The sequence below is a fragment of the Falco biarmicus genome, chromosome 1, assembly GCF_023638135.1.
Source record: "Falco biarmicus isolate bFalBia1 chromosome 1, bFalBia1.pri, whole genome shotgun sequence".
In the NCBI taxonomy this organism is placed as follows: Eukaryota; Metazoa; Chordata; class Aves; order Falconiformes; family Falconidae; genus Falco; species Falco biarmicus.
This window is the reverse complement of record NC_079288.1, coordinates 48,020,366-48,164,544: the sequence shown is the minus strand read 5'-3', so window position 1 is coordinate 48,164,544 and position 144,179 is coordinate 48,020,366. Positions and strand designations below refer to the sequence as shown.

General features: G+C 40.2%; 2 protein-coding genes across 8 annotated transcripts in view; both read left to right on the top strand.

Annotated features, from left to right (window-relative positions):
* The first annotated feature begins 33,346 nt into the window (after nt 1-33,346).
* Nucleotides 33,347-85,410, top strand: GLRB (glycine receptor beta). 2 transcript variants are annotated; one of them, XM_056326795.1, is made up of 10 exons: nt 33,347-33,460; nt 34,844-34,997; nt 46,793-46,899; nt 49,591-49,658; nt 56,428-56,657; nt 59,487-59,569; nt 62,265-62,405; nt 65,797-65,949; nt 72,423-72,715; nt 82,721-85,410. In XM_056326795.1, the coding sequence occupies exons 2-10, from the start codon at nt 34,876-34,878 to the stop codon at nt 83,015-83,017; spliced, it is 1,494 nt and encodes a 497-aa protein (XP_056182770.1). In that variant the 5' UTR covers nt 33,347-33,460; nt 34,844-34,875; the 3' UTR covers nt 83,018-85,410. The 2 variants fall into 2 exon arrangements, with proteins under 2 accessions (XP_056182770.1, XP_056182771.1); XM_056326796.1 differs by lacking the exon at nt 65,797-65,949.
* Nucleotides 85,411-102,042: 16,632 nt separating this feature from the next.
* The window catches only part of GRIA2 (glutamate ionotropic receptor AMPA type subunit 2), a 96,896-nt gene continuing 54,759 nt past the window's right edge, over nt 102,043-144,179 (top strand). For 5 of the 6 annotated variants that reach the window (XR_008819003.1, XR_008819009.1, XM_056321941.1 and 2 more), the window contains exons 1-2: nt 102,320-102,528; nt 102,888-103,028. Coding sequence is in view for 4 of the 6 variants with exons in the window: in XM_056321941.1 (XP_056177916.1) it covers nt 102,441-102,528; nt 102,888-103,028 (229 nt within the window). In the remaining 2 variants the exon portion in view is untranslated. Of the gene's footprint in view, nt 102,529-102,887; nt 103,029-144,179 lie in introns of all 6 variants that reach the window. The other variant, XM_056321953.1, reaches the window with a different exon arrangement.

Sequence of the window (144,179 nt, the reverse complement as noted above, 5' to 3'; positions counted from 1 at the left end):
TTAATTATACCAATTATTTCTACACCTTCTTACAGAAATAATTGGTAGAATTTCTGTAGAATATAAATACATTAGAATAATCTGAGATACTGAAGAGCAGCTAAATTTTGACTAAGATACACTGCAGAAGAACATAAGACAGAAGCCTACTTTAATATCAATATTTCAAATCATACATTAGTTTTTATATCTAGAGATCCAGGTAATGCTGCAGCAAACTTAAATCTTAAGGGAATCAAGGACTGCCAGTTGGACAAAAGTATAAAGAATGTACGAATGATATGTTATTCATACCAGTAAATTCTTATTGTTATTTCCCTGCCAATTCACTGAATGGAAATGTACTACAAAGAAAAATAGTTTTAAAGCTTTTTCCAGTGATTTTTCAAAGCTATCCCACTATTAATCACTGGCATTCACGTCATCCAGTTAAGAATGCACAATATTCCAAAGTATTGCCAACATTTTTCTTTATTGATCAAACACTGGCATTGACTCACAGTATCTTATTCCCATAGCACCGTGAAAAAATAAGAACTTCAGCTTCACTACCATCTGGATCACAGATCATGCCATAAAATGTGTTCAGGTTGACAGTAGGTCTTGGAAGTACTTATTTCACATGATGTTTCTGATACTTTTATGTGTTGTGCTCTGTCACAATCCATTTTGAAAAGAATACCACTCAATTCATGTTCAAATTTATAAAAAATACTATTTGCTCTTTAGACAATAATCTATGTCTAGTTAGGTATTTAGAGTGGATCTGTAGAAATAAACAATTATATCGTCATTCCCTGGTGCTCTCTCAGCAAGCTAGTTACTGTCAATAGCCTGCAATCTAACCAGGATCTGAAGGTGCTGGAGCATCTTTTTGGGTGGAACCCAGTACCTCACAGGATTAGGCTCGCATTCAGAAAGCACGTTAACAATGCCCAGAACAAATTGTGTGAATAGACGTGGACCTGAAGAAGTCCTTAATCAATGCAAAATATGAATGTTATTGCAACAACATATTTGAAAGTGTAAACCACTTTTGAGATGATAGTTCTTAATCTACACAAAGGGTGTTAATCTAAATGGATTTGTAGGATCAGATTCCTAATCCTGCCCACTCCACTATTGGATGAGAGCCTAAAAACTCTTCTGCACGAGGAGCCCTATCACACATGTAGAATGGGTAAGCCTGTTCATGCTTAAATAAAGCAAATATGACTTGATCCCCTATAGCTCAGCACATTTCTACTCAATCCTGTGAACCACTGAACTGAGTAATGTTAATTCCATTATATTCATTGAAAAATAAAAAACAAAGCTAAGAAAGGGTGCTCAGTCCATCATGTAATTGGAAGTTAATGAGGAAGAAGTTCAACAGTGGGTTCACCGCATTCAATTCCACTGTCCTGTTTACAGCCTGATGAATTGATTTTGGATCTATTTTGATGAAGGAAATAATGTAAGCTCTATTTTCATTGCCACACCTGGTCATGGCCAGCTAGGTCATACTAAAGCAGAATGATCATTCTGAGAGCTGGGTAAAGTTACAGAAGCTGAGTTGTTGCCTTTTTTGTTGTCCAGTTTGTATCTCCCTCCTCAGCATTCAGGAATCACACATCTTTTTCACTCATCTTCTTCTTAACTGCATGCTTGTATACTTACTACTACCTACAAAAATATTTTGTCATATAAGCTTATTTGTTATGGTTCATATATTTTGGGAAGAAAAGGTTTTTGTGCGATAAGTTTTAACAAGTGATTATACTAACAGCTTTTCCATGAGTGTCTTGTATCTTGTGAAAGCAGAAGGAATTTTGCTTTAGTAAATACAGCAGAGGACAGCCAGTAGACCATCCTTTTTATGCCAGTGTAAATCCTGTAGTACAGCAGAATTCTGCTAATGGAAAGAGAAATCAGTGCTAGTTTTGTAATGGAGACATTATTATTTTAAGGTCATTCTCAGTCTCTTCTACCACTTTTATAGGCATGGACCATATTTATTCTTCCAGTAGTATTAGATCCTCATATTAATGGGAAAGCTGTTTTTAAGGGCAATTAAATCAAATTGGGACTACTGTAGCCACTGAAAGATCAGTCACCATGCTCTTTTTCCTGCAAACCACTGGCATTCAAACATCCTTGTACTAAAAGTACCCAGTTATTAAAAATGTTCTTTTAACATCTGCAATTTTACTTGAGACTAATATATGGCTTTAAGTAACTTAAAGAGATTAATGCTAATTGAATAGATGAGAAGAATGTTATTCATTGCACAGACTAATTCAAAACAATGCAGTTATCAGACTGAAGTCAGATTTGTTGTATCAGTTAATTCTTATGTGAATATTATGGTATTAAGAATAGCCGCTTCATGTTGAAACAGTGGAAAATTCTAAATGCTTTTTGCAAACCTGTTCCATTTCTTTTCCCAAGGTTGTTAGCTTTGATTTGTAGGTTTTTATCTAATACTGAGTGAAATTTTTTTTTGCAGGACCAAGTGCATTAATAGCTTAAGGCAGTATTATGAGTTATTTTAGGTAAATCTGCTCATAGAACAATGTTTACAGCTGCTGAATAATACCATTTTGGTTTTCAAGGTTATTAAATCAGGTTCTAACTTGTAATTACACCATACAAAGAAAATAAGCAGTATAATAAACGATATAATATTTTGGAAACTAATAAGCTTGAGAATCTGTCAAGTATTCAGTGTATAGAATAAACATTCACGCCTCACTTTGCAGATGTGAACTTGTTCATTTTAATATACAGCAGGTCACAACAACAAGAAGGAAAAAAAGAAAAAAAAAACCCCGACAAAAAACCTTCCAGCAACACTCTCCCTTTTCTGTAGTCGCTCATCACTCATCGCTGGTATATCAGGGACAGAAAATGGAATGAAGTATGAGAACAACCAAGTGACATCTGACATATGAAGAACTGCTGAAACAGCTGCAAAAATGAAAGCAGAATGGAAAATTTCACTCCAGAGAAATCACTATGGGGATTAACCAAGGGCTAACTGATTTGCGTGCAAAGTTCTGCTAGCATGGCCACGCTACTTTTAGGATGTCAGCTTATATATCTTTGCAGTGCTGCATTCTGCCTTCAGGAGGTATCAGTCCTCTCAGATGGCTCGAGTTTTCTCATCTGCTCTAGCTCAATTTAAATCCAGCCTAATCATGTTCCTCCCAACCTGCAACAGGTTCCTCTGGATCCTCAGTTTGAAGGTTACAATGATGGCATTATTGTGGGGCGGTCCACAATCCCACATGGTACATGGCAGCACTGGGCGGGCAGGTAACAACTTATTTGGAACAGCCTTCATCAATAAGAGATTTTGAAGCGTTATGCTAAGATTATTACCTAAAATTCTGGGAACAATAGGATTGGGTCAGCCCAGCACTTTGCTTGAGATGGAAACCATTCACCCACTGGGATAGTTCACCAGGGAAGAGTGTTCTGCTCTTAGGGCTGTGCCTGCCAGTCTGTGTAGCTGACTTGTTTGGTTCTAGTTTAGGCTTTCCTATATGCTGCTCTGTTAACAGGATTTTGCATCATATATTTTGTCCATTTGATGTAAATTTAGTTTACTGTCATGTAAATTATGCTGCAAAATGCTTATATTCCAGCCAACTAAATTCCCCTGATATTTATATCCACTGAAAAATAAATAATTCTGAAGTTATGGAGAAGTCTGTGTTATACAGTGTCTCCTGTGGAGATTATATACTGTCTATTCCAAAAGTAACCGAGGAAGCTAGTAAGCAGCAGCTACTAAATATATCCATCTAGGGAAGCAGGCCTTACTTGCACCCAACCCAAGCAACTCGTCTCAAGGGAATTTCAATATTTGTTAATTTTTGGTAAAGCTTAGATTCATAAAGGAGCTTTGTAAAACTGGGAAAATAAAGTGTTTATAGCTGCACCTTAATGGGAATGGGATATAACATAGTCATTGCCACATCATCTCCTGTGGCAAATTAAATTTGAAGTTCTTATCAGTAAATCCCCAGTTACTTAAAAAGGGGGATCAGAATGATCCAGGTCAGAAAAGATGTGTTAGCTTGACTTTGATAAATTAATAGAGAAGTAAAGGTGCGTGTATTTCTATTCATTAACTGAAATCATTCAGCACTGTTTATGGCAGTGTGCTGGTTTTGGCTGCGATAGAGGGTTTTTTTCTTCTCAATAGCCAGTATGGGGCTATGTTTTGGATTTGTGCTGGAAACAGTGTTGGTAACACAGGGATGTTTTAGCTGCTGCTGAGCAGCGCTTGCACAGAGTCAGGGTGTCACCTGCCTCCCACCCACCCACCAGCAAGCAGGCTGGGGGACGCAAGGAGCTGGGGGGGACACAGCCGGGACAGCCGGCCCCAACTGACCCAAGGGGTATTCCAGACCATATGGCATCATGCCCAGCATATAGAGCCGGGGGAAGAAGAAGGAAGGGGAGAATGTTGGGAGCGATGGCGTTCTTCTTCCCAAGTAACCATTACGCTTGACAGAGCCCAGCTTTGCTGGAGACGGCTTAACACCTGCCTGCCGGTGGGAAGGGGTGAATGAATTCCTTGTTTTGCTTTGCTTGCACGCTCATCTTTTGCTTTACCTATTAAACTGTCTTTATCTCAACCCTTGAGACATCTCACTCTTCTGATTCTCTCCCCCATCCCACTGCGAGGGGAGTGAGCAAGCAGCTGCATGGTGCTTAGCTGCTGTCTGGGCTGAAATCACAACAGGCAGATAGAATTTTACTTTCTTTTTAAAATAAGATTACACAGTTGCTAAAAGCAATAGTGTTGATGTAAAATGCCTCATAGAAATTTCAGTGTATGATGTGGTACAACATAGCATGTTGATTAAAGGACTGGAATGTAAAATCAACAAGGAGCGGAAGATAAAGCTGTTTGGAGCCTTAAGGGCTGAAGTTAAGTAAGAAGAGTGTCTTGGGATAAGTGCTCAGCTTCACAATTCCGCAGATGTATAAGATCTCAGAGGAGCAATACTACATGATGCCATTTAAAATCTGACCCTTGAAATAGTAGGTGAGTGGAACCTTGCTTTCACTGACACCACTAAAAAGCTAGAACTGATTTATTTACAGCTGTGAAATGAGGACAGGATATGTCCCGGTGCACATTTATGAACAGAATATAATATGAACGTGCAGTGAGGAGGCCTCATATCCAACCAGCTGGCCAGTTTTAATTAGCTGGAATCACATTAGCCCTCCAAATTTGGATAATATTAAAATGCATTGGTTCTCTGCAAACTGGGAGAGTGAGGCTTCCTACTAGAGGTCTACTCATCAAAAGAGTGCCCAAAGGGACAGCTGCCTTGCCAGCAAATAGAAGGTTTATTATGATGAACCACCTCTGTTATCCCACAACCTCGGTGAAATCCTTCAGACCTGACTTTGCCTGTATAACCGACTGCTGCTGTGAATCTTGCTGGTTTGGACTCAAAGAATGAGTGGACAATTTAAAAAATTGATGTCCTGGTGCCCCCTTTCTCAGGATATCGAGAAACCCATTAGTCCAGAACACAGATTTGAACCTGCCTCTCAAGCACACCTTCATGAGGAAAACCACTTCTTTGCCAAAAAAAGCCTTTCATAGTACTTAAAGCTGTGTAGTAGGAGGCATAGATCAAAACTCAGTAAAGCTAAGAAACACGGTGAACCTGGATCTTTGTAGTGGCAATAAACACTGAGTTACTGAGTAGAAAGTATAGGCAACTGCTCTTCCATTTATCGTTTAAATGTATGTGCAGTTAAACAAAGATATTCTAGGCCCCAAGAAGACCTTATTTTTTATTTTCAGCTTTAAACACACCTATGTGACATGCTATATACAAGCAGAGAGGAAATCTTACGTGATTCTGTAGATTTACCTTCTAGCTATCTATGGCAATGTATTTCGCAGAACATGCACTGTTGAGAATCCAAACTTCATGCAGCAATTCTTGTGTATCAGGCAGGGGAGCTTTTGCACTTAACTCCAGGCTGTAAAGACCAGATGACAGAATATTTAAATAAGGTGCTGCAATACTCAATTCTGTTATGAATCTTCTCCTAAAAATAATGCTTTCTCTGATTAGCAGGTCATTTCAAGTTACATCACAATGTGACCATGGAGATCAGGCATCATGTACTTATTAAAGCTGACATCTGAAGGCTTTTCTAAAAATAAGCTCCCCCTTTGCAGAGAGGATTTCTCAATCACCTTAATCTTTTGTGGTATTTGGGGATAAAAAGACTCTCCAATGACTGGAAAACTTCCAAAAGGATGTCTGGAAAATTGAAAAAAAGGTCATATATATGATTCATGAATTGGCCATTCATTCAGGAGATTATCCTATCATACCTCCTAGCTGAGGGCTGAAGGGAACAGGCACCACATCATTCAGCTTTCAGGCTCTTTGTCTCCATATATTAGATACCTCATTGGTACATCAGGAGGTGTCCTCCTACCGTGTGAATCACCCATAAAGGATGTGCCTGCTCTACGTGCCTCGAAGGGAGCCCCCTCCACTGCTGGCTTAGTCGTTTGATTACTTAGTAAAGAGAAAATCTGGGTTTAATTATCTGTTCCAGCTGATGGTCGCCTAATCACATCTCCTCTGAGAGGCTGTGAGGGAGATGTTCTCTACACGACCTATTACACTGATATCAGTATTTAGTAGCAAATCCCAGTTTCACTGGATGAAAGGAAGAAAGAATTGGCTCCCTCAGCCTAGTTAGCATTGCTTAGTGTGGACAAGGGAATACTAAAACCATACTTGCATATTTCTTGCTAGACTTCAGTGGAAACTGCACACATCAAAGTAGGATTCCCCAACTCAGTTTTCTCTCTTCAGTGCCCCAACAAACAGACAGCGGAATCACGTTCCTGGCTTTTTCTCTCATATAATCTTGCATCCTTTGCACAGTGACACATACTCAACAGGAAAGGCTTTGGATATTTCTGTAGTTCCATATTGGAAATGACTCATATTCTAGGCGTAGACTGGGAATTCCCTGAAACCGTCCTATGTACTAGGCCCCTTTCAGTTCTGCTGGAGAAACACTTAGTCTCCTGACTGTTCTCCTGGGAGCCCAGCGATCTGCCCAGTCCAGAGTGGTTCTGGACAGAACCAGTGCCCTGGGAATCTGAAGCATTTCAAGGGCTCATAAAAAGAGACAGTAGTAGTTTAGGTACTGCCAGTGCCTAGATTAAAGCTACATGGGTTTGTTTTCCTCAGTTGTAGTATCAGGCAGAGTCATGAGTCATGGTACTGGACAGAGGCAAAGTGTGCTTAATTCATCATTCAGACTGATGAGTATTTAATTAGCTTAATTATTTTTACAAAACTGGGAAAATAACTTTGTTGTTTCTCAGATGGGAAAACTGATGCATAAGGAAAATAAAGAGTTATTTCAGTGTCAGTGTCCCTGCTCCCCAACTCAAGTCAGAGGCCAAATCTATTTTTCCCTGCTTTTCTAGATAGGCTTTTAGTGAAGATTAAATAATGACATTGTACAGTGAAGTTTGCCAAAAGGCATAGAAATGCATACCTAGAAGAGACTTCCTGCATCATCAAGACCTCCCTTAACTGAAGACTGCATTTTAGAATTATTTTTCTGGAACATTGCCCATGGTATTCCAGATGAGATTTTTTCACTTGCTTTAATACTTCTCTATCACTGCTTGAAATACTAAATCTAGTTGGAAACCTTATGAACTGCTAGGCCTCAATGCCACTAATGTATTCAGAACTCTTCTGTGCTGCAGATCCTAATAGGCCTAATCCTAATAGGCTCATAGCAGAAATTCTTATTAATATCTTTTTCTCTGAGTTTAAGTTTCATACTATTTTCTGTTTAACTATTATTTTTCTAAGCCTCACAATCATTCTTCATGTATAATAAGCTATTCTCTCCTTCCTTCATAATTCCCCCCAGCTCCACCGTCAGAAAATTTTTGCTAACACATAGCCAAAGTCATTAAGGAAATAGAGATCACTTAAGAGAAATATTAATTAAAAGTCCTATTGAAGCACGTCTCCAAAGTTAATTTAAGACAGTGTAGGATAAATAATTATCTCTTTAACCTCTTGGCACTCACCAGATTATGTTCCATTTGTAGGGTGGATTTAGCCAGGCTGGTTACAACCACATCTTGGAATCTTGAAATGAGCTACTCATAATTAATATTCCAGGAGCTCCATACTGCAGCTCAGGAGGGTGCTTCTTGTTTGGGAAAAAAAAAAAACCCCAAACTCAAACACAATAGTATATACCAGATCATTAAGTTAAAAACCACATATAACTAAAAATACAGAAGAAATAAAAATTATTGGTCCTAAAGTGCTTGCAATTTAGTAAGAAGCAAAACTGGGTTAGACGAAAGTCTGGAAAAGTAGTGTCATAACCACTGCATGATACAGTCATTCTTAAAAAACCAAGCCAGTAATGAACTCATCTGCCTAACTATCAACTTGTTGCTTATGCTACTGAAAAGGTGTTTCAGGGAGAACTGAAAGAACCTGAGGGAATGCTTCTGAGAGACCAAATTGTCTTTTATCCAGTATTTTGAAGAGAGGCGCAAATGTGATTTAGGTACTTAACTTTCATTTAAGATGGGTTGATATATTCTCACCAAAACTAAGCAATTTTCCCAACTTCTTGGTGAAACTATATACACTGTACTGGACTTTAATTAAGTAGGTAAACTGAATTCCTCCAGGGCTTGCCAAGCAGGCAGATTTGCAACAGCAATACATATCCCTGATGTTTTCACAGGGGTTTGGGTTTCCATGGACCAGAGGTCTGAAGCAGACCTGGGCAGGGTGTGTTCAAGTGCTGTAAGCCATAAAACCTGACCACAGCTGTCAATGTCTTAGCTTCAAAGAAGGAATCGGAAAGCTGTGTCTTGCCAGTGCAGGCAGGTTACATTGCAGACTGGTGCCAGCTTGGGTTCACCTTTGGTTGCAGTCTGCAGCAGATCAGAAGCAGCAGCTCTACATTAAGGTTCAGCCTCTCTGCTGGTTGTAGAAATGACGAGTAGGTGAATGCATGAGGAGAAACAGCCTCTGTCACCTCTGCCTGCGAGAACCATTCTGAAAACCCAAAGCCACGCATGGGCTCAGTCAGGGAGCAAAACACTGAGGGACTGCAGCTGGCTTGCCATGCACAGTGTTCCCAAACACCACACAGTTGCTAATAGGGAACTTCCCTGGAATTTCTGGTTGCAGGTCACTGGAATAATATTAAAGTTACAAAATATTGGAATTTCCCACTTTTACTCGTAGTATGAGTCAAAAGCAGATCCCCAAAGTAATCTGCAATTAGAAACCTCTTTTGCAGTATTTGGTAGCCAAAGATGACCCTCCCCCCCTGCCCCCACCACTGCCCCCAAATATCAATAGTCAGCATGCTACACAGAGACCCAGAGCTGAAAGGTTAATGAGAGATAGGGCCCACATTGGCATTGACATGATGTCTTTTAATCATGCTCAGCCTGGAAATGGCATTGCCTCGTGGCCAGATATTAGATTACTGGTACACTACCTACCTCTCAGCAGGCCCGGCCCTCTTATGGTCTAGTTCTGAAGTCCTGCTGCCATTTTCTCACACCTTTTTTCTAAGATGTTCAATTTAATAATATCAGATTGTTCAGATTCAGCCACCCTTATATAAGATCCATCACCATTCCTTCTTTCCTGGACACACGTCTCTTGATATTTTCAATGTTTCTCATTTCTCTAAATGAAAATTATATTATTTTTTTAAATGTTAGGATAATGTGAAAAACATCTCATAAGATTACAGACTGTATAATTGAAGTAAAATAACCTAGGTGGTTTGATAAAGTTGTAAAGAAACCTGTTTGAGGGTAATACCTGAGCACCATTCAAAACAGGGAGGTTGAGTGACCATGCGGCAGGATTCAGCACTGAACCTCCTGGGGCCATAAAAGCGGACAACTCTTAGATACATTTATAGAGAATTTTATTTTTGGTTCATTTCCCTTCATACGGGCCAAAAAGATAGGTAGGACACAAAAGCCTGTCTATTGTGTAATATGATTTAGAAATAAATCAGAATAAGTTTTTTTTATTTTTAATTTTTATATTAAACAACTTTATAAGGTTTTTCTGAGATTTTTCTAATACCTTCTCAACCCTTTGAGAATCCTCAAGATTCAGAATTGTGAGATGATCTGCTTTGCATAAAATGCATCCTGCAACGAATCTCTCTAGTGAGGAATGCTGGTTGTGGGAATGCTGGCGCTTGGGACTTACGCAAAAACCTTGTTATACTTATAGGTCATCAGGGGTCTTCTGAAAGTAGGTTTTGCTTAAAAGCCAAAATTTTCTAAAACTGAGCTGTTTTGTGCAAATACTAACCATTATGTCTTTCTGACACAGTACAGGCTCCTTTGCCTGATTAATGTCTGTCTATGATTATTACTCAGGCACCCATATGAGTAACCCTAGGTATACAAATTAGCAGAAGATCACCTGTTGGACTTGGCCTTCTTGGTGTGTCTGGTTTTATTTGTCTTTGTTCTCGTTTCACAGATCTGCAACTCTCCTGTCCTAAGCCTGGGTTTTCTGGAGACCAATTTTTGAAACACCAGATTTTGCAGGAATCCATAATCTAAGGATCTAGACACATGCTTGTGATCTCAGAGACACGGGTACAGGTTCTCTGCTGCAGCTTAACAGACCTGATCCCTGAATTCGTATGCCTTCCTTCCCAGCAGACTGGCCTGGACTTGGGAGTTTCCCATGACAAAAATGTCTGTTCTTTTCTGGGATTTCCTGCTTCATAAATCTTGCTAAAACCGGTGCTCTCCTGATAGTTTGACGACAATATTCTGAATTGTCTGGACCTGTGATCACTGATTTGAGATGAAGGTGTGATGTATTCTACGGTTCAGGAGAAGAAGCACTGACACTGTTCCCATTTCATGTTGCAAAGTAAATGTGAGTCATTTATTAAGTATCTGGTTTGAAATTCAGTGCCTCTAAAAAGAAAACTAATAAGAAAATACCTTAGTGATCAGTCCTTCTTAATCAACAAAGCCGAGAGGATGACAGCACTAACAGTGGATCGTGTGTGGCCAGCTAGTGACATAAACACATAAATTGTCTAATCACTAGAGCCATGGCTGCGAGTAACTTATATGAACTAACATGCCTACTTGCATTTGATTCACATTGCATCTCCTCATCACAAAATCTAAGTCCAAATTCTGGAATAATAAATTATTTTCCCCGGCAGAGATTGTTTTACCAAAGCACCTTCAGATAGTTAACATAGCATCAGAGGTCTACTTATCTGGTGATTTTTCCTTCATTTGCTCTTCCTACATTTTCTATGCATAGCATATTTCTTTGAATATATTTGTCTAGTGACCTTTTCTCCAGGTCATGTATGAAATGGCTCCTGCAAATACTCTGTGTGTAAAATGTGCCTATTTGTTTTAACTGAACAAGCACCTCAACCTTGATGGTTTTCCCTGCTGTGATTTGAAACTGGCCTTCCAGATCCATTTTTAAAACCTGCATTTCTACACCTGTTCTTGCCACATACCTTCACTTTCATTTTAGAAAGAATAAAAGCAAAAAAGATATAGGTATGGCCAAAACTGATTTTGTGAAATAATGCTTATCTCTCTCTGTTCTTAACACCTTTTTTTTTAATTTTTTTTTTCCTTTCCCTCTTGGTAAACCTAACCATGTTTCCAGTGCTATTTAGAGTGAGATGCAAGGCAGTAGCAGAGCTGCAAACAGAATGCAGAAAACCTATACATTATTTCTCTGTTTTTGTAGCCAGAAAATATAAATAAATCAATAATTGACCTAACAATCATAAAATATAGTGCATTTATGTCAGTAATCACATCACTTAAACTGAAACTCTAAACAGTAAGGATACAAGCATAAACTTTAAATATGAAACTTCTAAACTTTAAATATAAAACTTTTACTCTCTTTCATGGAGACCTTTTCTAAGTTCTTTAAAAGATTTCAGACAAGAGATGGTAATTGGATTTCCAGACCTGTCTTTATTACTTGTGCTAAAAAGAAACGTCCAGCGCAAAATGGTCTAACTTCTTGCCAGAATGGATTCATAACTAATATGCACTGGCTTTGCTTTTTGCTCCCTTAGGGAACAGGGCTCCCCTCTCATATTTATGCATTTTAAAGGCATCTAGTACTCAAGTCTTAAGAGATGTAACAAGAAAAGTATTAGCATTTCCTGCATCCTGATCTGCAACAATTATGTACATACCTATTCAGGATTTAAAATAAAAAAAAAAAAAAATAAAAAAAAAAAGAGGTGCAAGACTGAGAGTAAAATGAGTGTTAATGGCTTTTAAAAATGTGTAATTTTTTTTTCTTGTTTTTAATATGACCTCTTTCTAAGCTAGAAATGTCCTTTCCAAAAGCATATTCAGTCTGACAGTCTGGTACTTTACTTTTTAGCAAACCTGCTGCTGTCTCAAAGTAGCAGAAATCTGTCTCCTTCTTTTTCCATCAGAGGTTTCCTAAGAATTTCCTAAGAACCAGGAATTCATTTTGGACAGAAAAGACACCGCCAGCTCCAGTAAAAAAAAAAAATAAAGAGAGAGATCTTGTTTTAGATGCACCTTTCTTTGACATTCTGAAATAATTGAAAACACCTGGGAAATTTTAAATGAATGCATAAACATTTTTTTCAATGTATACAAAATAAATTACTGCCTTTAGATTTGCTGTAAACTGGACTGAAACAGAATATATGTGATTCTTTATAATGCACTGTTGAATGTCTGTAGGTTTCTTCCTATATTAAGAGAAAGCATCATTTCAGACTGAGCTCATATTGATAGCTCAGTAACTTTCTAATGCATCCCTTATAGGGCAATACCCTCAAGGGGAATGGCTCTGACATTTTGGGGATTCTGTGGAACTGGACACTTGAATGGATTCCAAAATATGGTAGTGAAGTACTATGTCAGTGGCTTCACCTTCAAACTGTTTGCTAATAAGGGAGTTTCCCCATCCAACCTCTCACCAAATCCTACAAGGACTGAAGTCAAGTCGTATTTTTGGCTCAGACATCATCATTAGAGCATGAAACAGAAATATCTTCAAGTTTAAAGTGCTGGTAAGCGTTATTATACTGTTAAACTAATTCTGTGGATGGAATAGATGTCACAGGAAAATCTAATTTACTCTCTTGAATTGGTCTGTTATACTAACCAGATTAACATGCAAATAATAAATGTATGATTTAATTCTGATTACATGTGGGGATATATTGTTATACTAGATGGTGCCAATTTTATATGAGAGTAAATACTTCTGGTCTTATGGTTGGGCATAATTTGGGTTTCAAATCTTTTTTTTTTTTTTACATATTCTTTTTACCTTGTTTCATTTCCATCCTTTGATTAAGTATATATTTTTTTTACACTGAAAAACCTTAAAAAAGACATACTGTAATTGTGGCAAAGAAATGTGGCAAAAATACTGCAGAGAGAATGAAAGGCTGTTCCCACGGGTTTCTAGCCCACATCAATTTACATGATCTTCAACTAATTCAAGTAAATTTCAAGTAAACCCACTTCTTCAAATGAAATGTAAACTTTGAAGGTCCTTAGAATTGCCTAGAAAAAATATCCTGCAAACTATTAATACACAATCCTTTATTTGAGGGTATTAATTGCACTGACCAATATCCAGAGAAATTACTTTTAATCTGCTCTGCTCCAAGTCAGACATAACTACAGTGAGAGTACTGCACTCACAACAACTTAAAGTTCACCTGACATGTTAAACATATCTTCAGACTTCCTTCCTTTCCATCCACAGCTATGGACACGATTATAGTGTCCTCAAATCCTGTCTGAATCTCTGCTAATTTTGCCAAAAGAACTGATTATGAAGTGATATTAAGTTATTATGTATATCTAGGGAAGCTGTAAAATGTAACCGCAATTATGTGCTGACTCCTTGGTGAAAGAACGAGGTCACATATAACACGTAAATGGTATCAAAGCTTAAAAAGAAAGCACTAACAGAAACAGAGGTGGCAGTCAGGTGGGGTTTTTGCTTCTTGGATGAATATGTTCAAATTACTAGAAAATGTACTTGCTCCTTTTTGGGACTTGCTTGAATTGTGCTTGAAAAGTACTCAGAAAGAGAAACTTTGTTGGGGTGTAGCAATCTTCAGAATAGTTTACCTAATTTGAGCATAAATTTATAAGCAATATCTATGATGCCTTTCATGCTGCTTTAATCTAGTTGTATTTGTGATCGTTTTCTTATTTTCTAACTTTGCTTGGTAAAAAGTCACTTTGCATTATGGGATGATTTAACCTGTGCAGAATGAATGCTTCTGGGGGTTGTTGCAGCCAGGTGCCACATACGGAGACAAACTGCCTGCCAGCCCTAAGGGCTTTGCTGTCAGATCTCAGCTTCGGTGCCTTGTTTCTAGTTGCCCAAAAGGAGTTTCCGTTCCAAAAGGCAAGTAAAGGAAAAAGGAGGAGGCTCATGACTCAGCAGATAATCCTGTATGGTTTAGGAATTCCTGGCTGAGGAAACCAAACCTGTTCAGCCTTTGTGAAGCCTTTCCACTGGAAGAAAAAAGGAGCAGGACGTGCATCAGTGTGAAGCCTTGCATTTCTAACCCTGGGCCTATGAGCTGAAATTCTCTCAGCGGGAACACGTTCGTCTTATACAAGTGAAAGAAGCATTATGATGACTCATCTTTCAAACCAGCATTTGCTCTTCCATATTAGAAGACATTTCATTCTAGTTGCAGTATTTTATTGAACTCTGCCAGTTTTTGTAATTCAAATCTTCAAAGGTTCTTGGGTCTGCCATGAAGAACTGTAAGATTGCAGAAAACGGATTTCCTGCCTAATTGAAAGTTTTGCAGGGAATATTTTACCTCTTCATAGAACAAGGCTTGCCATTCAACCACCACTGTTAAAAGAAAGTCCTGGTCCTCTCCTCATTCATGGCTTGCTGTTCAAAAGAGGACTGTGCTTCTTGGGACTGAGTGAACATCTTGTCCTTTTTTGCTTCTTGTGTATTCAGAAATCATCCTTGAACAAATCTCCCCAAGATTTGATAGCAACCTGAAACTGAACCCTGGAATGAAATGACATTTAAAATTAAATTACATCTTTGTTTATAGAAATGTTGACTGATTAAATGCCTTAGGACTGCCAAGGGTCCCCTGTGCTGCTAAAATGATTTTAGGAAAAATGTGGTTATGTAAAATCAGCTTTGTCCCAATTGTTCATGTCCAGTCTGGTCTGCCAGGAGAGCCCTCCCCGACCTCCTGCAGCCAGTGCTGCCCCTCAGACTTCATCTGCTCATTTATTCTGTGAGGAGCCCCCTGTTCCACACAAAAGCGCAAGGCAGTTAGCACTGTGTAGGAAGGAGCATGACTGCTAGTGACAGATGTGGCACCAGAGGAATCTGCGTTATTCTTGGCTGCAGCCACTTCCAGGCAGGAAAACAATAGCTTGTTTTCTTCCTTCATCTCACAACCCCCGGCTTTCAGGGCAGGAATTTCATTATACTTTGGATGGGCAGAAAAGCTATAATCAAATGCCTGTGGCAGATAGACAGGAAGTTTGCTATAGGCTATCAAGGGAGAAGCAGCAAGAAAAAGACCTTCAAGTTTCAAGAAAAACAAAACTTTTTCAAGTGCATTTTAAGAAGCAGCACCTATTGTAGCCAAATCAGCACTGTCAGGGTTGATGGCTTTGCAGCCATCCCCGCTGTCAGGAGAGGAATGAGAAGTCAGAAAGAGAGATTAGCTATGTCTGTCATGTGAAATACCAGGAAGACATGGCTTTGTGTTCTCAAACCACAATGTCAAATCTTCTTTAAAATGAAAATTGTAGAAAAAGTGAGTACAGGACTTGACTCTCTCAAGTGATCTACTTTAAGGTCTTCTAAGCATACCTAACAGTTTATAACTCTTAAACCCAGCAGAAGTCAGAACAGGACATGCACTTTTAATAGAAATGCACAAATATAACTTCAGTTCTGTTTGAAAGTTTCTGGTAGGATATTGCCTTATGTTTATTTTAATTACTCTTTTCTTTTCTTAGAAACTTCCTAACTTTTCTCTCAAAGATAGAGATTCCCCTCAAAATAAGAGGTAGCAAACTCCAGTATTAAAACAAAAAAAGAAAAACCAACGAACAAGAAAAAGCGATTTGGAACACTTGGTTGAAAGTGAACGTTTCTGTGTATGCTCATGTCTGACTGGGAGCAGGGAGCCAGGGCCTGGCTGGATGCTGTGTCACGCCAGCATCCTCACAGGTAACCCTCTGGGGGAGAAGGAGGTTCTGCATCATCTGCTCTCTCAGCCCTTTGTGAAGGTCTGAGAAGTGAGTTACTGGCTCTTCTGTTATCCCTCCAAAAGCCTGCTGAAATAGGAAAAGGCCAGAAAAGAAACCTAGTCTTCATTAGGCTGTCAGTACCATATGGTGGTGCATTTTCTATTGTGTGCCTATGCACCATGGTGAAGGCCTCTTCCACGACTGCAGATCTGTAAGTCTCTGCTGAAAGAAAGGAATGCTCTCACAAACATTTTTTCCTAATGGCAACACTTATGTGATAAACTTTCTATTTAAAAGTAAAATTTTAGTTGTTTGAGTTTAGTTTTGAAACCTGGAAAACAAAGCCTTAGTTATTGAAATGTGAGCTGCCCGTTTTCATTAAAGAATGGGAAATCTTCTAACGGTAACTTAAACATTTTGAACAGAAGGCAACTCCTTTTTCTTGTTCCATATAGACCTGTTCATCCTCCCTCATAAGGCTAATCTCACAAGACCAAGGTCTGAAATTATGGATATGATTTGGTATATGTGCCTTAAAGCTTTAAACTAGGTTGCAGCCAGGCCAGCTGTCCACATTTCTGTGTAAAAAAAATACAACAGCATCCTTACATAGATGGGAGCCCAGCTTTCTCATCTAGTCCTTAACAATCCTCTGGGCACATCTTTGTTAATTTCTGTCTCTCTTTGAAATATTAATCACTAACTATGACTAGGAGTAAGATGGGGCTCTGTTTGTGGCTGACACGTAGTCCAGTGGTGCTAATATTGACACGTGTGTCTGAACTTGTTCATGTAAGTCATCTCACCAAGGTCATCACCAAGGACAGGAACATGCTAACAGCAGTACATGCAGAGCCAATGTAGTCTCACAAAGTATCTTCCCTCTCTGATTTGAATACACTTTTAAAAAATGCACTTTATGCTTTTACACTGAGAATCACTTTTACAAGTTTAAGTATTCACAATTGTAAATATAGAATTCAATTAGAAAATAGATAACAATGACCCAAAGTTTCATGTAGAATTAGCCCTTTCAGCCTAAAGTACTTTCACCTACATTTATACTGATGAGTGTCTCTGAGGCCTTTACTTTAAAAAAAAAAAAGAAAGAAAAAAGAAAACAAGCATTGCGATACCTTTTATTCCAATACAGAAAAAAACAGATATTCAGTAGATATCTGAATATTCCTTCAAGTTGGGAGTCTAAAAATGTTGTTTCCAACAAGCTTTCCTGTCTACTTGTTTGCCTTTATTGCTCTACAGGGATAAACTGGTTTACTTTTAGTAACTTTTACAATTATTTAGTCTGAATTCTTGTGAAGTGATTCAGTCTTAAGGAAACTGATTGAAACTAAAGCGCTTTTTTTTTTTTTTTTTTTTTTTTTTTCCCCCCTCCACAAAGCTTCCGAAAAGTCTTGTTGACCAGGAAATTTCTAAAGGGTTGAGTAAGGTTATGAAGTCAATTGCCTAAAGAGGAAACTGCTGCTGGCAGTTCTGGGCATATTGAGCAATTGCATTTTCGAGTAATCCTTGTTTGTTTTTAGCTTTTCTGGTTACCTTTCATGACGCTTCATGTGGCCAGTGTTTTTTTGTGTAGGAGCAAAACCTGGCTTAGAGATTTATTTTTGGTTTTAAAATCCTTTCTTCTTTTGGGACTAGAAAGTAAATAATTACTTGTGCAAGCACAGTGATGCAGGAGTTCAATACCAGACACAGGGAAGTGCACAGTACTCGTCTGTATGGATATCAGGAATATATGCAATTTCAGTCAGTAGTGATGGGAATCTGGCAAACAGTTTTAATTTTTCTCTCATCCTTTTCCTCTCATTGTGTTTCTTTGGGACTTGCTCATAAAGAACTTCAGGCAAAATTTCCCTGAAGTCCCTCACACCATTTCAGTTTGGATTAATTATGCTTGGCGCCATGTACAAGACCAATAAGACCAATAATGAATGCTAGGATGACTGCTCAGTTCACACTGCTATTTATCAAGGTCACAAAGTCAGCCAGCCTTCAATACAACAGAAACCTGACATTATACTTCTATCTACCAGTTTCAAATAATTTAAATTCAGAGATTTATGCCAATGAGGATCCCTAAAATGCATGCATGATAAAAATGACCTCGGTATTTTTGTTTAAAAAGAGCTAATACTAATAGAATTTAAGCACTGAATAATTGTTTTATTATTTGTGAATGTGACCGCAACTGAAAATAATCAGGAAGATACAGACAAAAAGGTACTTTAAATTCCCATATCAGTAGGGGCTGTTCTTCAGAATTCATAATCTTTTGAATAAACAAAATCAAGTCATGTTAAATGAAAAATTAGACTTCATAAGGGATATGTCCATCACTATGATCTTTCAAAAAATCTTTTAGTTTATAAAACATGGAAAATGTGTGGCTAAATTCTCTGTGTGGCTTTGAAAATGTCACCCCATGGCTTAAAAAGCACTGGAATGAGGTAGTATTTCCATATGGAAAAGTTCTGTCACTGTTGGGGCCTTGCATCATTCATCATGTTCTTTTTTTCTGTGGAAAACAACAAGAAACGTTGATTGGTCTGAATTGGAGGAAAAGCTAAGCATAATGCCCCAAATAAGAAAGAGGTGGGACATATACTGACATAATTGTTACTGTCTATTTAATATATGCAGCCAAACTCACTCCTAACAGCAAGCAAAACATTTTTAATTTTAAGCAAAAGAAAGAGGTTAGAAATCAAGGTGAAAGAGTGACTCAAAAGAAAATACAACACCATTAAAAAGTGAATTATCACTGGAAGAATTAAACTAGCTGATGAAACTCAGCTCTTGCAGGTGAGAAAATCCATCAGCCAGCATGACAGACCAGACAATAATGCTTTCTGCCTGAGTAGGACTTAGCTCTAATTGAGGTCTAGTTTCATTCAAGACAAGTCAAAAAATCTGGTAACTTGAACTGGTAAACTCCCATTTTGGAGGGCAATGACATATCTTATCACCATCATGACAACTGCCTGAAAACGTCTTTCTCAGCCTGCAGTCCTGTAGGTTGATATTCTGAAAAGTATTTCTAAACTGTGCTTCTGTCAAAACTTTCTCCCATTCTCTTCCTGGGAAAGGTATGTATTTTTTATTCCTTAGGGTTTATCTAACTAGTGATTAATACCCAGGGGGTGAGGGTAGGGGGATGGGGTGTGTGTGTGGAATTACCCCACAAATTATATTTCATACTGATGTTTCTGCCACTTATTTAATTATTAAAATCCTTTGAAACACAACTGAAAAAATCCAGGAGCCTTGTCAAACATGCTCTGACCCCTGTAAACTACTAGCAAGGATTCCAGCAGAGCTTTTTATGCAGTCCCATTTTCAAAATTATTAAAATGTGGCTGTGCTTGTCTCTGAAATGTCATAACAGATCCACTGGAGCCTGGAAGGTTTGAACTGAACCCACCCAGAGGGCAAGGGCTGTGCCCTGGCCATACCGTATGGCAGCACCAGGCTTTGCCGTGGAGCTAGGTGAACGGCCGTGTGAGCAGGCATGGCTTTCCTTAACAAAATCCATTCTTGTCCATGCAAAAGGACTGATGAGGTCGTGAAAGGCAGTGATGGAAATGTATACTCCTCTATGTATACTCCTGGTTGCTCTACTGATGCTTACAGCTCCCATGCACACCAACAGGAGCTGCCTGTTAACTCAGGAGCAGGGACCAGAACGGTGAGGGAAGAGTTAGGGGCTTATTTTTATCTTATTTATCCCTGCTTGAAAACAGGCCCTTATCACACTGTGTTTTGAGAACACTTTAACAGATAAATGCAGAACAACACAGGGACAATCTGTCAGTGAAGATCTGTTCTTAAGGATGGAAAAAAGTATTTGCTTGCGCCACTTTCCTGAGTGAAGGGATTATGGGTTTAATCAGTGTTTGCCCACCTCGGAGGCCTGCTCTTCTCTGCTCATCTGCCACACCAGTTTCCATTTCACATGTGATTTCTATCATATACTCTTCCCTGCAAGTGGGCATTTCTTTAAACTCTTTACCATTCCTCCTTGTATAAGCTGCATGTTATGCCAGAGACAGTCAAAACTGGTCTCTGTATCTTCATATATCGGAGAGACTTAACACTACAGAGTACATAAGCACCATTGTTTTCCTGTGAGACATCAAATGGTTTATGGCAATCATCATTTTTCAAATTATGAGAATGAAGGAGAGGGAATGAAACTACACTTTATCAGTCTGCTGCTAATGATTTAATCTCATAAAGTTTATCAAATGGGGGAAATTTACCAAGTTTTCTAGATGCAAAACAGAAGAAGTAAACATTTCCTAAAGATGACAAGCAATTTTGGCAGAAAATAGAGGAGAAAGGAAATTTTGCCAGGCACTGGACTGTCTTTTCTCTTTTTTGGGGGTAGCTGGAGTGAAGTCATTGACAATGCTCACCATGTTCTCAACCACAGGGTTCTTTCTGTCATTTTTGTGTGTGAGGAATTATGTAGAAAACTGCCATTATTTGAAAATTAAACAGATTGTCATTCTTGCTTTTAAAGCTGTCTGCTGTGTAAGCCATTGGCATAATCCACCTGTATGTCAGATTCAGGGATTGCGTTATAATATCTTTAGATACACGGAGATGCCAGGGACTGTGCAAAAATCTCTTTACTTTGCCAAAGCAAATAAATGAAGGGAAATCCCCGAGGGTAAGGGGTGAATGGAACAGATGTGATAGCTTTACTTCACATTTGCTCTGCCTCATACATAGGTGCCACGTAAGAGGTATAGTTTGAGTGTTGTTATACTTAGCCAATAGCCAGCAATAGAAAAGTCTCTTTCAGTATGTGGGCAGCTGAATTTAAGTCATATCAAGCCTGAGGCTGCTGCAAATTATTCAAGATGCTGAACTCAGGATAATTTACAAATCTCCTTTTGTGTTGAGGCATACTGATCAAGTATAACATCAGTTGAAAAGAGAATTACAGTTTCATCCTTGTAATCTTGTTCTTCTACCCTTTCCACCCTAACAGAGTGGGATATTTTTCTGCTGCAGAACACAAAAAAAGAAGGCAAGAAAAAAAGAAGTTGCCAACTGGCCGATTTCCAATTTACATGGCTATAACTGAATGCAGAACCAGCCTGGTGTTTGGCTTTATTTAGAAACACAGGCTCTTGTCCAGATCCCATTAAGACTGATGAAAAATGCACTTCATTGATTTCACTGACAGTGGATTGAGCCCATTAAGAAAAATTAGTTTGGTGTCAGGGTAGTGACAGTTCCCGTGTAAACTGGAAAGGATGTAACCATTTGTAGACCAAAAGAACATATTTTCACAACTTTAATATGAGGTCCAAACAAACAAATCTACTGATAATTAATTCAAAATGAAGCTAGTGCCTGTGCACAGTCATGTTTTTCCTACTGAGCAACACTGATGAAGGAGTGTAATATGTCCCTTGGTTATCTATCAAGGGGAAAAGTATTTGCAGATGCTGGGATTATATTCCCAACATACTGGTTACTGTGGCTGCACTAACTTTAAAGATAAAACCATTAGCTGTGGTAGATTTCTAATAGATTAGTTCTATCCCACAGTCCAGAGAGAAACAGATAAAGAACTGATATTTTCTTTTACTGACACTAAATGGCTAATGTGAAGTTAACTCAAAATGACTGTTTGCTCTGGGGGAAGAATAGCTGCACATTTGTGATTTAGAGTACCAGAGGGATTGAATTTGCCTTGCACTTACAGTTGGAGTCTTGCAGGATGTGCCAGAGCGTGTGACTGCTGTGCTGGAAAATGGTTTCCCTCCTGGTGGAACCAAGGTGAAAGCCACTCATCAGAGTGCCCCTCAGTCACCTCACTTGCCACATTACCTCTTCATGCATGTGCAGTGCGTGCCTACAGTCAGATATTTGCACAGATACATTTTTTGGTAGACACCATGTGCATATGCAGTCCTAGGACCACACAAAATTACAGCACGTCAAACCCTTGCTCCTTCTGGTTTGCTCTGCACCACTTTGTAACGTCAATGCAACCCTAGTGCCCCTTAAAATGGGATTGTCTCTTCAGCCACCAGAGAGGAACAACATTTCTAAAGAATGCCTCCAGTCTGCAGCAGCCTAACAGGGAAGCCCAAATCTCAGCCTAGTCCATGCCCGTGAATGGAGATCTATACTTTGTCAGATTTAAGGAAATGCCTCAGTTCCTTAAAGAAAGCAACAGTCTATGGGCAGATATATTACAGGGAAGGTAAGAATTTGATTTTTTCTTCAGCAACACAACGTTTTTATAACACAGTGAGTTTAATAGCTTTTGAAGAATTTATTCTCACTGAGGCAGTGAAAGCAAGGTGAGGCTCATGGAAGCGTTGGGGAGATGTTAGTAGAGAAAATGCTAATAACTTCACTGCTGGCTCATCTCAGAGAAAAACAAAACAAAACAAAACACAAACAGGATTGGCAGGCACCTGAGCCTCTCTCCCCATTGATGTGGACAGCAATAGCTGTCAAGGCAAGGGGAAAAAGGGCAAGTATAGGGACTCCATTTATATATCTCTATATATATCTATATCTGTATTTATATCGATATACATCCTAGGGTCCTTTCTGGGAAGACTTTTTTACCCTTTATTTTATTTTATTTTATTTTACTGACAACAGCAGGATTAAGCATTGTTACAGTGGTCTTAAATTCATTTTAGGCAAATGGACTTGTACCTGAAGCAGATTGAAGACCATAAAAAAATTAAGTCACTCCATTTTTGGGGTGACCAATCTAGCTACTGATCTGAAAATTCAGAGAATTCCCTGATTATCAGTATTTGTGGAACAAATACTTAGACACAGATTTAGAAACAGGAAAAGAAAGAAGAGACCTAAATGCAATGCTGGAACTAGGAACCTGATGCCGGTTCAATTTTATTAAGCTATAGTGAAAAGAGAGGAAAGGAGGAATGTGAAATTCTAGAAAGGAAAAGGGTATAACAGATTTGTTTCATCAAATTGTACACACCTCAAAGATGAGGTGCTAAGAAGCGTACAGTATGGGCTTGTTGAAACACATGAAGCTGACCATTCTCTGACAGCGCAGCTAGCCTACTCTGGAAGTGAATAAAGTAGGTGTGAAATAATTTGACTTTAGTAAGCCTTTGTTATCTATCACAGCGTAAGCAAACAAGGAAATGTTGTCTAGTTTGAACCTTATTAGCGCTAATTTAACCTCCTTATTATCAGCTCTTAGCTGAACATGACACCAGGATGTGTTCCCTCTCCTTTTAGGCAGCATTCCTGATGCCCAATGCATTGCAGTCACCGCTCAGCCGGGATTGTGACTGCCAGCCTAAACATCTAACCTAAGCGATGTTACTCATCTTTATGCCAGTTGTCTAAAACTGTTTTATCTAGCAGTCCTTAATTCCAACCAAGGCTTCAGTGATGAGCCCACCCAGGCGGTTTGGAACCAATTCCCCCATGCTGGCAATGGCTGAGAGCCCTGATATCTCCCACATGCTCTGCGTTAGTGTGCAGGCCCTCGTGCAAGAGTCGGAGAGTGGGATTGGAGTGTCTGACAGCAGTCCTTAAGATTAGATTAAAGCGGGAGCTGAGAGGCAGGACTGGGAAACTCCATAATAGGAACTGAATGAGGAATATAGTGAGACTGTAGCGGCTGACGCAGAGCCTAAAGGATGGACAGCTGAGTAGTAAGCAAGGCCCAGGCGACGTGGGGTCAGGCAGACCAGACTCTAGCTAGGGATGTGTGCCTGAGATGTGGAGATGTAAAGGCTGGAAACAGCTCTGGACATCAAGCTGCTGCGTTTGCATCACACTGCCGTGGCAGTGAAGAACCATGGCAAAATGCTCGAGAGGAGCTGAATGGCAGAGCAGAGCAATGGCAGAGAGGAGCAATATCTCTCCTGTGATCTATCTTCTTGAGTTTCATGGCTGACATATAAATTGGGCGTTGTAACTGCAACACTGATGGTATGTATTCCTTGTGTGGTTTTGAGACTAGTGGTCTCTGATGCATTTTATTTGTGCTATCACTTTTCCAGCAGGATACGTCACCCTCAGCATCTAGGCGATGAAGTGGCCAGTGAATGATGTCCGTAATTGACAGCCTCCAGATTCTCACTGACTGTAAGGAGCTAGACCAGAGGAGCCACCACAAAAAAGGCCTCCCTGGATGTCAGAGAAGTTGATGTGACTTATAAAATCTGTAAAGTCCATTAGAGATACACTTCTGCCATCACTGCTGCCAGTAGATATATATGAGACTGTGGTGGCTGTCCCTAACATCACTGTACAGTTTGCTGAACATCTTCACCCAGTTTATTATGCTGGTATAGGCTACAACAGCTTGGTCTCAGCTTCTGGTCCACATGCCAGCCACACAGAGGCTGGCCAGGTGCTTTGGAAGTGTAGTGTTGGCCACCTCTGTGGCATCTCGCTTGCCAGCTACAACTCCAGCAGCTTCTGGAGGCTGGTCCCTGGGACGTACTCAGGACAGTTCACAGCCATGTTCTCCTAGAAGTGGGGCTGGAAACCAGAAATAGTCACTGTCTGCTGGGTCTTCTGACAGATCTTCACTGGAAGACTCTGTTTGGATCTAGACACTGGCATACTAACCAAAAACCTTTCTTCACAAACTATTATTGGGCAGACCAATGGTGAAGCAGGGAACAATTAGGATAAAGATTGGAAAATCACTTCTACTTGTGAGCCTGAGTGGGGTTTGGTTTTATGAAACAAGGAAAATGGGGGAAAACTGTGTTCTGTGCACACCGGGGCTAATACTTATACATATATACTGCTAGCCAAAGGAAAACAATGACATGAAGAGCCTGGGGGTTCTGGCTTTTATTTACCTCATTCTTCTGCCATACAACAGCAGGAACTTGGTTCTTGGAGCTGAGCTATCATGATAGACTTGACAGCTGCACCAGCCAGTCTCAGACTATTTCTCTGCAACCTGACAGTTTGTTCCTCTGTGCACCCAGGCTGCCCCAAATTCTTCTTTTTCCAATCTTGGAGCGGCAGGGCAGCAGCGCCCTTGATATGTGCCCTGTTCTAGTGTACTAACGTCGGTGTACTTCCACAAAGGTATTAAGAAATCACCTGAGTTGAAAAGGGTTGGAGATTGGAAAGGTATTTGGGTAAAATATAACATCTGCTGGTCCTGCTCATACTCCTTCCTGGGCCACTGTTGGAGACAAAGGGTTGTGCTACGGGGTCCAGTCGTCTGAAGTAGCATGGCTGCTTTTATGCTGTCATTTGACAACCTTCATCAAATAGTTAATGACTGCATGGTCTTCATATGAACAGTACTGCAATTACATTGCGTACACAATAGCAGAATGGTACTTTGACACAATATATCTGTCTGGGCAAGGCAGAATCCAGTCCTAGCCCTTTAGATTTTCAAAATGGAATATTTTTTCATTGAGTTCTGCATTCAGAGTGACTGCAGGGTCTACGATTCTAACTACTACATTCAAGATAAGCACTAGCATAAGATAGAGTTCCTTAATCAAACAAAGCATTTCAAATCACACTTAAGGATGTGAATAGTTCTACTAAAGGCAATGGCTCTGCTGACTGGCCTAAACTGATACATAGGTAACCAACAGAAAGGCAAAAACATGACAATAATCAGATACAACCTGAAAAGGAGAATGTATTTTTTTCAACAACCAGGCTATTTTCAGAAAAAAAATAGCGCTCTCTAGCAGCACTGACGTCAAATCCATTAGCATGTATAAATCTCTCCTACTTTAAGACAGGAAGGGTAATATCTTAGAGAAAATTATGCTAAAGATGTAGTAAAAGGTCAGTACATTCTTTAATACCAAATGACCACAAATGCTAAAACCCCTGGCATCTCTGTTTACAGTTAAACATTTTTTTAAAAAAATAAATAAATTAGTAGCACAAGAGTTTTCACCACAGCTTCTTGACCTTTCAGTGCTAGATTTATTTTTAATGTTGATGTAAGGTATGTAATTTACACTGTATATTTCAAGCATAATGTGTAAAATACTTCTTTCCATAACAAGCTGTCATTGTAGGATAAATGGGATTTCTACAGGGATTTCTGGGTAGCATATTTTTGGAAGTTTCTATTTCTGAAATTATTAATTGCTATTACGATTTCTGAGAAACCATGTAGTGTAATAACTAGGCACCGAGTATATAATTATGATTACTCTGAAGTGTGTTTTTCAGACTGGGAGGACACAGCCTTTCTTGTGTGCTTAACTGTATGCAAACCTCTCAGAAGTGTGTTCAGTCAAGAGGGTTCATGTAACAGTGATTGCTCCCACCTTTAGTTTTCTCCAACATTCCCTATTCTTGAAAAATACCTCCTTAAACAGTATGTCACATACCTGTGTTTCTGCCTCAGGCTTCTGTTCTTCTTGCTGAGTTCGTTCATTCCGTTCCCCTATATCTTACAGTCTTCATTTCACTCCTTTCCCAAAGAATCAGCACTCAGGCATCACTAGTTCTTCCGGTTATCTGAAAGAAAAGTAACAGAACTTTAATTTCAGGGTAAATTTAATAGTGCCTTTTAGGATCTTCTAAGGCGGATCCTTTAACCTGCATGGATCCTTCAGGGTGGTGTTAAGTGCGAAAACCCAGACATTCTCCTGGAAACTGCGATTATTGTGGTGGTGTCTCTTTTCCTGAATTGCTAACTCTAGATGAGGAAACATCCTAAAGCTATGACTTACTGTAGCACAAACATAGAGAATATCAATTTTTTTGGACCAAACTAAGCCCTTATACTGAGATTCTGCTGAAATAGCTGTCTGAAAGGCAAAAAAGATCTGTTTTCTTTAGGTAGCAGGCACATGGTGAATTCTGGGGCTCGTGTCCAGTTTGGAGTTGGCGCCTGGGATAGGCACAGTTCCTTGCAACAACATGACAGTGTGCTAGAAGTGTTCCAAAGACTGTGACTGAGCATCTTCTGGGTTGTAAGAAATTTGCCCTGCAGGCCTTTGGCACCATATGTCTAGCAGGTAACTGACAGCTGTTCCGACCATGTGCAAATAAAGAAGAATTTAAGTAAAAATCAGCAGTGTGATTTAGGCAGAACGCATGCACTATGGTGGCCAAAAAAGCAAATTTGAATGTGATGTCACAGGCTGCCCTCACTTCTGCCTGCAGGAACATTTAGGTATTTTTCCAACATAGTCAGCCAGGAGGAATCTCAAGTCATACTTAAAACTCCTGTTAGCTGGAATTGCATTGACTTGCGCAACTTTTTATTGTGTAAGCAGGGGAAATAAAGACAGGTACTTAATCCTGTGTAGCACTTCACATGCACTAAGTGCCTTTAGAAAGTTTTTGTGTTGCAGAAAGTATAGAGCGTGTTGTTGAATGACATTTAAATAATAGTTGTCTACCTGTTTTTTCTCAAGGTACAACTATATTCTTTATTGATTTGTATAGATATGGCTGTGGTACAGTTATACGAGGCATGCCGTTCACGCCTGTAGCATGTTGGTGACAATTACTAATCAAGCATTAACTCTTCACAAGTAATTTATATCTACTATTTATGCATGAACAAACACTGCCTCTAAGAACTTTGAAGCCAACAGGCTAATCCTTTTCACTACTGACTTGTATCTCAATTCTTAAATGACAGTATAAACCACGAAAGAAATGATGCTGGCACTAAATGTGATCAGCCAAGTAATGGAGAGTCATCCAGTTTTCTTGAAACACAGGGGTTAACTGTGAACATACAGGTTACATGTGGATGCATACTAATAGGCATCAATTGGTTTAATTATTAATTTTTTTCTTCAAAAATGGTGTGACAGTCTTTATGAGCTTTCCAAAATATTATCTTAGAGGTAGAAAATGAGCCTGAATCATTTTAAAGAGAGGTTTCATTAGTCTTCTAATGCTAATATAACGTTGTGTGTAAACCATTTTTAAGGTACTACACCGACTGTGGGTGTTATAAGGTGCCACAAAAGTTTAAAGTTACTTCAATGTCACCAGTAAAATCCTCCAATATAAGGAGAGGTGTTTCAGATGAGACAACACTTTTTTTGACAGTTAATACATTTCTCAGGCTGCTCAACCTGTCTTTCAGGAACATGCAGAACTTCACATAGCAATATTATTAATACTAGGTTCTAGGCTTATTTGCATAGCCACAGGAACTATGAATTTAATCACGTTGTAGACTGTTTTTTAAAGTTGAAACCTCTCTAGGAGTTTTTCACCCACTGATATCAGCAATGCAAATCTTACTGGTTTAGGTGACCTGGGATTAAACTTTAATCTCTTTGGCAATGACATCAGAGAACTGTAGATTCAATTGCTATTCACATATACCTCCCTCTCTGGCCTTTTCGTACGATAAATCGTATGGATTTCTGTGTTTTAATAAGGATACCTCTGCTTTCCATATTTATCAGTCCTTTCAAGGATTACAGGACATGTACTCTGATGTTTTTTTTCTCAGCTTTGGTGTCATTGGTACAGTACTTTCACTTTAGCAATAAGGCAGCCAGGGAAAAAACTCTTGAAGTCATACAGGCAGCTTGACAGTGCTTTGCACATGGAGATCTGTCAGCAAAGGCATAGCCACATAGTAAATGCAAGTAATAAAATGCATAAGCCTGCAAGGAATATGTGTTTGGGGCATCTTGTACGATCCAAATTTTCTGTACATCCATGACAACAATAAGACATGTAGCTGCTTCCTCTGAGTGCAGGCATTATTACTATGATTATGTCTATTACGATCAATATATTCCATTGCTGCTTTGACAAGCCATTTATCTATCAGATGCATAAAGCCTAATATATAGTCCAGGCTCATTATATTTACCGGCAATACTGTTTGAAGGGGCATATTTTTCTAATCGTTTTCTTATTTAATTTTAATAAATGAGACACTTCATTATGCATGCATCTTTCTCAAAAGTCTCCATTTTAGAGCCTCCACCAAGGCATAATAGTTTGAATTTCCCAGCGTTTGGATCGACCCTGTAAGAATCATCTGTCACACTCAGTATGCATAAAGGAGAGAGAGATGAGGGAACTGGAACATTACAGAGGACAGACTGTAATTTTCTTAATCTGATGGTTCATCTATTTGTTATTTTTTTCGCTGCTGGGTTTGCTACTTCAAGTTTCTGTATTTCAAAATGGAATGAAAATCACCAGTCTTTTCAGCAGGAAGGAAATCAGGTACCTTCCACAGTTCTGGTCCTTGGTACCAGAAGGGAGAAGCCTTTTACACCAAATACCTGTTTTGTCCCCACTGCCTACAATAACCTGAGGACACATAAGTCTTTACAGCAGTAGAAAAGGAAAGAAGGACAAAGAGATTTCAGCATCCTTTAGAAATCAGCCTTGCTCAGAAGCCCTGTAAAACTCTACACGTTCTGGATGATCAGCAAAGCCATCACGATGTGAGAGATGATTGAAATAAAAAACCTTCTGTAATAAAGGTTGAAGAACATAGAATCCTTTTTTCAATTATATTTTCTATTTGTGTGAATTAAATCAACTCAATTTAACTATTAACAAATTAACTATTTTGGTGAGCATTGAAACTAATGGAATCTGGTTTCCAATCAATGTGGGTCTTGCGGCTGCCTGGCTTTTTAACGGAATTAATCTGAGAGCTAAGGCATGGGTTCTTCTGTAAACAGAAACTTAAAAATACATATTCACTTTCCTGAAAAAAGCTTGTTAAAGGCTTTAATAGAATTTTGTCAGCTATTTGACATTAAAAACTCTGGTATTGAGTCATAATTCCTCCTCTAGTAAAGCGGATACTTTATGGATTAGATATATTTGTGTTTAACAAATTTATAATTGCTTTCTCTCAGGTGGATTTTCTGATGTCTAATAATCACTCATGACAGTCTGCTTTCTTTTTCACTGGTTTTCCTTCTGTAGGAACATTAGCTCAATATGTCTTCCCAGCCAGCTGACTTGAGAAAGCACTCAGGACTTAATAACTGAGAACTCTGAGCTCTCTGCTCTTTTTTTTTTTTTTTTTTTTTTTTTTTTTAATGTGGTATCAATCAGCTGGAAAAAAGTTTCCAACAAGCTGTTTGAAACATGCACATATACAGAGTGTTATTACACAAAGCTCATTACCTTAAGACAGTAAACTGAAAAGGGCAAAAAACCCGAAGAAATTCTACCTTACAAAGCTACGAAGTATCTTTTGTGTGATTGAACAGCAGAGCTGGACTGCTGGACCTTCAGACTTCCACGTTCCACTGCTGCAAACTAAAGAAAGGACTACTGTCCCTGGGCTGATCGCTAGGAAAGGTCTGGTTGTATTTTGCGTATGGTTTACACAACTACTTTCTAGTGATCAGGATAATGCCTAAGATCAGGAATTCCTGGCAATTATTCCTACAGCAGAGAAATGGAGATGGTTAGATATTCCCAACAGCAGACACAGCAGCCGTTGTGAGCAAAGCAAAGCTAAGTCCACTCCGTCCTCTGAAATACAGTGAATGCTGAAAGAAGGGTGGGTCTCCCTTACACATTCATTTACTAGTAAAACTTCTATTTTATTTACTTATTTCTCTTCAGTAGGACCTCTGAAATACAGCACCAAAACAAATCAGCAGAACCTGTCCCATTACTCATGAGGCTTTTACAGAAGGCTTTTGTCCCCAGTCCCTCCCGCCTGGGCATCTGCAACAGCGTGTCTGCACGGAGTGGGGGCTGCCCTTCGACCTCCTGCACGTGTGACAGCTCTGGCTCCTTCTGGCCAGTGCCAAGGGACAGGGTGGCCTGAGCACCATGATCATCCTCTCCCTGCTGGCCTGCCAGGTCAGAAAGCAGCTGCCTGTGACCTTGGCCAGCTTTTATACGGTGAGAGGTGGGAGAAGAAGCCTTTATCCACAGACCTTGCACTGCCAGCACTTGCTTGAGAGCTGACATATTTAAGTGCATTTAAAAAAAATCAAGGGGAATTGAAATTTTTCTTGTAAATGTTGGTATCATTTGTGCGTGTAAGACAAGGACACCTAGAGATATTGCACAGACATCTCAGTGAAGCAGCTCCCTTTTCTTGTCTTTGTCAGGTATATTTCACTTTCATTCGCTATAGAAAGATACTGGCTGCTCCTATTTAACCTGAACCTGAGGGGTGGATGGTATTCGTTTATATTTTATGCATTGTCCTGTTGAGTTACCACAAATATTCATCTGTCCTTAGGCGTTTACAAGCGTAGCTGCATCAGGAAGCACCTGCACATGCCAGCGGGTTTGCAGACAGCCTGAAGGGTCAATCAGGTGCTTTGCGGGACGCAGCACGCAGAGCGCGGGGCCTGCCGGGGCTGCAGGGGCTGCCGCTGCTGCTGCCAGCAGTCCTTGTTCCTCTGCTGCTGCTGTACGGCCTATTGGAGATGCTTGTTCTGCTCTACCGTGTTAAGGCTTTCTTGACACAAACAGGGGAGATCTCTGTCCTCACGTCTTAGTCATATTACCGTCGTATTTTTCATGACTCTATCCCCAGTGTCACAATACAAATGCAGAAAAATGGAAAAGGGCAACCAGTGGGTAGCTGGTCTCAAACACATTTATGCCAGTCCTCCTAGAACAACTACAGCATCCTTGTTTGCATTCCTGAGATAAAATTCAAAAGGGTTTTAAAGAAATAAGCTTACTTTTTCTTTTTTTTCTTTTTTTTTTTTTTTTTTTCCCCATAGAGACAGTGTTATGGGAAGCCTCTGGGCTTTGCTTTCTGTTTCAGGAAACAATTTCACTTTGTTTAATTTGCAAGTTCCTGTGGTTGAGCTGGAAAACTGTGTCTTGAGACACCTGTGGCCTTCAGCTGGCCCATGGCAGGAGATTTCTGCATCATCCACATGCATGTATGTGCACACACACACACGTATATATGTATATGGCAGTATTTTTATACCACATGGCAGCAATTTTTGAAGGGTATGGAATTATTTTCAGTTTGTCTGTGATGCAGTTACAACAGGAACACCACTCAGAAGGCAGAGCTGAGGGTACCTGACCTTTGGGTATTACAGAATCTATACAGTGCTTGCTGCCTGCCGTGGCATACGCACCAGCTCCTGTGCCCACTTACTTCTCGTCCACCAAAGAGGTGCCTTTCTTCTTTTTTTTTTTTTTTTTTTTCTGCCATATTATAGCCCAAACCCCAACGGAGCTCCACAGAGAAGCATGATGAGGATTACAGGATGCTGCAGAGATTCTCTATTACACTTAATCGTTGGATCCATTCTGAAGAATAAAAGGTATTCTCCCGGTGGTGCTGCTCTTCTATCCTGCTGCAGACTGAAGCTCTGAAGCGTGTACTAGGAGTGATGGGAAACAGGCTGGAAGATAAAGAAGACTTCGAAATGGTCTTGATTTTCAGTGACTTGGTCACTAAAAAGAGTGTGAGGCATGTGGGGGGTGGTCAACTAAAATGGGAGGGTGGGTATTTGCTAACCTGCGACTACTCGGCTTTATAATGATGTCTGTCCATTTCCAAAACTTGGGCCAAATAGCTGCTGTAAGCAAGAAGTCCAGCAAGTACCTGTATTTCTATAAGCTTGAGATACCAGAAACTCCAGAAAGGATTGTATGTATGGAATTTCCCTTCCGTTAGGTCTCTTCATAACGCAGCTAAAGTCTAGTGGAAAGCAACTGGAAAGCCAACACCCTTTGCAACAAGGACGCATGTCTATCCCCCAAACAAACCTCCTAGTTTGTTCTCAGGGACGGCCTGCCGTTTAACTGCTGGCTAAACACGTACATATAGATATATACAGGTACATACAGCCCGCGCAGCATCGCACCCCACCTTGCGCTCACCCTGCTCCTGCCCATCCCACCCTCCCCGCTAACACTGGCTTGCCCCGCACAGCTCTGTCAGATACGCTGGGCACCGCGGAACGCGCCCTGCTCCGCCACAGGCCGGGGAACGCGCCCCCCGCCCCTGCCGTTGCCCCGCCCCCAGGGGCGGAGCTGCCCTCCCCCCCCCCCCCGCCCCCGCCCTCCCGCCGCCGCTCGCCCAGCGCCCGTGTGTGGGCGGGCGGCCAGGACATGCTCACTGGGAGAGCGTCGCGCCGCGCCGCGGCTACCGCACATGCTCCGTGGGCGCGGAGGGCACCGTCGGAGGTAGGGGCTCGCTCCGCCGCCGGGGCAGCCGCGCCGGCGCGCCCACCGGGCCGCGGCGTGCCCCGCCGCCGGGTGCCCGCTCGCCGCCGGCCCTGGTCGCGGGGGCGGTGCGCGGCGGAGCTGGCGGTAGGCGCCGGGCGCCGGCGGTGCGGGCCGCGGCGGTGGCGTCGGCGGGGCCGCCCGTGCGTGCGGGGCCCGAGCCCGCGGTGGGGCGGCGGGGGAAGGGGCGGCGGCAGCGGAGCGAGGAGCCGCCGGGCCCCGTCAGCACCTCGGCCAGCGGCGGCGGGGCCGGGCCGCGGCGGGGCCGGGCGGGCGGCGGGGCTCGGGCTGCTGCCCCGAGGGCAGCGCGGGGCCCGTCCCGCCGCCGCGGGAGGAGCGGGCCATGCCGGGCCCCGCCGATCGCTCAGTCCGCTGCCCCTCCGGTGCGCCGGCAGCGCGGAGGCCGCTCGCTGCGGGGGCCGGTGGGAGGCCTCGGACGGGCCGGGGAGGCCGGGCCGGGGTAGGGGCGGCGGTACCGGGCGGGGGGGGCTGCGGTTCCCGGGGGGCCTGAAGCATCCCGACGGTGCAGGGAGGGTGAGAGAGGCATCCGCTGCTCCTTGGGAGGAATTAAAAGCGATTTCAACAGTAGTGTGAAAGGCAGCTGGTGCTGAGGCACCTGCGAGGTGTCTCCTGGCCCGCGGGGTGCGGGGATGACCGGGGGGGGTGGGCGAGGCACGGGGAACCCCGGGGTGCGGGGTGTGCACCTCGGCCCCCTGCGAGGGCAGAACACTGAACCGCAGGCGGTGTAACGGGTTGTGTCTAGTCATCTTGGCAAGGCCCTGCCCGTGCGGGCTCCACAGCTGGAAAACTTCATGCGAAACAGTAATTTGTGTTTCAGTTCTGCGCAATAAAACTGAATCTGCAACCCCTTCTCGTAGCTAGCATGGGAACGGATGCTGCTTTCTCTGTTCGAGGCCACAGAGGGCTTGCTAGCTGGACGGGGGGTCACATTTAACCACGTTTAGTGCATCCAATACATGATGGTTTTGGTGATTAATTCTCATTCCAGGTTTCTGAGGACTTTGAGTTAGGCAGACTTTGAAGGATGTCACGTTTGTTTCTTAAACACACTGGAGCAAAATTGCACTTAAATCTGTTCCTCAGTCTCAGTTTCCTAACTTTGCAAAGCTACTTCACTCTTCAGGAAATCACCTCTAAGTTTTTTCCATATCAGAGGCACACCTCAACAGAATTTCTTCCAAGGCAGTTAAGATCAAACTTTTAAAAAAAACCAACAACAAAACAACAGCACAATAAACAGTTGTTTACGTTTTGTAGGTACGTGTTCCCATTAGCCGTATCTAGCCCTACTAACATAAACCTCTTTCTTTTCTTTTGCCACAGACTGGAGGTTCCTCTGAAGCTTAATCCTCAAGATGAGGTTCTTACTAGCAGTTTTCTTTTTCATCTCGTTCTCCTTATGGGTTGAAGACGTCTATTCCAAAGAGAAGTCTTCAAAGAAAGGAAAGGGGAAAAAGAAGCAGTATCTATGTCCATCGTACGTGCCTTGTTTCTTTTATTCTTTTATATGATGGCAATCCTGCCATATTTTTAACAGTGGAAATTATGTGGCAATTGAAGTAGAAGGTGATGCATTCTGCTGAAAGAATGGGATTTGGGGTGAGAAATGGAGGAAGAGGGTTTAAGCAGCATCATAGCTAAGTTCTGTCAATGACTGTTTCTTCTGTAGCAGGTCCGCTGCTTTAATGAAAGGAAAAATCTAAGCCATGGTAAATAGTTTCATTCTCTGGGGGGGATTCCAGTCCAGTGTCTTGCTCTTTATGTGGAAGGAGTGATGTGGTCCTGCAGTGCTGTGCTGCTTGGTGGTGTGTTGCAGGTATACTGAGAAAAGCAAGGAGGATGCAAAGCAGTCGTGCTGAAGTGCAGTTTCTGGTTAGCTTAGTTCTTAAAGAGGAGGATTGTCCTGTGCCTATTCGTATTGCCTGTTGAACAGAACTAAGGTCCTCAGCATCTTCCATCGATGATTACAGTGCTATAACTTTTATGGAGGTGGATTGATTGTTGCTATAAAGCGTGCCCTTATGGAATAATAAGCTGTCTGTAACAATACAGAAATTAAAATCTGCGATTGCTCAGCTGAATAGAGAACAAATTCTGGACACCCATGATTATTTGATGTTAAAAATACTTCCTCTTTCTAACGCCTACCATGTTTGAAGTTGTGATCCATAGGACAATGCAGAAGTTTTATTTGTGAGTGCCTTTTTTGGCATTTTCTTGGCCAGTCTTGCTCATCTTCTTGGTGTTATGGTGTAAACATCTGAGGAAAAGATTGAATGCATATAATGGGTTGCCAATAAGTGTGGAAAAGCACTATGTCTGAAATGATGATAAAATTGTTTAGACAAATTTAAAACACATCTTTTCTTTGACCATAAAAGAAGAAGACTGGAAGGTGAGACTGACTATTTAACATTAATAGACTTCTTCCACATAAATAAATAAAAAAGTAGAATAACCAGATGGAAGCAATGTTTGAATAATACCTTTTCAAGTTTCCACTCTTCAAATATGGACAGTGATGTTTATTTGTAACTCGAAGTTTCTAGAGTTTCTACATATGGTAAATCTTCCCTTTTTTTTTTTTTTTTTTTTAATGTCAAACCTAAAAAGTTATGTATCTTTGGATTTGAATACAGTAAGATACAAGTCTCAAATATGATCGTGGCTCATCTGAAATGACCCCTGCCCATTCTTTCCCCTTTGAATCGTTAAGCTGAGCTCTGACTGGAGCCTTTGGTCTGAGCTAAAAAAACATGAGGATTTTTAGCCAGGAGAGAAATGTTGTGATTGCCAGGACAGGCATCAGGATGAAAGTCCCCAGAAAGTGGGTTACACAGCTGGGAACTGAATCTTGATCTTCCTTGGTCTTGTCAAAGCAGCCAGCAGTTCTTGACTTGGCCTTAATTAAAATTCAAAACACTGATGTCATTTTATCTAGATAAGTGGGTGGATTTGGTTTTTTGTTTGTTTTTCTCTTAAGCACAGTATTTCTTGGTACCCTGTTCTTTATGATACCAGTTGACATTACAACCATTAAATATGAACTCATTTGTCACCAACATACTTGAAAAGCATTGAATAAATGATATAATTTTCAAAGTGATATTTATGCATTCCAGCCAGTTGAAGCTTTCCACAGATTTGCTAGTGGAATCCAGTATTTGTCTGATGTATCATGTGTACAGTGTTGCTAGCTAGAATTAATTGCAGTAGCAATAAACCCTGTTGGATTTTCTGAATAATGAACAAGTTGTCTATTTCTTACTTGGCTGAAGTTCACAGCTTGAGAGACAGCCACTTGTAGCAGCGGGGTTGCAGGACTGCTGGTTTTCTGTGGTTGGCATCTAGAAGACCTCTCATGTGAATGAGCAATGAAAGTCAGTCCTGCCTTGCAGAGAAATTATCTAATGTCCTCTTAACTCGGGCTACTGATGGCAAACTTTCAATCATCATCACTTTTTGAATAATCTTTCACAAAACTTTTTGACTTGGTGGCACTCTGCATTATAAAAAAGGCTGCCTGCTCTTAATAATTTTTTTCCTGTGAAAAGAAAATAAGGAATCTTTCCTCAGAAATAAACCAGACCACAAAGCGGTGGAGTGGGAATTAAGTGACACTGTAAGGGTTGACCAAAAATAGTACCAAAGGAAGTGTTTGAATAAAAAATTGCTAGTAAAGTACGAAGGAAATCTTTTAGAAGAATGCACTGTATCTTTTTTTAAAGAAAATACGTAGGATTGTGCATAGTTTTTAAAATTGAATGGTACAAATTCCTAATGAAAGCATGTATTTATAAGTTAAAATCTTAATCTGTCTTTAATTTGCATAGGTTATTGGTGCAATAGAATTTAAAGCTTAATTGTAACAAATTATTGCCTTTTGTTTCCTTATAACATGTGAAAAGCTAAATTTTACCTCCTCAAGAGAACAAAAAACCCCGCTAGTAATTATATAAGGAACAGTCTTCTCTTTACAAACTTTATAATGAAATTCAGATGTATGCAAATTATTTTCCAGCAAAGATTTATACTGAATGTGATGTTACTGCCTGAGTTTCTTGGTTTGATGTCAAGAAATGCATGCTGAAGTCCCAGGCCAGTCTTATAACCATCCATTTGTTTGTATGAAAACTGAGCATACTTGAACTTTTCCTTTTATGGCTCTCCACAACACAAGCCTTTTGCCAAATGCATCCCTCTGGCATGAAATTAGCTACTATTAGAATAAGCTGAAAACAAGCTGATTAGAAACCCCATTAAAAGTTCATTATTGTCTCATAAACAGATATTTCCTTCCTTCAATTAAGAAAATTCTATTTTATATCTTACAGCATTACGAATAATCACAAGAGGGTTTGCTCTACTTCTCCATGCATTGTGTGATAGTGGCTTGATTGACTGTCTTCATTTGTTTCTGAAACTGTTTCTCCCAGCTTTTCTGTCGATGGGTTTTGTGAAGCTGATGCTTAATCACTTGGTTCTTATTTTGATTTAATGCTTGATCAGAACAGCTGTAAGATTTCACACCTTACATTTAGATCAGTTTTCTTTTTACCTCAGGCTTTCCAAATGAGACAGAGTAATTATACTTGTGTCTGATTCCTGATTGTTGATTAACAAAGAAATTGATATATTAGGCCTAAAATCCTATAATAGGGAGTTCTGCAGCATAAATCTGAGAAACTGGCTTCCACAGATGCATAGTGCAGTAAAATAAAAGCTTTAGTGGAACAAAACTCTTGCCTTTCATCTCCATAGAAAATATATTAAAAAAAACCAAACCAAACAAACAAAAACCAGAAAACCCCAAAAGAAACAGGTCCACCTCTTCAAGAAAAAAAAAAAAGAAATTTGTGTATTACAGTCTTCTGTTTACAAAGGTTATTTTGAAATTCACTATACTGAATACAGATGATTTTGATATAGCTACAGATGGATTTAGTCGCTAGATCTGTTTCTTGATCAAAGACTACCCATCAGCTGTATTACCTCTGTTACTTAATTCCTATTAACTTCTTCAAAATTTCTCCTAATACCTGAGTTTGGTAAACGTACTGCGCAGCTGTGACTTTTTTTTCTAAGAGCACTGCTGAAATATTTTTTTTCCCTTTTATTATGTCATAATAAATACTTCAGTTATTTTATGATATTTGAGCTGCTGCTGTTACCCCCCAATCCTTAGTCACCCAGGAGGCCTCTACTCAAAGCTACGTGCAGGATCTGTGGACAAATGACATCATAAGGAAAGCGAAGTTTGTTGGTGGCAATGTTATAGGAGGCATAGAGATGTGAGAGTGTCAAAGAGCAGATAAGAAAATCAGTTACAACTGCGCTCGTAATCACAGTTATCCCTGTTAATTATAGTTTTAGTGTGACTCAGCTGTTGGCTTGCACGCTGTTCGGAAGGATCCCACAGCGTCCCTGATGCTCCAGCAGTGCTAAGAGCGTAACCTCAGTCACGTTCTTTTGTCTGGATGTCAGGACAGTGCTCCTCATGGTTATGCATTTGTCCATGTGAAGATTTATATCCCTGTGGATGATTAACTAAATACTGTGTGCTATCTATAGAGACTTCTTTACTCACGAAGCAGGAGCACGGATCATATTTTGGCTTGTGTTCAATACAACGTATCAGCTACTTCAGAAACGGTGAAATGGCCCTCTAAGCCCTCCATAAAACATGACTTGTGCCATCTGCCAGGGCAGAAGCTTAGGAAGGTCACAGATGCCAAGGTTCAACAAATGCCGCCTTTTAAAAAATAACAACAACAGACAGTGGAACTAGAGAAAAAAGCCTTTGATGTGTTTTAAACCTAAGAGTTGTGTGAAAGTCCGTCCTGAAATTTCTCCTCGTTAACTTTCAGCTTCTGGCACAATCTTCCCATAAAGACTAAAGTGGAAGTTCAAAGTGTATCTTGGATCTTCCATGCTCTCCACCTTCTTCTGAACAAGGACTTTTTTAAACTGTTTGAGGCATTTTAGAGAGGCCATGTACACCCATCTGTAGTATGTGATCGTCCCTGAAATGTAAACGGCGGGAAAGTGGAATCATCTCTGGCTTCATTCCCATCTTGTAGAAGACACTGTTGATAGTCTGTGAACATTTTCATTTGTAGGTATGATGGGAGGGTTGATACAGTTTGTGGGAGAAGATGGAATGAAGTTGAAAGAAAAGCCTGAATTTGGCTGTGGAGGCAAGTTACATCTCACAGTCATTCTGAAGATAAGTACATTGCAAAGCCCAGGTCTGCTTCCTATAAAAATTCTTTTGCCCCATAGTAACAGCAGTTGGTCAATGGTTTAATTATTCTGTAGCATGTAATTCTCATGGAAGGCTGTGATCCTGGACAGATAGGGCCACATTCCAGAAGGTTTGGGAATTTGTTTTCAGAGTGATACGTGCTAGGGAGTAAGAGGTAAAGCTATATAAGCAAAACCTAACTTCTCTTGTAAGACAGTAATTAATTGTGGCAGGCTGGTTCTTGTTCAGTAATTCTTCCTTTGTGAGCCACATTTACTCCATTCTGAACACTGTAGTTATGAGACACTACAAGTGTGCGCAAAGGTTCAAGACTTTGTATTACGTATACACCCTCCAGACTGAGAAAAAAACTTGGAACTACAGGTTAAATGACACCCCCCTAAACCTAAACCCAAGGAAAACCATAGGTCTAAATTCGGTTCTCAGATCCACAGAATGGATCTTTAAAGAAAAATTGTATAAAATATATCTCCACTTAAACCACCGTATAGGTGGTTAGATTTTACCAAGATCCATGTGCTGTCACAGTGCTTACCACATGTGGAAGAAAGACTAGGACAAGGAAGTGATGTGGATAAATTATTTTTAAAATGTCTGTAGTTCTGCTTAAACATGTGAATGCTGATCATGTTTTGTGTCTGTGTGTGGTACCAGGACACAACAGGATACCCATTAAGCACAAGGGTCACTTAGGTGGTGACACTAGTAGGATGCAGAGATGCCTCAGCTAGGAGCAAAGAGGCTAATTTTAAGAAATTGAAGCATTGTTGTGGGCTTGCTGGGAGCAGTACTGGTCAGGCTGGATGAAGGCACCATCCTAAATAGGTTCTATTGGTTTGGGGGCTGTCATCTCTGTGGTGGGCAGATGAATCAACTGGCTTTTCTCAAACTTAGGGAATAACAATGCACTTCAGATTACCACATAAACACTCCTTAAGGTGTCCACCCCACAATTCAGGGTGCCCAGTCTGGGTTTCTCTTTCAAATTCTGCTATGAAGGAACCTTTCTTTCTCTTTGTTTACCACACTGCGTTACTTCCACATTTAGGTACTGAAGTTACGTGTCTAATTTTAAGTCTTTAGCTGTCAACTGCATTTGTGAAGACACATAAACAGTTACTCAGAGTTCCATAGTTTTAATGTAATTGGAGTGATACACTTTGCATTGGAGGCACTGTAGTTATTCTTCCTAGTAATAGAGACGTTACCTGGTATGGTTTGGAAAGGTAGCTGTTAAGCATCCTAGAGATTGTAGAGATCACTCAGAAGGGTTATATCGTATCTCATTGCTTTGTATTAACCCAGTTTTATGCTTTGAGTAGTTATATTCAGAAAATCAAATTTCTGCAAATCAGAACACTGATAGTTCATATCAGGGAAACTGTACTTACAATACATGGTGGGGTAACACATACTCTGTTTCCCAGAACTTAGTTTTACCATTCTCAGATACGCACTGCCATGTTATATGACTAAAATGTCAGTTTCCATCACATAAAGTAGATAAACTGTACTAAAATCTGTTTTTTCAGCATTATATAGGGAATTTTGCTGGAGATAACAGTGTGAATCAGAATACATACTTTTATCTGACACTGAACAGGTTGCCTGGAGAAGTTGGTGCCCCATCCCTGGAAGTGTTCAAAGGCCAAGCTGGATGGGGCTTGGAGCAACCTAGTCCAATGGAAGGTGCTTGTGGCAGGGGGACTGGAACTACATTATCTTTAAGGTCCCTTCCAAACCAGTCTATGATTCTGTGTCTGTCAGACAGTAATTTAGAACTATGCAAAGCAAAGCTTAATGATAGATTACCCAAGCTGTGCACTCTTAAGCAAATGCCAGCAATAGAACAAGCATGCTACCTGACTGTCTGGGCTGCAGTGTACTATAAGATGGTTGCGAATACGTCCGTGAGATGTGCTTTGTATTTTTTTTTCCTGATTGTCACGCCATAAGTAAAAAGTACATATGTGTTCTCTTCTAAAATTAGAGATGCTTCAGCATAATGGGATCTTAAGACTAGTAATCAGGGCTGCAGGTGAATTAATACAACAGCAAAGTTTCTGCTTCCCACTTGTGTAGAATATTGTTTATATTTTGTTCTCCAGTCATCTGCCTTTAGCACTGTGTGTCATAAGGACTTGTAACTTCAGTGAGCTCTGAGAGACTACACGTCATGGTAACCTGTAGAGCTATAATGTCTTCTGACAGTTTTGCTTAACATGAACAGTATGAAGCTATATACTTTTAAAACCAAGTGTAATGTATGCTTCCTTTTGCCATGTATACCTGCTTATCTAAAATTCTGGATTTTGATTAGTGAATTATGAAAATAAATATCCATTGCCATCAGTTGAAAATCTTAATCACGTTTTTTCAAAGGCAGAGATAAAATGTGTAGAGCTGCATTGGAAGAGGAAGATATCTGCTGATATGCTGAGATTACTGCATATCCTGTGAAATACGGTATTTAAAGTAATTCTTTTATTCATCAGTGATACCAGAAGTAGCCTCCCAAAGACGAGAGAGAGGCCAGTCATATCACACAGAGATGTTATGCGAAAAGACTAACTGTACTTTGTTTTCTTTTGGGCTTTTAAGGACACTTTGCAGAAGTGAGAACACTTCTGAGAATACTGTTTGGGTTTTTTTGCAGAAAAAGAGAAATCATACTTTGGGTTTGGGGTTTTTATGTTGTGGTTTTTGAGTTTGGTTTTCTTTTTTCCAAAATTGTCATTTAGGCAAAATTCTGGATAAGGCAATTTCTAGCTTTACTGTTACTTGCTTTTAAATTCCCTTTATAGCAACTGTAAGGCTTCTGTTGCCTTACCCTTTTTTATTTACCGTATCTTGTGTAGAACTTGTTGATTACTGTGAAGGCTTCTACTGCGTTTCCACTTCCTAATGCTTTCCAGCAGTTCTGCGTACATTTGATGCAAGCTGAAATTAATGTATTAAAATTACAAGGCTTTCTGCAACTGGTGGAGATCTAAGGGGCATTTTAGGCTAGTTGTCAGCTTTTCATGAGTGTGAAAGTTGTAGGTTGAATAAGAAAAAGTGGTAAGTAACTTCTCACTTGGTGTGAGTGTTGTTATGTGGGAATCAGACAGCCTGCAGCAAATCCACGTACTGTTCTTGTCAGGAAAGGAGACCTGAGCTCAAATGCTTTTTCTTTTATGTAGTCTATACATTTCCCTACCATTAATTCATTCCAGAATGGCCAATTGAGCACAGTGGTAGTGGTTTTAGGTAAATATCTTAGTGGCACAAATAGTCCCAAACTCTTTCTCCAAGCACCTAACTCATTAAGTCATTCTGTTCATCACTCTGAAAGTGGCGTAACCTCTTAACTCAGCAAAAGCTACAGATATGATTTATTGATTTGCAGTTGAAATTTAGGCCTTTTGATCAGCAAGGGTCTCTGAAGACAATCCAGTCCTTGTAATGATGTCACATGAATGCTATTCAGTGATGGCAGTTCAATGTCAGCATGCTGTAAAAGATCACAGTGAATAATATATAACTGATACTCAGCAGAGCTTTTTTTTCCAGTAGCTATTTTAACCACTTTCAAATTCTTTGAAATTCAAAGTCACCTTTAAAAAACAGCAGTTACTGACTCTCTGTATATCTTCTCCAAACTCAAAACAACAGCTGTTGCATTTCACTTAGTTCTTATATAAATGAGGATAAACGTGTGCACATTACACTTGTGTAAGTTCAAAACACTATCCAACAACTTGCAGAAGATGTGATTGTGTTGTTCTTTACCAGAAAGCAGTGCTGCCACCCGTTCTTCCCATCACCATCTGCCCAGTGCAGTAAATCTCCTTTGCCTAATTCATGGATGACCTTTGAACAAACAGCCTGAACAGATATTTGTATTAACATACTTCTGCAGTGCAACTCAGATCTCACAAAACTACCGCCTTTTTCCTCTTACTTGAAGAGACAAATAAACCTGTCAACTGTATTTGGCTTTCTTTTGATGCTTACTCATTTAATTTTTCAGACTCTTTCCTCTTTTCCTCATGGCATTTTACAAGCATCTGTATTTAATTTATGTGTTCATGTTATCCTGTGTGGTTCAGATTACCATCATCACTATTTAATGAACTTCTTTGTATAATCCATAGCAGAAATTAAAAAAAGTAGGATTTAATCTTGTGCATTAGTTGTTTGGCTTTGTTTTGCTATTTCATTAATACTGGGCTTGTATGGTTTAGAAAGAAATCCTACGGTGTGTGTTAAGGAGACCCTTGTTTTATAAATATTATACCTGTAGGCATCTGATGTAGATGTTTGAGATGTTAAGATGTGCAACTTGCAAGGAAGCAATGCCATGAACCTTTTTGTATCAGCTATAATACAGTGTACAGAGTATTTGCCTGCCTTTGTAATAGTAAATGAACATTCTTTTCTGTCTCGTTTCTGCTATGAGATGGAAAATAATCTTAAAGTTTTACTTTGTTTTCCAATTGTCCATGTCATGGTAACTGAAAAAAAAAAAAAGCATACAAAAGTGGTTTTGATACTTCTGTAGCAACCTGTTCATTGGTAAAGGTCATCACTGAAAACTGAACACAGAGCTCAAAACTACAGAAAAAGAACAGAATTGAACAGAACATTTCAGTTGGAAGGGACCTACGGTGATCATCTAGTCCAACTGCCTGACCAGTTCAGGAAATAAATTAGTTCTTTAGCATGATGATACAGATCAAAGTCAAATATAAAAAGCTATAAACACAACCCAGGGATAATTTTTTGGAGGTGAATTTATCAATTATTTGAAGGGGTTAGAACACTTATTGCTATTTAATCACTCTAATATTAAATTGGCAGAGGTTTATGGTAGACAGAAGAAGGACATGCTAGTGGAAGTTAACATATCTTACTAAAAGTAAAAAAAATCCTTGTTTTATTAGGAGACCATTTACCTCTGGATGAGTTGTGATAGAACAAGTTGTTTGCCTGTGTGGTTCTTAAATGTCGCAGAGGTTTTAGTGCCTTTGCAAGAGATGGGTGAGGAATTACGTACTGCAGCCGCTTAATGTTGCTCCACATTTTCTTCTCATCTTGTGTGCTGTGGTTTAAGCTATGCTCCTGCATACAAACATTTTGGTAGCTACATCTTTTGGTAGCCTTCAGAATTCACACTAGTGCTGCTGATGAGTAGTAAGTAGTCTGAAATTTCAGGGAGGGTTGAGATGTTATTTACTGTTGTAGCTGAGTTCAGGCATGCTTTTGTCCAGCATGTATAACATCAAGCAAATAAGTAAACAGATATGCAGCTTTAGGTTTCAGAAATACCTGGAATACAATAGGGAAGACAGAAATATGATTTATTTTTTTCTGAAGGATAAAATGCTCACAGAGTATCAAAGAGACTATGATAGAATAAAATACAGTTACATTATTATAAATGGTTACGTGGTTTTAATAATAGGGATTATTAAATAAATATTTAATTCATAGTTTTACTTATAAATATTTTAGCTGTTAAATGAGGAGATTAAATCTCCTTGTGAAGGCCTAGTAAGTGCTACCAAGTCAGCAGATCTTGCTCATTTGCTCCTGTTTTTTCCTTCATGGTTTGAGTTAAAACAGTTGATGTTAAAGGTGGGGTTATTCATAAAAGCTGTGCAAGGGCTAGGATCTGGTCTCATACCCATTTTTCAGTGATACCATGCAGTGACATTTTACAGTGATATCATGCAATGGTGGCAGTTATTTATTAATTAATTATTTTCCCAGCAGTCAGTAAGGAAGATGCTGAACAGGAATTAAAATCAGGAGGTCTGGTACATTCATGCAACTTTGTTTTTTTTTTAAACTGGCCAAAAGCCTTTGGGAGAGTCCCAGAGGACATGAAGGAAACTGAAAACTGAAAAGAAAACTAGCAGTGAACCAAGATGTTATAAAGAATAACTCATAGGTCTGTCAAGCTGACTTTGATACGGGAAAGAATAATGAAAAAAAGAAATTAAACAAGGTAAAGGAGGCAACAGCAGCTGATACTGATTATGGAAAACATACAGGAAATGAGCTGGATCATTTTAAAAAATATGTTCATACATTTGTTTGCTAGAGGTAGTAGTGTTGATGCATATAACTTATGCCTCTGTAGGGTGTTTGTCTTATTTCTCCATGGCATCTTGGTTACTAAATTATAATGACAAAGTCAGCAGAGTAGTCACTATAAAATGGGTGGAAAAGTGTTTACAAGACTGGAAAACATTACTGAACAGGTTCTACAAGCAACATACAAATTTATTTACGTGACATTATCAGCCTGCTAGGTGCTTGGAGTACCTAGGGTGGGGACTGATGCACCCTTATTGCTTTTTATTACACTCAGTTTCACGTTACTCTTGTACCTACGCTTACCTGTCACAGGCTCTTTTTAGTTTTAGCGATTATTTTAGTTTAACCCTCAGCACAGTAACAGCAGGGCAAATGGAGGTATTTAAATTCCCCCTGCAAAAGCAAAGGAGAGTCCAAGGCCTGGCTTTCTGTAATAAAGCTGTAATTAGCACTTGACCGTGAGATTATGCAGTGGCTCCGGCGCTGGGTGGAATAGCTGGTGCTGGCATTGGCGGAGAGGAGGCTGCCAAAAACCTCGGCATGGATTGGCACCTACAAAGTGCCCGTCAGTTTATTTATGTTCCTAAGCTGACAGTCACTCAAAATAGTTCGGGTGGCTGCCTTCTGCTGCTGAAGAAATCATCTCCCTCTGGATATTTTGTTAGGAGGGAAGGGAACAATTAGTGAATTGCTGTTTATTTCCAGATTTACAGATAAGCTTTAGGAGACCATTCGCATTTGTTATAGTTTCTTGGAAAACACTGCAACATCACAAGGAAAGGAAGACTGTATAGTGTGGAACCTGAAAATACCGAAGATATTTTGCTCATGAAATGGCATGTCTGGCATGTCTTTAAAATGACAAGTTTAAGTACACAGTTGTTTCTATCTTAATAGTAACTAATGCACTTTTTTTCTTACAGCCAGCAATCAGCTGAAGACCTTGCAAGAGTACCTGCAAACTCTACCAGCAATATCTTGAATCGGCTGTTGCTCAGTTACGATCCCAGGATAAGGCCTAATTTCAAAGGTTTGTCAGATATCCCAGCCTTTTTTTTCAATCTTTGGAATTTAACTGTTGTTGTTTGCACACACAGAAAATTTATGTAAAGATAATATTCACAACCTAAATTTTAGGTTTTGGGTTTTTTTTGGTTTTTTGTTTGTTTTGTTTTTTTTTTTTAATGGAAAATTTCCTAGATAGCCTGAAACTGCAGAAAGCATTTACCCTTTTGAGCTGCAAGGTAACATGTTAGGAGTTCATCATCATAACAATATGTGATGCTTTATTATTATTACTATTATTTTATAAAAGCTTTTTAAAAGTAGAATAGAACTTTTAGAATAAAAATTTTAAATGTCTTTTTATCCCTACATTCTCGTTAGACTTTAGTAGTATCTCTGCTTCACAGTATTCTAAAACATCAAAATTCTCTGCAGACATCCTTTAAGGTGACTTTATAAAAATTGGGATCAGCAGTATCACTGCTTAGAAACCATACAGCTATTAAAATCCCTTAAAGATACGTTAGTAATACAGCTTATATACTTTGGGATTTCAAATGCGTTCTCTGCCTTTAAATATCTCCCTTGTATCAGATGATGTAGGAATCTTCCATGTAGGCAAACATGATTTCCTTACATGTGCAGAAAAGGTTGGAATAAATATTCTCTGCAAAACCTCTAACAACTCATACAGCTGTAAGTTACACCTTCCAGGAATTAAATTATTTCCCTGCTGGAAAAAGACATAGACAATTTCATTATATAACAGACATAACTGATGTAAATAAAGTCTTTCATTTTAAAACTTACATGTAATTATGTGTACATTAAAAGATACCTTGTTGAAGATGTCCCCGCTTATTGTAGCGGAGTTGGACTAGATGACCTTTGAAGGTCCCTTCCAACCTGGACAGTTCTGTGATTCTGTATTTTAACATGCATATCAATAGTATGAGAAATTTGGAAATCTATAAACTTTATTGTGCTTTTGAAGAGACCATTTTCAGATGTTCTGTTTAAGTTTTGTAAATGTATTAATCTCAGTTTCAGCAAGTGTCCCACTTCTTTCATATTCTCTGTAGAATCATATTTATGTTTTCAGCACTGAACCTTGTCACAAAGAATAAATGTCCAGCCCCTGCTTTACCTGTTCTTCAGCATGATCAGCTTGAAATCACAAAGCATGTTGCAGATTTCTTTATATTTTTGATAACCCTGCTGGCAGTCTGGTAAGAATTAAGATGGAAGGAAAAGGGAGGACATGTAATGTTAACTTACAAGGAGGTGGAAGAAAAAAAAACATTTTCTGACAAGTGGTTTGCCCACGTTAAAACATTCCTCACACATCAGTGAGTTTCTTGGATGGTACTTCCTATTTAAATCTGGAAGAGAAAGCATGCTCCTGACTACTAGTGATGTCATGGGTGCTCTGTCACACGTCGGGCATTAAATAAGGTAGTATGTGTATTGCATAACCAAAAGTGTCACACTTAGCTAGTCTGATTTTAAAAAACCCACCACAAACTGGTTTAACTGGAAAAAGCGAAATTTCGTCTTAGTCATTTTCTCATGATTCAAGAGAACAAGTTTGAATTTATGTATTAACTGTACACCAAAATATTTCATGCAGAGAAGCAAACTGTTAGATGAGGCATATATTACTTTGTACTGTATTTGCTTACTCTGTCAAAGTAGTCTTCATATATTCTTATACCTCTTTTGTTGCTAAAAATAGGAAGAAACCCACTAAATGAAGTATTTGTAACAGTGGAAATGAGATCAGATGCAGGCATCTTGTGTACATACTGACACTCTCAACATATAGGTGCTAAATAAAACTAGCGGACCATAATTAGTTCTCACAACCATCAGGCCCCTTCTCCTTGCTTCATGATAACTCTCTGTTAACACCAGATTAAATGACTGCCAATCAGTTCCCCCAGGGTGACAGAGGGCAGATGTAGCAGCTGTCACACCATCCCTCTTCAACTACAGGAATCCTGGCTGTGGAAAAGAGGAAAAAATCCAGGCTGTCTTAGTATCTTCACAGCTGCTGGCTTCTAGAAATTTTTCTTGGCAAATTCGTAACCATTGTAAAAGGGAGCAGCTTTCCAACGCTCTTGCACCGAGTCTAGATAGCTGAAAGCTGCATGCAGTAGTTTTTATCTGACTGTATTCATACTTTACGGTTATGTACTTAACTTGCACAAAGTAGCCTCTTACAATATAAGTAAATGTCTGATCGTAAATCATAAACGGGTAATTTGGGATGATAGATCATCATTATGACCTTGACAGTTGAAAGTATGTGCTGCCAGAAAAGTGAATTGCCTCTGTCCATTATGCTGTGTGCAAAAGTAATACTGGACTGTGCATTCTGTGATAACAGAAAATCATGGAATTTGAAAATTATTCAGATTTATGATCTGTGAAATGCTTTAATCTTGGCACTCTGGACTAAGGATTTTTTTTTTCTTTCTGTTTTCTTATCACTAGGTTGAGAATTTTTGTGATTTCTGTTGGCTTTCAATGGATATAGATTAAACCACAGCTTTTGAAAACTGTGTATATACTAACTTGATGAGATAAAGTTGTATGACTGTATAAAAAAACATTTCACATTGTGGTACCAGTAAAAAGGAGCTTTAAATGAAGGATAACGTGCCTTTAATGGATTGTATAGTTCACTCAAAATCTTTTTTTTTTTTTTTTTAAGGAATTCCAGTCGATGTTGCAGTCAACATCTTCATTAACAGCTTTGGGTCAATTCAAGAGACAACTATGGTAAGACTGAAATGAAATTAACATAGCACACGTGGAGATTTTCTTCTTAAATTAAATTTCAGGCTGACGATTATGAACTATAAAGTAGAAAGGATTGTTACAATTGTAGATACTGAGAACTGAGTTAATGGGGTTAGGGATAGACTAACTGTGCTCTATGCCATCAATCTATTAATCTATTTCACTCTATATTTGTCCACAGATTTTTATAGCTTTTAGAATCTGATGTATGTGAAAGGAAATCCATGGTTTCTAAGATGCAAGAAATACATTTATTTCCATAAGTTATTAAGTTCAGGGGAAGAACACATTTGGTAGTATGAATCAAATAATCATCCTGAGAGTTAATATGTAGGTTGTTTTGGATATTACTAAAGAAAATACCAGGACTGTATGAAAGAAAAAGAACAGACATGCATAAGGCTGAAGCATACGGGTTCTCTGTTTTATGTAGATCTGAGGATAGGAGTAAATCATGGAGGGATAGAAGGAGGAGGAGTGAAGGAGTACACCATCAATGATCATACTTTTACTCCTGTTTATTTACTGTGTGACAGAGAGAAGCTGAGGAGTTTCTGAAAGTGTGTTTCCAGTTTGGTCAGAAAATTTCAAAATGTCAATAACAACACCAAATAGTGTACATTACGATTTTGACTTTTTTGTTTCTTTAGGAAATAAAATCTATTTCAAAAGAAGAAATCATTTCAGCAAAGCCCTTTCCGTTATTTCGGGACTTGAAGATCTTTTTAGCAATGGTATTTCCAACAAATACCATTAAAAATATTGCCATAAAAATGTATTTAATTGTTGAAGGTGTTCTGAACCGATCAGAATTTTTCTTTCCTATAAAAAAGAGGGGTAGACCATGTCTTGGCAGTATGTGGGAAACCACAGACAGGGCATGCACTCGGTGGGAGTTCTGAGATGCTCCCTGAGCATCCCAGTTAGAAATAACTGGTCATCTGCTGCATCCAAAGCATTGATGCAGTTCCCAAAATCAGGCTGCTTTTTTAAAATACTATGACTAAGGCAGCATTCCTACTCGTAATGGCATAGGAGCATAAACCATAATACGGCTGATAAATAATAAAACACTTTTTGTTGGTGGTGGAAGCACCCACTTAAAACTCAGAACCAGCTTACGTGGTACCCAAAGACATTTCACTAGGACTGTGGAGCCACTCAAAGTTAAACATATGTGATGGCTGAAACAGCTTTTGAACAGCTTGGCCAGAATTTTCTGTTTCTGGAACTAAAAGTGAATAAAGATTTAGATTTGATTGCAAATGATAGTAAGTCAACTAATGGCATTAGTGGGAAGTGACATTGAAACAAAGAATGTAAGTGTGCCAAAGATACCTTGAGATTTATTTCTGAAAACAAAAGGGGGACTGAAGTTTAAAGAGGGGCAGGGAGGAAGAGCAGGAAAGTAGGAGTGAGATAAGTGTCTAAGATGGCAGGTATATTAGGCCAGATGGCCCTTTCAAGTTTCTGAAATTTATTGCATGCCTTAAAAAGTGACTTTTACAGAGGCTTTTTTACAATTGACCCAGAAAATAGTAACAAAACATGAATAGAAGAGGTGTGCTTCCCCCCCAAAAAAAAAAATTAAGTACGCTCTCTATAGCAATGTTTGCCTGCCTGTCTGTGATTTTCTGATATGATCACTTACAAATTTGCCAGGATGTTCTTTAAGTCATGTTCTCCTCCGTATTTCAGAATTTCAGACATGATCCTTACTTCAATTTATGCATTTAGATTTATACACCCAGCTGATCACCATGATAGCTCAGCATGTTTATGTCAAGTTTGGATTACTTCTTGGTTGCCTTAATGTATCACTGGAAGCACTAACAAAAGAGATGGTTAATCTGTTCTCCCATATATAACTTGGGAAACTTTTCCTGCTGCAGTGGGCATTGGGTCCTGTGGACATTCAGGAACCACTGCTTTCTTGGGGGTAGGCTGGTACTTGTCTTCAGATGGTCTGGGCAATGCAGCAGACAGTAGAAGCGAGTCCCTTAGACTAGAAAGAAACTTCTGCTTCTGGAATCACAGAAAAAGTGTTTCCTGGAGCTGAGATGCCAAGTCCGTGAAGGATGAGGGGCCTCTTGCATTCAGAAAGGAGAGATGTTTGCAGGCAGCAATGGAACTGCTGAAAAATGTTCCGTGGTGCTGGAGAGGAGCGTGGCTGGCTGCACTGTCTGCATCCCTACTGCCTCTGGCGTTGGTGTGAACCGAGGAATATGGATTTCTTGACTGTCTTTAAAGTTACCAGAAGGTACTGAACTGGTTGGAGTGGTGTCATTACTGACACCAAAATTTGTGAAATAGTGTATTTCTGAGTCTTTCAGTCGATGAAGTCTCATGATGATTCTTGGTTCTGTAGCCACTTCTGGCTATAATAGCTGAATTTATAGGTTTTCGCAAAATATATCTGTGGGGGTAAAGCATCCTCTTTTAGCCATGCTAAAGGGATGATTCCTTCTTCTGGGTGATGGAAGGGTGGGCAAGAATAATCGTGGGTGACAGGTGACTGGGAGTGAGGTGGTGGTAGAAGGCCCAACAAACCAACGTGTAGAGTGCCAGTGAGGAAAGGCCGATCAGCATGCTAATCTTCTGCTGTTCAGAAGGGTGTTGAAAGAGATCAGAAGGAAGAATCTTCAGCAAGATATTTCAACATCGACAAGTTGTCAGGTATCGCTCTCTTAGAGCACTCTCAGAAGCAGCCAGCTCTGGGGTTAATGTCTGGAACTTCTGACTAGTCAACAGGCTCCCACAGTGTCCCTCGCCTTAACATCGTGGTGGCTGGTTCTGATGGTTCTTCATGTATTTCAGGAATCCCACAAAATTATTTTCAATTACTTTTTCCTTACTGTCCTTTTGGTCCCATGATGATTGCATTCTTAGCTGTGCAGCTGGCTCGTCCTCAACAAAGAGCAGAGATTGCGTCCCACTGAAGTAGAGTCTATTTAGCTTTAAGAGGGAAAGGAATTTCTTCATCGAAAACAGTTGACAGGTTTGAAGTATTATTGTTTTGAAGCAAGACAGGATCCATAGCGTGGATCCTGTGCCCAGAAGCCTGTATTGCTTTAGTCAGTCCCTGGTGAAGAAACTGAAGGGCAAACGTTTGCTCTGTGCCTAGAAAGGGTAGTCTTCATGTTGTGTTGGTGAATGCTCACAAGAGAATTGTGACTTTTCACGCATGTGTCAGACAAGTTACCTGGGAAAACTAAACAATTTAACAATTAGTTAAATACAGAGAGAGTAAGAATTTGTACAGCTAAAATGGAGAAGAACTTATACCAGAGCTGCTACCTTCCCGTGAGCTTCCTTTATCTTGAATCTGTAATTTGTTTTCTTCTAGCTCATTAAACTACTTGTCTAGGATCCCCATGCTAACTCTGCTTCTACTTTTGCAGTTTTTGGTGGTTTTTTTTTAGACTGCAGATTTGTGGGATAATACAGTGATTATGTCACATTTAGCAACTGTTACAGACTGGATCACCAGCCAAGGATTCCTAGGGACGGATCCTTTCTGGTATAAAAACCTAAAGGGCTATAACATTTTAGCTGTGCTGATGATCTGATCCTCTGTGTACAGAATCTATATTCAAGGTTTGTACATGCAGCGTAATCTTTCTTCGCTGGCTGAAATGGCAAAACACCACTTTCTCTTTTTCCTTTACTTTAAAACCTTGCAGAAAGGTCTGTTTAATATTTATGTATATAAAGGAAAACTCTGTTTCATTATTTTAATATTAAAAATGCTATTTTCTACTTTATCAAAAGACAGCACTATCATGCTTCCTTTCTTTGTATGAGTGCAGTTCGTGTAAAAAGGAGCTTGTCTGGCCACATGCCCACTGTTTAGTAGGCTGCATTTGAAACATTTCTTAGAATGCCTCCCCTTTCAACCTCCCTGAAAACAACTTGCCTTCTGTTGGAGTTTCATGGGAAAAGAAAGCCCTGTAGAATACTTTTGTGATTCTTTTTACCTGCCAGGTCCTCCTAGCTCTAATGCTGATGAATATCTCTTCCACCCCCCACCCCTAGTTTCAGGCTTTTTAATTTCTATTTGACTCTCCTTTATTATAGAATGGCAATCATTCTGCAATATTCAAGAATGTTTGTCAAATTTATAGGAGAAAGACCATGTGCTTCATGCAGACAACTTCTTCAGCCCCTAATTGTAGTGCACATACTGAATCTTAAAATTCATTGCCCAAATTTGACAGGACTGGTCGCAGACTTCTTTCGAAATAGATTTATACCAGATCATAGTCTATACTGCTGCCAGGTGTTGTAATAGTTCATATTCTAAGAAGCAGCCCTTCTGCACGTCATCGTCTGGCTAGCCACAGTTTTGTATCCTGACACCTCTTGGCTTCCTTGTGCATTTTCTTTATTGCCTCAAGTATGCGGTGGATTTCCTCTCCATGTACCCCCTGTCGCAAGTCTCTGTCAGTTCGGTAGGTCTGAACCTGCTTCTTTTAGGTTAACGGGATTTGTCTTCCATTGACTTAAATAGGAACAGAAATAAGTTCTTAAGACGTCACAACATCCAGTTGTTTGCTATATTTAAGTTCATTTGTGATAGAGCAAGAAAGAAATTAAAACAGCATCCATCTGATTTTACTTCCAATTCTTATTTTGCCAGTGCATTCTGCTTTTCAGTGGTGTAAACGTCTCCTTCTTCTAAATGGGTAAGCTGAGGGCAAGTGTTGGATGCTGGTTATCATTTGCCTATGGCTTTGTGAGGGCGTCCTGTTTTGTTTATGGGAAAATTAATTTTGGTGTGATGAATAATGTGATGGTTGTGGGCACACACAGTATGCAGTATTTATCTCACATAGTTTAAAGTAATAGTTTTCACTGAGACAAGAAGTGCATATGGAATGGGATCTTCAGCGAGAAGCAAGTAAAGTAAATTTTCAATTATATACTTATAATTGAAAAGATGCTTTCTGAGATAATGACCTGAATTCCCTCCTGCTCTGAAGCTTTTCTGTGAGAACCTTCCAGTACGAAGTCACTTCATATTAACAATTATTTTATATTTCTTGTTTACTTTGGCAAGATAATATAGGTCTTTGTATAAATAAGTCAGACCGCATATATTTTTTCAAAATCGGACTGCCAACAAGTAACATGTCTCTCAGAACTATGCATATTAATAAATATCATCTCAGTTCTTTCTACTTCATTTTGATGCTTTGCTCCTCTTTACAATGCAGTAAGGAAAAGTATTAGGCAGTATAGTGTCATGAAGAAATACAGGGGCTGATCTGACTGGTGGACTGGGCACAGGAAAGCGGGCCCCGTATTCCAATTACCAGGGTAAATCATCAGGGTAAATGATTCTGCGTGAGGTCTTAGCCAAGTGCACTCCATCCTGTTGAAGTCAACATGACTGTCTCAACATGGCACTTGCTCTGGACTGTAAATGTACACAATGTAGTAAGTACGACAGAAGAGAACTCACGTATCAACAGAAAAATGTGTAAGAATGCATTAATGTGTAAAATAACTAAAATTTGTTTGGTATGCAGAATACATTGACAAATCAAAAATATGTTGAGGACCTTCACTCACAGATTTCTAGCATTTTGCTATAAATGTAAAGCAGTAGCAGTGTTTTCACTGCTCTGAAAGCCCTTAACCTCAAGGTGCTTTGTGGTGAGTGAAAAAACAGAACGCACCATAGAAGACAGCTAAGAAGACTGGAGACAGACGTTATCTTACATATAGAATTTTGGTTTATTTGGGGTTGGTTTTGTGCTTTATTTAAACACCACCTTTATTCATTTTCTGTATATGATCTGCCTACTTATACATAAAAAAGAGGCTCTGGCTTAAATGTAAATGTAAAAAGCAAAAAAGACTTAGAGGTAGGACTGAAAAATCATAACTGACGTACTAGGTCAGATTATTCCTTTGGATGCACACAGCTTTCAATAAGGACAGAACGTGTGCGGGTATTGTTTTGCCCCGAGACACATGCTACTCCAATTGCCAAAGGCAAAATTAGTGCATGGCTCTACTACTGTCCACCCTTGATCAAGAGTCCTGCTGAATCCAGAAGGAAATTTCCTCTGCGTAACGCCTTTTTTTGTCTCTTTGAGACTTATTCTGTGTCTGCTTTCCTAGATGCTCTTTCAGTACTCGTATTGCAAGCTGGTACCGGTTTTCCTCAGTTACCAGCACAGTCCCAAATCACTGTTACAAAGTGTGAGGCTGTATTCTGTGTGTGCAGTGTAAAATCTGTGATCTACCTGGTCCGTTTTCCGCTTTTGCAGGGTGATGTTTTGCCATCAGTGTGCCAGTTAACCAAATGGGGAATTAAGCTGGAGTTTAAACTCACAGGATGCCCTGACAGGAGTGAGATCGTGTCTGCTGCTTGCAGCAATTGAGTGGAGCCAAGCTATCGCCTCCCTCTGCCCTGCTGCTTGCTTTCCCCATGCCTAGAAAACAGGGGGCTGCTATCCAGGGCATGCAAAAAAAAATGGTGCTGGGGGAGACCATTTGGTCCTTTTTTTAAAGAAAGTTACTATATTGAAAAGATGAGTAAGGCATAATTACCTATTTGTAGTAAAGGCTATTAAACTCTAAGATTTATGTTATTTGAATAGCAATTACTATCTTTGTGGTAGAAAAATGAGGGCATAAATTTTTTTTCTTTTCGGAGTCTGATAGAATTGTTTTCTTTCTCCATGGGTTTTTGGCTAGACTTTTGGCTAGTCTAATAATTATTTATTCTTCCCATCAGGATTATAGAGTCAATATCTTTCTAAGACAGAAGTGGAATGACCCCAGGCTCAAACTGCCCAATGACTGGAGAGGTTCAGATACGCTGACAGTGGACCCAACTATGTTTAAATGTCTTTGGAAGCCGGACTTATTCTTTGCAAATGAAAAAAATGCTAACTTCCATGATGTCACACAAGAAAATATCCTTCTTTTTATATTTCGGGATGGAGACGTCCTAGTCAGCATGAGGTATTTTATGGATGTATTTCTGCTCCTTTTTTAAATTGCTTGATATGAGATATATGTGCTGTGTTAGACTTAGTAACGTAATACAGTTTATGACTAATGCTTAGGTTTATATGACAGTTTGTAAACAATACTACAATAAATTAAATGTGTGTAAAGTCAGATGAAGATATTTTAAAGCATGTCAGTTGGTAGCACAGCAGGTACTTGAAGTGTATGTATGTTTCTATGTCTTGTTAAGCTAACACATTAAGTAAATTAGTATTACTAGAAACAAAGTTTAAACCATTTTGATAATTGCTTACATTCCTGGAAGCATAATGAAATGGATAAGATATCCGAAGTAAAGACATTGGCAAAACAATATTATTTGCACACCCGTTTGAATTTCTATGTCATCTGAAGAAAATTATGTTTACGTACTAATGATATAGGGAGGGGCAGAAATTAAAAAATTTTTGAATATAAATGTTTTGTGGAAGTACTGGGATATAATCCTGATTAAGTTCTATACCTTACTGGATATGGATTTTCCCAGAAGACCCAAAAATAGTTTAATTTCGTTGCAATTATGCATACCTTCTTGTGGTTTGACTTGGTTTATCAAAGGTATATATACACCATGCCATAAAAACAGTCATCCAATGAAAACAGCAATTTGGGTGGTTAAAAAGGATCTTATAGTGAATTACAGATCTAGAGAGCTTATAAACACAATGATTTGTAGAGATTATGCTCAATTTCCTAACGGTGAGTGAGTTTTCTTCTGGTTTAAACTGGAACATACTGCCCTGATACAGGAAAAATGATTACCCAAATATACTGCGATATTACCATTAAGAGGGAACCACTTCTGAAATTATGGTCACGTGAGCTATTTCCTCCTGGAATAGAAGCGGATAGAATAAGAAAGAAGATGGGAGAGTCTGGGGGTTTTATTGTCCATTCCAAATCAGGAGGAGAAAACTCAGTCACAAGACTTTTGCCGACAGTGATCAGAACAGAAAATATATTGGGCAATCAAAGCATTTCATTTGGCTTACTCTGAAGGTCCTGGTTCTGATCTCAGTTGTTTCTGTAGCAAGTTTTGAAGTCTGTAGGTATCAGTATTTCAAAATTAAGAAATCACTTTCAGCTATAAGAGAAACTTCCCATTTGGAATAGAAAATGTTAAATTAAACATTGAAACTGTTTTTACATATTATTCCAGGTTGCATCTATTCCTAAGTGACCTTATTTCAGTCAATAGGTTAGGTTTGAACATCGAGTGAATACTCATAGAAGTGTTTATAATCGAAATAATCTTCTCTGAAAACTTCCGAATAACAAAACCAAATTCAATAGTTTGAAATTATTGTTGTCCTCCAAAAATATTCTGATGATTTTAATAATACACTGCATTCATAAATGGTACGTGTGCAGGTAAGATTAAGTTTTTTGAGGCACTGTGGTTTGGTGACATGCTACTAAGATTTTCGTTTCTTAAAATATGTAATTGCTTGCCTTGTATTATTAGTTTACAGAGATATTATCGCATGTAAATGAAAGACTCTCCGGTTACCAAATTACATGAATGACAAAATGCATGTGAGAGAAAGCTCTTGCCTGCATAAATAGTTGAGAATTAGGAAGGTGCTCACATGAGGGGAAATAAGCAGTAGAGTCCCACGGAAAAAATTTTTCTGGGTCCTGTGCTGTTCAACATAAATCATCTGGAAACCTGTGGATTGACAGGCACTTCTGATGATGGCAAAATATTCAGGATAGTAAAGATAAGAGACAACACTGAGAATTACAAAATAATGACTAGGCGACAAAGTATGAGATGAAATTCAAAGTAAATAACAGAAAGTTATACATGTGGGAAAAAATATTTTAATTATACAGAAGAACTGATTGGCTTTGAGGTGGTTATTACCAGCTAGGAAAATGGCCTTTGGGTGATAACGGCCAGTTCTCTGAAAATGTCAGCTAACGGCTCAGTACTGGTTGAGAAAGTGAATTGACTTCTGGGAAGTGTTAGGGATTAAAGAGAATGTCATGTCACTATAAATTCATGCTATACATGCATCTTGAATACAAGGTGCAGTTCTGGTCTTCCCACTGCGAGAAGGCAGGTGAGGGTGTATGGGATGTATTAAATGTATGAAACAGCATCCTTTATAAAGAACGGCTAAGCAAGGCAGACATTTTTCACCTTCTTTTCCAGGGAAAGAACTATAAGACAGGCTCAAGATAGGTAAAAGGAGATGATTAGAGTGCGTGCAGCTTAGCTATGGCATGCCTTGCTGCGGGATCCTGTGCATCATCGAAGTTTAAACAGATTCCAGAAAGCAACTGGAAGCAAAGCAGCTTCTTGGAGGGAAAAAATGTGTTGAGGTCTCTTAAATCTGAAGCATCACTCCTGGTCCAGGAGGCCCTTGAGGTGCTACTTTTGGGAGGCAGCTAGATATCTGGCAAAATACAATTTCCTGATTGCTGTAGTCTTATATTCTTCTTCAGGAGTCTGCCATTGGCCACTGCTGAGACAGGACTCTGTTCTGTGTGGGCCTTTGGTTTGGTTATTCTTATGACCTATATGTATTTTGTCTTGTATTAGTAGGTCTCTAATTTGTGAACTACTGTGTGTTTAAAACTCTCCGTAAATTTTATTCTCAGAATACTGGAAATAGCTCAATTTCAAACTGCTACTTATTATAACTTTAATGAACTTTTTTCTGCTCTTTTAGAAGCTGGAAATACCTGTGATTTATTACTTTTTTTTTTCCTTATTGCCACATACTGCTTACATGGCAGCTGACACTGTTTTAAAATTCCATTTCTGTATTTCAGATTGTCTATTACTCTGTCATGCCCTTTGGACTTGACCTTGTTTCCTATGGATACACAGCGCTGCAAGATGCAATTGGAAAGCTGTATGTAAATCAGTCTGTGCATAAAAACAGTTGCCTTCTAGGCATGCGTCAGAATCCAACAAAAATTTATCAATGCTGTATTGTTCATGTCAACATTTTTAATGAATCTTGAAATTAATTATCACTAGTTCCTACTAACATACATTTCGCTATCAAAAATGTTTCTTAAGGATATGGCACCATGCACTCTGGTTTTAGCTTGTGCTATCAAAGATAATGACAACTGATAGGTTTTATAAAAACACTTACAATAAACCTAGTAAAATGGAAACACGTATCATTTGGAGAAAGACCCCATAGTTTCTCCATGTAGTTTTGACTGCCAGAACCTGTGCTGCTTTGTAGACTGTTGGGGTCCACTTTATCCCCTTGCATTGATGGTGCGTGGTATTGCTCGGAACTTTTGATAGTGTGCTGAAGGAAAAGGATTTGATGCTGATACATTGAGAGCATTAACTGTGAAACCTTTTGAAAGGGGTTTCAAGATGTGTTGTGGATGTAGTCAGGCATCTTTCCCTTACCAATCCTTCCCTGGTCTGTAGGTGATTTGATCATAAGATCATAAGAAGGGGAGGCCAACTCTCATCTCTGACAGGCTTCATACCGTGCTGGAAGTGGCAGACAAAATGTTTCTGAAACCTGTCTTCTCTCCTGTGCCCCAAGTACAAGGGTGCCTACTCAAGTACAGCTGTTTCCCAACACAGTGATCCCTGGTGATCCCACGTACGTGGTAATGCTGTTTTCCTGAGTAAGGACAAGTGTGAAGCAGAGAGGAGGAGGGTGGCCCAGCCCTGTAACACAAAAGCTTCATTCAGCTGTTACTCCACCAGGTCTGGTGGGGAAGGTTAGGTTAGAGAAGGGAAAACCAAAGCAAAAAAAGAGCAAGATTAATCAAAGCTGAGCAGAGCAACCCAGTGGGGTTAATAATAACGATGATATCAGAGTTTTACAATTTAGGTTTTGACTACCAGCATTTACTTTTAGAATTGTAGTATGTCCATAGTAGTTTTGCCCATCACTAATCTGTGTATACATTAGCTGAAGCAAACTCTCATGGTAAACCTAAATCTGTTTGGGGTTAAACTGGAATTACACAGTAATATTAATGGAAGTTTGCTCGAGCTTTCTCAGTCTGGATTGTTTTACAGGCATTGCAAGGTATAGTTATTCAAGGAAGAACTAGTCATAAAAAATTTCTCAAAACCTTTATTTAAACAACCTTATAGTTTCTCTCCATGCTAAGTTGGTATGTTCAAATTCAGGAGGAATTTGCTTCTATGGAAAGACAGTGTGCACTAAGCTTCCTTCTACCTTTTAGTTCCGTTGTCACAAGTAAGAACGGTACCCATGACCTCCTGTCTGTCTCTCCAGTTCCAGCCATGGGCTTGCTTTTCCTCCTGGCCATTGGCAGTTTAATTCTACTTCAGTTATTTTAAAATCAGTATTTTGTTTTTAGTTGCTGGATTTCCGAAACAAAAAAGGCCATCAGTTTTTACTAAGCTGTTCTTATATCTGCAGTTATGATCTACAGTTCTACACATTCTCTATAGGCAAAATTTTCACTGTCCAGTAATTGTTATCATAAAGGGTCTTGGCAGTTTTGTCATTTGCTGTATGTTGTAAGGAGGTGGGACTGATTTTATGAACAAAACATGAAAGTAACTAATTGTTCTTTATCTTCCATCACGAAGCATTGAGACATTGTGTTTTTTATTAAGTTGTTGTGAATCTTAGAGCAGTTAGATTGTGAACAGCTTACCTTTTTTAATTGCAGCTGTTCAAAGACTAAAAAAACCCTGTCTAGTGCCTCCAGAAAAAAAATGGTTCTTTAAACATTTTTCAAAGACTTTGACTTGCAAAACACTGCATTCCAACTCCATCTTTTTATGTGTCCCCATCTCTGTTTCTATTTAAAACACATTATCTCTGTTTGAATTAAGTTAATCCTTAATAAACAGAAGGTGGCAGAAAAATGGCATGTAAAATCACGATTATTATTATTATGCATATTTGAGCAATACTGCTTTGTGCTTGAATATTGTTAGCTTGACTGTCACTGCCTCTCGCTTCGTGGTGGTGTATACATCACAGTTTAGACAGTCAGATGTATGCTGAAGTCTGTCCGTACATATGAGATCATGAAGGCACTGAACTGATTTTAGTAGGACTACACCTCTACTTAAATTCCTGGTCAAGTATTTCTTGAACGAGAGTGCTTTCATGAATCAGGGCCTTTAACCTGAAAAAGCTAAGCGGAAGGTTTGTTTTACACAAAACCCAGTATTCATTACAGTAATTGTGTTAATAAGTTGTTTTGAAGTTGCTAGGGCTTGTGAGTGCTGTTAAAGTTCAGTATAATTTTCATGCTTTGCTGAAGTAGAGTATGAATGAATATGGAGGCTTCAAAGCTGTGGAAAATAATGGAGCTTTGCCTTCTTTGTTTACATGGTAAAGACTGTAACAAAAACCTTTTAATTGGTGTAATATTGTTGGTAATGTAATGTTCCACCCACCAAGTCCTAATCTGGGCTTACATTAAAATTCAGCTGTGGATTATTTCATTTTTGTATTTAATTCTCTGAACCAGAAATAGAGAGAAATAGAAAAGTAACATACATATATGCTAGATTTTCTTGCAGAGCTTACTCTGATTTAGATGGTTCTTTAAATGATTATTATTGGGTTTTTTTTGTAGTTGGCTATACAACTGATGACTTACGATTTATCTGGCAGTCTGGAGATCCTGTACAGCTAGAGAAAATTGCTCTGCCTCAGTTTGATATTAAAAAGGAGGATATCGAATATGGTAACTGTACCAAGTATTACAAAGGCACAGGTAGGTAGCAATCTCCTTGATACAAAAACTTTAAGCTGCCTTCAGTTACTGTTTGTAGTTAATGGTTAATATTCCAGTTCATGTCTTACATTTCATGGGATAAAATAAATTAATTTTAAACTAACAGGTAGTTCACATAATAATAACTGTCATACGTGGTTACTGCAAGCTAACTCAAATGTAGAAACATCTAGGTTGAAGAAGAGATTAGATGTTTTTCTTGGTTTTGTTTACATGTCTTGTGATCTTACTACCATCATTTTGTTTCTATAATCCTTATCCCTGTTTACGCTTGTAAGTGTCAAACTTTTCTGAAAGGATGTTTATGTAGAATTACGCCAGTTGCAGGAAAGTAGGATAATTTTGGTTTTCTGGTTTGACTTTTGTTCCAGAAGTGGATAGCAGTAGAGTGTAACTGCAAATGCTTTGCCCTGCAGGTTCTTCCTTTCTTTAAGTGTTCTGGAAAGTCTGTCATTATAGAAAGCTGCTTACAATCCTCAGCCCTGAATTTATTTAATCCTATGATTATTTTCTGAGGGTGGGCACAAATTTATCCAATGGTTTCTGTACTCTGGCTTCTCAAAATTTATCTTTTCTACCCCGATTGATTCCTGTCTATAATGATAGCCAAACTACAACTACTGACATACTGTGGCAACTGCAAGTCTTCCTACAACAACAGAGGTCAGCGGGGTGTACTTGTCAGTGCTCTTGATCTTGGGAATAGATCTCCCATTAAATCTCGATGAGGACGGCTGTGGTGCCACAGCTTCTGAGGATCCTCTGCAAGTTTCCCATTGACTATTCAGCTGCAGTACATTACTTGCAGTTGCTCCTGAGCTAGATCTGAAGTCTGAAGAGATCTCCAGTAACCTTAGTAGAGCTCAGAGTTAAGGAATTTAACTTCAAAAAGATAATGAAAATTGGAATGGCATTTGTTTAACTGCAAAATGAGTGAGTTCTTAGCCTAACTACATAATTCAGCATCTCAAGTGATTCACTATCTGTAAATAATATGAAATGAGCTCTCCTCAGGAAAATTCTGCATTTGTGAAAGCAAAACTAACTGGCAGTGATTGCATTCAAATCTAAGTTGGGATATGGTAGAAGCTTACTTAGCAGAGAGAAAAATGTTTTATTCCTAATTAAACAATGAATTTACTGAAAAAAACAAGTGATAAAGTTGTGAAAAAAATAAAGGAATGGATCTTGTAATTCTCAAATAAAATTCATAGAAATGGGAAAATTGAAAAATTTACATTGTATTTTAGGGGAAAAAATAAATACTCAAGATTGTTATCTTGTTATTGAGCTTACCATGACCATTTTGAGTTTTGCCCTAAATCTAAAATTAAACGGCTAAAAAATCCTTAGATATTTTAGGTATTTTTAGGAACCTTAAAGAAAAACCTAATAATTTTACACTTTACTATGAAACAGGAAAGAAAATCAGTAGTGTTCTCTCAAGTTTCAGCACCTTGTGACCACAAGTTGAAATGATACTGCAGAATGCTCAGTAAAAAGGTCATGTTGTCTGTGTGTGTATGTCATTTGAACATGCAAGAAAGAACATGAGGGAACCATCAGAGTGGGTGGAGTGACAAGAAATTTTTAAAAAATTTCCTAATTCCTTTATTGCAAATCCTTTTTGTTTAAAAATTAAGAAGATCCATGTTAATCATGTGATCAAGGTTGGAATTAATATTTCATTACTATGAATGGAATATTTTGGTACTCAAATACTTTTAAAGGGTGTTTTCACTAATCAGTAGTTGTTTGAATTACTTTAAATTTTAATGTTCAAGGTATTCATAAAAACAGATTTTGTGCATGTAGTTAAAATTAACTCAGTTAAGGATTTTGTCAGGTAATCAAGAGGCAGTGTTGCATGTAGAAGCAAATTTTCAAAATTATGGCTTATGTAGGAGAATCCTGCCAGTTGCAAAGAACTTAATCTTTACTGCCTATTTATGTCAAATAATGTTTTGTCATACCTACCTAACTAGAAAGAGGGTCAAAAAAATGGGGCGACTTTCTGTGGCAGTAAAGTGAGTATTAAAATTTGAAAATTGCCTGTTCTCTGTTTATCAAGTATATAACAGATCCGAATAGGTCCTTGGGAGCTGAATGGTGAAGGCAATAGTTACTGTTCTCTGCCTGATGAAAGATGATTCAAAGGCATATAGAATGCATTTCTGGCATAAGGCAAACAAATAATGATATTGAAGGTCATCCCTTATTTGAAAATAAAACCTAAAGGTATCTGGAAACTATTCAGGAATTATAGAGGGGATATTTGTCAAACAGATCATTGAAGAGAATAAAATGAACTATAAAATACTGTATCGTGTCTTCTAAACAGGGAAATTTTTCCTTAATGTTTTATTGTTTTTTTGTTTTGCTTCTTCTGTGCCCAAACAGTGCTTTTAAGATGATTTGTCATTCTACAGCACTTTACTGTTAAAACATAGAATATAAATAGATATATTTTTGACAGATCCTATCTTCTAAATCGGCTTTGCACTGACTTGATTGACAGATATAGACTGATCTGAATTTTGAAATTGTTGTAATGTAACATAGGAATGCCTTTTCCTTGTGATAGATTAATTTATGAAGTTGTTTTTATAACACTATTGTGTTAATATTAACATAAAAATGCCAGTTCTATTAATTGAGTGAAAATATGAACAGAATTTGTCTTCTGGTTATTGGACTTCCTGATCCATCTGTTACCTGCCGCAAAACCTCTAGTATCTGCAGCTTTACTTTTTGTTGGAGTTATCTTAACAGATATGTTCTGAAATGTTTGTGTGCTTTTAGATCCTAATTTTAAAACATTTGAGGCACTGTTCCTTGTTTTCAAAGTGTAGTGGCTTTAGAGCCTTTTTTAAAAAGTCTGTACCAGTTTTAGAAGTCACCTGTACCAGCGTTCAGTTCTGTGGGAATCTCCGCTTAGAGACACACTCAGATCACTTCTTTCCATTCTAAACTGACTACACCAATATTTCTTAATTCCATCTTTTGCACGATTAATGCTAAGGAGGATTTTCAGATGAGCTTAAGCTAGTATGACCACTAGAGCCTGTTGGTTTTATCTGGACCGCATCTTGAAGCCAGCATCAAGATGAGAGTTAGTTTAACTGCCTGGTGCTGATGTGCTGTGGCTAGAGAGGGGGTGCCTGGTAGAGCACAGAGGGTACCACATGCCTGCCCACACCTGGCGGTTATATAGATCTGTGTTTTGAACATGTTTTTTTTCCCCAAATGGAACTCTTTGCCTTCATAAAGCAAATCAAATCATTACATTTTTGCTCTTAAATAGAAAAAGGCCTGGAAGATATGGATCAGAAGCAGCACATTAAACATTAATGCATTTATTTCTTTAAAGGTTATTACACTTGTGTAGAAGTAATCTTCACTTTGAGAAGACAAGTTGGATTTTACATGATGGGTGTTTATGCTCCTACACTGCTAATTGTTGTTCTATCCTGGCTGTCATTTTGGATCAATCCTGATGCAAGCGCTGCAAGAGTCCCACTGGGTAACCTGCGTTTACACATACCGTCACGATCCGCTGTAACGCCATTGAGCCATTCTCGGTTGCTTTGATAACATGACACCGGACACTGAAAGCAACTTCACTTCCATTATCCACTCATCATTTTCACTGAAACCTCCTCATTGCTAGTCCAGTAAAATCCACCTCCACATTAAGACTTCACTTGATAATGGTTCCCGTGTTCCCATGATAAGCACACTGTCTGCTCCTCTCAGCCCAGACAAATCTGATCTTATCCATGTACAGGTGATGCTGCAGACACTGGCAATACGCAGTTCATAGGAATCTGAGCATTTGAATAATCAGTAAGAAAGCAGGATGATGAGTAAGGCTCTAAATAGTTACCTCTTGGAGCAGTTTTTTCTGAAGATTAATAGAAGCAGAATGATGTCTGCAAAAGAATTAGCATCTTTGTTACCTGATTAGCTTTATTTCATTAGAGTCAGTTCATAGGAGTCCTTCAGCCTTGTGCGTTCAGGCTGCTCAGCAGAACACAGTAGGGGCCTTCATTTATTATGAAAGAGTAGGACACAAAGTTAATCAAAACAATATTCTCTTGACTAATTGGATTGTACATGGGACTGCAGCTGTGGGGTGGCCAGATTTACTGACCCCAAGAGCTCAATGAAATGCAGAGCCAGGCTCTTGCACCTTGACACTTCTGTTTGGATTCCCTTCCCCATGCCATGACCTCTTTGTCCCCCTCCTTTGGACTCCCTGTGGTTCCCTTTTCCCTGGCACTCCTACCTCCCTAGGTCCATACTTTCCAAATCTTTTCCATGTCCCAGGAGGTTCAGGGCACCTGTTTTCAAGACCCCAGGGGTGCAGTTGCAGAATCCCTCCAGCCACATGCCTTGCTGAGAACCCTCTCATCCACGCTTGGACCTCCACACCCCCACAGGACCTGACTCCAGTGCAACCTCACATGCATGAATGCGTGTCAGTAACACTGGAGACCCTTGGGGTCAGGACCTGCCACATCCCCTTACCAGTCTGTGGCTGTGCTCTGCACAGTCCCGCAGCAGTGGGTAGCTGAAATCCCTGTGTTAAAGGCCAGCTGGAGCAGGAACAGTGCCAGGTTTTGTTGGGTGGAAAAGCATCCACGTACCCCCTGGCCTGAGCTTCACTGCTCTCGTCTCAGGTCATCTGCCGTGCTTCCTTCTCTGCCAGTGATGACAGGCAAAGTAATCTAAGATCTGCAGAACCCCCACAATTTAAGTGGGATGTTCAGGTCCTTGAATGCATCCAGAGGAGGGCAACAAAGCTGGTGGAAGGGCTGGAAGGAATGTCCCATGGGGAGCAGCTGAGGACGTTGGGCTTGTCTAGATGGGAGAGAAGGAGGCTGAGGGGCGACCTCGTTGCTCTCTGCAGCTCCCTGAGGAGGGGAAGGGGAGAGGGAGGTGCTGAGCTCCTGGGTGAGGAGCTTTATACTGGACACCAGGAAGCATTTCTTTACCAAGAGGGTGGTCGAGCGCTGGAACAGGTTTCCTAGAGAGGTGGTCGATGCCTCAGGCCTGTCGGTGTTTAAGAGGCATTTGGACAATGCCCTTAGCAACATGCTTTAACTTTTGGTCAGCCCTGAATTGGTCAGGCTGTTGGACTGGCTGATCGTTGCAGTTCCCTTCCAACTGAAATAGTCTATTTTAAAATCTGGAGAACTGTGACTGGAGTGCTACTTTTGCCTTTTGAGCCACAGCTGGCTACCTTGCTATAACTGAATGTAACAAACCCACTATTATATTTTTTTGTCTATCTTCTAAGGGTCTATTTCAGAATGCAAATCAGGGGTTTTTTTATTCTGACCTCTAAAAATATTAATAGTAATTTAGGGAGGAGTCACAATCTGTATTAGTTTGATAGCAAGTAACAAATATCCCTCACCTTGAAAAGTAGCAAGGATGTGTTCCACAGGGCTAAACATAAGACATTTTAAGAAGAAAAAAAAAAATGGGGAAAATGTAGCATGTATTAAATTAAAAAGATAGAAACCAGAACTGGAAATGTTTTTCATCTAGTGAGCTCCAATGCAATCAAAGCTTGAGCTGTATTTCCACTTTTATAATCCTGCACTTCAAATAGCCAACCAGTCTGTCTTATTAATTATATATTAGATTTATAAGAGACAGTGCTGATTTATGTAAATTGACGTCTTTGTGACTAAATAATGCATACTTATTTATCGTTGATTTGCTTCATTTATTATAAGTGCTCCTTTTATGTATTAGCATTTCTGAAAGAATGCATTTTTAAAGTCACTAACCATTGGCTTGGTTATGTGACTTTTCCTGAATCCCCAGAGAAGCAAAATAACTCTAAATCTGACCATCCTCAAGTCATGAGTCAGTATTTAGTAATGCAAGTTGTTAACACTGTCAGTAGGGTAAGATTTATGTTTCTCTGGTTTGCAGGAGGGCAACAAACTAACTCTTCTAGCTACATCATTGAAGAAGTTGACCTTGGAATCTAACAAGATTAACATTTTTGTTCGGAGTGAAGGATGTCTAATCCCAAGAAACTGTTACCAATGGCCTGAACACTCTCAGTGGCTAGATACAGGTCTCGCCAGATCAGAAGCTTCTTTAGATTTGCTTATGAATGAATGCAGTTGTCCCTAGAGTTAAGTATGGGGGGCCACTGCTCCCCACGGCAAGGCAACTTGGAAGTTTCCAGGTGATTTAGGAATACGAGACACTTTGCAAGCCAGTAAGCAGAGTATATTTTTGTAAACTGATTAAAGTTCTGGGAAAAGAGTGTACATTTGAAGAAAAATCCTGTGTCCACGTAGGAACTAAACAAATTGCAAGCCCTATTTATCCCTGTATCATTTCACCCAACTTGATCATCTGGCGGTAGGGAGGTCCACAAAGGACTAGTATCCTAGCAGCTGTGGCTAAGCAACGTAAAGGCTGATAGCACTGTATGCTTCTGTCTAATTAGATGCTGGTGTTTCACCTTTTAATGAGCCAAACAGAGGACTCTCCAGTTCTTTACAGGTGGAAAGTGTTCCAGCATCCATTTAATAAAAAACAAACAAACAAACAAACAAAAAACCACAACCTTTCCTACCTTCACTGCTGTGTGATCCTCAAAGGGAGTAAGATCATCTCTGGAGCTGTAGGGATCTGAAGGACATCGGACTTCTGTCCGCCCGCAGTGGCCTGACAGTGTGAAGCATTACTCCAAAGTTCAGGCAGGGCTACAACAGGTTAACTAAAAGCTTGGAGTAGTGATCTGTGATGTATTTCTCACACAGAAAGGACAAGCAGACATGCACCCCACCCCCATCACTCCTGTCCTCAGATCTGTCTTCATTCTAGGCATTTCATTCTATAAAGTTGTAACAAATGCAGTCTCAAAGACATAAATATATATGTATAACTGTAGTTTGAGAAAGGACTGGCAAGATCATGTCTTTTCGTTTAAAAAGTTTAATGAAAGAAAAGAATGTATAAGAAGATACCAAATGATAAGGAAAGCAAGACAAAATATTAACTTGGTCAATAACATTTGTGAGATGAAGCCAGACATTTTTAAAGCAGTAATATAAACCAGAAAATACTGTTTTAGACAGCATATAATTAACCTGTGGAATTCACTGCCAGGAGATAGTGCTGAGGACAGTAAGTTTGATGGATTCAAAAAGGGGAGATTAATTTATCTGGCAGCATGTGCTGAAGTGCTTTGCTGGACTGGCACTTTCAGATGTTATCCGCATGTAACCTTAGGTAGTATTTTTAAAATAGTAGCTCTGTAAATCATGCTTTAGGCTGTGAGATAACTAACCTTACTGATAAACTAAACTGTGCCATCAAGAGGGATACTACACTAGGGGAAAAAATGCGGAGGTATTTCCTGGAAATGCCAACTTTACTTGCAGGTATGGAGGAAGGAGCTCTGTCCTTTCTCTTTAGTGCTCCTTGAGAAGAAAAGGGGCATTTTTTCCTTTTTTTAATTTTTTTTTATTTAATTAGATAAGTAATTTTGCAGTTAATTTGTTCATTCTCCTCACTCATGTTTGAGGCTTGAGCTTTGGACTGTGTTGGGTAGGTACCTAGTGCAGCTGCTGCCAGATGTGCGATGCACACCAGCGGTGCTAGGTCTCCGAGGCCGTGCTAGCTGTGATCTGGCAGCAGATGGCTGCTTAATAGAATATTTCTGTGCTTCTATCTCACTTTATTATTATCTTGAAAACCTAGAAGTTTCTCAGACCCTGAGAATGAACTTTTTATCCTAGGAATCCAGACAAATGGATGTTAGCGGCAGGTCACTGTGACCTCAGTTGCTCTACTGAACAGATCGATGAAAGCTCCACTAAAACCTTCTCAGCCACTGGAATTTCTAAGTTGGTTTTGTAGAATTAAATTCTGGATTGTAAGATCTATTATTTTAAGCTCTACATAGTGCCTGTACAAATGTTTTCAGCACCAGGTATGATAATAATATTTGCCTATTAAGATAATAAACACTTTTGAAGTTGTTAGGAAAAAAAATTACAATATCTGAGATGTTGAGTCAGTCCATATCATTGTCTAATTGGGTTAATCAGCAGGAGGGCAGAGGCTGCCTGTCAGAAATCTAGCACAGACTGCAGTCTGCATGGTACTTGATACCGTACGCTGTTGGAGAACAAACGGCAAGCTGGGCATAGGCAGAGGGGCTCTCTATAGATTAAAAGGCATTGCAGCCTTATTTGTACTTGTTATTGCAGTTCCTTATGATCTGTAATTAGTGTTTATCGCCAGACAGCTGGTGTTGGTCAGTGAAAATAATTTTTGTAAAAAGGGGACTATTCTATGCTCACTTTTTATCCATATGGGAACGTTTGTACTTGAACATTTCAGAGACAGTAGATGGGGAAAAAAGCCAGAGTGGACGCTGAGGGCTCTCTGATTGGTGTTTGCCATGTCGTTCTGACCTGAGGTAGCAGATCTGGCCATTCTATATTGTTCTAATGGACAAAAAAAATCCAGCTTTGCAATGATACATAGATTCTACACATTTCTAAATAAAACATCATAAAAATTTGTATTTTAAAATTGCATGACTGTAATAATTTCTTTATATTTTATTTTCAGTGTTTTAAGATCTAGAAAATTACCCACTTCAAATGAATACCAAATAAAGTATCATAACAATCTTATTAAAATCCAAATGGGAACACTAGCAAAAGAATTATGTGATATTTATGATCAACTAGATTTGAATAATTTCATAGACCAATACAGATACTTTCAGTTTTATTAACATTTTCACATCCTCAGTTACTTAAAGTGGATCTGAAGAAAATGATCTCTGTATGAATTACAAAATTTTTCTTTGGAAAAAAAAAATGCTTTGTATAGCACATATGACCAATATAAGAAACATAGTTAAGACTGAGTATCTCCTTTTGGCCAACATTTTCTGTAGACATCAATTACATTTCTTGAAAACCCCCATTTATTACTAAAGATTTGTATCATTGGTGCTCACAAAACCAAAATGGGACATTCTGAACTGGGGGGTTGAACTAAGTTTTCCTCCCATGACAGTCATTTCTGAAGTTAGTGTTTTTCCAAATGTAGCTGTTCGTGCTGCTATTTCTTTTTGATAGGAGCCCATGGGAAAACTGTCTTTAAGATTGGGCTTGTATTTTGTCTCTTGTGATGTGAGCCCAGTGTTGATGGGGACATTTGGAAGAGAAATACTTGTTGAAACCCAGTTTGATGATGGGTGTGACCTTTCAACAGCCTTTGCAGATGTAGGGTTGGGGTTTTTTTCATTATAAGGGCTTCCTGAAATACCCTTTATCTAGAAAGCTTCCTCTAGGTCCTGGAAGCTCAAATAGGGAAGGGTTGTAGACCCTCAGTCAACTCAGTGTTTTCGTCTTCACAGTGAATTGGGAGCACAGACTTTTTAATGGGCCAGTGCAGCCTTGCTCTTCAGCAAAATCTTCCCTTTCATCTAAGGTTTTTGTATCACACTTGTGGACAGGCCTTTCAGGGAATTGCTCCTGCTTTAGCACAGTTCAGATTTCAGGGACAGCAGTCTAATTTAAAGGATTTGGAATCTTTTGGTTTAAGTATCATATATTTCTCTTCCATCTTCCCAGGCTTAGATGCACGTTGTAAGATAAGCCTTTGGAAAGCCCATTTCCCAACTGTGTGGTGGGTGATGGGGCAGGAGAACCACAGCAACCAGCACAGCCTGACTTATTTGCTTCTCTGTTTATAAAATGAAGGTGCTCATTATTAACAATTCATCATCAACTGCGATAACCTACCCAAGTATTCAGTGTAACTTGTTCATCAACCAAAGGCATGTGCATTTGGTATACCTGCTGCACCGACCACATTGTGAAGTCCCATTCACTGTTACAAAACATCATTCAGTGTTGTCTGTTTCAGAGGAAGAGCACAGCCAGTGACAGTATGCGTAAGGATTCTTTAATCAATACATTATTTTTCTTTTTGTAGGTATTTTCTCAGTGCTCAGCTTGGCATCTGAATGTACCACTCTTGCCGCTGAACTTCCCAAAGTGTCCTACGTGAAGGCCTTAGATGTCTGGCTGATTGTTTGCCTGCTCTTTGGGTTTGCATCCCTGGTGGAGTATGCGGTGGTTCAGGTAATGCTGAACAATCCAAAGAGAATTGAAGCCGAAAAAGCAAAGATTGCCAAGGCAGAGCAAGTGGAAGGGAAGGGTGGAAATGCTGCCAAGAAGAACACGGTGAATGGCACCGGGACTCCTGTACACATCAGCACTTTACAGGTAGGAGCTGCAAAGCTAGCTATGCAAAATCAGCATTATCCTCCATTAAAAGAATTCCAGGAATATACTGTTGTAATAATTTTGGAGAGCGCTTAATCTTAGAAGTGAACAAGATGTTAAAAACATGCTGGTAATTAATGGCTAGCAGTCTGACCAATTGGTCCCTAGTGATTTGGGGTCAGATGTACTAAATGAAGAATTTGTCTTTTAATATCCTAGCCCTATCGTTGCTGCTGAGCTTCAGGTAAATAAAGTAGCAGGCAGCTTTACAGTTGCTATTTTTCTCATAATAAATAGCAGCTGTCAAACCATAGCTATTCAGAGGACAAGACTCTCGGCCAGTATTTGCCGAGAGCTTACTCAAATAACACCCCGCTCATTGCTTTCCCCGGGATGGCCACAGCTGCAGCGCATTGCATGTCAAGCATCTCTGAAGCCAGGGATCCAGAAGTCTTGGCATTTGTAAAGAAAAGACAGGTCTGTTTGTCTGTCAAACACTCCCTGCATTTGTGTTGCCAGATCGAGTTTATGGGTCAGATCTCATTATACGGATAAAGACAAGATGTACGTCTTCACTTAGGCCAAAGTTTTCCATCACGTTGCTAAACTCTCGGTGCTGTAAAACTCCCCTTTTGTGCTGCAGGAGTTACCAGACACACAGGCCAACTGCCCGCAATCCTAAGTGATATTTATTCCACAAGACGAAAATCGTTCTGCTACGATACGTAGAATGTGAATTTGGCTTATAGCTTTCAATGACTCAGCAATTTGGATGTATAAAATAAAGCTATTAGGCCAGATCCAAGTGGTAGTATAGGTAGCGTACAATGCAACTTTAAGGCTTCTTTAAGGAGGGAGTACTTTATGCCAGAATGGTGGAAACCCTGTCCCAGTATCAAACTAGCATTGCCCCATAACTAATTACCCCAGAGCCGAGGAGCTACAGGTAGCGCAGAGCAGTGCCCTTAACTACCATAATTCTCACCTGGTAGAAGAGTCTCCTGGGAGCTGTATTGGGCAACCAGGCTCAGCACAGAGCAGCCCCGTGGCTGCTTTGACTCGTGTCACAAGCAATTCTCGAGGCCCAGGCAGTGTGGGAGCCAAGCAGAAAGAAAGATGGCTCCGCTACGGTTGTGCTTCCCCTGAACTTAAATGTGATATTTTTGTGTTCAGCAATTTGCAGGTCCAAAATTCAGCTGTTTCTTGTGACAAAGTAGTTGTAACAGTCCAGCAGAGCAACGTCAAATCTATTTCCATTTCAAGTACTTAAGTGTAAGCGTTCAGCTTGATCAGTGACAAGATTAACCAAAGAACTACAGTTTTTCAGTATTGTGAACAAAACCAAATCCCTAAATTACTGATTCTCCTTGGTGGGTACACCCTTTAAGGTGCTTGCTGTTGTCATAGCCATAAGGAGAATAAAATCATAACTTTTATTACCTATGCTATCCTTTCATCTTTTAATAACTTTTTTCAAGAAGACAGCTTTGGGTGTACAGTGCATATGAAGACTTAGAGGAAGGGGAGTCATCCACAAAAATTAAGCAACGTTCCCCATGAATGGTGTCTAGCAGTAGGCTGAATGTTTTTACAATTCAGACCTCAGTCCGCCCTCCAAAAACTTGCAGTCCCCCCTCCATGATCTTGCAATGTCAGCTCCAGCATCTTGTGTTTGACCTGCACTTTTCAGGGTCTTTCCAGTTTGTTATGAGACCTTTAGCATTCCAATACCTATAACCTCTGCAACAACAATCTGGATTTCTGATGATCGTTATACAGATAGTTACAAAACATTTGCTTACTGAGACATATTGGAAATATGTATTCATTGCTTTGAAAGCAATGAAGCTTTTCAAAGCATGCTGCAAAAGACCCCTCACGTGGCTGAGTGGTCTCCTCCCCTCATGGCTAGTGATCCAGCTCGGATCCAGCCACCTGCTGTGAAACACAGCCTACCTGAGGAAGGGTGTCCTGGGCTGGTGATTTCTGGGAAGATCACCAGGCTGAGATAGAAGAAGATCCCAGACCAATGAATCACTTGGTATCAGGATGTGGTAGGGCAGTGATGCCAGATTTTAGATATATTTGAATGCTATAAGTCTACCGAGCTGAGCACTCCCTCTTTGAACCAGCTACTGGGTAGGAGTACTTTGAAAGTTCTCAGCCCTGGACAAGCCTGTACTAAACTCCTAAAACAGAACAGGTCTAAATCTTTCGGTAGCTCTGACTCCTAATCCAAAACTAACCCTGCCCCACGAAATTTGGATTGCTCCCATACAGACCTAGTAATGATCAAGTAGAGAACACATTTTTCATATGGCAAATATGCAAGGGAGGGAAACATTAAAGAAACAGGTAATGGAAAAAAAATGTATGTTGAAAGGCATAAAGAATATGAAACAAAAAGAGGCCAGAGTGCTGTCCCAGAACTTCAGGAGCTGTTTCTCATCAGGGTTGAGTAGGGATTGTGTGTGAGGAGAGAACAAATACTGGGCTAAACACCTGGAAAGACTTAGATGAACCAATGTATAGCTTTAGGAGAAGAGGACAACTTAGAACTGCATCCGTGAAACACAGGTGCATCCCATAGAAGTGTTCTCTTTCCGCACAGGACATGATACCAAGGCAAAAGTGGCTGAGGTTGTAGCTGGCAATCTCACTGTAGCTAGGCTTGAAATGGTGGATAGACCAGACGGGACTCAAAGGTAGAGCCAACAGGAAGGACCTGGGAGCAGAAAACTCCAAGTGGTGCAAAACAGAGAGCATGAATAATTTCATTTATAAGTGTTTCTCCAGCTTAAATGAAGCACTTATGTATTATGAGACATTAACTGAATGGTGGTGATACAGATTTGTAAGTTATTAAAGGGCAGCCAAGTTTAAAAAGAGAAACTACTTTTTTTTTTTTTTTCTCACATTTAAATGCCCATAATCCTGATGCCAGGCCAGTTTGCCAGCGTTCCACGAGCAGCGAGTTGCACTCTTCCTGCCTCTTGCAGCCATGCAGCGTTGCAGCAGTGATGCCCTGCAGGAGGCTTGGGGCAGGGGCCAGTATGTAAGATACAGGGGGGTTGCAGGGGTAGGAAGATCCCAGGTGTGGGAAGGGTCAGAGGGAGCGCAGGGAAGCAAATGGGACAGACAGGTGCCCCTGGTTCCAGCCCCCATGGAACAATTTACGTGCTTGCACTATTTGTGAAAGATAAAAATGGAATCTGGTCTGGAGGCTTGGCACGTTTGATATTAGTAAAATGCAAGCCGTAACAAAAACACGTGATTATACTTAAAAATACAAGCAGCTGTTGTTCCTCTTTTATGACAAGAAATTGGGTAAAGGGATCAACTTTTCAGTATACCCTAAACATTAAAAGCTTGATGCCATTCATAATTGAGGGTGAGGACAAGAGATCTCCTGTGACAGAACCTGCAAGGGTCCACCTGGAAGTTTCCAGCAGAAAGCGCTTTTGGCACTGTGTCAGTAGAGTCAGTGATGGTGACTGATAGTCACCAGCAGCGACAGTGAAGGTGGCAGGATGAAAACGGTACTCACAATTTGCCAGTCACCCAAAGATGGAGCAAAGCTTCCATGGATGCATAGCTCCGTCTCCTCTCCACCACATCCTGGATACTGGCTGACGTAAAAGCTGTATGTTGCCAGCACACGCCACATTTCCAAGTCCATGCTTTGTGACTCGTGCCCCCTCCCACAAAAACCCTTGAAATGTCAGTGCCATTTTAAGCCCAGAGGTTTGCAGATATGACTGTCTGATTAAAGTCAAGTGGTCCATCTGGCAAGATCACCCTGAATCTGTAGGGGAAAAAAGAGAAAATTCAACATAAGCACTTCTGATGTGTTTTTTCTAAGACTGACAATGTCTATGCGTTTACAGGCGAGACACCATGAGAAAGTACAGTTTGGCTCCCTTAGCTCCTAGTGGCTGCAATTAGAAGCTGTTCTAAGCAGAGGAGAAGATTATGCAAACTGGTGGTAACTGCTGGCACTGGCTTTTTACTGGGAATCCTCAGTAGGAGTTTGAGTGTGTTTCCTAGCAATGCAACATCATACAGTGAGAAAAACAAGCAAAAAGGGAAATGTTCTGAAGATGAATCAGTTTCTTTTGCTTTCACTGGTGGTGCGATTACAGGGAGAGATCGCACCGTTAACTCTAACAGCATCCCTCGATTTGAATAGTCACATTTTCATCAAGCCCATTTATAGAAGCTGTCTCCCACAGATAATGTGCTTATGGCTGGAGAGAACATTTGCTAAAAGAATGTCTCTGGCAGATGATGAATAGTGCTATGCAAGTGGTGGTAACAGCTCTAAACCCAGTTATTTTTAAAAAGAAGTGGTGCCTTATCTTGCCAGAGCCACATCTCCTCTCTGAAACCTGATATGAGTTATGTTCATTCTACCAATTCACAATATACCTGACCAGTGGTGATGACCTGTGGTGACCTATCTTCCCCTATTGTCTTTTCCCCTCAAGTGGCACTCCAGACTCAGCTTTTTCATGTAGAACCACCAGAAACCCAGTTTACATTTTACCTTGTACACAAAACCACAGGCTGCAGCCTATTTTAATAGTTTCTGACAGCATTTCAGGTACAGAGTAGGTACTTTCTGCTCTAGTGACTCACGTATACATCCTTGAAGATAATTCAGAACACTGGTGTAAAAAGGCCCCAAGCAATCTGCTTTGAGCAGGGGGATGGACTAGATGGTCTCTAGAGGTCCCTGCCAACCTCAGCCATGCTGTGATTCTGTGATACTTTATGTATAAATATTTTTTGCGCGGTACTTTGCAAGGAATATTTGGAATGTGGTAGCAAATTCCTGCTGAGCTGCACCAGAAAATACACTCAGTCTGGATAGACACTGATACTAAACAGTCATTACTTTATTGATGTTCTACATCTATCGTTATGGCAAGAGCAAGAGAGGAGCACAAAACAAGTGCAGGAAAGATAAATGAGAGTTTGTTAGAAAACTCCTCCTTCATCCTGTGTGGAAGATTTACTCACTGGCAGCGCTGGTGCCAGATCTGCATGCCAAAGAGGTTGGATGCAGCAGGGGAGAAGGTTTTAGGGCAGAGAGGATGTGCTGTGTAGGGCAGAGGATGCGGCGGTACAGTCGGGAGGCACTTCAGCCTGAAGGATGCATGCTGAGCCGGAGAGGCTGCCAGAGCTACAGCATGTTTGGAGCTTTGCTAGAAATTATGGGCAATCCCACTTCTGCTCTCAAAAATTCTTGAATCCAAAATGAAGGCGTTTTATATTGCACTTCATCCTGACAGATAAAGAGGACTTGATCGCAGGATGAACAGTCAGTTGGAAAGGATCTTCATTCTATTTGCACAAAACAAATTTAGTCGAGTTCTGGTACTTTTGGAGCTGTGAAAGGAGATGTTTCACAAATCTGAAAACTCTTTTTTCTCATCTGGGTGGAAGAATTTATACAAAAAATATAAATGATGCTGGTGAGCTATATAACAACGTTCAAAACAACTACAGATCAGAAGGAAAGCAGTACTAATTTAAAAAAAAACCAACAACAGTACAACTGAAAACAAATTCCCAAAGATGGAAAACCATACCCAGCTTCAAGCATTTCTCTTTTTTTCTCACTGGCAAATGGATAAGTTAGTAGTAATCAGTGTAAATTGAAATCCAGAAAATAGGTGTAGGTAACAAAAGGGATTTATGGCTAAGCATAATTAAGGGCAATAGGAAGTTATCATCTGCATGTATAGCCAGAACACAAAAAACAGTTCTAAGAGTATTGATCCAATGCTAGGTAGAGATGCTGTAAGTATCAGAAATTAGCAGAAAAGGCAAAAGTGTTGAACAGATATTCTGCTCTGTGTTTGGGGAAAAGCCAGATGTAGTCAATCAGATGATGAAATAGCTTTAATTGACAGTAGCTAACAAGGATGTTAAACAGTAGCTATTAAAGATAGACATTTTACAATTGATATTTCAGCTTAAGTTGCATCTAGGATTTTTTAAAGAGCTGGTCCATGAGTGCTGTGGCAAATTGATGTTGATTTTTTAATAAATCCTTTAAAACTGGGAAGGTTCCAAAAGACAGCAAGAAGCTAACTTTGTGCCAGTATTTTTAAAGGCTAAGTGGCATAACATGCATAATTATAAGCTTGACATCAATCAGTGGAAAATATTGCATAGCTAACAGGGGGCTGACTAATAATTATTATTCATAAGTATTAATTATCATTAATGTTATTCATAATTCAGCCCCATGTTAGCTAATAAATTTAAATGGGTCAGTGAAATTAAAGCTGATCTATGTGTTTATTGATTTAATCAAACTATTTTTTTAAAAAGATTACAAACTAGCTTGACAGAGGTAATGATGTGGAGGAAAGAAACTCTTTAAGAACATTTGACTTGGCTTTGTGTGTCGGCCTGGTTACATCATTTGAATTATGCAAAATCAAGGTTATATTTGTTACCATCTGTAAGTACCAGCAGTTAATCAGGCTAACTATAGTCATGCCTCGTGACTGAAAATTGAAGCCAAATAAATTCAGGTTAGAAATAAGGTACATATGTTTGTGGGGAACAAGGTCATGGAAAAAATTCTCCATCCTGGATGTTTTTAAAGGAAAATCTAGTGTAACAAGTTTGGGCAGTAAATGTGGAGAGTGATGAGGAGCACCAGAAGCAGGAGAGGCGACGATGGGGAGTTAGTTCTCCCTCCCTGCCAGTCTGCATGCGCAGGCAGCACTTCTTTCTTCTGCTCTTTCCCCATTTTCCTACCACATTATTCCCTGAACTCTGCAAACAAAGGCTTTCTCAACCGGGTACGGCCCCGTTGCAGCAGCAGCAGCAGCAGGTGCTGAGCTTGGCAGCCAGCAGCGGTCTGCCTTGGCTTTGTCAAGGGATCATCCCAAGGGGCCTTCTGGCTTCTGGGAGTCATTTTTAGGTACTTCAGAGCTGTTCATCAAAAGGCAGGTGGCCTGTTCAACTTACCAGACCTCAACAAGGTAGCCCAGTCCTGAGACGAACTGGGTCTGTGGTTTGGGCCAAGCCTCAGGAGCCACATTGCCTTCCCGTGCCGTCCTTGACCCCCCCACCCCTGCGCCCGAGGGATGAGGAGCAGCTGCCCAGTGCCACTGGGGACATGGTGGGGCTCAGCAGTATTCCAGCAGCCTTCCCTTCCCAAACAGCGGCTCCCCATCCCCTGCAGGGGAGAAGCCATCGATCTGGTGGAAGCATCCTGTGGGCTGGGTCTGCCCCACGGGTCGTGATGCTGGGGCAGGACAAGGCAAATGATATCAAATATTTTCCAGGGCCACATTCTGTGTCAGGATGAAGTCAAAACGATGTAACATTTAGCAACGTTTTACTTTCTCTGTGGGTCTTCAGCGTAGTACTCTAAAATCCTCTAAAATCAAGTCCTGTGGCATCATTTTCCACAGAGATGGTTCCTGTAGCCTTTGGTAAAATTCAGGAATATCATTATGCTTCTAGCACAAGGCAGGAAGAATAAAGAGCAGATACACTATTTTTCATGTATATTATCTCACTTTGCTTAAGGAAAGCTGTAGGTCAACTGAAACGAATTTAGATTAAAACAACAGAAATACTGGAAAGCTGAAGAGATGTATGAGAAGAAATTGAAAACTATGGCTAGGCAGCAACTGAGTGTAGGAAACAGGAGCACATTAGATTTGTAAACCTGGGGAAATGGAAGAAATTATTTTTAGAAGTAACATATACTTATTAATGAAAAATGTGGTTGCTGTTACAAGGGAAATCATGTCACCCTGATCAGTCAGTGCTCCAGCTGACACTAAACTGAGCGGCACTCGGTGTGAACACGCTGCCAGCAGTCCCCTGCTTATAATGCAGAGGTGACCTGGACACCATTCCCTCAGCTCTCTGTCCTGGAGTGGATGGGAACCGACTTGTAACAGCTTTTTGGGGAGCACTTTAGATACTGCCGTCGGAGCAGAAATACTCTGTGTTGTAAATGAGAGTGCTTAGGCTATGACTGGTGTTGCGGAGTCACACAGTATGTCGCTGGTAGTATGAGGAATGGGCTACAAGTTTGCAAATCTAAAAGGAGGCTTAGAATTTCATATAGGTTTCTATTTCTTGTGATGGCCTTACTAAATCTTACTGGTTTTGACCATGGGAAAAAATGTAAATTTCCTGTGACCCTTCAGTTCACATGCACCCCAGCCCTGCACATTACCTTCCCGTTGCACAAGGCTCTGCTTTGTGTCTGTATGAACCATATCACTGGGTGTGATCCCACTGGAAGGAACTTCTCAGATCCCTCACTGACAGCCCCCCGTCACTCAGGGTCACGCAATAATCATGTTCACACATGTCTCAGTCACCACCTTACTGGACAGTTTGCCCCAGCTGCTACAGTGCTGAACACCGACCCAGGCTGTCCGTTCTTTGCTGACTGGGAAACAGTTGCAGGAAATTGCGTGTATAGTTTTGCCTTACCGTCATGAAACACCTGTCTGGTTTTTCCTTTTTACAACCTGGAATCATGATTTTATTGTGTAACCTGCACCTTAAGTTTTAGTGCATTGGTTTCAGAACTGAGTTTTCCTCAGCCATAAGTCTGGCAGATCTGGGGAAGCGTATCTGCTCTTCGCTGAGGGAATAGTGCCATGCTTCTCTTCCACCTGGTGCCAGAATCAGCACTGTCAGTAACTGGAGTAAAAGCCCCAGTCAAAGTTCAGGTCTTTTCCTGACTGCCCCAGTTGTTTTCATCCCAGTTACCTTGGCAGTTGTCATAGAGAAGCTAATAATATTCTCCAGAAAGTTTTTTATTCATCTTTAAGTCTGGTACTGCATCTCACTATTATGATTTTAGTTACAAAATGTGATGATGCAAATATTGCAAACTATCAGCCTAAGACTGCAGAAGGCCAGAGGTGGTGAGAGCTGAGAGTAAAATGCCCGAAGGCGTTGCGGAGGAGAGGTGGGCTGCTGGGACGGGGGGACGGGCAGCTTTTGGAAGAATCAAATTTTAGTGGATCGGTGGCTCCAGGAACCCGTAGTGAAACTTAGGTTAATGTTAGTTGCCCATGTGTATAACCTGATTTGTGAACCGGCATTTTTTCAAACTCACTCTCAGGTTATATATGTCAACAAATGGCATTATTAATAATGCAGATCAGTTTAATAATCTGTATTCTTTTTTTTTCCTTTTTTTTTTTTTCTCCCCCGCTTTACATTAAATTAGTCTAATTGAAATAAAACTTTGGGAGTCATTTACCCAAGTCACAAAGCCTCGTCAGTTCTCCCCAAATCCATTCAGGCTCCTTGAACAGTGTGGGGCTGGTCCTCCTAGGGATTTATTGTACCTCAAATAGAAAGTGTATAAAATCCAAGGAAGGGAATATAGGAACTTCCCCCCCACCCCCTCCAAAACACTGGAGTTTGAAGGGCACCAAATACTTTTTTTCTTGCACATTGTCTGTGCCAGTACAATTGTCTGGCCTAAGCCTTGTCACTGTGTGAGGTGGTCACCCTAGGGTGACATAAAGGGTCTTGAGCTGGCTACTATGTAGAACCAGAATCGGCTTTGTTGCAGCAAACGCTGAATTTTAGGGTTAATTCTGACTACAGCTTCCATGCCTCAGAAAAATGTAAATATTGAATAGTATCTGTCCTGCAGGTTCTGCACAGAACTGATTTCCAGAAATACTCTCTACAGAAATATTCTTTCCCCTTCTATCATCTTAAAATGGAGTCTAACTATAGCAGGTTGCACAGCATGAGGCACCCTGTGCATGAAAAATTACACAATTATGAATGTTTGGATTAGTTTATATGATTGACTGATCATCCTTAAGTACTTTATAATGCAGCCATTCAGCGAATTAGGCTGATGTGATGTATCCCTATCAACAAGTAATTTCCTATATGTTTGTTTGCGGTGTTCTCTAGCAGCTGCATTAAGTTTGTTAATGAAATATGGTGAGTAGATCATGATTCCCCTCACTCTTTATTTCATAGGTTGGTGAGACCAGATGCAAAAAAGTTTGCACTTCGAAATCTGATCTGAGATCCAATGATTTCAGCATCGTTGGAAGCTTGCCAAGGGATTTTGAATTATCAAATTATGACTGTTATGGGAAGCCCATTGAAGTCAACAATGGGCTCGGGAAATCTCAAGCCAAGAACAACAAGAAGCCTCCTCCTCCCAAGCCTGTCATTCCATCAGCAGCAAAGAGAATCGATCTTTATGCAAGAGCACTGTTCCCTTTTTGCTTCTTGTTCTTCAACGTCATATACTGGTCCATATATTTATGATAAACCTTTTATTTATTTTTTTCATATGTGTAAAATATATCCCATTTCATTACCCCTTCCCAGTCATGAAGGCCACTGTGTGAAATTATTTGCATTTGCAAAGCAGTATGTTGCATCTTGATGCCATGCGATTGTACTGAACATATGGCATCTGAAACGTGAATGAAAGCATGACACTGCAATGTCTGTGCTCCGACCAACATTGTATATAAATGTACAGCACACATCCTGCTTTAGGAATATATATGAAGGACAATGCATACTACATTATAAAGCTGAATAACGCTCCTCAGTTATTAGTAACATACAGAGATTTAAAGTGTTTCTGACGATGAAACTGATGTGCACGTTGAGTATTATTAAAATCAGTATTCTAGTATATGTAGTATTTAACAGCTTTTCTGCTGACTTCCAGAGGAAAAAAAAAAAAACCAAACATCTTGTTATTGTATAATTTTAGATGGCACTGTTGAAGAAAAAGCTAAGATGTAATTCACATTATTTAGACTTGGTAAGTGAAGGCAGCATTGAACAAGCTGATCTTGTCTATGTGAAAAAATAAAGATCAGAGAATTACTAATTTTGTAAAATCAGCTTATTTAGGAAAGAAAACCCAACAACTGTATCCATCAAGGAGGCACACTTAAGTGTGTGAGAATATGCTGACAATAAAATATTGGGCCAAATTTTGACTACTGTGTCCTTAGGCACAAACTAGATACAATAGGTCAAAACCAAACAGGCCACTTTCTAGACTAGAAGTATCAGGAGTTTTGAAGAAACATCACAAGGTGCAGTTCAGTATCAGGTTATGTTATACTTTTTTACATTTCTCTGTCCTCTGGCTCACCTTCTGTAGCATCTGGCAACCCTGCAGTACATGTCACATTTTTGTTGTGGTTGCATTGGATACATCTTACTTGATTTGTTTTGTTTATCCCCTTGAAAGCTTTCAGTTTAAACAAACCAGTTGTTGTCAAGATGAAATCCCATTTTCATCAATAGTTACAATTTTTTTGTTTGTCTGTTGTAGCACGGATGACCAAAGCTAACACCTAGCCACCAGTAGAAATGAAGACATGTCCAAAGATCATAAAATATGACATGAGCCCTTGTGCCTCTGTATTAATTAATGGCTGCCCTCACCAACTCATTGATTTGGCTGCTACTTTTTGGAGAATAAGGTCCTATGTGTGGTCAGTCTCTTCTGATAGGAGGCTGCTCTCCATTTAGCAGAGGAAACCCTATGACATGGAGACTACCTAAACGTGATCTCCTCAGGGCGCGTAGGGCAGGACCTGTGGCCTCCTGTGTGTGCCAGGCACATCCCTTCATAAGGGCAAGTCACGAGGTGAAACACAGGCAAAAGAAAGCTGCTTGTAGGTAGATATCGGAGTAGTGTGTGTTCCCTTGAGAGTGTGCCATAGAGAAACGTAACTTTTCTTGCCACTTGTAAAGCTGGGGCACCACAGTTACTTAAAATATGAAAATAAGACAGTTCTCACTAACTTGGCAATTTATTAAAGGAATTATAGTGGCTTATTGGCTCCTCATATGCTAGGAGGGGACTGAATTAAATGTGTGAAACCTTCCATAGTGCAAAAACCCACTTGGGCTAAATTTCTGGCTTATCCAGGATGTGTTGAGCCAATGCAGGCCGCAGAGGCACTGCTGGATCACTTGGGTGTTGCCCACCATGTGAACGTTGTCCACATAGGATGCGCAACCAGAAGGTCAAAAGTGGGAACCCAGGAACAGCGAAGCGTGCCAGCCTGGCTTCACTGGGCAGCTGTGGATCTGCTGTGGCCAGGGTTTCTGCTGACCTCTGCCACTTTGCGATCAACAGCCTGGTTGCGATGAGTCGTGTTGGGTTGAAGAGATCTGCTCTTCAGAACATGGTCATGCGCTTGCCACCGTCTTTCTTGTGGAGACTGCAGGGAACCACTTCGCCAGGTGGCCACAGTTTGTCCTTTGGATTTTTTTCCGATCCAAGGAAATGGAAGGGAAATCCCAAATATTACTGAGCCACACTGAACCGGGCAGGGAAAAAATTATGTCTTTAAGGTCTAGTTCAAAGTTTCAATATTTCTGTCTGTTGCAGGTATGTACAGAATTGTCAGAGACTCTAAGAAGCAATAAGGATAAGTCAAAGAGAGGAAGTTAGGGAGGGGTAATTTTTATATGTACAGAGTGCTATATTTATAGATATTATTTATTCTCATACTTGTATTTTTTCTTACAGTACTGGAAGGCAAGAAAATAATTACCTTATGTTGGAAAATGTATGAATTTTGGAAGATAATTTTCTTGTTAGAACTCTTCTTAAATGATTTATCTGTAATTAATGTCTACATTCTATCTGTATAATCTCAATTATAGGTTTTATTGTTGAATTATTCTTTGTTCCTTCTTGCTTTCCTGCTTACTTGATGGCTTTTGTGTTTTATCATGAAACATTTAATCAATAATACACTGTAATTGCTTTCCAGCTCACAAAAAAAAGGAAGCAAAAGGAATGTGTATTGTTACAATAAAGGCTTTTCATTCATTACAGCACAAAAACTAAGGACAGAAGCAGTTTAACAGCAAATTTGAAACAAAATTTAAAATAAACCAACATGAGCTATAAAGTATTAATTTTCTTTTTACTTACACTAGATACTTGCAGTATTTGTATTACCTTGGAATATATTAACTTGTCCTACTGAGCAGTAATAATTGATTTATTTTATTTTTCTTCTTTCCACTAAAGGTCATTGAGAGTTTTGCATACCATGTCACATTATGGTCCTCCAGCACCCTCTAGTTGTAAAATTCTGCCTGTTGACTGATTTGCAGAACGAGGTGCAAATATAAAGCTGTATAGGCAGTAAAGGATGTTACTCGATAGTGATAATATGAAGGGGGAAAGTATTAATAAAAAATAAATGGGCATAAAATCAATGGACAGCTATAGAAACTTGGCATGCAGTATGAATTTTAAAATGTAGAAAGTAAGGCATTTGAGTAGTAGCAAAGGTGAGACTCATGAAGTACATACACATTAGTAGCTAGATTAACTAGTCATGATGTTTGAGCAAACTGCATTACAGCAAAAATCTGTTTCTGAGGGAGACACCATCTGTGTTTCAGCTGACATTTACTTGAAGTTCTCCTGTTTACTGGAAGGAGAGTTACAAATTTTTGTTCTACCCTTAAAATAAACCTCAGTATTTTCTAGGCTCTTAAGCATGAAGGGGTAGTGTCCAAATCGTTCATTCCTTTCTTTCATACTGTCATTGCCCTTTAGGGATCTTACCATTTCAGGACTTTAGAACACATTCAAACACTGCCTCAGGAATTTCCAGGGAGGTGAATTAATTAATTTCTTAACTGCATCCACACATTTAAGCTGTGTGGTAAGGAGGGATGTAGCTTGAAAAGTCCATCAGCTGTTATGCATTAACTCCCTCTCAGGGTGTTGGAAATGTGCTGTGTAGAGCAATCCGCATCTTACCTCCTCACGCGAGTTCAACTCACGTCTGACACCCGGGTTTAGGAGCAGCTCTGTAGTGGGTTTTAGCACCTCCTTTTTTTTTCAGTCTTGTGTTAATTGTAGCTGAGATGGTGTCTGTGAACAGTCTGTCATGAGCGAGGAAGGCAGTTGATTTCTGTAAGTGCAGCGTACAGAAGATTGACCGCTTGGAAACATTGCCAAGCAGCTTTCAGTCTTCAAAGTCTTCAAATTCATTTGGACGTGGCAGCAGGAAATTTGTGGGTAGAGGGAGGGTCTCCCCAGTGCCCTACGACCCATCAAAAGAGCCAGTAGTAGCTCTGCCTTTTGGGGTAGTTTCAGTGAGCGCGAGCGCAGGGGTCGATCCAGGTGTATAATCATTTGGAAGGAAATGCACTTCCAGGTAGTCTTTATTTGAAAATATTTCATTCTGAAGAGAGACGATAACTTATTTAAGCACTATGTCGTAGCTGTTGAGGCACTCTATTAAGAGACGTTATACTACAGTTGAGACCATTGGTCTCTTCTTTAATTAAAGCAGCTTACCGTTATGGTTATTGGATGACTCGTGCTGAGGATATTTATAGAATAGGTAGCAATAAATTATTTATTTCCAAGGGAGTGCAACCTGAATATATGCAATGTCAAGTGATTTTTCAGGCTATAGAGATAGCTTAGTGCTGAAATGAGTACAAATGCGGTGCGTAGCAGATAAGGGAATGATAGGACGCTGTTGCTTAGTGCTTTGGTATGCTAATTCCAGGATTAGAGAAGATAATGTGGGAAGAAAAGGAAAGTCAGATACAGACAGATTGAATAATAGTTTTGTTTGTGCCTAAAATTTAATTTGTGTCTAACAGTTTAATTTCTTTGTATAGTAATAATGTAAGTTACCTTCTCTTTGTATGACCATAAAGAATTACTTTTAAAGAAAAGGAAAATTAAGCTCTGTGGTGCCAGAAATATACAGAAACCAGTTCTTTTCATACAAAGCTCTACCCTTGAAAAAACAAACAAAAACATACAGAAAACAAAATGCAGCTTTAAAGATATTAAATTCCCCCCATTCTGGGGTTGCCTATACCATTGTGTCAGACCAGGCCCGACCAGGCCGGGCTGCCGGCAAGGCTCCCTTGCACGTTGGCTTGCTGGGGGCAGTCACCCACCCCTGCCTGCCAGCACCTGCCCCTTCCCATCAGCGTGACAGTGCCAGCAGACAGTTAAAAGAAGGATTACACGGCTATTTTGAAATCTTTCTGAAAAACCCTTCGTTGCTATGAATATGTCTACACCACAGTCACTAAAATGTCTGCAGCTAATGCAGGTTTATCCAAATTAGCTTTAAGCTAGCTGACTTGGGGACGGCTGGCAATGTAGCCATGGCAACGGCGAGCTCCGGCTGGGAAGCCTACCTGCTGGCGTAGGAAATGGGAAAATATACTTTGGTGTTAACCCCCACAAAGCGGTACGCTGCCCTGCCTCTTACACTCGAACAGCTGGCGTGAAGTTGGCTCGTGTGGGCATTTGTCAGCCAGTGCCTGCGAAATGGGGCTGTGTCCGCTGCACTGTGTGCTAGAACTGCATTACTGCTTCCCAATGGTGACGTGAAAGATGCCAAAGTTGGCCCAAGAAAGATGTGAAATATTTTCTCCATGGGTCTCGATGGCATCCAGCATTTCTGCTGTATTTAGTTGTGTGTACTGACCAGAGGTTCACTGGTAGTGCCAAAAATGCAGCTAATTTTCCAGAACCGATGCACGTGTAAAGGAGTGAATTGGATTTGCCCATCTGAGCACGAACAAGGTCATAAGACTATCCCTTTTACACTTAAAAGAGCTATTCTGTTTAAATTCCCTAATAGTGGATATTAGATCGTGACCTTTTAAATGAATAATGAGACTAAAAACCCTAGTGAAACTAATGAGTCTTAAGACCATAAAAGTCTTTTTTAGCTTCCACGTTGTCTGTGGAGGTCCACCCTGGGTTTGAGTGGCAGCAACTGCTTTCCCACGCAGTTTCTTCACATGTCTGTGCCCGCCGGGGGTCAGGAGGGCAGCATCGGCTGACGCCCGCTGACAGGGAAGGTTTTTGGAGGGCCTTCAAGCCGGTGGGTCAGCTCTCCTTTGGAGCATCGAGGTCAGTCCGAAGCCTGCCTGGCACCATTGGCTCTTGCAGAGAGACCCCAGGTACATTAAGCACATACCTTTTAGTACAAGAAAATGAACAGTCTTTCCCCTTACTGCCTGAAAGCATGATTCACAGTGACAGAAACCCACCGGCAAGGCGACGTGGGTGACCGAGTTTCTGTCCCACCAAGCAGTTGCTTAAGCAACGTGAGGTACTTTGAAAGGAAGCAGGATGAGGACTGTGGACTGGGTAACTCTTTTCCGCCTGATGAGTTCTTCAGGCTGTGGCAATAGATCGTGTGGGGGTTTTCATACATATCTGTGTATGTCTGTTTCTTTCTCTGAATATCCACAGTGGGAGTCATTTTTCATTTGAAGAAAACTGAAGGGATTTTTTGGCCCAAGAAACCCTCCAGATCAAGTCGTATCGTTGCCCCCTGCAAAAACCTTTCAACTCAGAAGAATCTTTCTCTAGCGCCACAAATAGCATGAAAAATCTCTGCTGAAACTGCAGCTGCTGCTGAGGAAAACCTGCGTGTAGGCAGTGCCTGTGCTTCCACCCGCGTTGGCTGTAGCACGTCGTGATCATCAACAGCACTGCTCAACTTTCCCCTTCTGCGAAGCGCCCTGCAATACGCTCCAGCTGTCCCACCGTTCATGTCCGTGCAGCCAGAGTAGAGGTTGTGCCTGGGACTGATGGAGCTCATGAAGGCAAGCCAGTGCTGGTGTTCAGGAAGAGATGAACAACAATATATGAGAAAACCTGGGACTCCCTTGTTTCTCTAATCTTAGCATCATCTATGTTACTCCATTTCAGTTATGTCCCTTTAACGCAAAATATTATATTATTTGGATAAGACCTCATTACGTGCATCATGTTTTGGAATTAAGTGTATTGAATCATTAATTTCTCGTCAAAAGCAGAATACAAAAAAAAAAAAAAAAAAGTAGTCCATGTGATGTTTTTTTAAATGTTGATTTCCTCTATTAACCTTAAAACTTGCATTTGACCCAGAGGCTACGGAAATACATTTCTCAGTGTTTAATAAGCCTTACATTGTCATAACAGATTTATCAGTGTCTCAAGACAGGCTCGTTCTTTCAGATTAATTTGTTTGTTTCTTTGACTCCCAAAGGCCAGCTCATTGGAAAACATTAATTTGAAGACTGGCTGTTTCAAAGGCACAACACTGACAGGAACGGCCTGTAAAGACTAATGGGTTTGGCCAATACCACTCCAGCATCGTTTCTGCTTTTGACAAAGCCTGTCTTGCTACCTGCTCCTGCTTCTGACAAATCCTGTTTAGCCTCAGCCTACTGGAGGGTGTAAAATCTTCACAGGCTTTTGAAAATAGCTGTCTGATTGTGTCAGCTGCCGAGGCAGCTCTGCTTCCATTCCCCTTCTGGATGTGCTTCAGGCTATTACAGAAACAATCTTCTTTTTCCAAGCAAATACAAATGATATACAGCATCCACCATAAGCTATAATCTACTTCGTGGAATTAAACTTTAGTCTTTATGTATTAATTCTTCATATTTTCAAGCTGGTTGTCTCCCAGAGGTGAAAACTTTGGAAATAAATAAATTTCTTAAATGAAAAACGAAATGTGCATGACAGCAGAGGAGGATTGCATTGGTCCTGCTTGTTTTCTCTGGACTTAAAGCCCTTTTCTTGCTGTGGTGCAAAGCCCAGAAGGCTTCAGAGGATGCGCTGCTGCTGAAGCCCTTGTGGGTGCCCGCGAGGCGTGGGCAGGGGGCTGACCCCCTCCCTGCACCGGCCCTGCCCTGGGAGCTGCACGCGATGCAAACCGGCCAAAGGGACACGCAGTGAGGTTTCCTGAGCCCTGTGCCCTTGCAGTGGTGTCTTCATCACATTCTCCACCTGATGAGGTTTCTTGCAGCAGAGAGGCACTTGATTTAGAAAAACAATGACGATGACGCCATAGTAATATTCCCAGACACGGCAGTTTCATGGGAGTATTTTACGCCGCTGCTGTAGACTACTGAATATTGTGAATTTTAGCACGGGAGTTTTTAAACAGGAAATGCATATCCAAGTTGGCAGGACTTTATTATCTGTTACCCGTAAGTGTGGCTTTATTGCTTTATTTATCATATGCTTCCATATTGTTCCCATTTCAGGAACAGCATTTTAAATCAGGAATTTTTCTAAGCATATGAATTATTAAAGCATATTGTGGTTTACCCTATTTTTTCCCACAGGAATATAAGAAAGAGATAGTGTATTTCACATTACAGTGTTCTTGCAGCAAGTTTACTAATCTCTGTGAAAAAAAGTCTTGATGAAATTAAATAGGTGGAAAAAAATTTCATGGAGTGTGCAAATGAAACAGCCAGGAATAAATCCATTTATGCAAGACTCATGCTGAGAGTCTGATGAGCTTTGACAATTGGAATAAATTATTTTGGCTGAGAGGAGATTCCAGCCTTAAAAGGCAGGACAACACTGATTCTTTTGACAGTTTCACTTCTCAGCTGAGAAGGAAAATAGAGCTTTGTAGAAAAGACCAGGTAGTCCTGTCCACCCCCACCCCACAGCTGCACCTGACCAGCATGCTGTCCTGTGGTGTGGTCTTTCTGCCAGTTCGTGCTGCAAGAATTCAATCGATGAAATTATCTTTTCTCCGCCCAAGCAGCAGCAGGGCTGCTGTGAGCTGAGTGGCACGTGACGGGACCGAAGGCATGGCTCTGTGTGCAGCCTGTTTGAGCACCGTACACGGCTGACGGTCCGTGGCTAAACACGATATCCAGTAACTACAGCGATCCAGGCGCCCCTTCCCAAGCCTCCCGTGCCAGTCTGGCAGGCGAGTCCCTGTTTCCTTCTGTTCCCCTACATCAAAGGGCAGACAATGACAAGGTGCCTTCTGTTGCACCGAGGGCCTGCTGTTCAGGTTGGGCATGGCTGGGACAAAAAATAATCGGTTGCTATATGTTGCACGCTGCCTTAAGGCACTACTGTAATGCACGCAAATAATAATAAAAATTATTTCACTCATTATTAATACTGTATTCAATAGTATATGGTAGTGCGATCTATATTTGCCTTCTCCCAGTCTTAACATTTCTGGAAGTAGTCTGGCTCTGATTTCAAGGGCCTGATATTCCCCCTCATTTACGTTGGCTTTACACTGTGCTTCTTTCTGATTTACTCTCAGAGGAGGATCAAACCCACTGCGTGTACACATACTTTCCTTTAATATTACTCCTTTCTGATCTCTCAAAAGGATTCTTAAAAAATAACCTCACAGTTCCTCAGATCCAAATTCCACAAAATAATCTGCAGAATAACAAAGGAAGAAGTTGTATCTTTTGAAACGGTACATTTATTGATCTATAATTTAATGTACATACGCATAAATATCCATATTTAATATGATGGCATTCTAACTAAGTCTTCATAAGAACAGCTTGTCAGGATTTAATAACACTGTTTTCCCCTTCCATTATTTTTATTTTATTTGGCCGGTATTTTCCAAGTACATCCATATCATACAATGCATTTTTCCAGTTCCCTGTAAAATAAATCATCCCCTGCCATGGCACAGAGTGAGCTATGTGGGCTTTGGGGTATTAAATCCCATACTGTAGTACGGAGTAACTCCTTCGATTGCAAGTTGAGGACAAGTGTTGTCACACGCAATGTAATGGATAAGTATTTTTTGTGATTACTTGGTAACCAGTATTTTACTAGATTGTTAGTACTAGTCATGCTATACAGTAATTAATGAAATAGATTAAGCCGTTTGCTAGTAAATAAATTAATAGAAGGGATAGTAAATTATATGGATATTTCCTGGGGTTTGTTAGCTAAATCCTTGAGCTGGGAAGCTTGCACTAGGTGGTACAGTCTCTCCTTTATGGGACGATAGCCCACCAGCAGCGCAGATGTAACCACTTGGGCACTGGTTTATATACAGGAGTTAACAGTGAATGCCAGGCACCCGTCTGCCCCAGGTCTGCTTACTGCCTTCTCTGGGATGGAGTGGAAGCCCAGCACTGCCCTTCTCAGAAAGCAGGGGTTTCTCATGGTTGACATCCAAAACCACAAGATTGTGGGAGCCCATGAGGAGTGGTGTTTTCAATCCATTTAACTTCACTGTCACTTCATGGGATATTACTGTAATTGATTATCCAAACGTGCCACACAATCGTTTGTCAATAACTCCAAATTGTCTGTTCATTTAATGAGGCACTGTATTGAGATTAGTTATAATTAATAAAATCATAAAATAATCAGATGACGAATGGAGAAAATGCCACTCCACAGCATAGCATTTATACTACAGGCTCTTTTTTATGTGCAGTGCTGCAATGGCTGCAGAGAAGTCAAATTGCATTCTGCTATCTTGTTCAGCAGTAGCGCTCAGAGCGGTGGCGAGAGCTGTGATTTTCCCTAACTGCCTCAAATAACTGAATTCTTTTTGCTGTAAAGAAAATCTGAACTATTGCTGCTATTCTGGTATGAAAACATGAGTAAGAACCGGATGATTCTGGATACACATTTGAGGCGAGAAGTTTCTCATCTCTTTATATTTCCCCTGCTTTTTCTAAAGGAGGCCTTTTGTGTTTTGGGTAAGCTCATTTCATTGCCTTTAACATTTATTTCTCCAGCTGACCATTCTCTAAAACAAAGGTCTGATTTTGTTAGTACTACTAAAACGACAGGGACACCAGCAGAACAGAGGCAAATTCCGAGAGGGTTCGCCTCCAGAAAATGCATCTCAGTACTCATAGTTACTTCAGATTGCATCAGTGAAGACTTTTTATAGCTTTAGTCATAGGAAGTAAGTTCATTGGATCATATTAGCAGGTCTGTTTGATTTAACAGAAAGGCATAAACACTGTATTCACAGTAGCTACGGCTGGTACGGACAGGCTGGGTACAACCAGGAGTTGGGGAAGAGGAGGGATCCCTGTAGGAGTGCACCTCCTGTTGGCCCATGTATCCCCAAGCTGTGGCGTAAATCCTGACTCTGTCTGTAGGCTGCTTTCCTTTGTAGCTGGTTTAAAGTCAGGACGGTGATGCTTTGAAGTCCAAAGTTAGGCGGCTGTTGTACTATCATCTTTGAGCTGCCCTTGAAGCACCGTCAGCTTGTCTTTCTTTTCCAGCCCCTGCTGCATTCCTAGCGCCAGGCACGCTGACCTGTACTGAAAGGAAACCGTAAAGTTAAAATTGTTCAGAACCCAGCTGCCTTGCACATCGTCTCTGTGCGTACACCTTATTACTGCAACGCAATTAGCAAGGAATAATATAGGCAAGTGTCAGGTTAAATGATGACTACATAGACTCTAATAATGGCTAGCAGTTAATCTGTATAACTTTCCATTGTAACACAAATGAAGTTTCAGTAAAGACAAGCAGCTTCGTCTAGGTTGTCCTTGATGCCACAGATATTACAATCAGAAATTTTTAGGCTATAAGCTCTGCTATTATACCCTATATTTAAAGCAATTATGCAGTTAGAAGAACATTATTTTCTGTGCATTTACTATGATGTAGATGTATTTCTAGTCCAAAGTATGTAATTAGGCACCTCATAAGAATTGTTTATTTTTTCTTACATTTCTGGTTTGGTTTTTCTCCTTCTGTAAAAGCTTGTCATTAACACCACACTATCACAATTAAACTCTGGAAAGATGTGCCGATGCAGAGGTGAAAGTAAAAATATCTCTTATCTGTGCTGTGAACTAGTTCTGGGACTGAACCACCAAAGTGGTTTTTCAGAACTAAAAATAAACTTCTGTTGAGCACGACGCTGTACATTCCCGTGATAACTCGAGTGAGCTGTTTCTTGACAAGATGATTTTCTCAAGATAAAAACTATTGATACCAAGGAAGTAAACAGTGAACCCAAAAGATACTTCTGTTGCTGAAAGATCATAATGATAAGGATGAGAGAGCTGGTGTTTCAAATCACAACAGTCCTTTTAATCTTATATCTTATTTTTTATCTGATTTTTCAAAGAATAGTGTGAAACGCCTGAAGTGGGTAATTGAACAAAACAAAACAAAAACTGTATCTTTTGGATATTTCCTGAAGAAAGGAATTATTATCTTGTTTCATGCAATTCTATCTGTTCCTCCAACTTACTTTATTTTTAACGTTGCTAAGTGCTTCAGCTGCACATTATAACTTCTACAACAGCTTAATATGTCACTTATTCATGTTGTAAAATACATTATTTTAACATTTCATCAAGTGTTTTTATATGATTGATATATTTTTTCTATTATTTTTGATTAAAAACATAACAGGGAACATTGGACTGATCAGTGTTTAATCTCTTATGCTGAAATTTCCCTTTATTTTCCTAGTGACAAAAGCCTTGACCAAATTATAAAACTATAAAAGCGATCTAAATAAAATGCACTGTAATAACACAGCCATTTTTGAAACCAAACCTGTTGTAAAAAGAAAGGTTGGTTTGATTTTTTCTTTTTACTTCAAAAAATATTTTTTTTAAAAAAAAGAATAAAATACGCAGCTTTACACAATTTGCTTATAAATGGTCTCCGTTACATGTGGACACATGAAACCAGGTTAGACTGCCAGGTCAGTGTGGAGCAGTTATGGCTGTGACCAGTGGTACTGGTATAAATGGAAACGGATGCCCAGGTACCTTCTGCCACTTCTGTAAGACCCTTAACAAAGCGGAAAAATGGAGGTTTCTGTTACTCCCTTGGTGACCATGGTGAATTTTGTTGTACTTTGCTGTGGGGGGAGCAGAAAAGCAGTCTGTTACCGTCGTATATCTTGCTGTGTTAACAGCCACCCGAATTGCCTGTGCTGTACTGGGCAGCCTGGAGGTGGGCAGCCCAGCGCCCAGGGACAGAGGTGGCACGGTGCCCTAGCCCCCTCCCCTGGGTTGGCACCTGAGCTGTTGGCCTCCAGGCCAAAAGCAGGGCTAACGCCAGCATGGCCACTGCAGCTCTCCTGCTCCTTCCGAGGGCTCTGGGCCTCGAAGCCTTGTGCAACCACAACAATGAGAGCGCACAGACGCTGTTCCAGACAAGAAGTTAAGCAGGAGAGATTCACTCCTTCACTGTGGAACATTATGAGAAGCAGTCTTACTTAGATTAAGGATTTTAACGTAAAAAGTTAGGGGTTCATTAGTTCTGCTGCGGTGGAAAGCACCTTTGCAAAGCTTCTGTGAATGCTATCCCGAATCCCGTGCGAGGTCATGGGATTAATAATGAATTACAGTGTTGACGAGCAGGGCAGCACTGCTGCCAGGACTTCCATTCTCTACAGAAGTTCACTGTTCATGAGCTAATTTTACCTTGTCAGGTTACAAAAAGAAGTCAAGTCTCTGAAGTTTTTTGACCTATTCAAGATTCGCAACAGGTTCAAACTTGGAAAAGATCAGCTGATCTCTCCCGGTTCCTAAGGCAGGTGGGGTAAGCATATATTTTATGGCTAGTTTTTTATGAATGAAACATTAAATTGAGAACGTGCCTGCTCTGTGCTGAGGATGATCATTACACGGTCCATTTCCCACAGGCTGGTATTTGTCCAGTATCCTTGTTCAAAATCCTACCACCGCACGCTCGCGGTGGGGACAGAAACAACCTCCTACAATATCCACAGTCAAGCACAGCCATAAGGAGTGTTTGAGCAGGCATATACACAGGTTTTATGATCACAGGCACATACCGGCCTTGGGTTTCAACCTGTCCGTAACCTGTGGATCCGGAGCTGCTCCTCGGTGTCATCACTTGGGGTTCTGAAGATGCGAGATCCCCGCGTGGTGCTGCGATTGCTGAGGGAGAAAACACCTAGCTTTCAGGAAATTGCTTCTGTTGTACAGAAAAAAGGTCCAAGTCACAAGTGAGTAGAAATCAGAAAATGAGTAACAACAAAAGTGTATCCCAGATATGTCAACAAAGAGCAGATGACAACATTCTTGTCAGCTTGTATTTGCCTTTTAACACTTTCACGTGTTGTTTAGGAATGCAGGGAACTGAGGTGGAGAGGTGATTTGACAAGTACTGGTGCTTTGACAAGTATCATACCTCGGCAGAATACAGTCCACCAGTATATGAAATCTGATGTCTTCATCATCTCCAAAGGGCTTTTCGTTATGAATAAGTAATACATTTCTCACAGGTGACAGAAAAGATTGCAAGGCGAAAGAGGAATTTCAATGATTAAGAACTGACCTGAAAAATGGGCGTAGGGTTCGTATTTCAAACACAGATGCTGGCATGGAAAGAGGAATAAGAACATGATGGGAATAAAAAACAGCACTGGAGTCAAGGCTGGCATTGCTTGTGGAACAGATGGGAGAGGTGGCAGATGAAAAGATAGAGGATCAAGGCTGCTGTTGCAGTCTAAAGCAAAAATCTCGACACATTCGAATTAGCTGTGCTCTGCAGGGGGAATGGGGATGGTAAAATCAAAATAACAGGAGAGAAAATAAGATTCTGATGGCGATACTTTGGAAAACCAGATGGAAATCAGGCAAGGAAGGAGACAGCAAGGAAGAAGAGAGGTAGTAGTTAGGCAGGAAAAACTTGGGACACGGATAAGAAATGTATTCCTTGGGACTGAGGCAAAGCAATGGAAGTTTTTTGTACTGCTGGAAAGAAAGGGAACATGTTGTCAGACAAGAATCATGGATTTACATGCATAGTCTAATTTGAAAGTGTTCCTTTCATCTTTTTCCTGGAGCCTTAATAATGTAATTTGTTATAATCTCAGTAGAAAGATACTGAACTAATCTATAGCAGATTTTCCACACACACAGACAGTTCAGCATATAACTACATGATTTTATCAGCAAAATAAATATAAGGTCTCTTGCAAATAGCAAGAATGCAAGTAGCTTAGATAAATAAAGTAAATCCCAGTTCGCTATAAATTTCTCACGATGGTTAGCTAAACTAGTAACACACTTCACTGTCACAGCTACTCTGCAACAAAGGGAACTTAAAGTTGTATGATTATCACCAATTATTTCCCATTAGTTATACCACAGGGTAGTGATGTTGCTTTTTTCACCATCAGAATCACATAAAAGAAGGTGGCATAAGCTATTCCTTAGCGTGTGTCATCCCTGGGTATATGTGCTGTTAAAGGGAACAGTACGTGTTTGCTAATCAGAAGAGGAAGCAGAGCGAGCATGAGAGATCAGAGTGTACTTTTTATTTTTAAAAAGACTCTTAAGATCCAGAATGAACATATGGGACTAAACAATTTAAGAAAGATATGGAACTCGAAACTTTCATTTGTATTTTTTCTTTATTTACATTTATTGGTGTTGTCAAAATTTCTGCAGATTTCAAAAATCCAAAGACAACAATCTTTTTTGAAGGAAAGAATTTATTGATAGGACATAGAATGACAGGATTCATACACTGGTACAGCATTTTTGCATCCTACAAAATCTGCATATTTTAAGCTCTTTTTTGAATGAGAAAAAATAATGAAAATAATTCTGAATATACAAAAGCCAAATATTGATGGCATCTAAGGCCAGAAGGGACCACTATAACAATTCAGTCTGAGCTTCTGCCAAGGGCCTTCTTAGAATTTAACTTTTTAACAAGGACTTCTAGAAAAGAATCTGATTTTAACTGAGCATTCTCCGGGGTTGAGGAATTCATCCCAATGCTCAGCACGTGATTCCCATGGCCAATGACACATTACTAAACCAGCAAAACAAGAAATAAACTCCATTTGTAATCTGAAGTTGATTAATAACAGCATTCAAATACAGAGTTTTTTATTGCATCCATCTCCTCAAATGCTTTATGTTATCAGCGTTACTTTCTTGAAGCATGTACTCCATGCCATCTAGTCATTCCAAACTACCTTTTTGGTAAGTATATGCAGTGGTTTCCAGTCCTTCAGTCATTTCCAAGTTTCTTCCCACGTCTCCTGTGCATCTGCTAAAGACATACAAACATTTAGTTGAACTACAGTCACTGCCTCAACCAGCATTGTGCCAAGATGAATTGCTAAGGCAATGTATTCCTGATAAACTCACATTTATTTCTGATTAGCTCATACATATCCCTTTTTAGTTTCCTCACCAACTTCTACCTTATGTTCAGAATATCGTCCGTTAGAACCTATTAAATAAAATACAGCTCTGATTGAATCCTGCATTCTTTGCAATAAGTAGCAAATCTCTCCTGTACTTCTATGGGATCAGGATTAAGCACTTAGCCTTTTTAGGGGTTTGACATCTTATTATTTGATATCTGGCCTTCTGTCATCTGTCACTGCTTTTACTGTTATTGCACTGCTACACTCCTATCAACAAGTGATTGATGCTTATTATTAACGGTCCCCCTGTTGATGCTTTGTTTGGATTCTGAACTAATGCATTTTTATCTGAGTTTTTATCATGGATTTAGAAGAATGCATATAGGAATGTAATCTTCTGTTTTAAAGACTACAATCCTTACTTACCTCTTTCTAGATTCTTTTCCTTTCCTTATGCAAAAGTATTGAATGTGATTCCCAGTAATGTAGCCTGATTTTTTTATGCACAGTTTAATGAGTATGTCTATTCTTAGTACACGGTCATAAATTACTATCACCTATAAATTTTTTTCCTCCTTTGCCTGCTTGCACCTTTTCCATTAGCATAGGACTGTTATAAAACATAGAGAGTTGAAGAAGGCCTTATTTTATTATCAGCATTTTCCTTGTTATTAAATTCTGATTAAACTGTTTTCTTGCTGATTGACTACCCGATGCTGTCTTTTTGTAGTTACTCATCTCAATTGAAACGTTTTGTTTTTCTCTGGCACACCAACAGCAGAATATGGCCATATCATTTGACATTTCTTCAACGTGTGCTGACATGGTGATATAAATCTGGAAGATTACATGCACATACATACATAGACATGTTGTACACGATGTGTACATATACATACTTGCAATTCTGTAATGGAAAAATATGCATTAGAAAATCAACAGCTGAGGTGGTATTAGCTGTGATTGCCACGGCAGTTAACTCAGCACAAATAGTCTGTACAAAACCCCCAGCTGTAATTGGTTATTAACTGTTTACTCAGATCACTTTTATTTTACCTACCTGCTATGCTATGTTCTATAGGTCTTTAACTTGAAAGGTGTGGCAAGGACACCATCACGACAGAAACTGGGTTCAGGACCATCTATAAACTGTTTGACTTGGGTAAGGTTGCTAAGGTTGCTCGTTGTGTAGTGCCCACTACCTTGGGATCCAAATTTAGTTTAGCATTTACCAACGGTTTAGTATAAAATATAAAATAACATTTTCCTATCTAAGCAGATAAAATGTGCATCACCATGAATTATTCTTGCTGTATCTGGGAAAGGTCTTGATGTGCATGTGGAATAGCACTGCTTTCTAAGACACAGCCCCACGCCCCCAAATGAAACCAAATACATACACACACACAGAGTTTAGAGATCTAAATCCTCCCCAGAACTGTGAAGACAATTAGTTCAAAAAATGGGATTCATCTAGATTTCACTTTTATATTTTCCATCATCTTAATCACACACAGAGAGTTTAGACATCTAAATCCTTTCCAGAACTGTGAAGACAATTAGTCCAAAAAGTGGGATTCATCTAGATTTCATATTTATATTTTCCATCATCTTAATCCTTTTTATATTTTAGCTTGTTATGCAGCTGTCATGTAGATTGGCAAACAGGATTTTTTCGTTTATTATAAAATATTAAAGTACAATCTGGAAACTGAGATCTTTGCTGCATTTTAACCATGTTTTATATACAGAAGGGGATTCTTTAGACCTGGGTGTAATGTATGTTTCTGATTGAGCTGTACTCTTGTTAAAGGTTGACAATATTGCATTGAAGTATTTATTAGAAGTAAATAATGGTACGTCTCATTATCAAGGGCACAGTGAGGGGTAGCTGAACGCAAGCTTTCCTCTGATATCTTAATCTATCGATTGCCACAATGACACCGTTTGCCTCTTTCATGGAATTCAGCAGTAGGTCTTACCATGGAGCACAAAACCTGACTACCAGGAGGGACCAGGCTGGGGGGAGAGAGCAAGGACGGGCTGTAGTAACTCTGCCATTCCACCCAGATGACACCATAGGGTCTATAAGCTCATGATGCTGAAGCTCACTCTCTTTTAGAGGCTCATCTCTTTTGTGGTGAGGGAGAGAGAAAATGAAACAAATACAGGCAGAAACTAGTACAGAATTTCCTGGTGAAATGACTGAAAGGAAACTAAACTTGTCATGAAATAGTGATGGTAAAAGGCTTCAAAAACTAAACTTGTCATGAAAAAACAGTGATGGGTAAAGGGCCTCAAAGTGCCTACTTCTATGTGTTCAGGATTTGTACTTATATTGACATCTGGGCATCTGAAGCTTCAAGGTCCTTCTTTGTATCTGGAAGGAGAAACAAGAGAATGTAATAATTAAAAAGGAAATGCAATGCAAGATCAGTATCCTTTCCTACATGGATATTCCTCATCTTTAGTAAAAAAAATTAAAAAATTAAAAAAACCCATATGCCAGCAAATGATCATTTAATAGCAAATTCATTGTCACAGTCACAGCATCGCTGCACTGCCTGTTCTTCTGTAAGATACGTGCGTGTGTCTGTGTGTATCCCTGTGTGTGTGTGTGTGTGTGGTGCATAGCAACAGACTTTGTGCCAAACTGAAAAATGTTAAATTTAGCTTGCAGTAATAATATGTCTAGCTAATATAGCTGGAACCCATCTTGGAAAAAAAATCTCTGTTGTACATGAAAATGAATTATCCGAACAGCTTTAAATCTTCATATATATGAACTTTTCTGGTTTGGGTAGAGCAGTAAAAAATAAGCTTTTCAGTTGTACCTGGAAGGTGGCTACATTCGAATATCAGCTGGGTAATGACTAGCGAAAAAAATAAAGAAAAAGCTCCCAACAAATCGAAGGGTTCTGGGCTTTGGTGGGGTTTTGATTTTGCATTTCAGTTTTCCAGCTGAGCTAAGACCCCGGCTGTCGGAGAGGGGAATCGCCATGTGGTTGATTCCTGTCTCCGAACCTGCCCGGGGAAGGCAGCGCGGAGCGGGGGCTGCCCGCGGGCAGCGCCCCCCGCCGGGGCGGTCGGGCCGAGGTGCCGGGCTTTGGGTACGCTCCGTCGGGGGGGCAGGCGGTGGGAACACACCCCCCGCCCGGGGCCGCGGGGTCGGGACAACTGGGACCCGGCCTGGGGGGGCGGGGGGCGCCGCCGCGGGCACCGGCCCGGACCCCCGCCCCCGCCCCCGCCCCCGCCGCGGCGCCTCTGTCCGCGGTGCTGAAGGTTGGCGGCGGGGCCGCGCGCGGAGGGGCGGGGCGCGGCGGCCGAGGGGGCGGGAGGGGCGCGCTCCCGCCGGGCTCGCCGCTCGCGCAGGCGCGCCGCCGCCTCGCCGGGTGCGCCGCCCGCCCGTTGGGTGCGAGGGAGCGCGGGCGAGCGCGTGTGAGGGCAGGGCCGGGCGGCGGGCGCGCTCAGGCAGCGGGAGCACAGCGGCGCCGCCGCCAACGGCACGCGGCCACCCCCCCAGCCCTCCCCCCCCTTTCCCCAGCCGCTTATTTCCGGGGCCGGGACGCGGACCGGCGGCAGCGGGCACCGTGGGCAACGGCTTCTCCTGCGCCTGCCGCGGGGCTACCGCGGGGCTACCGCCCGCCCGTCCCTGCCGTGGCCGGCGCGCCCGGCCGCCGCTCGCCCCCCGCACGGGATCTAATTCGCTGACGAGCGCGCTCCGCGGAGGAGGACGGGGAAGAAGAAAGGGCTGTTTCCGTGGCTTTGTGGATGCTCTACTTTTCCTGGAAATGCAAAAGATTATGCATATTTCTGTCTTCCTGGCTCCTGTGTTGTGGGGACTGATCTGGGGGGTCAATTCTAACAGCATCCAGATCGGTAGGTGCCGGCATGCCGGGGGACCGCGCTCTCGTCCCGACGGACCTCCCGCTCCCTCACCCCCGCCGGTGTCACTCAGGCATTCCTGCCGTGTCGCCGCACGCCGGGCCCCACCGCGGTACCCGCCCGGCGCCCGGGGGTGCCTCCCCCGGCCCCTCGCCCTCCCCGAACCGCGCCCCCGGGGCTCCGCCGCGGCGGCCGGGCACGGGACGGACCCGCAGCCGGCGCCGCTCCGGCAGGCTGCCCGAGCCGGCGGGGCGTACCGGCACCGCCGGGCCCGGCGGCGGGAGGGGACGCGGCCGCGGTGCTGCCCTGCCGGTGCCCCCGCCCGCCTGATGCGAGTGCGTGTGTCCCTGCAGGGGGGCTGTTCCCGAGGGGCGCCGATCAGGAGTACAGCGCGTTCCGGGTGGGGATGGTGCAGTTTTCCACCTCCGAGTTCAGGCTGACCCCCCACATCGACAACCTGGAGGTGGCCAACAGCTTCGCCGTCACCAACGCCTGTGAGTAACGGGCGCTGCGCACGGCGCGCGCTGCCCGCCAGCCTGCCGTGGCGGCGGGGGCGGGGCGGCTGCGCGCGGCGGGGGCGGGGGTGCGCGCGGGGGCGGGGGTGGTGGGGGCGGGGGCGCCGCCCGCGGGCAGGTGCGGGAACGCCGGGAGCGGGGCGCGGGGCTCTGCGCGCGCCTCCGCCGCCTGCGCGGGGTGTGAAATGGTTCCTGCCGCCCCCGCCCGGCGGCTCCCCGCGCCTTACGTAAGGCTGCGCGGCCGCTCGCAGCGCCCCCGGGCTCCGCCGCGGCTGCGGAGCCTTCCCGTTAGCCGGCGCGGGCAGGGCCGCGGCCCCCTCCCGCCGCCGAGTCGAGGGGGCGCGGGGCGGCCGGCCGCGGGGCCGTCTGCCGTGTCACGCCGCGCGGTGCCGCGGGCTCCGCCTCGCCGCCCCGGGAGCTCCGCGCACCGCGGGTTGGGGGGCGGCCCCGCGGCCGGCTCGCTCGCCCCCCGCTCCGTCCCGCCCGCTCTGCCCTGGAGCCGCCGAGGCCGGGCCCGGCCGCACGCGTGCCGCGGGGCACATGCGCCGCTCGGGAGGCGGTGGGGCCGGTGCGGTGTCCGAGCGCGAAGGCAGCAGCCCTGGGCGCGGGGTCCCGCAGGGACGTGCGCTTCTGCGGGCCGCTCGGGGCCTGCCCCCCGCAGCCGCCCGGCGGGGCCTGGCGTGGTGCGGTGCGGGGCTGCGGGCCCGTGTCGGCAGTGAGGGCTGCGAGCGTGCGGCCGGCGTGTCAGGACGGCGGGGCTGTGCGCCCCTGTGCGCCCCTGTGCCGGGCTGCCCGCTCCCGCTGGCCTGCGGCTCACCGGCTGCCCGGTGCCGGTTCCCCCCAGGCAGCGCCCCAGCCCGCCAAGGGACCAGATGTGAGGGACGCTGAGTCTGGAAACTGGCTGCCAGGGAGAGCAATTTACTCCCAGTAGGCGATATTTTTTCTTTTTTTAATTATTTTTTTATCTTTTCCTTCCCCGATTTAGCTCCGCCGTGGTAGGTGTGGTGGTGCTGAAGAGGGGCATCTCGGCAAAGGTGCTGGGATAGGTGGGGCAAGAGCTCGACCCAAGGAGCTTTCAGTGGCGTGTATGAGGATAGGAAGGTATAGCATACATAGCTGAAGTCAAGAAAGGTCAGCGCACGTAATCGGCCACAGTACGCTTTGCTAATCTTTGCGAGCTGCTTGGAGGAGTTCTTGCTCTCTTAGGCAAGGAGGGTTTGCAGCAACCAGAACTGCATGTGGTTAGTATTTGCAGTATATGTTGCTGGGACTGTTGGTAAAGTAAGGGGCTGTGTAGCAGTCTAGATGGCATTCCACAAAGATGTGGTGGGTCTTTCTGTTTTTCTCAGTTCTGTGAAGTCAATGAAATCCTGAAAATAATTTATGTAAAATGCCAGATATTTTTTTTTTCCTATTATTACTGGAGCCAGGTATAGACACTTGGTCTTTGCAAAAGTAAAGGATAGATACCTTTCTCAAACTGCATCAGGTTGTTTATCAGTTTGTGTGCATGCATAGCCTTGTTTTTGAGCTTAGCCATCTTGGAAAACTCTTACAATACTGAGATGACATGTGCAGGCTGTAGACTGCAGTGAGGGACTTCGAGACTTCCAGCGGAAGGGAGATGCTATCCACATTTTGGGCTTCCCTTTGTCTGAACGTTGTCTAAGGCTTCAATTTTCAAGTAGTTTGAAGAGCACCAAATTAAGATGTGAACGTGTGCTTGCCTTTTCGCCACCTCAGTCACCGCTGCTGGTTTTAGTCCCGTTATCTTGTCAATTGGATTTAACTGACTGGTGGAGCATGTGCTCAAAATATGTATAGTGTCTCCGATTGTCTTCCAAGAAAGGTTTGGTTGAAGAACAATGAATTCTGAAGGCTAATAGTTGCCATATAAGAAGCAGAATTTAGCAGTTGATCACAGAGCAGTGCATGCACAAATGGGTAAGGAGGATCCTTCTGGGTTTTGTCTCTGCTTCTCTTTTGAAATATTGAAAAACCTGCAGGTTGTGTTTTTTGGTTTGGTTTGGGTTTTTTTCCAGATTAGGGCACAAAGAACCTGTGTTCAAACCCATCACTATCAACAGTTAAAACAGTGCAGGTGTAAAAGAAGGTCACAGAAATATAGGATAATACAGAACTGAAAATGCTTCAGTATTTACCCCGGTATTTCAATCCAGCAAGGCGATTTTTCTTCACTTAAGTGTAGTGGTAGTCTTGTACCATAATAGCAGTAATGATGTTCTGCCCTAAGAATAACAAATACATTTTCTACAATTGACAATTTGACAATCAAAATACTTCAGCTTTTGATTTATAAACCCCAACCCAGCTCAGCCTCAGGCTACAGAAACTGGGCAATGGTGTGGCAGAGGCGGTGCGCAGCCATACCCCTGCATTCCCCCGGCGCTCCGCCGCCCTGCTATGGCTGTGCCTGTCTCCCTTCTGCCGCTTGTGACCCAAAGGGGAACTGGGCCTGCGATTCCCTCGGCTTTAAAGCCAACCAAGCAAAAATCCCACTGTAAATCTGTTTAAAGGCATCTTCAAACTTAGTGTCAGCACTTGCTCAGAGTCTGTTAATGGAGCAGGCAGTTTTGAGACGAGTGAGTTTTATTGCTGGTACTACTTTTAAATTGGGTTCCTAATATCCAGAAAAGAGGAGATGGTGGTCATGTAGCCTTGAGGGAAGTTTGAAACGGTAAGAGTACTCGGTCATTTAAAGGTGACCAGAAGATATGCGTAGCAGAGGTGGAATGGACACTCTGAGTAGGTAGCCTTAGCTCACATCCGTAAGAAATAGTCGCTTTAGGTTGTTGGACTGTTGCGAGTCTTGTGCAGGGCTGTGTTGACAGGCCATTGGGAGTAGCCGTTGGAATCTAATTGCAGTTTGACACCTTGCGAGTGTCACTAGGAGGCTTAATGGTTTTGACTGAGAGATGGTGCAGTCTTTCTTCAGACTGATGTCACAACGAAGAGAAATGTTCACTGTTATGATGATTACTGTGACGCCATTCAAGAGAAATAGGCTAGGCTTAGCCCTTTTTGAGACTTCAGGGTGATTTGGAGGATTACAGTCTAGGTGGTAAAGGCAAATGCTAAGAAAGCAGTTCACACTAACAGAACCTCTTTGGCTTTTAGCAGCTGGAGCAAAGATACAGGTACTGCGAGTAATTCATAGGGTGGAACTGGAAGGTATCCAAACCATTGGACTTTCTTGTCCATCAGCACAGTGTAATTTGGCCTAGTCTGATTGGAGGAGTGCTGACCATCAGTGACATCAGATCTTTAAAAAATGGTTAATTCTGTCAAAACACAAAAAGAGGAAACTGGTGAAGATGAAATCCTTTCCTCTTAAATTCCCCAACCCAAACAGGGACAGTTGTGTTATGTACACACACATTTTTGCACTGAAAGGCTGTTCGAGTCACCTAAAGAGACATTTCCTATGGAGTACTATAAAACTTTCCTAACTGTAACAAGTTTTTTCGTGTAGTAGTTTTAGCACAGAGGTAATTATGCACAATCTTGGACGTTTAATCCTGCTGGCTCAAGAGTCAGTGTTGAGCTTTTCTATTTTAAATAGTCTTACAGCTCTGCAGGGATCACTGCACCATGACATTATGACAAGGGGATGCTGATTCATGCATAAACCTTAGATCTTTTCATTATATCTTCAACCAGCAGCTTTGAAAACCTGTGAATTTCTAGCATGTTGCAATTTGGGAGTCATGGCAAAGGTTTTCCCAGCCATTTTGGAATAGAATGCTGTAGATTGCATGCTTAAAGAAATACCAATCAGTCTACTGTTGGCAGAATGATTAAAGAAAAGGCAAACCCCCCCATATATTGTAGTGGTAACAATGGGAGAAATTTAGATGTTTTTATTTGAATTAAAATTACCGTGGACCAAGCTTGAATATATTTCACAATAAATTATTAGAGCTGATTTTAAAGGAGGTATTTATTAAATACTTATGTTTGAGTTCATCTATATTACTGCTTCTTCTCATTTCCTTTTCACTATAAAACGTTTTCCAGACCCAGCGAGCAGATACGAAATAGGTTCTGAGCCTTCTTGTAATTAAAATGGACAAGATCAGATGGGCTTCTATAGTAAAGTGATGCAATAAAACCAGGACGTAGCCTATAATAGGAGCTCTTGTGCTTTTGCTGCTCTCAGAACATTTCTCCCCTCAAAATCAAGCTCTGTAGCAAACTTTAAACATTTTCCTACTCCTGAGAGTTACTTTTAAAGAAACCTGAGGTATTTATTATGTGACAGTTCTGTCCCTGCTGTGCATCTTGCTCCTGGCTCACAGAGAATTTTCACACAGCTGTGATCCAGAATGTGGGCAGGTACAAATACGACAGTTTTCACTCAGCTACTTGGCTGTTCGGGTTTTTGTTATGTGATTATTGCATTAATTTTGTCCATATAGCTGAAATAAAAATTTACCATGCAGTTTTGAATATAGTATGAAAATATATTTACTCTTATAAACCTTAAAGTGAGTTATATTTAATAGCAGTTTGTCAGTTGTGTATCAATCAAGCCTTAAATGTACCAATCAAGCTTTTAAATCAACCAATATTATCAATCTCTTAAATATATAACAGTTTTGTTTATATTTAATATTTGAAAATGTAGTAACTTTTTTCTATTTATGCAACTGAAAGCATTAATTTACACCAACTTTGATAGGACGAGTGACTGCATGTAGCTGGGGATGTACTTAACTCGTTGTATACATTAGACTTACTGTACTATCCAGTGTGTGTCACACACCCTAAACCAAGGGCCACTGCATAAAATGATACTGTTACTGCCAGTTTCATTAGTTCTTTTATCAGGCTTCTCATGATTGAAATATTTTTGAGAATTAGCATGTTTAACAGATAAATCTTTTTGAACAGTTGATAATTACTAGGAAAGTATATGGTAACCTGGAACGTGTTATTCCTTTGAAAATGCATTAAACAGGTAAAGACAATTCTATTACCATTATGTAGAAAATTAAGATAATCAGCATAATTAATTTATCAGGCATCTTTGGTGAAAACATGATTGAATTGTAAAAAAAATATTTGCCTAAGGAAAATACAATTTTAAATTACTAATTCTCTAATATGTGGTGGTAGGACTAATTCTTAGGAAACTAAAAAGAGGAAATAACCCACAATAAACATTATGTGTGTATGTGTGTATACTTGCGTGTATATATAAATGTACTTACATACTTGTATAGCGAACAGTAGTTTATTTTGAATGTCACATAAATAAAACCAGGACATTGTTTAAACCCTACAATCCATTTTCTGATCTCAGAGCTCTTACTAGTAAGCGAATTTATCACTTTTAAGTCAGTGTTCTCACCCCTGTGAATTTGGTGTGTGAATTCCTTAATTTTTATATTGAAGGTTCATGCCTAAATTCTGGAACCAATGTCATTACAACTGAAGGCAAGGAATGTCAGGTCAGACTGAAAATAACACTGAAAAGATACCTAAACGGGTGAAAAATGTAAGTTTATGTATCAAATTCTCTCTCTACGTGTTTGTGAATGGGCTTCCCATGTGACAATTAACTGGAAATTTCATTTCTGAAATGAACAAGATTTTTCTGTTATTTTGAAATTGATCATTGTATATAGGAGAACATGAATACAGTGGCATCTGCTTTTGGAAGGGATTAATTCTTATTGCCATGTAGACTTCTAAAAAGGTGTAGGGCAAAAGTATGCATATTTTTATACAAAATATGTAGGTTTCTGGAGCATCATTATTATTTTTAATAAGTTCATTAAAAAAAAATCTGCATTGACTACAAGTACATATTAGATGTAACCTTGTTAAAACTGAAAAAGGACTCTGATTTAAAGGAATAAGACCTTCCAATAATGAATTCTGTATGAAAAAAAATTTAATAAAAGCATCAGACAAACATAGTGAATGCATATTGTAAAGCAGATAAAACAGTAAAGAGTAAAAGCAGGTTTTAAATAACCACATGTTGAACAAATTCTTAGTGGACCTTCTAAAATCATTAACTGTGCTTAAAATACTGTTATTGTATTTATTTGCATGCAGTTACAGAGTGGTATGGGTGTTTTTTTAAATGCTATTTACTTTTCTTCATCTGTATCTAGGCCCAGCATAGAACATTTTTGACTTTTTAATGCAGCATTGCTATACCCCCTTGTTTAACAATTATTCCATAACAGTTGATTTTTTTTTTCTTTTTCATTGTTTTAATAAAGATTGTCAAATAGAGCAGTTTATGGGGAGATTACCTTTTTCTCCCTAAAATTCCCATTTGGAAAATTAATACAGATTTAGCATGTCTGTCCCGAGTCTAATTTAAAGTGCAGATACTAAATGCATTTATCTATGGCAAGTAATTTTATGAGATTTTAAAAAAGAAAAAAAAAAACAAAAACATATTCCCTATGATTCTGCAGCAAGGTGTGCTTCATCTCCAGCTGCTACAATCACTCACAACCTGCTCTCAAACATGACTCAGAGAAATTAATAGGGTGTTTTGAGGGTGAAATGTTACATGCACTTCAACTAAAGATGGTGGAATCAAGCACAAGAAATGTTTTGTTTTAACTCTAATCTACAATTTTATTTGATTTTAGAGGAAGGATATTCAGATCTGTATTCAGGAACTTAAATCGGTGTGTGATTGCTTTGTATGGCTGGAGTACTGGGTCTGTAACTGAATTAACAACCACCTCAGCTAGTCCCTGAATGAATTACTGGGCTTTATTGACATGGAAATAGTATCTTCGTTACTTAACTACAGAAGGTAAACATGTCTGCATTTTGCTGTTAAAAAGACAGAATACTTTGCCATTTGTGTTTTAAAATGGACATTTTTTTCCAAGTGATTTTTACAATGAACAAGAGCAGGACAAAATTCTATGAAGTGTTCATATTGGCTCTGACTCATCAATGCATACTCCTACAACTGGTAGAAGAGTTTCAAAGCCCAATAAGGGACAGTGGCTAATTATATGGAATATTCAAAATAGGTATATGAACACATGCTTGCTATGCAATCCCACCTATTTGGTTTAATCTCAGTTTGAGGTAGTTGATATTGCATTGATTTGAAACTGCAGTTTTTCAGGCTGCTGTGGTTAAAGGCTGTCATACCACTGTAATTTATTCTCATATAAATCTGTTTAAAAACATAAACTTGGGGTAGAAGAGATGCTTCTGCTTATTGCTTACTGCAAATGGTGTGAAATGATTTTCTTTCATGCACTGAAAATTAGAAACAACAGATTCTTTCTAAGCACATGGTGTGATAGATAACGTAGAGAGCAATCTGCTAGGTAATGTGGAGATTCTCTCATCATCTATATGGAGAAGACTGCTTTCAGAGCTCCTGTCAGCAACGGGCTAGAGAGCTCAACACTGCTTTGCAGCCTGGAGAAGGGAATTGTTTTATATTCTTTGGGTTTCTGACTTTTATCAATGTACTTGGTAGTGGTAGGGCTCTGGCCTATATCCATAAAATGAAAAGGCTAATGTGGTTTACCGTCCCGTGTAATGGGGATCTAAAATATTTGAATGTGTTGCATTCCCTTGTATATGTGTAAACCATCTCAGAATGTCTGCAAGTGTATGCTAATGAAATAGACTGTACAGCTCTGAGCAAGTCAGAGTAATTTGTTCAATAATCATAAATCTTTGAAACTGAGGACGTTGAGGGTTAGCTTGCTCGAAGTGTTCCTCCCTGATACTAGTTATGAGTTGGTTTTGACAAAATGTCTTCCAAGCGAAAATTCTGATTGTTTTTTTCTCTTCTTTGTTTTTCCTTCATATGAATGTATAAAAATCCACAACACTTGAATAATACAGTCTCAGCGGGGAGTCTTTGTACAAATGTGGGTTCCTGCAAACAGCAGAACTTTCCTGCCTGATTGTACCTTGTGCAGACGTCCTGCTATGAGCGAGTTTATTCCAGGTGTAACATTTGAAAAACAGGGTGAATAATTTGCATGGCTAGTGCATACCAAGCTCATATTTACATAAGCTAAAGCAATGTTACTTATAGCAGAAGCAGGACTGATCCAAACTGGAATTACAGCGAGTGGTTAGGAGAATCATTCAGGATTTAACCCAGTTATTTCATCTCTGGTCCCTGTCCAGCAGAGGACCTGAATTTAACCATTTGTATTTCATTTCCCAGTTGAATGCCCGTAGTGCTGGGCCATTTTTGTTTTGACGTCAGTCTCTGTCTTTGTCACTCTTCTTAATTTTTTCCTGCCTTTATGAACTTTTGGTGAAAAAAATCTTTGTAATTGTACTTCTGTCCTGATGTAGGGAGAGGGAAAAGTAACTTTTAGGTTGTGGGAGCAGGAAGACAATTTCTTGCCCTTTGTCATTATTATGAAAAAGCATAGAGGAAAAAAAGAAAAGGACAATGTTAGGAAGATGCGGTTATATTAATTTAAGTAACTGCCCATTCAACAAATATTAATTGGCCAGATTTACACACAGCTTTTGAATTACATTTGAAGCCATTTTAAATTAATATAATTTTATTATATTTAAAGACTAGATGGATTGGAGGGATCAGGAAGTAAGTGAGAATATGAGTCATTATACATTATAAACTGTAGTATAAGTGTGGTTTTAACTTCACTCACAGCCTTACATCTACCCCATGTTAAGGTGCTTTCATTTGGTGAGAGTGGATCATGCTGAAATTCTGAAAAGTCATGACTGAGAAGTCATTCAGTCCTTTTACTGACTAATCGGATTAGTTCATGTATTCAGCAACCTGATCCCGTAGTCTGGGACTCCAGAGTAATAAGGCCAGGATATTTTTGCTCAGTGAAATAAATGGTCAAGCTTCCACTGATGGTAGTAGGAACATAGAAAGATCCAAAATTCCTATTTCTTTTTCAGTATGAGTGTGGAAGACCAATTTATTTTTTTTATATATGGAAAGAGGCAGGGATTAAGCAATTCCTAAAAAATTTTGTTTATTATACCTACAGAATATTTTTTCCAAACTTTACTGTTTTGTTTGTTGGGTTTTTTTATTTTTTTTGTTGTTTGTGGGGTTTTTTTGTTAAGTATTGCATACATTTCTTAAGTGCTTTGTCAGGATTCAGTATGGAAACCTTAGAAAAATAATTAGACCACTTCAGAATAAATATGTGAACAGAACAGTTAGCTAAAAAAGGAAAGGTTTGGTCTGTGCTTCTGTAGGTGAAGAAGAAAAACATAATGCTTGCTTCCCTCCTTTGTTTGCATCTGATCATGGATGTTACTGGGTAAAGTCTTTGCATAAATTTTAAATGTTCATGTTTTGTTAACTCCTTTTTCAGTTGTAGGAATGTGCATTTTGGCTTGACTTTATAGAACTCGGTAGTGTACTTACGCTGTAGAAGTAAGCAAGCATCTGTGAGCTGCAATACTGAATCTTTAGCAAGTGGAGCACTGAATGTTCCTGTGAGCTTCTCTCTTCTATTTTGACATGATAAAAAAAAAATATATTCTTCAGTGTCTCCATTTGTGAAGGCACTTTAAATTAACTTGCAATTAATATACCTGAAGACCCAGTTTGTGATACTCGCCCTGCCCTGTCTGACCTCAAGGTGTAGCTCCAGAAAATGCAAGTGTCCTGTAAGTCCTGCAGCACATCTGGCAGCCTGTGTGGATGCCTCAGATACTTACTTCAGTGTCTAAAATAGCACTTGGCACGTGTACTTAGTAACCTGGATAATTTCCCGAGTTTCATGAGAGTGTATCTGTAAACACCCACATTTTTGGGAACTGTGACATTTTTGTAGGCTGATAAGTACTTTTGCAATTAGTTGGTGTTTGTAGTGGAAAGCATGGGTCGTATTAAGTCATGACTTAATTATTCCAAATAAAATACATACTTTCAAGGATAGTATATGCCTATTCCAACATGCTGAAGAGCCTCCAGTATTGCTACATTTAACTTTGTTGTTCTTCGCAAAGAGTAGTTCACTTTGGGATTTTTGTTTTCCTGTATGGAACTGTTTCTGGCTGTGCTTTGGTCCCATGAATACAGTAGTTTGGTCAGTACTGTTTATCCTGGTATTATTTTCCATTTTCTGGTACGCAGAACCATGATTTCCTGTGCCTGTGTTCCAGGCTTTGTCTTGCACTCCAGGAACAGGCAATGTTAATTTTTTGCAGTATTTTTGTTACACGACATCTTGTATGTTGCAGCATGTAGAAGCGATTTTCCAAACTAAATATCAGCTGCCTAAAACAAGATGTATTAGGAGAACAGTCACTTGGTGCGTTCCTGTTTTTATATGTATTGTGATGTATTTCAATAATGTAGATTTAATTCTTATATTTCTTTTTTCTTTCCTTCTTTTTATTCCCCCACTTGTTCTGTCCTCACAGTGCTTAAAACAGTTCTCCAAAACAAGTGTTGCTGCTGCTGGGTTGTTAAAAAGACTGAAAATAATGATGCTAATTATTTAATTCTGACATGTTGGTGGGTCTGTAGCAAGAAAATTGTGCCTTTAAAATTGTCTTATTTACTATCCTTTGAAACTTCCCGGGGAAGCTAGCAATGCTTGCAGGAACATGGATAACCTAGTCATATCGCTGCAGATTGCTTACCAGCTGTGGGCTTGATTTTGTGGCTCAGCAATTTAATCAGATTTGCTTTTGGTCTGATCCTCGCCCTGCCCCCCCTTAAGAAAAAGTCTGTGCTTTTCCTGTAGGCTTCCTTTTCCCCCTTTCACCTCTGCCAGCCAGTTAATTATACCAAAAGTATCTGTTTCAGGAAGCCTAGTCCATCTCATTAGAATTGTCTTCTGCTTTCCAGGTTCAAGGGTGTTAAGAACTTCTTGCTCAGTGACTGATTTTATTTAGGATACATATCCGCTGCGTGATAGTGACGTTAGTGGTAGATATAAAGTGTTATGCTTTTGTTTGCTTATTTGTTTGGTTTTCTGAATGCTTTCTGTACTAAACCCCAAAACTTCTCATCTTATTCCGAAGCACCTTCCTAAATGTGTATGATAGACCAAAGGAGGGATTGTGGAACTTGACAAGCCGGGAAGAGGTATAGCTTCATATACGGTTCTCATGCTGTAGGAGAGTTCTGAGGGGAAAAAACCCTGCACATGATTCCAGACTTACAAGCCAGGGGTAGTTGTGCACATTGCAGTTTAGGTTGCTTCCTGGCATTTATGACAGTTCCTCGTTCTGTAACCCGTGGTGGCTTTATACTTGCTCTGAGTCCTTCCTAGCTGTCATGACATCTCCAATTCTTTTCCATGAAGTAGACCAATGCAGGCCAGTCCCCAAAGTGATTTAGAAACTATGGTGCCTAACACTGTTAGGTGTATGAACTGGGAGCTTGAAAGCATCCAGGAGTGGAACAGGGCTGGAGGCAGCAGTGTTACCCAGGCTGAGAGGTGCGTTATGGATAGATACCCAACAATGAAACTGGCAACAGTTAGCACCTAGTGAAAAAGTCATTAAGTCAATCTAAACAACAGAAAGATGCTATTTAGAAGCTTCTAACTGAAACTGCCATACTGAAACTGTTCCTCTCCCTTCTTGGGTGACTGACTATAGCTCCAAGGCAAAGGAATGGCTAGAAGCTACTTCTCAGCTATAAGGGGTTTAAACGCTCCGGTTGTATGGTGCTCTGGATGCTGTACTGATCTTTCAACTTTTGGTTGGAATAGCCCAGTGGTGTAGAAAGAAGTGAGAGAGTCTGGGAGCTCAGAGGACGGTAGAAAAGAAGAGCTGACTTTTTCTCTTCTCTTCATGGAACACAGTTGGGGCCAGGGTGAGAAGGGTGTTTTTTTACACGTGAGAAGAGAAGCAGTTACACAATCAGCTCTCCTTTCCTCTGGATATACGAACCTCAAGGTTTCTCAATCTAAGTTCTTCATCTCTATTTGTACTACTGGACTTGTTTTTTTGAACCTGATATCGTAATAGAAAATAAGTCTTTTGGCATCCTTTAGGAGGGACTGCAGTGTGGTTTTTTTCCAAGTTTGTTACTATGCTGCAGTTAGAGTTTGTATTCTATGTTGTATGTTTTAGGTGGTTAAAGTTAACCCTGTTTGTATTTCAAGCTGCACAGGCCATGAGTAACATGGTACTTGCTCTTCCCATGGGTTTAGTTGCTTCATTGTTTGTAGATTAACTTCAGGGTAGGGAGTTTAATCTGTAGAGTTTTTTGTATGTTTAGTTCTGGCTTGAGGATAGAGATTTCTTCATGTTTAGCTGCTACGGCAGCTACGTTCATGGATGCTTAGGCTAATGGGCACTAGATGGAAAGATTAGGATGCTGTTGACAGGATGTTTTCTATGAAGGATGCTCAACTTTCTCTATGCTTTTCATCATCTGTCAGACAATCTGTTTCATCCAAAGTATTTGCTGAAGGAGCTGGTTGGAAAACGAGAAGAGGAATTATTTTTAGGAATTATTTTTTCCTTTTGGTCATCAGATAAAACAAGATTAGCTTGGTTTTTTTCTGTGTAATCTTCATGCAGGGAATGATAATTCGTATCATGGTCCATTTCTATGAAGGGGAAAGTAGCAGATAGCAATAAAGCACTCATGGTTTTCTTTCTCCCCCTTTTTTTCTGGGTTACTGAGCACAAAGAATAGCAGTTCCATTTAGGGTAAAGTGCATAAGAAAAAGACATTCCTGTCACCCTTTAGAGGCACCTATATGCCATATACTATCCTGATTTTTCATTTCCTGTGTAGAAACCGGAAGCAAAATTTCAAGGAAACAACATGCTTAAAAGCAAATAAAACAGCCTTGTCAAGAGCCGGATTATTCATGCATAGCATGAATTGTGAACAGTTTAAACCTGGAAGTCAGAATAGTAGCATGAATAACTCTAGTGATATGCTGTTGAATAGCAAACGAGGGCATCAAGTGAAAAATGAACAGAACAGCCTTCTTCTGGTGTGCCTGTACCTTTTTACAGGCTAAGAAATAACAGTGTTCACAAAATCTTATGCAGCCCTCAGGAATAGGTTTACTAGATTTTCCTTCAGAATCTCTATTCAGCTGATGTAACTCACTCTGACAGCTACAACAGGGCTGAATCCTGAAAGGTCCAGGGTGCTTAGCATGCCAGCAACAGTTATCTAGAATTTCAAAAGCTCAGCAGGGCTGTAATTCACAGGATTTGTGCTAGCCTTTCCCATGCATTTGACTACAGTTTATCCCATTTTAGCTTGCCCACGTAATTATAAAAAACCCAAAATATATGTAAAACGTTTGGAGCTTTAAATTAAGACTAAACATTACAGAGAGTTCACAAGTGACTGAATTAAATGGTGAGTTTTCTATTAATAATTTATCATGGCTGATGACAGGTAGAGACTGTAATTCTAATCCTGTGATGATAATGACTTGGTACCGGTGGACACTGCCATTCTTTCTTTTTTGAGTGTCTGGATGTCCTTCCCACGCAGAAGGGTGTTTTTGAGGGGACAGTCAGTACTCTGTCACCCGCCCCAAAATGTCAGCAAGAACTCTCGCCCAGACCAGAGGCGGTCCCCAGGGCTTCTGGGTTTGCTGTCCACAGATAGTCACAGTTGAGCAGAACACGCAGTCCTTCTTAAATCATACCGCTTGCTTAGATACCAGTACTACCATCTCTTAATGAGTAACTTGGAATACACCAACTGATTGGCCTAAATAAATTATAGTTAGTAAAAAAATACAGGAATTCTGGCAATTTTCAAGATGGAAATTCCTTTCAACCACTGCTTGTTCTTCAGTGCAAATATTCTCCTAGAGATTATTTGAAATGACTTAATAAAGAGAAATCTTGTTGAACAGAATTAGGTTAGAGTGAAGGTCTACATATGCACCTCTCTCTGTCTTTAAAATTATTCTTCCATAGATTCATTATCTTTGGATCTTTAACCATACATCTCCCCTCATATTGAATGTCACTGAATTTTTCCTTTTTTAAGAAACGGTTAATTTTAATCCCATCCAGTTGTAATGCATTGGAAGACATAGTCACATTTTTTAAAAGGAATAATTTCAATTAAATCGTCAGCATTGTGGTTGAGTTTTCTGATAAAATGGCAGGTAGCAGTTACCAATTCCTCTAAAAATGTAAGACCTCAATGGTATTTCTTTCAATATTTTAAATTCTTTTCACAAATTTTTTGACAACAAGTGAAACAAACCAAAATGTCACACTTCAGAAAATATGCCTGTGTACCATCGTGTGGTGATGATAACCTACCACTTTTTAAGATTTAGGCAACACCTAGAGCACAGAATGGTTATTTGTTTACCCTTTGTGCATAGTCTAGCAAACGTACATAAGAAGGATTCTTTTAAATGTTTTTTTTCAATGACAATTGAAGCTCATGCTGTAGCCATTTATTATTATTTAAATCACTAATTTTGTGGTCTGAAACTTGGAAGATATGCTCATTTAGCAGAAGCTTAACCTACTGTCTTTTTGTAACTGAAAGACTGTAAACTGGATTGTCACACTGAAGAGAGCTCTTCCCCTCCCCAGCGCGACCTTAGACTTGCTTCTAGGAGGCAGAAGGTGCAAGTGGTTGAGTCTTAAAAGGGACACGTGCCAGTTTAAAAAGAAATAAACAGGTAAATATGCATGTATAGTGTGAAGGGATGGAGAAGATTTGTTATAGCTCTTAACCTGGTATGTTTGAAGTCCTCCAAAACCGAAGTTATTTTTAATAGTGTAAGAATAAGACAAGCAATCAAACTTGAAAATACTTGTGAAGTAATATTTTTAGTGGCATATAATAGACTGCGTACTCTAAAAGAATATGTGATGGTGATTAAACAATTCATGGTGACTGGATGTGGTATAAAGTTTTCATGAGTAATCATTTAGGATTATCTGATTAGCATGAGTGACTTCACCTTTAAATAAACTTTCTAACTGTTTATTTTGCAACTTGCAAGTAGTCTTCTCTGACTGCTGGCAATGCCTTATAATGTGTTATCATCTAGTGGGCTTATATCCCACGTTACTCTGGCTGTACCAGCACTACAGGTTTTGATCTGTGCCAGTTGGCCCCAGCCAGTGTCCAGGTGTGGTGTAGAGAAAGTTCAGGCCAGCAACTGTTTGCGTTGGCCACCTTGTTTTTAAGGGAAGAGTGTTTGGCTGTTTGAATGCAGGTTGCCCAGGCAGTGGCAGTGGGGTTGGAGAATGTGCAGGGGCTCATCTTGTTTGCCGTGTCACTGTTGTATTCACTGGTTTGGGACATCAGGGATCCACCTGGCATGTGGTAGGTGACTTCTGATCCTCCTTCCTGCTTTATTTCCAGCTCCTGTGATTTTATCATATCCCTCTTCTAGAATAGATGATCTGTCAGAAGTACATCGTAGGCAGGAGGGAATGGGGGCATGTGGCAGGAGGGCGTCACTTTGGAACTCTTCTTTGCATAGCAGAACCAGAGCAAGCCTTGTCAGCGGGACACAATTAAGGACACGCTTGAGTTCACACCAGCGTTCCAGATTTCTTGCCATCCACTCCAGCAATTATAAATACAGAGAGGTGGCAGAAGTGTCTCTTTTAACATTCTCCTGGTATGACTTAGCCTTTACTCTGGAATATTTGATAACAGGAATCAATATGCCTCCTACATGCATGTTTTCAGTAATGAAGAAGATTGCTCTTCTGGTGCAAAAGAAGATACTTGCGAAACACAAAGCAAATTTAATTGACTTGCCTTTATATTTAGCTTAATGGAAGGAAATCTCCAGAGCAAACTACAACATTTCTTTCCTAGTAATACTATAAAATACTAAAATATTTTTTTCTGGTTTGCAGTATTCTGTGGTTTCATGTTGCAGTAATTCTCAGTTTTGCTAGTTCCTAAATAAATTCACTAAAATGAACAGTGAACAGAAAAAAAAAAAAGTTGCTCTGCTATCAAGAAACACCACATACTTTTTGGACAAAAGGTTCTGAATATACTATGATGTATCCTTCAGGGAGACTGGGTGCAGTTTTCCCTATGTTTTTCTGGAATCCTTATTAATATTAACTTCTAGCAGTGCATTACAGTGGCATTACAAACCTCAGAGGCTATTTCAGATGCTCATGCTGCCAAGTTCAATCCATGTGTAAGTTACAGACATGATACTTCTTCCATGATAAAAAATACTATTTTTAAGAGCACTTCTCTGTTGTTTGTTTTGCTGTGTTTTACCTCATGTAACATTAACAGAAGTGAAATGTTTGATATAAGAAATTGATTGTTTTACTGGGTCTAATTTAGTCCTGAGTGTGAACAGCAGTGTTTGCATTATTCTGGGATTCTGTTTTAACTGTCGCAGTGGTGTGTAATTCTAGTCTGAGATTTGATATTTCCCCTCAAGAAGAAACATAAATTGAACTGAAGAGTGGCTTCTTGATACCAAGCTGCAGTTTGAGGGCTGTCTAGTATCAGCCAGTCCACTTATACTAATGTTTGGTACGTTTCAAGGCCTTGCAATTCTCAGGAGACAGACCCTTTTCCCAAACTGTAGGCTAGTGTTCCACTTTAAAAACAAACCGATTTTTGAAGTGGACTTGCCTTCAAGCCTCAGCAATTCTGTGGGGAGTCGAGGGCTTTACTGGGGGTTGGGGTTTTTTTGTTCGTTCTTTTGTTACTTTTTTTGTGAATTTTTTTCCTTCAAAAATATTTACTTAAAAACTTAGTTTACCTTATGCTCAAGTTGAACCAAGTATTGATGCTCTGGAATAAAATGGATGGTCTGAATATTAACCCTTAAGGAAGAATAGTGGAACACTTCTCTCGGTTAATTTGCAGCCGACCCTGAAACAGTCAGTTACAAAGGTGAAGATCCTGCTTTTGAATGCACGCTATTATCAATCAGATATAAATCATATGTATATCATCTCATATAAATCACAAAATCATACCATTATAAGTCAGTGTACATATGACTTGCAATCTAATTGTTTGTGAATTAGTGATTTTCCTGAAGTCCTGGTATTGATTTGAGATTATTTCCATATCCTTAAGGGTATTATACGCTAGTGATGAGGGGAGTGTTCAAGGCAGTGAGAGGCAGTTAAGAGTACTTGAGATATTACATATAGACTGGTCTGCATCTGTCAATAGTTTTGAGAGATTGAGCTACATAGTCTTTTTGCATCAGACTGCTACAATATACAAGATGGCTAATCTGAGACTACTTTTAGTGTTCTTAAAACCTGTAAGTACTTCTGTATTTATAAGCAGGCATTAAGAGTGATTGTTACACCTTTGGTAACTGTGCAAACTGTTTCATGGTAGAAACCTTCAGCAACTGTAAATAGAGAACTGATTTGTATGGCAAAGCATCGTCTGTATTTATTTGCGTGACATTCATGTCTGGATGTCCCTGCAGGTGTTGCAGGTTTGTTACATTAGACATTGCACAGTTGCATAGTAAGTGCCAATCCTTGGCTCAAAAATCTCATAACTGAAGTATATAAGGGAAACAGAAGAACTTTCTTCCTTTTTTCCCATGCAGTGCAAACGAGGGGTGGAGGGAGATGAAGTTATTTACTCAAGGTGATAATGAATGTCTACAGCACAGGTGGAAATGAGTCCAGATTTCCTAAGGGCTGGTGTCAAAGCAAGAATTCTGTTTGACAGAAAAAAAATCAAATCATTGTTTTGACATTAGTTTTCTTTCCATTAGTGATGGAAAACAATCCATCAGAAATTTCTGATGGGTAAGGAGAAAAGTCAGAGAAAGCTGAAAAGGGGGCGAAAAGACATAGGAAGAGAAAACAGGTAGGAGAGAGGTGTCAGGGAGAGAGAAATATGCCAGAGCATTTGTATGAAAGGGGGGAGATCAGTCACTTTCTCCTCTGCATAATTCAGGTACTTGAACTGACATGTTGTTTTAAATAAGTGCCAATTAGAGAACAATTGCCATTTTCCCTGTCTTTTTAATTTGTGACCCAAAACTCTATTTTGTATCTTAGAAATTCTCTTTCAGGGTGAGAGGGAAGAAGGAAATGGGGAAAAGATTGATTTCAACAGAAGGTTTCAGTTGACAGATAATGAGTGTCTTACCAAAATGTTTCTGATCATCTCCATTCTTAAATCCCACTCCAGGATCTTAGGTCATGTTATTTCTGTTAATTACTACATTACACTGCTTTCAGTCAAGAATCATTATAATCCGGAAGGTGCATAGGTGCAGAATAACAGAACAACTTTTTTCTTTGGAGAAGAGTCACACTAAAGTGTGCAAAAATTGAACAGCTTGGTTTTTTCCTAGCATATATGTTTTAAAGCAATATGAATGTCAATTTTTTTTCTTTTAAAAATATTTCTAAATTCAATTTAATACAGTTTCCAGGTGGTGACATAAAAAGGGCTTTGCATTGATTACTAGTAACCACCATGAACTCACAAAACTAATCAAGACAAAAATAAAATCAAGAGTATTGCTGAAATAGATCTTAAATATAGACCTTTCTTGGCCATGGAATACAGGTCTTCCAAGGTATGAGTTACAATGTAAGATCTATGATGTATAATCTGTGAAGTGATTAATCTTTTACTTCCTAGCTGAAATGCAAGACTTTATTTTGCAGTTGCTAAATTTCAGATTGATTTTTGTCAGTTTTACTCCATTGTTGTCAGCAAATATCTCTAACAGCAAAGAACAAGTGAATGAAATATGTCATTATAAATATGATTCTTAGAGGTTTGTGTGGAATCTTGTTTCGTACCAGGCAAAGCTTCTTCTCTTTCACAAGTGGTCCTTTTTTGGTACCATTGTGCACGGTGAGAGGACTTTTTGTTGAAGGCTTCCTGCCAGGTTTTGCATTATCTAGGTATCCTGGGCTCTCATGACTGCTCATTATTCTGGGTGAAAATACAGGATTGAGACCTTTAGTTTCATGCAATATTTTAAGGAAAGCAACACTGAATGAGAAAGGCAGGTGTGAAATCCTGCTCATCTCTGCTCTGGAGGTATTATTTCTGTTTTTTTGTACTAGCTGTAAATATAAAATATTTCAGTACAGAGATGGTGATCTCCACCAGGGTGGTGAAATACCTTCTAACAAACAATACATGTCAATACGGAGATGACTATAATTTAATAATCTAACAAATTCCTAAATTTCAGAACGATAAGACCTGTTGGTTTGCCTACAAATGAGTCATAGAATGGTTTGTGTTGAAAGAGACCTTGTATTGGGTTTGCCTGGCAAGGTTTTGGTAGCAGGAGGGCTACAGGGATTCTGTGAGAAGCTGCCAGAAGCTTCCCCCATGTGCGATGGAGCCAATGCCAGGGGGCTCCGAGACAGACCCACCGCTGGCCAAGACCAAGCCCATCAGCGATGGTGGTATCACCTCTGTGATACCATGTTTGAGAAGAGGGAGTTGTTGTTTCTGCACAGCAGCAGCAGGAGAGGAGTGAGAATATGTGAGCGGAGCAGCCCTGCAGCCCCCCAGGCCGGCACAGGGGGAGGGGCAGGGGGTGCTCCAGGGCCGGAGCAGAGGCTCCCCTGCAGCCCCAGGGGAAGCCCATGGGGAGGCCGGCTGTGCCCTCAGCCCGTGGGGGTTAACGCTGGAGCAGATCCCACCCGCAGCCCGTGGGGACCCCACGCTGGAGCAGGTGGATGCCCAAAGGAGGCTGTGACCCGTGGGCAGCCCACGCTGGAGCAGCCCCTGGCAGGACCTGCGGCCCCATGGAGAGAGGAGCCCGGGCTGGGGTGGGTTTGCTGGCAGGACCTGTGACCCCACGGGGGACCCACGCTGGAGCCGGCTGCTCCCGAAGGGCTGCAGCCCGTGGGGGGACCCACGCAGGAGCAGGGGCAGAGTGCGAGGAGTTTCCCCCTGAGGAGGAAGGAGCCGCAGAGACAACCATAATGAACTGACCGCAGCCCCCGTTCCCTGTGGCGGTAAGGAAATCGGGAGCGAAGTTAAGCCCCATAAAAGGGAGGGGTGGAAGGAAGGTGGCGTTAATTTCTGACGAGTTCTCCTTACGCGGCTGCGATGGATGGGCAGTACCTCCGCGGGAGCCCCCAGCGGCCCGCGCTGCCCCTGAGGCCCTGGCGGAGGGATCTCCCTGCCCGGCCCGGCCCCGCGGGCCCTGGGCTGTGGTTCTGCCCCTGCCCAGCCCAGGGGGCAGCGACAGGGCGGCTGGGGGGCACCGGCCCCGCCGGGGACAGCCACCACAGACCTTCAAAGATCATCTAGTCCAACCTCCACAAATAAAATGAAAGAAGACCTTCTAGTTTTAGGAGCTCAAAACTGTTTTCTTCTGCTAACCAATACTGCTTTTTTTTTTTTTTTTTTTTGAACAAGTTCTGTTTTAATCGCGTATTATTTATGTGTAACTGGATTGTGAATCATTTTAATAATCACTCACACTTTAATGGCAGAGTTACTGTGTATTTCATGATGAGTGGGTATAGTACTAGATCATTTTTTTTGTTGCTGACATAAATAACTTTCCTGTTTTCCTGGTTGCACTGGTGGCTGTACATCAGTTGTGCATATGAGGGAATCAGTCCTGTGGGGGATGTTGTGAGAACCAGATTGGTAGTTCTTATGGTGGTTCCATTTCTTACTGTCCAGGAAGAATTCAGATTATTGTTGGTATTTTCATAAATTCCTTTCTAGGCTTCTGATTATGCTAGCGGTAGTCTTTGATTGGCCCAGTAGAAAGCTAGACTGCGTAATTTTTATGATAATAACCTTGATTAATGAACGTAAAGGAGAAAGTTACAGAGCTTAGCTGATTCCTGTGTCAGCAACTTCTCAGCAGTAGAAGAAAACTTAGCTTTTCAAGTTTGTTACTTCAGTTGCCAGATTATATTTGCCTCAAAAGAAGGTGAAGAGATTATTTCACTAAATGGCACACTGATTCTTCCTGCTATTTGTTGCTATTTTGTATTACGGGTGTTTATTACAGAAATTGATGAAATTGCATCTGGTCTTGGGAGGAACAGAAAATTCTTTGGTCAGTAGCATGTAGGCTTTTATTAGACTGAGATGGTCTTAAATGACCAGAAACTTAAAAATACAGCTGCTGGTGGGCAGAAACAAAGCTAAAATCTGTCCTCATCAATGAGGAACTGGCGTGAATCCAGTGTTAAGCAATGATAGGCATATTGAAAATGGTGAGTGTTACAGGACCAGGCCTTCTGCCCAAGGTGCTTTGCCTCAGTTTTTTTTTCATTGTGGTTTGTGAATGGGAGCTACTATTCTTTTTTGTCTTTGATGAAGCTATTACTTCCTTCTTGTTTCCATGTCCCTGAAGGTCAGAAATCAACTCACTTATCTGAGATTATCTGGTACATCTGGCAGAAGAAATTACATAGTAACCCACTAATTCCAATTTTTTTAATAAAACTAATGGTTACTTAATGAAAAATAAAAGAAAACCTAAAAATAAAAATAATTCTGAATTTATGATATTGAACTTCAGATATTTGTGTGCCTTAAATTTATTTGTAAATGGAGATCATTGATTCAAGAAGACAAAGACATTGTGTAGAGGGATCCCTTCAATTAACCCAATTGTACCGGTTGTCCTCCTTCCAGTATTTGAACAAAATTCTCAGGAAGCAGAAATTCTGTTTCTATTGCTATTAAAGAAATGTTAATTGTTTAAAGGCACTGATATTTGCAGCATCTGCTATCATTTCTCAGTAATTCAGACCGAATCTCTGGTGGTCTAATTGGTTTAAGACTATCTGTTAGAAGTTCTGTTGTGGTCTCTCTAATTGCAGGGGTCAAAAAGGCAGTATTTTGTCTTAAATATCTGCTTTCGGTATGCACCGGAACACATACAGTTAAGATTATAGTGTACTTATTAAAAACAAAGTTTTGCATCCTTTGCCTATGAAGAGCAGCTTGAAAACTGGTTTGACTGTGTAGTGATCATGAGACATTTATTATACAAAAATGGCACTTATTTGATCAGCAGTACTTGGAAGGACGACTTCCAGAGAATGACTCGTATAAAATGGAGTGTAATGAGTCAGGGTTCATAGGAGATTCATGTTTCCAGGATGATCCTGATGTGATACCATCTCTAATGATGAGAATAAAATGATATTTAATTTATTCAGATGTCATGGTGATGTAAAGGATAGTAGGCTTATGTGTGTAGAGAGACAGAGGAAAAGAGATACTTCACAATCTATAAAGAAATAACAGGCTAAGATGGGAGAATACAGAATTCAAGCTGTCTTTTCCTGCTAATTCAAATTCCATTTTCAGTCTCACCAAATGCAGTGTTAAACCCCCACCAATAATTCTGTCTTAGGGAAATGAACTTTTACTTCCTGCTTTCTAAAAAGAAGCTAATTAAAAAGGTTCATAAGAATCACTAAAGACAGAGCAGGCTGTAAAACGGAAGGATGATACGAAAAAGACCAGTCCCATCCTCTTAGTATTACTGTTTGTAATTGGGCTTGAATTGAATGTGTCAAATCTGTGTTCCTGAATATAACATTAGTCATAGGTGCTTTAATTGCTAAACTTCTTCCCTAAAGCTAAGAATATATTCCAGGTAATCTTGACCCAATGGTCAGAATTGCCCCTGTGATGGTGACATGTGCAAGCGGAGCAGAAGGTGCACCTGTTAAATTACTTGAATCAGCTATCTAAATCAGCGGTCTCTGATTTCCTCTACGTTTAAACAGATCAGTTGCCCGTATCTTCCAGAATATTTGGACAAATTTTCCATGAGATTATTTTCATCTTTTCCCCATTAGTTCAGCCTCTGCTCTCAGTCCTTTTCTTATGTTTGAAGTACCTGGTTAGCCTGAAAATGTGTTGGTTTTATTTATCACTTCATTATTTTCTTCAAAGGGATGCTTGCCTCAAGTCTCATTTATTCTGTTTTTCCGCTAGTTTATTTTCAGATGCCAGCAGATATTTCTTAAGAGCAAGTGCATGTGTCCATAGCTTGCTTCTCTTTTTATTTGGTCTATCTAGAAAATGGAGTAACTGAACATCTCAGACAGGAATTTCTCTCCGGAATATATTTCACTTTAAGGTTATACGTTTGTATCTCTAGGATCATGCACTGAAGTCTTGGCACTGAAGACGATAGTGGTTTGCCAAGAAGATGATCAGTAGAAATGTTGTGGTGCTGCCATGTGCATACTAATGGAACGTCAGATAACGAAGCGATGGATATTTCTATTTTTGATCTGAGTATAATGTTTCTGCATTGGTGTTAGTTTTCTCTGTATAGGGGTTTGGAAGCATGCTGCCCCAAGTCCTCCTTGTGAGATAGGTAGCATTTGAGACTATTTCCTTACTGTCACTGTAATATTTTACTTTGGATTACAGGGTAATACAGTCTTTACACTTTCGAAAACTCTGAAAATACTATTAAAGACTAGTCATCTCTCTCCTTTTCCCTAGTTCGTAGTTTTCATAGACTTACTGCAAATTTCTGCTAACGTAAATAAAAATCTTGACAGGGAGTTTAGCACTTCTTTATGCTACTTTACAGGGTTGATGCTCTTAGCTGCTTTTCTCTTTTGCAGTGCTTGTATCTGACCCAATGACCTCTTTTTGTCATTAGTTTGCTCCAAAGTAATATATATATAAAAAAAATATTTTGCTGTGATTTGGTAAAAGTTGGCATACGCTGCCATCTCACAGCTTGCGAGTTGGAATTTAAAGGGCTTTGATGGGTTCCTTTGAGAGACTGTCATGGACTAGACTGTCATTCATAATGACCACATCTTCTGTAAATCCTTTAAAGTTTAATACTTTTTTTTTTTTTCAGTGTAGGCAATATATCAGAAAGCACCAAATTCACTGCAATCCCTGTCTTCCCAAGGGATTCTTCCCCTGTTCAAAAAGATGGCTTTTCCTCTCTGACTGGCATTGCAGTATTTGGATTGAGCATTTAGTACCTTATGTGAACTTGTTACAAGGGATCCCATCACAGATAGATAGATAGGCTCTCCTGAAGTACTTGCTCTTTTGCATCTTAATTCCAGTCACAGTACACATAGGATATCTTTTTTTTCCCCCATTGAAACCATTCAGCTAAACCACTCGACAACGCCTCCATCTTTATAAAATGAGACTGAAATGTGCCATGCATAGAAGAAAATGGTTCTCAACTAAAGATTATGTGGTTAAGTACAATAATTCACTACTGTAATTACATTTGTAAATAGAATTGATTTTTCCAATGATAGATACTCCAGGCCTTTGAACACAAAGGGAAGTCTTTCTTTAATTTCTTCTGTTGCAAGAGTCACCCCTAGAAGGACTTCTGTGAATTTTAGTGATTTCTAAGGTGCTAGTCCCACTGTTGGTTTTACTGCTGCTTAAAAATCTAAAAAAGCATTTTGCTGTTCGTCTGTTCTCATTGCCCTGCTCTCTGATGTGGGTTCACTACTTAATCTGCTAGTGTGACTCATCTAGATGATGACGCAGGCTAACCTTTCCCTGTATTGTGAAGGAAAGATGCTAGTTCCTTGTGCTGGGTATCATTATCAAATGGTACAAGTTCTACATCGGTCTGGATAATTTCAAATGCCAGTGGCCAAGGAGCTTCACCGGTCAAGGAGCAAAGAACTATAAGGCTGGGCAACTTTTGGTGCTGAAACTGAGTGACTGAGGTCATGCCTTATTAAAGTGAGACAGAAAAGCGGTGTATATAGGACCTCCAGTTGAAGAACACCTCTGAGCAGCTTGTCAGCAATGACACAGCATTCTTTCTAGCTATAGTACAGAAAGAGGAAAGGAACACCTTCAATGGTTAAGCTCTTTGGCATGAGAAAACAGCAAGAAATGTGCTGTGAAGTCCTCTAACTGGATATATGACACTTATCCAGTGTTGACTTTGCAGTTGATCTTTCTTGGCTTTGCCTTTACCCTTTACCTTTCACAGAAATTACTTTTTTTTTTTTTTTTTTTTTTTTTCTCCTCCTTCCTTGTTTTATCTGCCTCCCTCTTTCCATTTGCAATTGATGGTTTTGCCTTTCTTTTCTGGCTTCTTTTTTATTTACAGAAAGTTGTATTATCTCAGTCACTCTTGTCATAAACATCCTCATACTGTGGCATGAGAGAAGTGTAAGGTACATCTAATGGTACTGAAAAAGTAAAAACCACAGAATTTTGTATAGTCTAATGTCCTATTGTTCTGACAGCAGTCTTTGATCTACGCTACGCTTATTATTTATTAATGTATTTAACTTTTAGTGCGCTAATTAATATTATGACTGGACTTTATTACAGCTTTTGAAATAAAATCTAGTATTTTGGCTAATGTTTTTTTACCTGTAGTGAAGGCTTTATTTCTTAAGGGGTATTCTGGAATAAGTGTGTCCACTGTACACTGTCATAACCCACAGTGTGTCATTAACTCTGGTACAATTTGTGCTGGTAATAACTCTATAAATGCAAGTTCTTGTATTTCTTTTTTTTTTAAGTTAGGTGTTATTTTAAGGTACTGGAAACAGGATTTTTTTTTTTCCTAAATACCTCTCTATGAAATGTTACTGAGGGCTTAACATAAAACCCCAGCCTGTAAAAGCTGTTGCTGACACTGTTGCAGTAACTGCAGCTTAGCATCCATTAGTGATAAGGTGTAGGTTAAAAGGCTTCCCTTCTGCAGTGATGGAAACTCTTGAGATTGTCTACACCAACGTACCCAACAAAAATGAGGGTGGCTTAGCTAAAGTCGTAAAGTTACTGTGCATTTTAAAACCTCCTAACAAGGGCATGCTCTAGTGAACTAAATCCTCTTCACTTCTGTATGTTAGTGCTTAAAGAGAATTGTAATGTACTTTGTCATTTAATGTTACAGCTTGCATTGCTTAGCTCCCATAGTGCTGTGAGCTCCTTCAGGGTTGGTGAAAGTGTCTAGCAGGAGATGTCTGTGGGTCAAAGACATGGTTCTGTCCTGGAAGGAGAGTGACTTAGATGACAAAGACTGCAAACACCTTCTCATCTCTGCTGCCTGTGATTTTGTATAAAACTGGTAGGAAGTTTTATGAATCTAATCAAAAAGCTGGCCATATGGATAACTTAGAACTCAACACTTAGTGCAGTGCTACCATGATAATAATAAAAAGCGCTGAAAACATTTTAAAAGGGCAAACAAAGAAGTTGAAAGTAAAAGAAAATTAACCATTACAACATTCTTTGACTAAATCTTTCTTTAAATTATCATTTTAATGCAGCTTCACAGGCTGGTTTGGTATCCCCCAAAAGGAATCTGAGACAGAATAAGCTTTTTAATGGAGTATGTGTGATAAACACAGGGCAAGTTCTATGCTTACGTAAAAGGTAAATAATGTTTGAGCAAGCGTGTGCCAAGTACATCTCAAAATTTGACTTCTCAGGGTTGTCATTTGAATTTTGCCAAGGAAAGCTGTGAATAGTTACATTTACATAAATAAAAGAATGTATCTCCCATAGAGTCATTTAGGTTGGGTATTTGTGAGGCAGGTTAAACCTTTTGCCATCCACAGTGTTGCTAAACCGTTTATGTTGTATCTCTTCTCCATATTGGTCTGAACTTTTTTTTTTTTTACATTGAGGGTTGTTAATCTATGTCAATATTGTTGTCTGTAATACAATACAATTTTTCTCTGAAAGCTCATGTGATTGGGCCTACTTACAGCAAATAATTCATTAATTTTAGGTTGAGTTCCTAACTAGTATATTTTACAGCATATTATACCTTTTTGAACTAGTGACAAAAGCAATATATAATATTTTATATTTTTAAGCACAAAAAATGCATACTTCCTTTGAAATTAGCAATTGTGTAATGAATAATGTCTGCAGTATTTTAATGTATACCCTATTTACCTAAGTAGCTCAAAACAAGGAAGAAGGAGTTCCTTTACATTGAAAATATCTTTAGTCTTCTGAATATACAAAGCATGCATATATCTTATGCATTGCATGCAGATTTCATAGTCATGAAAACAAACCTGATTTTTTTTATGTTAGGATAGAGTTGGTTTTGGCACAGTTAACTACTTACACAACGTTTAAGATGCTCCAAGTTAGTGATGTCAAGCCTCAGGACACTGTTAAACAGAAAAGGAGGAGAGGTTGTGCCTTATTTCTGACTTCCAGCAGCCTTTGTTTTTCTTCCTTTTTTTTTTTTTTCCCCCCCTTGTTCTTTTTTCACATCAGCTTTTGAGCTACTGTCTGATTTATGTCTACATTTACCATTAGTTTACTGAACTATATTTTTTTGTCTGTAGTTTTTTAATTAAAAAAGAAAACAAACTGTAAATGCATCTTTTTATGATTTGCCAGCTACATGTAAAACTTGCAGGCTGCTATAAAAAATACTTTGATTTGATTTGCATTTTTATCGCCATTCAAATTAAAAGGGAACAGTTCCTACATTCACTCCTGTTGTACTGGATTCAGCTCAACAATATGGGCTAACAGTCAGTGCAGAAAAGTTCTGCTGAGGGAAGGGATCTGCATATAAATGGATCAGGACATATGGTTGAAGTGTCTTAGAAAGGTTCAAAATTTTTCTACCATCCTGGCAGTCTGTCTCCATAGTAAGGGTTGATGAGGTATCTGACTAGCATTTACTTGACAGAAGATAGCAGTGAAATGCACATTATCTCCTTTGTTATTTGTCATTGTCTAAACAAATTTGTTCTTGCTGTTACTTATCATAATAAAGCTAAAGACTATAAAAATACAGCTTTTTTCTGGATTCATTAAAAACAAGTATATCTATGTACAGAATTGTGTTGCCTTATGCTGTAAACTCGTAGCTGTATAGAATAGGATGGCTGATTTCAGTGACCTGACTGGAGAACCACATTTCCAGTGGGAATTGCGTGGGGTTCTGCAAGGTGGTGAGTTGTGTGGAGGCTCAGGCTCTGACGGCTGGGGGGTGCTGGGCACAGAGACCCATCCTGTAGCGCTCTGACCAGCAGCAGCACACTGAGGCAGGGTGGATTTCTCCTGGGCTTTCCGTGGTAGAAAAGTTTTCTGTCCCTGTGAAGAGTGAGGCTTCCCGTTTTCCTGCACCGAGCCATTCTGCATCTTATCCATGGTACCTGGAATTAACCATGTGCCGTTTGCACAGCGGTGAGTCAGCCTGGGTTATTAAGCTGCTCGTGTTTGATCTGCTTCCTGTTTCAGTAAATAGCAAAACTTACAGTGGCTCCAATGAGTATAAGATTAAGCTGTTACTGTATTTCATATGCTTTATAATAAAATGCTTGTTCTTGCAAATATTTCCAATGTTAATTTCAGGTATTGAAATACCAGCTCTGCTCAGGACAACCCTGAAATTGGCTTTGTCTGTTTTCTGTGTTTTATAGGGGATGTACTGAGGCACTTGCAGTGTTCAGGGCAAGGCATTTTTGTAGTATGTCCAAAAGAGGATGTTTGATGAAAAGGTAAAAGAGCTGGAAGGGAAAAAAAAAATCCCAGTACTGGTTTATGTAATAGATTCAGCTACATGATTGCAATGTTTTTTAGCATGCCTTATTTAGACGAGCAAAAAAAGTCTTTATGTGTTTGAGCCTTTCCTGACTTAAGAAAGGGTGCCTGTGAACCCATACCTGTGATGCTGTAATGAAGTGGTAGTGTTTGTCTGAAACCAACTGTTGGTTTGTGGCCCTTCAGGGGATGAAGGCTAGGAAGCTTGGAGGACTTTTTGAAACAGATTGCTTCTAGCCATGCAGAAAGGAAGGGAAAAAACCTTCATTAATGGTGAGGATCTAGTTCACAGGCAGAGCAGTTCTGAAATAAAAACCTTGGAAGAGCCAAGATTTGGGGAAAATCTGTGAGCTGAAATTTTCACGTTTGCCTTGCTGACAAATTAGCCAGAATAAATGAGATTTTGATTCCATACTGATGACTTTATTTCAGAGGAAGTTTGAGACCCCATTTGCTGTTGGTTAGACAGCATAAATTTGTCCTTTTAAATGCATTATCTGTGTTCTGTGGTTTATGTCACTGCCAATGAGCTTTAGATCAGGCCTTGTTCTCTGAAGGGAAATATTTTTAAACACTATTCAGTGTAATTAAGTACTTTGTTATACACAGGTGTAATGCAGAATTTCTGTTTGTGTCTTGTAGTAAACCCTAAGTAAATTTATACGATGGAAGTGACACTGAATATGTGACAAGAAGAGCTGATTTCAGCTTTGTTGCATGGGTCATGAATTCAAGTGGAAGAATTCCCACCTGTGCTGGAGTGGTGGCTTGCCACCTAGGATGCGCCATATGGTTCGATAGCTGCTACAGAACAGACTGGGTGGCATGCCACAGCTGAGATCTAGGTGTGCCCTTCACTTCACTGCTTTGCATGCCATATGGTACAAAATGCTGGATTTTGTTGTGTTACTTGCTGATCAGGTGTATTTATAGAAGCTATTTTAAAAGCCTGACGCTGTACGCATTAGAATGCTGTATGTGCAAAAACTGTGTAAGTTACGGGCAAACAGTGTAAGTTACTAGATTGCCCTGAACAAAGTTTATGATAATATAGGTAGCATTTCAGTTAAATACTGTGCATTTATAAAAAAAGTAAGTGTGGCTTATAGAGATAAACAATATTTTTAATAATCATAATTTGGAATAATCTAAATGTTTTTCCCGTATCTAACTATAGGGAAAAAAAAGAAGGAAGCATAAAGGAAGCATACAACCCCCTCAACTATATTACCCAAGATTTGAAATAGTTACTGAATTTCAAGTAGAGGAAACACTAGAAAGCATATTCAATATTAGGATAGAATAAAAAGTCTTAGCTGTTTAACTTGAACTTCAGCAGCTGGTCAAGCTGTTCTTTCTTAGCTATGAAATTTGTGGTCGTCTTCAATGAAAGAATAATGCCTGTGTCATTTGACAATTTATCATTCTGATGTTTCTATGAGGAGGCAAGAAATATTTTCAGTCTACAAACAAAACCAATTTGGTTTGCCAAAAGTAGCAGAGGATGTTAGTAGAGCTGAGGCACAGTAATTTTTTTAAACTGTAGGAGCTCAGTTGTGTTTTATAGCTCTAAAGTCTAATTATTCAAGACCGGACTACTCTCTCTCCAATGTACAGCAACCACTCCAGCTGACTTGTGCTAGAAATTTTAAATAGCCACTTGTAAGCATAACAAATCGGTCTGCAAGGTCTATGTTGTGATTTACTGTATTTTGTCAGTGCCTAGTGTTCGTGTCATGAAACAGACATCCAAATCATGACACTTGTTTGAAGGTTGTGAGTTTTTAAAAATAACAGAAGAGAAGAGAGGTAATATTTTTTTGGGAAGCGATGCATTTAGGAGTATTTCAGTCACTTAGAACTTCAAACAAAACCCCAAACCAGACACTAATGGTAGGACTGTGCCAGATGTCAACATGGGTAAACAAAGTATCTTTTACTTTGTGTTTTGTTTTGTTTGGGGTTTTGTTTGTGGGAGCTGGTGTGACCCCTTCATGTATCAGTGTGAAAAATTAAGTACCTGTTAAGAACACGAAAATCTTAAAGAAGTTTTTAAGCTTAATACTTCTGATCTTGGGATAAATTCCTTTTTAGAATGTTGTCAGTGAAAGAACACAAAACACTCAGTTGACACTAAATTTGTGCAGCCCACCATAATCAATTCTAGTGGTATGCCATTATACAAAATTTTTATTTCTGTCCAAATGGAAATAAGTTTTCATACCTGCTGAAAAACTACATGGGTGCCTCCACCTAAGTGATTCAGTTTGGGTTAAGAATGGGGGGTGTTTTGGTTTTTTGAAGGAAACTTCCTAATCAACCCTGACTCTGCTGCTTGCTTCTCATTATGGAGTGGTAGGGGCACAAGCAACAATGCTTTTTTTATTAAACTCAACCGGAGAAAATGTGTTTCTGGAGTTCTGTCAGTGCATTCAAACTGTAATTGGGCCTTTAGTCCACAGGGGTGACCTAAAGTCAGCCCAAAATATAAATCCATGTGTTCAATTTTCAGTACCGGTTTTCCATTCCACAGATGTCTCCTAGGGCAGTGCCCCGCTTGCTAATGTGCCTGTAGTTAAAGGCACAGCATGAATGACCAGAGCACACCATATGCTACAAATAGGTCTCCCAAGCGGCTGGGGCATTCAGACTAGATCCTTAGTTTGGCCTTTGGATGTGCAGTGGAGGTGATAATTACTGGCAAATTATTTTTTTTTTCTTAATGGCGGTAATCAGTTTCTAGGGGTCTTATCACTGGCTGCTTTAAGTTGATGCATCTCCCAGAACCTGCAGTTTTCTGGAGGAACACTATGCTAAATACGTTACTCTGATATTTGATAGAAAGAACAAGTGGATTTTAATTTCCGTGATGTAAATGTGCGTGGAAAAGACCATGGTTTTGACTAAACCTGTGCCTAGAAGCTCTTAGCAGGGTCAGTTTCAGGTGACTTTTTGCAAGGGAAATTGCAAAGCGCTATTTGCTTTTACTAAAGCAAATTTACTAAATAGTGTTTGTAAATATTTTGGTGATTGTTTACCTCCGTTGAATTATGATAAAGTTTTAAAGCATAAAAACAAATCCTTATGGTGGAAAAAACTAGTTTTCCAAAAATGAGTTATTACATGCACAGCAATTTCCTGACACTGAGATCTACTATGTTCAGCTAAAGGGAAAGGTGTGGTTTGAAACTAGAAGGCTTTTCCTTTTTTTTTTTTTTTTTTTTTTTTTTTTTGAAATGACTTGGGCACACCACAGAAACAGCAGTTGGGGTGGGTGAATGGCATATTTTTATTAAGACCAACCTAGTAATTCTGTAAGCCTCTACAAAACTTTTATATGGTGAGAGCATATATAATACAACAGGAGGATTTCTGTACAAAAGGTAAAGTCCCATAAACTGTGACTCTCAGACACTGTCACGATGCTGAGTGGGAACATGCTTTCACACCATTTTAGATGTTGGACAGGTTTCCTCCATAAATTAGTTTTAGTTTTATGTAGCGTATGTGCATGCCTATACATAGCATGCAGGACAGTGGAGGTGCTCAAATTGGCTCAGGTGATGTAGGCAACACTTGGGAGGTTAGACAGTGTGAAACCTCACCCAAGCTGCTGAGCCCTGCTCCTGTGAGATCTGAACACAGCAGGAAAAAATCTGGAACTGCACTTTCAGTCACAGTGCAGCATATATTGTAATATTTTCCTCTTTGAAGGATGAATCATTGCTTTGTTAAAGTAAATGTTAATGATATGCTTTATCATGTCTTCGTAAGTTTTGGTTAACAAGAATTTATTCCACCAGTGTTAAACTGATTTTTCCTAAATAGGAGCTTAAATTTTAATGTATTTTGAAATGCATCAAGTTGTTAGAGGTGAAAGGAGCTAACTGTGTTGGATCTGGCTGAGATGGAGTTAATTTTCCCATAGCAGCCCTCAGTGCTGTGCTTTGTATTGGCAGCTAGAAGGGGGTTTCTAATGCACCAATGTTTTGGGTGCTGCAGAGCATCGGGGCTGTCCCTCCAGCGTTCCCCCCTCACCAGCAAGCTGGGGGTGGGCAAGGTCTTGGGAGGGGATACAGCCAGGACAGCTGACCCAGAGTGACCAAAGGGGTATTCTGTACCCTATGACACCTGCTCAGCAATAAAGGTAAGAGAAAGGAGGAGGAATTAGGTGGGGAGCATTGGTTATTTGTTTGTCTTCTGGAACAACCTCTGTGCGTACTGAAGCCCTGCTTCCGAGCAAGTGGCCAAACATCACCTGCTGATGGGAAGTAGGGAATAACATCTTGTGTTTTCCTTTGCTTCTGTGTGTGCCCTTTGCTTTTGCTTTATTAAACTACCTTTGTCTTGACACATGAGATTTAGTTTTCCACCTGATTTTCTCCCCCGTCCCACCCTGCTGAGGAGAGGAGTGGTAGAGCAGCTTGGTGGGCACCTTTCATCCAGCCAAGGTCAAACCACCACACTAACGAAGGGGAGGCAAGGAACAAGTTTTCTTCCCGTGCTTGCAATGAGTGCTGATTTTACCTTAGCATTTTAAAGCTCTCCATGCTGTTTTAATTTCTAATAACTTCTTCTCTTAATTAAAAAAGTCATATAATCAGGACAGTAAGCTCTTCACTAGGGTGTCCTAATAAGGAGAATTTTAGTGGTTTTCTGATTTCTATTACTAATAGTATTTATTGAATGATATTTGAATATCAACACATAAAGAATATCTGTTATTTCTACGGTCATTGAACAAATAGAGTTTGCAGATAGGCAGGCGTGCCATGTGAGTGTTAGACCATTTGCAAATACAAATAGAGCCCAGCAATTTGGTTAACAGCGGATTATCCCAATGAATGTCATAAATCCAGAAGATGGTACAGGAAATGAGACTATGTCTGGAAGTACAGGCTAAAAAGCCATCAAAAAATGACATGTAAGTGTAAGTCAGCCTTTGCTGTGGGTCAGTGGTTTGGGTTGGAATAATGCTGGGTGGAGGTTATACAGGTAGAAGAAGTCTGTCGTTTTTCCTGTGATGGGTAGAAGCTGTTAGAGCCAAGATAGCATAGAAAATCGAGGTCTCTCATCTTGATTATTGTTACATTTAATCATTAGTTTGTGTGATATTCCTCTCTGCAGAGGTACGCTTATGCCAAAGGTTTTAGTTAAATTACTTATTTTGAAATTGGGTTCAGCCGCCCGGAGGGACTGAGACCTTAGGGCAGGTGTGACAGGTTGTTGCAGCCCAGCTGCGTGCCACAGTGCTGGCGGCGCTGGAGCGGCAAGGTGTAGGATGGACTGTGCTGGGTGGATGAAGGAGGCTCCTGGCTGCATCATTTCAGAGAGATGTAAGCAGTAAATGTCTAGGACTAAACATCTGACTTTCTGAGAATGATGTGTACGGATGTCACAAATGACCAGTTGGAAAGTAACAGTTTGTTCCTTGAAGAATGTGGTATGAAGCCTTTCGAGAGTAACAGAGCATTTACGTGTCTCCTGCTATACCTTCTCTGCTTCAGGAAATCCTCTTTATTCCTTTCAGCATTTTCCTAAATATTTATTCCAAAAATTTTTTCAGCATTTTAATGAGTCAGCCTCAGAGTCTTCTTTTTTTTTTTTGTTCCCTAGCTGTCCCTATATCCTTCTAACAGAGAAACTGTGCTGAAACTGTGTTTCCTTTTAGGTGGTATAAAGCAATCTCAAGCAATGTTAGACAATCTGTTCAGGAGTGATTGTTGGCCCTTTTAGCTCAAGAAAACAAAATCAAGTTTCATAAATCAAATCCCAATCTGCCAACATTATAACAAAAAGTAATTGTACCTGCTACTAAGTTAATTTTATCTCTTCCCAAATCCTTTTACAAGTTTTCAAATACAGTTTTACACAATGACACTTTCTTGGGAACTGGAAGATGATTAGTGTCATGAAATGCAGGAAAGGGATGCTCCCAGGAATGCTGATTAAGGGGAAGAAGAGATGAGTGTTCTGTTGTATATAACAATTTTGGTTTGAAAAGTTTGTGATAATGGTCATGCTCAAAATGGAGAGCTACATTTTTAGTTGGGATAAATTATATTGGCTCTGTTAAATTCAGTAGAATTACACTGATTGCACAAACTATGAGCCTGTCCTTGAACAAGCAATTTCTCCATGACTTGCACTTTGGTTCTGAAAAGCCAGTACTATCTTCTTTGATTCGATTTGATTACCTGCTTATACATCTAGGGTCATACCTTGTCAGGCACTCACAATTTTGTGTTACCGCAAGGTTGTAATTGTTGGGAAAGGTATAAACCCATTCAGAAAACCAGACAGGCAGATTTGCAAGGTGAGTTCTTAGATTTGAAGGAAATACATGAATTAAATTTTATGTAATTAAATGGAAGTAGCATTTTTTTTTTATTTGGGGTGATGGGAGGAAAGAAAGAAGGGAGGCAGGAGAGAGGAGCTTCCTGAAGAATGTCCTGATTTTGGAGACAACAGGGTTTTTTTTAAGTTTTATTTATGTTATTTAAGAGTTGCCAGATCACCAGATTTGGGGTTCGGGAAGTATTTTATCTCCTTCAGCTATCAGTAATGAGAAATGTAGACAAATACACTAGAATCCTAACAGTTCTGGGAAGAGCTGTGTAAGAAGCGTGAAATATGGGCAGGTTTTTCCATGAGAAGACTTGCATTGCATTTTAAATTTGTTACAGAAATCTTATTCATAAAAGCGTAATTGTTCTACCATGATTCTTTCAGTAGTGTTTGCAGTGATTTCTTTTGCATCATGGTAATTGTCCTAGCAATGAAAAAGATTTCCAAATGCTTACAGTACACAGCTAAGCAATATGTAATTGAATGGAACTGTCATTGAAACAGACTGTTTTTCTGACCTGTTGTTTCAGTCTGAACATGATGTTTATTTACCACTTTCATTATTGCAGCATCAGCATATAGAGAAGCTGTGCCATATCATCATGTACTTTCTTAACAGATGGCCACTAACTTCTTGAAGGCTTTTTTGCACTTGCTTGAAATATCTCATATTGGCACAAAGTTTCTTTCCTCAGTGTGACGTATGATTGACTGTTGAAATAGATTAATCTGCCTCTCCTTTGGTCTTTGAGCTTGTTTTGTACTGCAGCAACCCAGGTTTTGACTCTAATTTTGCACAATGATCAAAGCCACTTTTGCTGATAGCATGGTGTGGAAAGTTCCATTTGTTCACATCATTTGTCAACAAACAGTTCAGGTTGTAGCAATAACTGAAGACCACATTTCTGCCAGAAAAGGTGGAAAAACCTTATTTATATCTGCTCCACCATAATTGTCCTCTGCAGATGTTCCAGCCTTTAAATCTTGCTTTCTTCCCTCTCTGAGGCTGTGAGGATTTCTCTATAGTCATCTGTGCAAAACTGAGACCCTCTTTCTGTTACGGATTGTTGTTTGCTGACTACCTGGCTGTTGCTTTAAGCTGTTTTGTACTTTAATGCTGAATGTCCAGGTGCAGAAACCGTCGCTGAAGTATTTACGGGGTCAATGTCTGTCTTTGGTTTTGTGTGTGAGCTCAATATTCAATGCTTATCTTTCCTGGTGAGGTCTGTCTCTTTTTTTACCACGACATATACATATATATATGCACAATCTGCAAAGAGGAAGGTACACAGTTTAGATCAGTACCGAATAGCTGTGACTCCAAGCAAGCAGATTTTCTTAAATACTCAAAATAAGAGAAAAATCTGCATTTTTTGGTGCTGGAATTAAAAATTGCAAAAAGAGACAATAAGGAAGGTCTTTTCTACATAATTCAGTGTTTTGCTATCCAGAAGTATAACATATTTATAATTCTGATTGCCATTGATGTTTTAGTTGGCATTGATTTGCCTCTCTGCTTTGGTAAAGGATATCTTGGGATTTTAAAATGTCAGCCTTTATTTGGTTTCTGTGTCCACATTTTATTGGATCCTAGCATGAAGCTTTGGTCCATTGTCTTCTCTTTCAGTTAGTATGCTCTTTGAGCCTTGGAAAACTGTTTTTTCCCAATTTTAGTTAGCTTGCCATGACCCTAGGTAAAGTAACTTCATCTCAATTTGTGCTTTAAATACATGCTTCTTCACGGTTCTAAATAACACTTTGGACTTGCATGATTCCCTATGCCTTATTCACTCTTCCTGAAAAGAAGTTTACCCCTCACATATAGAAGGTAATAGTATAATCTGAATGGGTAAAACAGATCATGCAGATTATATATAGCATTACTACACAAAAAAAAATAATCTTTAGTGTATAAAATATGCTTTCTGCTATGCTACAATTTTCTTAATGGCTTTGGTTTTTTATTTTGATAATGAGTTCTGATGCAGTTTCAATCATATGTGAATTCTTTTGGCAGCTGTGGTTGTTGCTACTTTTGTTCCATCTATTGTTTGTGGTTCCTTTCTGCTGTCTGCTTGTTCTTAATGCCGCTTTTCAGAAGCTGAAATTACCAACTGGGCATTTGGCTTCTGTATTTTGTTCCTGACTACTTCCGACTCATCTATCAACTTTTCAGACCAACGAGTGTTTCCTTTGTGATTTGGTCCTCTTTTTCCGAGGCACTGCTTGACTTTTTCTTTACATTTGTGCTGTGGTTTTTTTTTTCTTTGAGAAGTAAGAAGATGATTATTCTATTGGGTGTGCTTAAATAATATGCACTGAAGACTTATTTGCCTATGTTAATACTAAAACTGTTTTGTTAGTACTGTAGTAGACCAAGTTAGTATAACAAAATAACATATAAAACCACATTAATACTAGACAGCTTTTAAAATATAAGCACTGAATGGCAAATACTTTCTCAGTCACTCTAAATTTTCATCTATGAACAGAAACCAAGTATCAAAACTCTCACATAAATAAAAGTTAGAAATACTTGCAAAAGTTAGAAGAATATTAAGAGTCATAGTAACACTTTTTGGAAAGCTTACCTATATGCAGGTATTACTAGATATTTGTTCCATTAAGTTAAATGAGCATTTTGTAATTCCCAGTTTAATTGTCACTGAATGTAAACAATAATTAGGTTCATTACTTTCCCTTTGGAAAGGAAATCGTAGCATAGGCAGACGTGATCAGGTATAGTTTCTAAGCATATGTATTCAAATGCAACTATTTCTAGCTGGTTTTGTGCCTCTAAAGATTCAGTTCTTCAGTCATGAAAATGAAGTATCATTCCTTAACTGGCATCACTTCATTGTGTAAAGCTAAGCGTATTTGGAGTGTTTTTATATTTTGAATTTTCAGATGTACTCTTCAGTTGGCACTTTTTAAGTCTCTAGGGTGTAAGATGATACGCATCACAGAAATACGCTCTATATGATGAGAGGCAAAGAATGTATGCGGCTGTATTTCTTTGTTTCTGGAGAGCCAGTTACGGCCACAGGGCTAAATGTCAGGTTATCCTGCCTATAGAGTTCATTGGCAGAACAGAACAGTGAAATGAAGAAAATGTGAAAGAGAGAAAGGGACGAGTGAATCGTGGTAGAAAGGAAGGCTAAGAAGAAACAGTTGTAGGAGTTAGTAACTGAGCAGTTGGTTTTGGCCCTCCTTTGACAAGGCACCTAGTTCTCCTTGCGGGCTTGAGCTTAATTTTGGTTTTGAGCAAACAGCCCTGGCTGTTGGAAGAAAAGACTATGACGCATTTTTAGTGTTCTGGAAAACAAGGGCAAACTAGGCTTTTGCCAGGCTATGTTAATAGAAGTACAATGAGAAGCCACATATAAAATACTTAACTATAGTTAACGGACCTTCTGGGAATTGTTGTTTCTCAGGTACCTTTAATTATTTACCCTGTGTCTTGGAATTCCCAGTTATTTGTCATTCTAGGGTAATCTGTCCAGAGAAGTGATCACCAAATGAGCTTCCTATATTCTTGTCATCTTGTTGCTAAGTAGACTGTTGACTCTTTCCAGAAAAGACAACATAAGCCCGATGAAAAACAAATCATGTAGAAGAGCTTGAAAGAAATGAATCCTGGCAGTTGCTTGTAATGTCTTTAATAAAATAGATCTTCCATATTTCAATGGCTTGTGAGTCCTAATCATCATGATTTTTTAAATCTAATAACTCTGAACAGCTTGTGATTCACTATTATAAAACTAATGTCGCCCATCAATAACAACATGACTGTAGACTTAGTCTAAGGTGGGAATCCTGCCAAAAGCAATTACGCTTTCTGCATTATCCACTGGATTGCCATTATATATTTGGAAATACAATCCCTTCTTTTCCCTCCTGCTCCTGTGAGACCAAATGCCGCAGAACAACTGGAAGCAATTGTCTCAGGACAAAGTCAAAATGCTTATTTTTAGCAAGTTTTTATTGCATGGCATATGTGCCCTCCCACTTACCTTTAGAGGAATTTCATGCAAAAAAAAAAACCAAAACCAAACCCAGAGCACTGCAGTTCTTCAGTATACAACTGTGACACTGATCACTGATGAAAATTTATTTTTACCTGGATTAAAGTTGATCTTGATTTTCTGGCTGACCCACATAGCTTAATATTTGCTACTGTGTGTTATGTCCTCACTTTCAAGATTTGTGTTAGAGTTTTTTCTCTCACATGCAGGTGGCCCTGGTTGAATTAAAATAAAGTTTATGTCTGTGTGGCAGGTTTCATAATAATTTTTACAACTTAAAATGGTTTTGCTTTTTATCATACTTTATATCGTGCTTTTATCGTACTATTTGTCAGGATTGTATATGTGTATGTGTGGAATTCATCTTTAAAGCTGAATTTTAAGCTACCTGTAAGTAGCTCGAACTGCAGTGGCTTGACTTACCCAGCTAGAGGTTGTGCTTTTTACCTGTCTCTTGCTTTGTCCAGGAGAGGAGATAAAAATTCCAGTTTTACCCGTCTTCCCCAGGAGAAGACACATGCATGTAAGGCCTGATGATCTAACAGGTGTAAAGGTGATTAAATGGAGAGCCATTTGCTGTGTTAATCCAAGAGAACTGTTTGATCAGTAGGTAGTAAGTAACTAGTGAAAGAGGCGGGATGACTTTATGCCGTGTCAGGGAGGATGTTCAGTTTGAAAGAGCAGTGGTTGTCTTCTGAGGAGAGTGGACTGGATGCACGTTTGTCGCATTGAAGGGGTACAGAACTCCTTCACCTGCTCACGTGCAGGCCACGGACATTAACAGGTCTGTCCGGTGGGTGGAAGGTGGAGTAACACCTCCTACCTGCTATGGGTTGACCCCAGCCGGCAGCCGTACGCTCACACAGCCACTCATTCCTCCCTGCCCCCAGCGGACAGAGGAAAGGACATGAAGAGCAAAAGTGAGAAGACTCGTGAGTCGAGAGAAGGACAGTTTAATAAGTGAAGGACAGAGAGAAAACAAGTGATGCAAAGGCAGTCACTCACCCCTTCCGACAAGCAGACCGATGTCCAGCAGGGTCCAAGCAGCAGCTACCTTGCAAGTCAGAGCCCCCCACCTTCTTCATCCTCTACCAGAGTTTTATGGCTGATAATGGTGTTACATGGCATGGGATATCCCTTTGACCAATTTGGGTCAACTGGTCTGTCTGTGTCCCCTCCTAGCTTCTTGCCTGCCCCCGGCCTACTCACTGGGGTGGGCAGAGGGAGAAACGAGCCTTGTTGCTGTGCAGGCACTGCTCAGAAACAGCTAAAACGCTGGTGTGCTAGCAATGCTGGTTTGGCCATAAATCCAAACAGCAGCACCGCGTGGGCCGCTACGTGGAAAGGGAACGCCATCCCAGCCAGACCCAGTACGTGACCACCTTTAATCCCAGTTCATGTTTGAAGCCTAGCATGAGTAATCTGGGCTCTGTTTTATTTGCCATCACAAATAATTGTGATGATTTGGAGGGAGATACTTTTTTTTCCCCCCCAAGTGCAGTGTTTTTTGTTTTAAGTGGCAGTGGCGATCAGTGTAGTTACAGGGGTTCAGGACCCAGGACTGAGCCTGAACTAAAGCATCCCATGGCACAGGCGGGCCAGGCTCGGCCACCCCAAAGGTGCTTGGCACGTCCTGAGGGTCCAGATCTCCAGTGTCAGGACTGGGGGGGGGGGGGGGGGGAACGACAGGACCAAGACAGAGACTGGAGTACGGTGCTCCAAAGACCCAGGCTTTCCTCTGCTAGGGATTGCGGTGGCACTCCTGAGAAGGCCCCACCTGTGTTTTTCAGATTTTCTGGTGCAGGCAGCTGGCCCAGGTTGTTGGCTGTTGCAGGCAGTGTTGCATCATCTATGCCTAAAATCATTGCCCGGAGATTGGAGAAAAGGAGGAAGTGTGGCAGGAGATGTAATAGCATCTTGGGAGGTAGCAGTACTGGCATAAAACATCTTTATTTTTCAGTGATCCTGGGATGACACAGTTGCTGTCTCTGTCACCTTATATGCAGCATTAAAATGGTTTAATACAGAAGATCACAGCAGTGTGCTGGTAACAGTCTTCTGCAGAATTCTCGCCGAGGGTGCTTTATTTTAATGTGCTTTTTTGAAGGTGGATTATGAGACGTTAGTGCCTTTATTGTAGCAAGTTTAGAAAGTATTTATTTAGCCTTTGCAGATGGGAAACAATTGTTCATGAGTGTGTGGGGAGGCAGTGAGTTGGTTTTGTCTCAGTGAAAGCATAGTGATTTGGAATAGAAGAAGGAGTTCCAGTAACTTAAACAAGAAAAGCTATTCAGAAAATTCACAGCCTTCTTCAGAAACCTTGTTCAACATGAG

Excerpts from the sequence above, each read along its gene's own strand:
- GLRB (XM_056326795.1), top strand. The coding sequence starts at position 34,876 with ATGAGGTTCTTACTAGCAGTTTTCTTTTTCATCTCGTTCTCCTTATGG. Across the intron at positions 46,900-49,590 it reads GATAAGGCCTAATTTCAAAG|GAATTCCAGTCGATGTTGCA; the intron begins GTTTGTCAGATA and ends TTTTTTTTTAAG. Across the intron at positions 62,406-65,796 it reads CAAGTATTACAAAGGCACAG|GTTATTACACTTGTGTAGAA; the intron begins GTAGGTAGCAAT and ends ATTTCTTTAAAG.